We start from the raw sequence: 139,030 nt of genomic DNA on the forward strand, positions 1-139,030 counted from the left end.
GGTGGCGGTGGCCCGGCAGCTAGCAGGACTGTAGGGGGCTGGCGGGACTGTGGAGGGCCGGTGGCTGGCGGTGGCCCGGCGGCAGGACACAGCAGTTGCTGCTGGCGCTGCCCCGCTGCGCTGCAGGCACCTGTCAGTCCCACAATGGCTGCTCGTAAGTGCGCCGGGCCTCCCTCTCACGCCGTCGAACCGGAAGATTAACCCAGCTGACTTCCGGCGCTGTCGAGAGACTAGGCACCAGGTGCAGCGGGTTTTTTTATAACTGGACGGGCCCCCGCCACCGCCCCCCACAGTGACAGCCCACCGGCACACCGCCCCCCCTGCAGCCACCGGCCTGACCTGAGATCATCCCCAAAGTAATGCTTTTTAAACTTAGCTGAAAAAAAACATGTTTACAGAAAGCTATCACAGGGGTCATATTTTACACTCAAGTCTCCAGACACTGCCCTTATCAGCCATATACACTGCCCTTACTCTATCAGCCATATACACTGCCCTTACTCTATCAGCCATATACACTGCCCTTACTCTATCAGCCATATACACTGCCCTTACTCTATCAGCCATATACACTGCCCTTACTCTATCAGCCATATACACTGCCCTTACTCTATCAGCCATATACACTGCCCTTACTCTATCAGCCATATACACTGCCCTTACTCTATCAGCCATATACACTGCCCTTATTCTATCAGCCATATACAACCCTTCTGTCCCTTTTAAGTGAGCCATACATGATAACCCTATATATTTTGTATTTTTATACTCAGACTGTAGCTCATTAACATTTAAGCACCAAAGAGATTAAAATACCTAATACCTCATAACATTATCATAACAAGTCCAATGAGTCTGCCTCTTGTATGTATGTCTGTCTGTATGTATGTATGTCTGTATGTATGTCTGTATATCTTGCCCATTTTTATGTCAATGTGTATCAGAGAAAGCGTTCCATAGTACTCCATCCAGTGGCATTCACACTGCTCTCTGGCAACTACCACTTAATGCCCCAGCATGGGGGCTGGAATTAAGGGTGTGGGGGTGCTAGACCCTCCCCCACATGGGTTTACACATTTTCACACTATAGTAATGTATCTCAGTTACTGATTTGGTACATACTGCACCCCCACTCCAAAAATAGTTTCTGCTCTCCTGTGTCCCAGTGATACCAGTACAGGGGACAGAGCAATGGGATACACAGGACAATTGGCCTGCTGAACATTTTGAAAAACAGTGAGACCTGGCACAGGAATGGGAAAGGTTTGCATCATTGGAGTGTAATAAGTAAAGATGTTCCTGATTATTTTTTAGGACACTTCCTTTAAAATCTGAAAACATGAAGCATCCCCCTGGACTACAGGATACCAGTATCACAGACGTGCAGGGTAGGCCACGCCCACTGCGCTGCTATTGGCCGGTACAGTCTGGCTTGCCACCTCCATAATGGCTGCGCCTTTATTTGTGTTTTTTTCTTCAGTGGAACTTTTGGTCCCGTTACCCGTCCACATCCAAGATGGCGTCGCCCATGAAGGCGCTAGTTTTTGGAGGCCGCGTGCTTAACTGCTTCAGGGTGTGTTACGTCCGTAGGTCTTACGCGACCATCACGGCCAGGAGGGGTGAGTGCGGTGCCGTGAGTTGTGGATCACTGTTAGAGAGTGGAGGAGAGGGGATGAGGTGTGAGGAGGACAGCTGTAAGGGCTGAGGGAGGAATGGAAACCGGGAGGAGCGAATAAAGGCGACGACGTGGAGGCTGTGCAGGACATACACACCGCATCCTCACAGGAACCTCCAGCAATAGGGCCATTGCAGACCATACTCACTAACTGTCCATTATCATGACTCTGAGAAGTTTATAATTCTTCTGCTGTCCCTGAAAATAAGCAGATGGCAGCTTTAGAAACTTCCTGTATCTCCCTAAAGGAAGCTGTCTAATGGTATCCTTTATAGTGCACACTCTTCCAAGCATTGGGGTAAACATCACTGCATTTGGGGTTTCTGGAATAAGTAATGTACAATGTAGTGGCTACACTAATCCATTCCGAATGAGTGGAGATGGGAATCCGCCCAAATCCATTTCCCAGATTTTCTCGCATTTTCCATCCAAAATCCGTTTCGCGGGGTAAAATCCGCAAATAGGTTTTGGTGGTTTTTTTTTCATCCGTACGGATTCATCAACTGTCGCCACTGGCTATAACCCGTGTATGAATTTGCAGAATCCAATCTGCGGATAAAGCAATCTGTTGGTGGATTTTTAAGAATTTGTCAACGGATTGCCGATTCCACGGATTGGATTCTACAAATCTGTGCACAGATTGCGGAATCCACGGAGTGTATTGGTAATTATAATAATAAAAAAAATCCATTAAACGTGAATTGCCGTTTAATCTGCAGGCCAAAGGAACTGGCCGACCCGCTGTGTGTCCAAATCCGCCCAAAAGAATTGTCCATCTCTACAAATGAGTAAGGCTGCGCTTATAGTGCCCGCGACGTCGCTCGAAAACAAATAAAATTGACTCCGTCGCCAGCGTTATAGTAAGTGCGATGGAGCGACGTCGCGTCTGGAAAATTGTAAGCCCGGTCTATTTGATTTTTTTTAGAGACAGTCGCCACATGTGACTCTCTAAACCAATCAAATTGCGCGGCCTGCCCCCTTTAGTGACGTCACTGGCGACCGTCGCTAAAAACAAATTACAACTATCGCGGGTGACGTCATCGGTCATGTCGCCGTCGCCAGCACTTTAAATACGGCCTAAGGCTTTGACTCTTCTGGGAAGGGAGCTAGTATCAAAATACAAATGACCCCTTTACCAATGTCACACACAATGCTACTATACACTGATAAAATAATGAAGGTTTTTGTATTACCTTCTGACATTATTATTATCTTTATAATGGTATGTCATGCGATGAGGACAATCCTTTGGCACTTGGCCCTTTCTATATAGTTTTTATTTTTTGAATCAAGTCTTATTGGCCTTTTCTGAGAGCTCTTTTCCAATAATAAAATCAGACTGGAGCATATTAGTCACACTGCATGTACAATGTGGAATTGTATGCTTTTCTCTGGGAACACTGAATTCAATCACCTTAGCTACTTCTCTGATTAATGCTGGCACCATAATTACTTTGAAAATGGAGAAAAGCAAAAATAATAATTTACCTGTGGCTTTAAACACGGTCAGTCTGATCACCAAGTACATTAAATAAAGATTTTAACACAACCTCCCCCCCACATCCCCAAAGAATTTGTTTATCATGATCGTGGTAAAACATTTTTTGTAAAGATCCTTACACGTAAAGTGGAAATTGTCCAACATTTAACAATATTAAATTTAACCTATTAAGTATGTTGTTGCTTTTTCACATTACCAAGCAGCTATCGATCGTATAGTTACAGTTTTGTTAAATAAACGTAACTGTTCTGTAAAATCCAGCATTGGTTAATCCCCCCCCCCCACCTAATATCCTGGATTATTTTGAATTTGAGATTTTAAAGATATGTTGACATTCTAAAAGCTCTTGGTCCTGTTGAATTAGATTCCTTACATTAACCAAAAACAAAAAATTATATAGCGTTAAGTGCACCATTTTTATTTATTGACTAATACAGTAGAGATTTGTAATCTTATTTTAACTGAATAAGGTAACATTTGTATAATTTTAATTATACAGTAGTTTAATTTGTATAATGTTATTTTCCCATCTAAGCATGTCAGATTTTTTTTTCTCTCGTTAATATGGTTCTGCTTAATCTCTAACATTACGACTGCAATAGGCTCTTGGCAAAGCTTAATTTTAATCTCCCTGACTCTTAATTTTTCAAATGCTTATCTCTCCTGTATGAAGCATTACATTTTAAAAATAAACAGTGTTGGAAAGGACAAGACGAGATCTCTACGTTTTAAAGCAAAAGATCAACACATATTGCGACTTTTAATGTAATGGAGAAAAAAAAACTTTTCCTTATAAAATTGTCAGACTGATCTTTTTTTGCTATCTTCATTACAGATGTCACCTTTAAACTGGATGAGAAAACGGCTCATAGCAGCTTAGAACTGTCAAAGAAGGACACCAGAGTTATTTATCATATGCTGGGCTTTGACCCCTCGAATATCCCTCTCAACCCTGAGCGTTTCCGGGAATGGGCAGTGGTGCTGGGTGATACTCCTGTGGTAAGCGGCCGCCATTACTGGGAGGTGACGGTGACGCGCTCCAATGAGTTCCGCATAGGCGCAGCTGATGCAGATATGTCCAGAGAAGAATGCATTGGCGCAAACAGACGTTCGTGGGTCTTTGCTTACAGCCACAAAAAGTGGCACGGCATGCATGGGAACAAAATAATCCCAATTACCAACATCGGCCATCCCGGGAAAGTAGGGTTGCTCCTGGACTATGAAGGTGGAAAGATGAGCCTTGTGGACTCTGAGAAAGGTGGCCTCATCCACACTCTTGCTGCAGATTTCCGAGGTCCCGTTCTGCCTGCATTTGCCCTGTGGGACGGGGAGCTTCTGACCCATTCAGGCCTAGATATCCCTGACCATCTTTGAAACAAACAAGTCTTGCCTCTTCAGCCAGGATAATGTTTTGTCAGTGTATGATATAAAAAAAAAATCACCTTTTTTGGTATGCACTTAGTGGATTGTTTCCAATATTAAAGGCAATGTATAAGCTATATGCAGTGCTTGCTACACCAAGAAACTCTTTTGACATATATATATATATATATACATTTATTATTATTATTTTTCAAATACTTTATTACAGTTTTTCTTCAATATATTGGGGAATAGAAATCAAAAAGGGAGTGGAACACTATAAGAAGTGAACATATTCCACTTAACATTGGAAATTACACAACTTGAGAAGAACCACTTCCCTTCTATAAGTGAGGAACAACCAATTAAGTAAGAGTTTGTGCAATAAAGAGAATTAATGTTACCATTATTACTGGCTGAGGTTATTGACACTTTAGGCATAATCCAGGGCTTCCAGACTTCATTAAATTTAGTACAAAACAGATACAAAGCGTATCGATCAATTGAATACAACGTGATGTATGAAGTGAAAATAAGTGATTTATAAATGATAAATAAAAATGTGATGCAGGGTCTTACTTGGCGGCAGCAGATGAAGTACCCCCAGGTGGTCCTAACCTCACCGGAAATGGGCCCAACTGCCACAATCGCTGCCTCGGCTGGGAACCACACCACCGATAGGGCCTGAGGGGCTCCATGGGTGGAGAGCGAGAGATAAAAGGGGGGTGGGAGGGGGAGAGAGGAAGGGTGTTAGAGAGAAGCAGGGCTTGTGGGAAAGGGATGATTGGGGGGGGAGAAGAAGGAGAGTAAGGGGGTGTTTGAGAGAGTAAAGAGAGGTGGGTGGAGGAGGAGCATGTGGGGGAGAAGCTGGTGAGGACCTACATTAAGTGTGTGGCTTGTGAAGCTTACTAAAGCTCTTGGAGTAGCCTGCCAGCCAAAATAATTGCCCACCCCTGATCTAGAATTAGAGATTTATCAGAGGAGTTTATAAATAAGAACATAGACCAATGACCAAGGGCGTTTAAGTGTCTTCTGATTGCAACCCTGTAAGCAGGACATTTACTGCAGTCTTTTTTATTTAATTTTGAGTAAAGTACCAGTGGTACATAGAATTGTAAGATTTTTCCTTTACAGTGGTAGAGATAGAACAGCTGCTTCCCAAATGTCCTCCCAATCTGCAAGCTCCAAAGACTTGAGAAGCTCTCTCCCAATGAAGCATGAAACAACACTTTCCTGGGGCAATTAGGAGCTTGTATAAGGTTGCAATAAGGCCCTAACGGGGTAACACGTTTTTGCATAAGATTTCAAAATAAGCATGGGGATTAGGTGATAATTAGAAAATAACGAAACTACGAAACGATGGATTTGGAAGATTTTATATAATTCTTTGGTAGTTTATATTTCTGGAATACATCGAATGATTTCAGTGACACCATTTTCTGAGAAATCCAATGTTCTGGAACTGCTAGAAGATGGACTGGGATAAAATCAGTGTTACATGGTATGGGTAGCTTAGTTGACTGATTTTAAAAGTGAGCTTATATTTCAGTTTTTGACCATCCCAGCGCTTAAGACTGTGGTTGATGACCAACTTGGTTGTTAAGTTGGAAGGTCCCTCTTTTTGGGGGGGCGGGAAGGGGGAAGCCATGATAGGGTGTTGGTAGAGCATGGAATTGATTCATAGGTCTCAATATCTGCCCCATGAATACATCCAGAGTGCCAAATTGCCAATTGACTTAGTTCGGAGGCATACAAATAAGGAGGTGACAAAAGGTGGAGGCAAAGAAAAGTAAGTAACCCAGTAAGTAAGCCATACGTAGTTGAGGTGCAACATAAACTTGGTAAAGAGAGGAGCGACTTCGCATTTGCAAGTAAAATATCGTCCGTGAATAGTACAATTTTTATACTCTGATTTTATCAGAATACCATGCATTAGTTATTCTAAATTTGAACCGCCGAGGGGTGAGGAGGAGATGCAGGACAAACCTTGTCTGGTTTAATTTTTTTTATATATGAAGGGTATTTGACAGGAGACCACAACCACAAATTGTAAGGGGTCCAGGCTTTGACTGGAACCCGCCCTTACCTGGCTGCTATGGACATTTTGATTACTGGCAGCCTGCTATATTGGCTGCACTTGTACAAGGGCTTAAATAGCATCCAGTGACCTCCAGCCCCTGCCTGAGAATTGTATATTTTTCCCTTTGTTCCTGGACACCCTGAGCCCTAGTTCCTGAGCCTTCCCCATTCCTGATCCTTCCATGTGGCTTTTCAGTACCTTTGGTTTGCCTATCCTTGTGGCTTCCTTGTTCCAGATGCCAGCCTGTTGCTGTGGCTTGCCTATCCCTGTAGCTTCCCTGTTCATTTGGAATTCCTGTTGCTGACCCTGGACTGTGACCCCGACCTCGCTGCCTTCCATCTGCCCTGACCTTTTGCCTGTCACCTGGATTCTGCACCACTGCCGCCTGCCCTGACCCTTTGCCTGCTTACCGACCACGGATACTCTAACAGGACTCTGTCCCTGGGCTCTGGTCGGTTAATTGGCAACCCTACCTGCGGGTCCGCTTCCTGATTGGAGACAAGCACCGTCACACAAATCCAGGTAGCTGGAGAATTATATAATGCAGAGATTCCAGTAATAAATGCAAGTAGGCCAAAATATTGAAGGGTTAGGAACTTGTACTTTCAATTTACTCGATTGGAAGGCCTTTTCTGCATCAAACATCAAGGCCATGCCACGAACCTTGGAAATATTTGCTTTGTGGATTAAGTTACTTGTCAGTCTTGCAAGTACAGAGAGAGAACGGATCAGGAGGATACCAGTAACCCCATAAAGTAGCTTTGCTTTTTTTTAAATCATTATTTCCCCCCTAGCTGGGAAGCAGGGGGTCTCCGGAGGTTAACCGCCTTACTTTCAGCTCTGGTAACCCCCCCTGCTCCCCAAGATCCTTATATCGGCTGTTTAAAGGTCCTGCAGCAAGCGGGCCATTAGGAAGCTGCCATGGATGACGTTGCAACTTCTTGCGACGCGTGACCTTTTAAACACATTTTCTATGCCCAGGCAGAGCTGTTACCGGCAGCCCCTGGAATGAGTAAAAAACATTTAAAGCACAGCATTTACAATTGAAAAACATGTTTGGAAGCATAAATATGCATGTCTTGTAGTTGTTGCATTTGTAAGAGCCTACTATATGCGTCAGCATTTTTTTAAGTTGTAAATTACGTGTGATCCTGTGCTTTGCTCACCAGTTTAGGGAATAGGACAGATTGTAAATCATCATCCTTTAGGAAAATCTCACAATATTTTTCCAAAAATGTGTTTATTCTGTACTCCTTGTTTATTGAAAGTGTCTATATATCTTACTATTTTTGTATCTGGGTCTGATCTCGTTATCCTCTGACTTAGGCCACGTCCATAGTGCAGGATATGGCGTGAGCTACGTAGCCGCGCCGAAACAAACACGGACGCCAATGCATATGCGCATAGTGCACGCGTGCTAGTGCATGCACATGCGCTATAGGGAGAGCGGCGCTTCACAATACAAACAAGTTTGTATTTCAAGCGTGACGCCGGGTCACGGAGGAGCGCGGAAGCTAGCACGTTCCACTATGGACGCGGTCTGCGACAGGAGCATCTTTCAGTGCATAGAACTCTTTGATGCTTCTTTCTCAAAGTTAGCTCACGTGAAGGAACCTAATCTGTCAGTCTTTTGCTTCTTTTTAAAATCATCCATAGAGGAGCAATAAATTACCTCTGCTGGAATGCCAGAGATTTGAGATTTTTAGGTGGCTGTTTTTTTTAATATATACACTCAGATTTAATAAGCCTTCGTTAGCTTTTTTGATCTCCAGACCCAGGAAGGTCATTGTTTGTTATAATACAAATTCATGTAAGATGCCAACAATGAATATAATCCCAAATTTGGATATGATTAGTGAATTTTGACATAGTTTAATTAACATTATTTGCTCCTCCCATCACCCGATATAAATTTGCGTAGGTGAGGGCATAGGTTGTTGCTATTGCCATTCCTCTGATCGTGTGATAACATTTGCCATTAAAGACAAAATATTTGTGAGTACGTATATATTCCAACAGTTGACATGTAAATTCATTCTGTTCATTGCATTGTGTGCACACTCACAGAAAATGGTGACAAGCATTTTCTGTGAGTGTGCAGACGATTCAGATACCATGCTTTTGAATAATGTTTGTATGTTGTGATTCTACATCTTGACTTGTCAAAACATTTCTGCACCACAACAATATCAAACACGTATATAAAAAATATATAACGTATATAAAAAACATATAACGTATATAAAAAATATATAACACGTCAAAGTGGGTGTCTAAAAACATACAAAGGTAGAGTTGTCACAAAATGTCTATGACATAGTTGTCACAAAGTGTCTTCAACACCTGATCCATATAGATGCTAACATGTTCTGTGAGACTACCAATCCCAGAGACACTCGTTCTGTTACGGAATTCCTTCCGCCCCCTCTGCTCGGTGCTGGGCATACACCCACCCTGTGACATGTTATCTAACCCCCTAACTGCAATGTCAGTGTAAAGATACCACATGGAAATGCCAGAGGTATAAGGTGAGTAAATGTTTAAAATGCTCAAACAGTGTACGAGTTTGACTTTCTACGACTTCTAGAAAAATATGGTGGAAAAATGTAGTTCTAGTGATGCACCACCATCAGTCCACACACACCAGTCTAAAATGTTCTGAAAACAATACACAAATCATTCTACTGGATCACCTGTCCAGATGTTGCTATTTACCTGACTGGTAAAGACTTCCAAACTGGTCAGTGTTGCACATTAGTGGCTAACTGAGGTAGCGGCACCCCAAAATTAACACTTTATAACCTCTCTAGTTAATTTTTCAAAGGAGGAACAGCTGGCAGGTTACTATGTGGAAATACTCTACTATAGAATGGGGAGTGTATTCATTTTCAGTGTGTGGCTCTGGGTCAAACATTTCCCACTAAATGGTATTGCTGCAGTAGGCACTCTGATGCTAGAAAGGCCTTTGCATCGTGCTACACTTGGGGTTTGCAGCAATAAGAATAAAATAAATATATCATTTTTACCCCTTGCTCTTCTATGGACAACAGAGAAAAAAAGCCTAGTTATGTCACCCTTTGTACCTGGATGGGTGGATTGCTTTATTCATAAGCTACTACAGTACGCTGTAGATTAACGGAATCAACTGCTTTAAGAACATCAATGGCTTCCTCTGGTTGTACCTTTTATAAGAACCAAAAAGTATGAAATGTGTTGATTTATAGAACTAATGGTCTTCGTGGTATTACTGGTTTAAAAACTGCACCTCCCAAGAAAACTGCTTTAGATTTTCTTCCTCATCTTTTGTCTCCTATACCTCTCTCACTTTGACATTCCTACTGTGATAGGTGACACCTCCTGTACATCTGAGCCTTATCTTTCCATTTCCACGTGACATGCTGGGTTTCCTCTGGCCATTCTGCCTTTTTTCACCCCAGAATTTCCTGCATCAAGCAGGATGTGTGCTCATTTGCATGTCATTTCCCAGAATCCCTGGCTGCAGTGGAGTCACTGTATGCCAAGAGATAATGGGGGGGAAAGCGGTGTTGCAGACCTGGCAGAGACATGTGAATGTGCTCACAAGTTGGATTTTTATTTGCTGCAACAAGCATAATTTACTGGCCCTGACTACTTCTCTAGTGAACATGTCACTGTATAGAAAGACCGCCATGATTTATAGAGGGGTCAGCTGTCTAGCAAATCTTGCTTTTGTTAACTCTAGCGGTGCCGGTGGCAGCTTTAAATCTTGCAACATGCTATCCACTACATTTTCTACCGCAATTCCGCGTCTGCACCACAGGCTACAAAACACACTTATTTCTAGCCATCGCGTGCTGTGACAGAACTGAAATGGATACAGTGCTCTTTAAAAACTGTGACCTTTCTCTTGGCCAATAATAAAGTAACAGCTGCCCATGTGTTTGGGAATCGGAGTAGTGCTGATTTATATTTCTCTATACCCTGCTTTGTATTTAACAAGAATGAGACGCTAATACTAGCAAAATATTGTACTCTTTGAATCAACCGACTGTCTTGCAGAGACTGATGCTTGGAGGAGAATTCGTGCTTTGCTTAGACTACCCTGCTGGCTGCTTGTATGTCATCAGTTGTTACCATAGATGGGCAGGAAGAAGTCACATTTGGCTACCTGCAATATCCAAAGCAGTGTGACTGTGGATTTTTTCCCCCTTGCTACTGTATGGTGATTTCCTGTAGTCTACATGTCGGAAGACCTCATAATGCTAACGTTGGTAGTTGTAGCTGCGATTTTAAAGAATGATGTGCTCCAAAAAAGATTGAAAGTTGTGATTGACATTTTTATTAGCTTGGAACAATCTTAGGTGTCGGCACTTTTTTTTTTTCTTCTACATTTCATACCATCATTTTATTTAATCCAAATAAAAACGAACCACACTAGAAAAAGTTGTCACTGCCTCAAAGTAATTCTTCCCTTTTTTGAGGCAACTTTGCCCGACGACTGCACATCTCACATGTAAAAACATTAAACTTTGGTTTCACCACTGTCCCTGCAGTAGGTGAATGCAATGCAGCATGCAGGCGGTACAAATAACGTGTTGCCTACACTGCAACATAGAAGTGCAAAGAAGGACACAAGTATGACCCGTATGTGATGGTTTTGAAAAGCCATTGCAATTAGAAGTGTAATCTGTGTCACACAAGGCAGTATACAGTAGCAGCCAAAATAATTTCTTACACAAAGTTTCATATCGGAATCACAAGGAGATCAGCGGCTTTATTAAGCCGCCTGTCAAAACTAAAACCGGCAGCATTGCTTTGATAGAGGGTTGTGCGATTTAGATCCGTTCATCTAGCAGAGACGGTTGTAGAAATTAGCGTGAACCTCTTCCTCAGTTTCGGAGATACTGCACCTGCTATTAAACTAGTGTTGACAAATAATGCTCTGTAAAGAGCACCCTCAGTTAAAGCGATGATTCTTAACCCTTTGCTTCTCTGGGATCCTCAGCAACACCACGTTACAATTCTGTGGCTAACCAAATGCTTTTATTTGTGCGCGCTTTCGTGATACACTGATCTCTTCTTCCGGCGGTGTTACAATGGATAAAGCAAGAAAGGTTTTTACTTAAAAACAGTGTGTCCTGGAATGTATCTGACTGAAGCCTATCCCTCCCCCCTGTGCAGTATGTGATTTATGACTTAAGGTGTTAAATGGTCCCTGAATGTTAGTGATGTAAGAGTATGTATATGTAGTTGTGTGTATACCAGTAGTGTGGGAAGGTGTAGAAATGTAAGAGGGTGTTGCATTACTATTAATGTGTGTGGATACTATGTGGTCCCTATTGGTATATAGGGATAGAATTACATTGTATATATGTATGTGTAAGAGACAGCGGTGTGCACATTCATATAGCGCAGTATGTATAGACATTGCCTTTCGCATTCATGGGAAGAGAGTTCTCTTGTGTCAGGGTAGTGACTCATGAAGCTGCGGTCTCGGTTTAGGCCACAGCTAAGTGTCCCGAACAGTTGCATAAATTTGTATTCCTGCAACCGTCTCTCTTTCGGTGTTCTAAGATTACCTTTGACCCCATAGTATTCTCACACATTAATAGTAATGCAACACCCGCTTACATTTCTACACCTACCCACACCATTGGTAAACACTCCCACACACACCTTTTGTAAAGCACTATTTACACTGTGGGCGCTTTATTAACTTATATTTACACACACACACACACACACACCCTCTTACATCACTATCATTCAGGGACCATCAAGGCTATCCCTCCCACATTAAGTCATAAATCGCTTACTGCACAGGTGGGAGGGATAGCCTTCAGTCAGATCATTCCAGGATGCACTGTTTTTAAGTAGAAACCTTTCTTGCTTGCTCCATTGTATTTAAAACCAGAGACAGAACATGAAACACAGACAGAGCTCAGTGCTACATCCAAAGACACCAATACACGGTACAGTGCCTAAAATATATATATATATATATATATATATATAATAAAAAAATAAATAGATGATACCGTTCTGTGGCTAACGAAATGCTTTTATTTGTGCGAGCTTTCGAGATACACTGATCTCTTCTTCCGGCGATGTTACAATGAATGAAGCAAGCAAAAGCTATACTATAAAAAGTGTCTATTGGAATGTTATCTGTGCTGGTCCTTCCCCCGGTGTGGATGTGTTTTATGGCTGGAGGTGTCAAAAGGCCAGCCATAAAACACATCCACACCGGGGGAAGGACCAGCACAGATAACATTCCAATAGACACTGGTTATAGTATAGCTTTTGCTTGCTTCATTCATTGTAACATCGCCGGAAGAAGAGATCGGTGTATCTCGAAAGCTCGCACAAATAAAAGCATTTTGTTAGCCACAGAATGGTATCATCTATTTATTTTTTGATTATTGAAGCTTGGCTAACACGGTTCTGATACCTCTACATGTATGTATGTGTATATATATATATATATATATATATATATGTATGTGTATATATATATATATATATATAGATATATATATATATATATATATATATATATATATATATCTATATATATATATATATATATAGATATATATATATATATATAGATATATAGATATATATACAGATATATATATATATATAGATATCTTTTGAATAAAATGATCTTTTAGTTTAACCCTTTGGCCAAAATGTTGTAAGCCTTAGAGGGCCTCAAGGGCTTATAACACTTTGGCCAAAGGGTTAAACTAAAAGACCATTTTATTCAAAAGATATCTATATATATATATATATGTTCTGTCTCTGGTTTTAAATATATATTGCCATGCTCAGTAGCACGCCTCTTTGACACCTATACGCATATATATGTTGTGGTTATTTTGGGGGTTCAATATGAGCTTATAGGGGTCCTGTATGTTTATCCATTGTAACATCGCCGGAAGAAGAGATCTGTGTATCTTGAAAGCTCGCACAAATAAAAGCATTTAGTTAGCCACAGAATGGTATCATCTATTTGTTTGTGATTATTAAGCTTGGCTAACACGGTACTGAGAGTGGTGCGTATATATATATATATATATATATATACACATATAAATATATATATATATATATATTGCTTATAGTTAGATATAGATATATTTGTTGTTTTTTTTATCATTGTTCAAGGTGTTTGATTTTTTTAAAGAATTGGTTGAAATCAGCTTGCAGCCCTAAATTGTACAATGGATTTAAAGCTTTGTGCCTCTTTTCTTAGTTTAAACATGCAACTGAATATTGCACCCGCAGCTAAGACCCTTCAAGAATATATTACACCAGAAGGCGAGATCCTGCACTACTTTTGTGACTGCAGAGCAAAAGATGAGCTTGTGGCATAGATATAAGCAAGGTATTGTTCTGGCGGGCTAACCCTTCACTGTTGTAGACGTGCGCCATTAGGGGGTGTGGGAGGGGATAAACAAGAATGCCCCATGCTATGACGTCCGGGACGGGCCAACCAGGCTCTCATCCGTCCATATACTCTCTCCCCTACAATCTTTTTGCTACAAACCATACATTAATAGAAAACTATTCACCTGCACATTTCCAGGCAGTGTCAGAATTTTGACTTTCCACATTTTTAACCTGAAATTTCTATACACCGTTGAGTCTCCACTCTCCCATCACCTGACTATGTTTATTCCATTGCCTCCCCCCAGAAGTGGTATAAGTTACTTGAAAGCTTACAATTTAAAGCAGGCACTTAAACACAAACATTCTACAAACTACGGCTTGTTCATCTGAAATTCAGATTGCTTGCATAACTGTGCTACTGCTTGATGAGTCCCCAACAGCAAATCAGCAAATGGTTAATGCTAGCTCCCCAGTCACATTTTACCCGATTTAACACAGGTAAGGGAAACCTAAGATGAGGGCATAAGTTGTGGCACTAAGGTAGTGTCAGCTACACCATGCTTTCAAGATTCTTCAAGGACATCTGCTCCTCTGTATGCCTGACCCCATTCTGGCAATTTTTGTAGGATTCTTGGTATTCAGTCAGCAGCTTCACCACCTCCTGCCTCTCAAATCGGGCTGCTTCTTGCAGAGGGATGTTACCCCACCTAAAGAAGGCAAACAACTCTGTCACAGGAGCGACATTTCTGAGAGCATTCTATTATAGTTGCTGGTGATGGAATTGTATTTTATCACATGGGATGGGAATAGCGGGCTCAATTGTAACAGACTTTATGAGTGCGGTTATCTGGCCCCACTAAGTAATACCTGTGTTTAATGGAGACATTCTTCAGAACACCTCGTTATGTGTATAACAGTGTTTATACAAGAAGGATCAAAAAAGTATCCCCATAGCATCCGGCACTCAATGCTGGAAAAATTATTCTGGACGACAATAATCCAATAGGAAAAATTACCTATCTCAACAACTGTATAGGGAATTAGTAACCCTTGTACCAAAAAGTCCAAAGAAAATAATAAAGTTTTATTAGTTTAAATACTCATTAAATCACACATATATACATCATTCAAAACTATTAAAATACCCCATTCAGAGGTGGCTAGTAGGATCAGTATTGGTTCAGTAAACTATCTCCATTGATATTTCAGTGATTCATGCCGTGCTGTATATCATAGAGAGTTTCTCAGAGTATCACACTATATTTGTTTAGGCTTGTTGGTGTAACATATCCTAGCATGAATAAATATATTCATTATTAGTATATATATTGATAGGATAGCCCTATAGATGTGCTGAGTTTTATGTCAATGCATATAGTTAGCTTGCAACGTATCCTAGTATATAGCTGTTCAGCATTCCCTATACAAGTTGCAACATAGGGGTTAAATTTGCTATGAACAATTTATATACTATGATATATACTAGGATACAGCTATATACTAGGATATCACTAGAGTTCCTATCAATTGAGATAGTTTACTGAACCAATACTGATCCTACTAGCCACCTCTGAATGGGGTATTTTAATAGTTTTGAATGATGTATATATGTGTGCTTTTAATGAGTATTTAAACTAATAAAACTTTATTATTTTCTTTGGACTTTTTGGTACAAGGGTTACTAATTCCCTATACAGTTGTTGAGATAGGTAATTTTTCCTATTGGATTATTGTCGTCCAGAATAATTTTTCCAGCACGTTATCGTGCGCTCCTGGCTCCTGCTCCGGTAACGCGGGAAGTGGGGGGTTTGAGCGCGCCGCTTCCCACGCAGCACTGCCGGAGGGGGGGGGGCTCTTAATCACGGTATCAGCCCCTCACATACGGCGGGCCCGGTGCGGCTGCGTCTCCGTGGGGGAAGGGGGGGGGGAGAGACTCAGACAGAGCCGCAGCTCTGCCTGGGGTGGGGGGAAGTCAGGAGAGAGGGGGCAGGACACAGAAAGAGAGACACACACACATATACACATATACACACACACATATACACACACACTAACTGATACACATACACACACTGAATGACACACATACACACATACTGACTGACACACACACACACACACACACACACACACACACACACACACACACACACACACACACACACACACACACACACTGACTGACACACATACACACACACTGACTGACACACATACACACACTGACTCACACACATACACACACACACTGACTCACACACATACACACACACACTGACTCACACACATACTGACTCACACACATACACACACACTGACTGACACATACACTGACTCACACACATACACACACACACACTGACTGACACACATACACACACACACACACACACACTGACTGACACACATACACACACACAAACTGACTGACACACATACACACACACACTGACTGACACACACACACACACACACACTGACTGACACACACACACACACACACACACACACTGACACGCACGCACACTGACATGCACGCACACTGACACACATACGCACGCACACTGACTGACACACATACACACGCACACTGACTGACACACATACGCACGCACACTGACTGACACACATACGCACGCACACTGACTGACACACATACGCACGCACACTGACTGACACACATACGCACACTGACCGACACAGAGAGACATTCACACAACACAGAGAGAGAGAGAGACATACACTGACACACACACACACATTGACTGACACACACACACACACACATTGACTAACACACACACACTGACACACACACACACTGACTGACACCCATGCACACACTGACTGACACACATGCACACAGTGACCGACACACATACACACAGTGACCGACACACATACACACAGTGACCGACACACACACAAACACACATACATACTCACTGACTGACACACATACACACACTGACTGACACATACACTGACTGACACGTGTGCCGAGCACGCGCGTTATAAGTCAATTTCTGTGACAAAAGTCAAAGAAGTTTCACTTACTATGCGCGTGCACAGCACACACAGCTTTTTTTTTTGATCCTTCTTGGATAAACACTGTAATACGCATATACCTCTATCCCTTCCGAGCACCTGCTTATTTGAATATTAATTGTTATACAAGAGGATGAGCGGTCTCATCCCCTTTAAAGTATTGTATAGAACACCTCGTTATGCAGTTTTTAAATATATGTAAAAGGACCAGTATGGATGAGTGTGAATATTATAAGGAAAATAAAGAATAGCGACAAAAGGATCCAAGCCCCATTATAATACATGTGACCAGCGCTTAGGGAAATAGGACGTGATTTCATTATAGTATATAGGGCAAATGCTGTGGGGAACTCGTGTGATCTAATGGCAATAAACACAATTTTTGTGTCATTCTTACCGGTCTTCCACAAATGGGTTTACTCTGCAAGCTTCAATCAGGAACTTGACCACATCCACATGTCCTTGTGGGGAAAAAACAAGACATTCATACTCTGGCAGATAAGGGATGGCGCGGTACTATGCACGTTATATATCATTCTGACTATATACACTTCATTTACATGCATCCAGATTCCATACGCCTGTCTATTTCATCAGACCGTCTACATTACTCCTTCCTTCATGGGGGAGAGTGCATCACCCAGTCTCTGTACCTTCAGCAGCTGCCACGTGTAGAGCCGTTCGGTGGTCATAGTCCTTCTGCTCCATGTCCATGGCTAAAAGCGCAAACCTGTGACAGAAAGTAAATGTCCTGCTAAGTGGCCAATGGAATGTCTCCCTCCAGCAACATGAGACTCCGTCATAGAGAAAATAGAGGGTGGTGGAATTATTTAATCCTAAATGACAATGTCACTAATTATCCTCAAGTAATACATGTGATTTTCTGGGCAGAGAGGAATTGCTGCTTGTTGTGCATTACAACATACAGTACAATGCGAGTCATTGAGACCCAGAGTTGTATAATCAAAACATTCTGGTATATTATTGTTATATGTAAGGCCCAGGCCATGGTTAGTGCTTGCTTGCCTGAGCGTGCTCTCGCTTGCTGATGCTTGCCACTGAGCCCCTACAGCCGCAATTAGAGCGGCTTTAGTAGGGGCTACCGCACGCTTGCGGAAGCGCAGGTCTTAGGGGAATTTAAAATTCCCCCGCTTGCCGGCGCGACAGGCCGGTCACGTGAGCGGTTCACCCAATGAGGGCGAACCAGCTCCGTGACGTCACTGGCCCGCCCCCGGCCAGTAACGCGCCCGCCCCGGGCCCGCCCCCTGACGGCCCGCTGACAGCGCGTGCGGTAAGCAACCGCAAGGCCAGGGAAAGCACCCGCTTTCCCTGAGCCTCAGCGCGCCTCAGCGAGCGAGCAGGGAGCATGGACTCAGCTTAACTGACAGTGTATGCTGCAATGTGGGAGGAACTCATTGTATTTAGAAACTAGTCTTTTACCTCTAAAGTGTATGAGGAGCCATCTAAACCAAAAGACCAAAAAGGGGATCACTGCCAGCGATTGATTCAATTATTTTTACATTTACTTGATAACATGTAACTAATGTCTGAGGTTAAAGCTGCAGTTCAGTCAATATCCTGCATGTGTGTTTTTTTTAATAAATCAGTTCTGTAGTAAGAAAAAATACTTTTAGCATTTTCTGTTTTAAAAAAAACAACTTTTAAAGACCAATTTTCTTGTATTCTATTTTAACAGCCATTTGCTAAGGCACTGCCCCTTCATGTCCTGTCACAAGCCCTGGCACACCCCTCTGTCAGCCCTGCCCTCCCTCTAGCACATGTCAGTGCAGGATTGCTCATGAATATTCATGAGCTTCCACTGACAGACAAGCAGAATATAAACAGATCCCTTCACTAATTATGTCACCAAATTTCGACCTATCAATACATGGAGATGAATTGACCTGCAGCTATGCAGTTCTTTAGGTAATTAAGATTGCACACATAAAACTATTGAAGTAAAAAAATAAATTTAAAAAAAAAAAAGACTGAACTGCAGCTTTAAGACTGAAATGCCGATAGAATAAATTGTATTAAAAACACTTGTATTAATTGTTGGAGTGCCTGCTATCGCCTTCTGGGCATTTGTTACAGTCTTCAGTAATTCTAGAGACAAATGAAGCCTCACGTAGTAAACGTTGATGGCTGCTAGTACATTCATTGTTATAACATGTCCACAAAAGTATGTAGTCAACTGAATGACATTTATTTAGTTAAATATCATTGTCAACCAAATAGATGTTTATGAAACTTTTGTTAAAAAAAAACTACTTATCAGTCAGTTTTTAGACATCATGTTATTGTTACAAAGCGGTCTCCATACACATTTATTTATAAAATGTTTTACCAGGAAGTAATACATTAAGCGTTACCTCTCGTTTTCAAGTATGTCCTGGGCACAGAGTTATGACAAATAATACATGGTTACAAATACATAGTTACAGTAAGTGAACAGGGTATACATTATATACAAGACATTGCATGCAGTTAGAAATAATATATATTATAGGGGTATGTAACAGTTACAGGCCAGATTGCAATGCAGTCACCTACTGGCAAAATCCTGTATGTGTGACGCTCTGTATGTGTGACGCTCTGTATGGCTGGCGCTCTGTATAGGTGGCGCTCTGTATGGGTGGCACAGAGTGGCGCTCTGTATGGGTGGCGCTCTGTATGGGTGGCGCTCTGTATGGGTGGCGCTCTGTATGGGTGGCGCTCTGTATGGGTGGCGCAGAGTGGCGCTCTGTATGGGTGGCGCTCTGTATGGCTGGCGCTGTGTATAGGTGGCGCTCTGTATGGCTGGCGCTCTGTATAGGTGGCGCTCTGTATGGGTGGCGCAGAGTGGCGCTCTGTATGGGTGGCGCAGAGTGGCGCTCTGTATGGGTGGCGCTCTGTATGTGTGGCGCTCTGTATGGGTGGAGCTCTGTATGGGTGGCGCTCTGTATGGGTGGAGCTCTGTATGTGTGGCGCTCTGTATGGGTGGAGCTCTGTATGGGTGGCGCTCTGTATGGGTGACGCTCTGTATGGGTGACGCTCTGTATGGGTGACGCTCTGTACTGTATATGTGACGCTCTGTATGTGTGACACTGTATTTGTGACACTGAATTTGTGACACTAGTCTGTGTGGCAGTCGCTGAAAGCAAAAGGGGAGAAGGACCTGGAGCAACGTGATTATTACCTAATTAAGGTGGGGTGTGCAGCACAGAAAGATTAAGTACATTTGTCCAAAATCAAAGAGGGGAAGTAGCAGAGGCAGCAGCCGAACTCCCACGCTTGTGTACTGCCTTTTAAAAAAAAAAGTTTAAACGTAAAAGTGGAATTGGACCTGGTGCTCCTACTTTACTATCCTAGGACATAGCCACCAGTACTGCCATAGCTTTACACTTCTGCACCCCATGTCAAAACAATGTGTATCAGGAGGAGGCACCTAATGCAGCATATTTATCCTGTAACACTGATGTAGAGAGGTATCTAAAGGCCAGATAATCTTAATATATAAAATCGAATGGTTAGTGAGGTTAGTGCTATCTGCGGTGAATCTGATTGGTCCGTGACTCATTGGCTAAGAGGTACGCCCCACTGTGACATCACCTCCTTCACTCTCACACACTTGCAGTCACACCACACGGCCAGAACCTCTGAGGACTCCTTGGTACACAGTCACCCCCTCACACTCACACACTCAGTGTCACACTCAAAACTGTACACACACTCACACTCAACCCTGTACACACACACACACAGTCACCCCTGTGTACACACACATTCACAGTCACCCCTGTGAAACAACAACCTGTACACACACACACACACACACACACACACACACACACACACACACACACACACACACACACACACACACACACACACACACACACACACACACACACTCTCAGCCCTGTGTACACACACACACTGTCAGGCCTGTGTACACACACACACACTCTCACCCCTGTGTACACACACACACCCCCTCCGCTCACCTCTCCCGGCGCTCCCGCTCCCCTCATCTCCATCCCCGGCGGGGGAACAGGCAGCGGACCTCGCGGCGCCTCATCTCCATCCCCGCGCAGCGGACCCCCTTCCTCCCTCGCGATGCGCCTAAGAAGGCGGCGGCGCCGAGTGACAAGATGTCCCTGTGCACACGCGCGCACATTACACCCCCTCCGCTCACCTCTCCCGGCGCTCCCGCTCCCCTCATCTCCATCCCCGGCGGGGGAACAGGCAGCGGACCTCGCTGCGCATCATCTCCATCCCCGCGCAGCGGACCCCCTTCCTCCCTCGCGGCGGCGCCGAGTGAGATGTCCCTGTGCACACGCGCGCACATTACACCCCCTCCGCTCACCTCTCCCGGCGCTCCCGCTCCCCTCATCTCCATCCCCGGCGGGGGAACAGGCAGCGGACCTCGCGGCGCCTCATCTCCATCCCCGGCGGGGGAACAGGCAGCGGACCCCCTTCCTCCCTCGCGATGCGCCTAAGATGGCGGCGGCGCCGACTGAGAAGATGGCGGCGGCCGGAAGTAGTTCCCTCGCGGCGCCGAGTGACAAGATGGCGGCGGCCTGAACTACAGGTAGGCGTCGCGTGTGTGTCGCTCTAGGTGACGTGTGTGTGTGTGTCTCACTGTGTGTCTGTGTGACAGTGTGTGTGTGTGACACTGTGTGTGTGTGTGACACTGTGTGTGTGTGTGTGTGTGTGTGTGACACTGTGTGTGTGTGTGTCACACTGTGTGTGTGTCTTGCCCCCCCTGCCTTTCATGCCCCCCCCGCCTTTCACGCCCCCCCGTCTTTCACGCCCCCCCCCGCCTTTCACGCCCCCCCCGCCTTTCACGCCCCCCCCCGCCTTTTACGCCCCCCCCGCCTTTCACGCCCCCCCCCGCCTTTCACGCCCCCCCCCGCCTTTCACGCACCCCCCGCCTTTCACGCCCCCCCCCGCCTTTCACGCCCCCCCCGCCTTTCACGCCCCCCCCCTGCCTTTCACGCCCCCCCCCTGCCTTTCACGCCCCCCCCCTGCCTTTCACGCCCCCCCCTGCCTTTCACGCCCCCCCTGCCTTTCACGCCCCCCCCTGCCTTTCACGCCCCCCCTCACGGCCTCCGGGCAACGCCGGGTATATCAGCTAGTAATTAATAAAAATGGAGACAAATGTATTATTCCCTGTAACGTAAGACGGAGCCATTCCACACATCACTCTGCCATTATATCATGATCCTTAAATTGCATCAGATCTGAAAGGCCCTTTGTACTGTATGCACCAAAGCCACCCTCACCTCCTCAGTGCAGAGACGTCGCCACTGTAGGCTGCAAAGAGAAGGTTCACCACTGTCTTGTTCTGAAGAGAGAGAGGATGTGGAGATCAGCAAGACCCGAACCAACAGTTTGAGGCTAAATTTCTATCCCTGAACCGCTGTGCCAATAAAGCCAAGTGCATATGATTTGTACTTGTAACACTGTCATTAACCACTTTCTAATACGCCGCAGGCCCATCTGTTAGCAAAGGGGTTCAATACTGCCAGTGAAGTGCTGCTAAACTATCACTACCTTAGGATGAATGCACTCAGGGCTCAGTGATGGCTGCCTTGAGCAATTACCAGCTTTTGAGATGCTATTTGCAGCTCTAATAGAATTAATTCAATGGGAGAGTTTGACGTCCATAATAAAATATTCCCCAATTACGTACCACTTAGCCCACAGGGAAACTGCATTATGGTTAAGAACTCCGTGTCACACAGGAAGATCCCAAACCGTTAGGAAGGAGTAATTAATAATAAACAAACCAAGAATCGAGAGATGTTTCAAGTTTGTGATGGGCCAGCATGATATAGGTGAAAGAGAGGCTCCTGTGGTCTCAGAAGAATAGGTATCAAAAGACCTATAATTAACTTGCATTTTGTTTCACAAGCTGCAGAACGCCCAGTTATCTCAGGTGTTCTTCAATTCAGACCATGAAATAAGACAACCCAGGTTTTTGGCAGCCACAACATGATCTCTTAACTCTCCACCATAAGTGTATGCACAAGATCCCATATTTTACTGTATTGAATAGTTTTTTTTTACCCGTGTTTCCCCCCTCTCCTTCCGGGGGTCCAGCTTACGAATGCAGTGCCTCAGGTTGTCATAATTATGGAAATTGAAGAGAGACACCAGTTCCTGTTGGGTGCAAAAAGACTGCATATTACTTGTCTATACTCTCTGTCTTCCACTCATTTCTGGGGGAAATGGACACTTGTAGCGTCTATTAGAACTAAACATGATATTGTTCGTAAGATATTCAATGTAAACAAAAAGGCATTTCAGCAGTACTGTATATCCTTTAGGTGAAAGCTGTCAAATTGGTAGAAATTTCAAGTGAGATTTTTTTTTCTGTAGAATTTTTGGATCGGATCCCGGCCCATGTGGCATTTCTTCATTTGTGATTATGGTCTTTGTCTACCCTAGGGGACCGAGATGTTGGCTTTGTTACCACAATATGTAGAATATATGTTTATTTTTTTGTTTTAAATGTAAATATCCTATGCGGTAGAAGAGCTCAGCTCTATTCAATTTAATTCAACTAAAATTTCCTCCAGAAGGAAGGAATGTCATACTGTAGTATATTGAATAGAGGCCTATGTGGTTATTTAGAGAGCTGTCATTTAACTTTTTGAAGCTAATCAGAGCCTAATAAAAAAAAGTTTTAAGAACCTGTACAACCTTTATTAGACAGTGTCACGATAAAGCAATGTATATTTAAATGTTGTGTGAAAGTATGCCAACCTAGGGGCAGGCCAAAAAATATTATTGAGAGAGGGGGTGGGGAGGGGGGGGGGGGACAAGGTACTCCAGCAGAGGTGTCGGCCCCTAAATCAATCCTGACAGTGACAGCGTAATTGGGATGTAGAGTGAGGTTTTGTAGTGCTCTGCGGGAAAATTAGTTATAATGCAGCCAGTTATTAGACACACACATAAGTGTGTACAGGCATACACCGGTTTAAGGACACTCACTTTAAGTACACTCGCAAGTAAGGACATATCGCCCAATAGGCAAACGGCAGCTCACGCATGCGCCTGTCAGCACGTCCTGAACAGCAATACTGGCTCCCTACCTGTACCGAAGCTGTGCGCAAGGGGGGAAAGAGGGAGAAAAGGGATAGGGAGAGAGGGAGAAGGGATTGGGGAGAGAGAGGGAGAATGGGTTGCGGAGAGAGAGAGGGAGAAGGGATTGGGGAGAAAGAGGGGATTGGAGAGAGAGAATTCACGAGAGAGAGATAAGGGATGGGAAAGTTAGAGAGAGAAAAGGGATGCCGGCAGAGAAGGAAATAGAGGTGGGATGGGGAGAAAGGTAGATAGAGGGGGGAAAGGAGAGAGATACCAGCAACGTTTACCTATTTTTTTTATAAGGAAACTTAAGAAAAACAGTGTACATGTAAGTTATAGTTGTCAAGGGAGAGGGGATTTGGCCCGGGATTAAAGGGGTTACAGCCCATTTGGCCACCCCCTACTCTCACCTGGGAAGCAAGGGGTTAACTGGACTGGGGTCCAGTAATATGTTTTTGCCTTGCTTCAGCCATCCAACTGTTTATTCCCCTGTATAAATGTATTGTCTCATTCTAGTGTTTGCACCAACACATACACTAGGGTTGATGTGGGAGGGAAGGGGTTAATGCTAATTTAGTGATTATAGCCCTTTGTTCCCTTTTCCCGCCTTTTCAGGCTCCATTTTGCAGCCTTCCATAGGTTGCCATTGAGACTCCATGCATTCTGATGGCAGAAGTAGCGGTTTTGGACCTGTTTTCCAGCGACGACCAGTAGGTGGCGTCCGAGAGGAGGAGCGGTGGTTTCCCATTGTAAGTCAATGGGGCCTTTGACTTCAATGGAGATTCCTCGACGCCGGCCTCGAGGAAAAGGTTGGCAGCCATCCAAACCGCAGACCGAAAAAGCGGATACAATGTCTTTGAAAAGAATTTAATCACTTCGGTCAAGTTCAATGACAATTGGCGTGGGAATCTTAGGTTCTAGGGCACCTGGGAATAAAATTCTGGTTGCCCCTAGCCCCTAGGAACTCCCACACACAACCCCCACTGGGTCCAGGAATGAGAGACCCCCGTAAAGGGTCGAGCGGAGAAGGAGGGTCGCACCATTGACTTTAATGGCGTAGCGGAGGTCCCATTGAATCCAATGGCGGCGTGCGCCCATGCATTGTCTATGGCGGCGCTGGCCATTGATTCCAATGGGGAAAAGCCGCGTGGCGTAAAAACGACTAAGTGTGAAATGATGAAAAATGTAAGTCCATATCTCCGGTTTTGGAATGACCAGAGGGATGGGATTTGGGTGGCATGTAGCCAAGGTTCCAGCTTTAATGCGTGGCCATTCCCAGCCCTCTCCGATCAACCAGACGGAGTGTGGGCGAATGTAAAGATTTGTGGTTTTTCCCATAGACTTCAATGGCGGCGGTTTCCCCATTGAAAGTCTATGGCGGGGAACTCCATTGACTGCAACGGCGGAGTTGCTCCATTGAAACCCATGGCGGCGGAGCCCGTTGTTTTCAATGGGGAAAGAGTGAAAAGTAGAGATTCATTTTTAAAGGGACGAATCCTGTATTTTAATTTTTTTTTAAAGTGCATTTATGTATCTCCGGTTCTGGAGGTCGCAGAGAGTTGAAATTTGGCCACTATGTAGAGCCACTGTAGGCATTAATAACTGGCAATTTTCGACCCACTGAGCCTACCAGAACGGAACCTATTAATATGTGAAGATATTAAACTGTATATGGTATTTTGGATCTGCTCTGAAAATGCAGACCCCATCTGCTATGCTAATAGGTCAGGAAGGGCAGCCGGATGGTTTAGCATAAGCCCTCTGATCAAAGGTTAACCGCCCTGATTGTTTACACTAGGGCCAGGAACAAAGAAGTTGAGTGGTTTGCAAGTGTCCTAGTTCACACCTGCAGGGGAAGTAGAATCTACTTCAAAGAGATTTTGCTAGCCAGCTCGGCGCCTAGGGTTAAAGAGATGGGTTTGAGATGGTATAAAAATGAGGCTCAGCCTATGCTCTATGTCTTCTGTGATATTCAAGATTGCTGTATGAACTGCCAGTTCAGATTTGACTGTTTCATCATTCCATCTTAAGTAAGTGTCTATATTTTGTTTGTTATTTGTATAACTTGTGTGTTCACCTTTTTCAAGGAATAAATTATATTTGATCATATCTCAGCCGTGTTCAGTTCAACCCAGGTATTTTTGGTGTAAATTATATCTTGTCATAAAGTTACCGTGACAAGCATATAATAAACTGGTGGCAGCGGGGGGACTGAACTGAACCTGTATTACAGTTTACTGCGGGACTCTGTAATACAGTTGGAACTCGGGTGAATTGCGAGTTCCTAAGGCTAAAGATATTGGACACACAGTGTACAACATATAACGCAAGATATGGCACCTCCTGACTGTTCCCCTACTTGTGAGAAGCATTGCCTCCAGAACCAAAGTGCCAGCCATCCGTGTGACTGGAGCCGGGCACCGAGACCGGGGGAGTGCCTCAAGTCGGCGCGGGGACCAGCAGCCGGCAAGGCTGAGAGAGAGGCGGCGATCAGTGAGCACGAAACCCGGCAGGCTGAGCAAAGATCCACAGCTGCAGCCGCTGTAACCACCAAACCGCCCGGAGAGCAGGGAATGGACCCAGCTCCGGACGGCAGAGACTTGTGGAGGGAGCGGAGACCTTGGGAGTCCCACAGCCGGAGAGGTATCGGCCGTTGCGGCGGCCCTCCATTTTCCCTGGAATAGCTTTCACTGTTGTCTGTGTGGGGAGGGATGTAGTCCCAGGCGGAGCAGAACGAGCTACAGAAGCTGGTGATGTCCCGACCCACTTACCCCCTCCCTGAGCCCGGCGCTCAAGCAACTCCACCCTGGACTCAGCAGCCTCTTGCGGGGGGTAGTCCACCTGCGGCGGAGATGCTCCGGAATGAGCCCGGCACTCGAGCAACTCCGCCTTGGACTCAGCAGCCTCTTGCGGGGGGTAGTCCTCCGGCGGCGGAGAAGCTCTGGCAGAAGCGGCGGTGTTACCGCTGCCACAAAGGGGGCCACTTCAAAGCCCAATGTCCGGACCGTGCGCGGACGGGCGAAAAAGCCCCTCAGGGCCAGCGCTCACGAGCTGCGGAAAAGATGACCCAGTTAGCGGCATCCTCTGATGGCTCCCACCCAGCCGGGGAGACAACCCTTCGCGGGACGTTCCCTGGAGAACCTGGCCGGGCTGCATTGGCAACAGCGGCGGAGAGCGGCAGCCATCCATCGGACCCCGGCGGCGAACCGGCGGCGGCGGAGAAGAAGCCGCCATTCCGGAATCCTGCCGGCGGCAACTTTATTTGGGGGGAGGGTTGGGGTGTGCGGGAGGTGGGTGTTTCACATTGTTTGGCAGAGTCGGCGATTCCCAGCGATGACCGGAGCCCCACAATCCACGCTGGCGACCCTGTACCACAGCCGGGTACTGTTGCCTCAGCTACCCGGGGCTCGCCCATGGCGGCGACGGCGGCGGAAGAGCCGCGATTCCGGGAAAGTGCCGGAACCCTTTCTGAGTGGGGGAGGGACAGGGTTTGCGGGAGGGGGTTATTTTACCTGGTTTGGATGGAGCCGTGTTACTCCACAAAGACCTGGGACCCTTGTCCTGCACCATTGTACCTGTTCCAAACCCGGGCGCTGTTGCGGCAGCGGCCCGTTGCTTCCCGGCCCAGATGATGCCGGCGGCGGCCACTCCAGTCCCCCTGCAATCGGGACCAATGAAGGCGGCGGTCTCTGCGGGGACCAGCGAGGTTAGCCAGACCAAGTCGCAGATTGACCCTGACTTATTTTTTCCTATGACTGTACCCTGTTGTTTCACTATAGGGGTGACCGGGGGGTGGCAGGAGATAGGGGTACCAGGGGAAGGGAAGGAAGGGCAGCTTGTAGGGCAGCTAGGCTTCCCCATTACCCTGGCAGAGCAGCAAGGGGTCTCTCAGTTAAGAGCCCCACTGTTGCAGCCTTGCTATGGGCTGGAGGTATCAGGGGTTGTGGCAAAGTTAGACCACCCCAGGGTTACCTACCGGCCAGGAGCTAAGGTAGGTGCATCTGCACCAGCAACCCTGAGCTCCCCTCCGATAATGAGGGCACAGCTTCAGGGTGAGGGGCTAGCCCCGTTACCACCCAGCTCTAGGGTAGGATTGCCTGGTAGAGGGTTGGTTGGGCCAGTGGGAACCGGGGAGGGAAGGCAGCAAGTGAGCCATCCAGATCTCCCCATTACCCTGGCAGAGCATCAAGGGGTCTCTCGGTTTAGAGCCCCACTGTTGTCGCCTGGCTATGGGCTGGAGGTATCAGGGGCAGTGGCACAGTTAGCCCACCCCCAGATTACCTACCAGCCAGGAGCCAAGGCAGGTGCTTCTGCACTAGTGCCCCTGGGCTCCTCTCCGGTAATGGGGAGGCAGTGTCAGGGAGATGGCCTCACTCAGGTGTCCTTAGGGTCCAGGTTAGGATTAGCTTGGGAGAAGCGGAGTGAGGGAAGGCTGCAGGTAGGTAGCCAGCACCAGGTCTCAGTAGGAGAAGAAGGGCTAGTGGTAGCCGGGGAGGGAAAGCAGCAGGTATGGCAGCTAGAGTTCCCCATTACCCTGGCAGAGCCTCAGGGGGTCTCTCAGATCAGCAACCCCCTGTTGCAGCCTGGCTATGGGCTGGGGGTATCATGGGCAGTGGCAAGCTTGTGCCACCCCAGGGATACCTGCCAGCCAAGAGCTAAGGCGGTTGCATCTGGAGGGGTGCCCCTGAGCTCATCCCTGGTAAGGGGGAGACAAGGTCAGGGAGGTAAGTGCACTCAGGTAGTTCCAGTGTCTGGGTTAGGATTGCCCAGGGGGGAGAGGAGTGCAGGTGGGCTGCAGGGAGGTAAGCAGCAGGAGTCATCAGCAGGGGCTGAGGTGCTGGGCCTGGGGGAGCCTAGGCAGGGAGACGCTGTGGAACAGGGGGGATAGGAGGTCAGTGGGGTGTCAGGCAGCTGGCAGAAGCTACGGATGGGCCAGTTAGGCAGGAGGTCCCTTGTGCTGACTTACCAGGAGTGACCCCCCTGACAGATTCCCCAGGGTTCCCAGAGGTAGGACCATGGGTAGGTAGGCAGCCAGGAGCAGTAGCCAGGGCTAGGTGGGTACAGCAGAGGGTTCTGTCCCCAGGGCAGCTACAGGATAGTGACATAGCCCTTTCCCAGACTTGGTTGACAGGAAAGCGACGGTCTGTGCTTGATAGCTGGTTTCTCGCTGGTGCAGAGACATGCCAGTCTCTGGGCAGTATGCAGCCTGGTCTGCAGAGGTGCCCCTTCACGATGGACTTGGTTCACCAGGGTGGGGGGCAGAGGGTAGCAATGGAGAATGCCCAGCGGCCACGGTGGAGCCCTGCTCAGCAGGATCTGGACTTCACTGTCCACTATGGCCAGGACAATGTACTGGACAATGCCGGAGGACAATGTTGCCAGGCCAACCCCTCAGGACTTATTGAGTGCTTCAAGGATGCCAGTGGTGTCCCAGTGCCAGGGGAGACAGCTGGGTCACAAGGCACCCATTGAGCAGGGGAGGTGTCAAGGGAGAGGGGATTTGGGCCGGGATTAAAGGTGTTACACCCCATTTGGCCACCCCCTACTCTCACCTGGGAAGCAAGGGGTTAACTGGACTGGGGTCCAGTAATGTGTTTTTGCCTTGCTTCAGCCATCCAACTGTTTATTCCCCTGTATAAATGTATTGTCTCATTCTAGTGTTTGCACCAACACATACACTATGGTTGATGCGGGAGGGAAGGGGTTAATGCTAATTTAGTGATTATAGCCCTTTGTTCCCTTTTCCCGCCTTTTCAGGCTCCATTTTGCAGCCTTCCATAGGTCGCAATTGAGACTCCATGCATTCTAATGGCAGAAGTAGCGGTTTTGGACCTGTTTTCCAGTGACGACCAGCAGGTGGCGTCCGAGAGGAGGAGCAGCGGTTTCCCATTGTAAGTCAATGGGGCCATTGACTTCAATGGAGACTCCTCGACGCCGGTCTCGAGGAAAAGGTTGGCAGCCATCCAAACCGCAGACCGCAAAAGCGGATACAATGTCTTTGAAAAGAGTTTAATCACTTCGGTCAAGTTCAATGACAATTGGCGTGGGAATCTTAGGTTCTAGGGCACCTGGGAATAAAATTCTGGTTGCCCCTAGCCCCTAGGAACCCCCACACACGATCCACACCGGGTCCAGGAATGAGAGACCCCCGTAAAGGGTCGAGCGGAGAAGGAGGGTCGCGCCATTGATTTTAATGGCGGAGCGGAGGTCCCATTGAATCCAATGGCGGCGTGCGCCCATGCATTGTCTATGGCGGCGCTGGCCATTGATTCCAATGGGGAAAAGCCGCGTGGCGTAAAAACGGCTAAGTTGTGAAATGATGAAAAATGTAAGTCCATATCTCCGGTTCTGGAATGACCAGAGGGATGGGATTTGGGTGGCATGTAGCCAATCCGGCTTTAATGCGTGGCCATTCCCAGCCCTTTCCGATCAACCAGACGGAGTGTGGGCGAATGTAAAGATTTGTGGTTTTTCCCATAGACTTCAATGGCGGCGGTTTCCCCATTGAAAGTCTATGGCGGGGAACCCCATTGACTGCAATGGCGGAGTTGCTCCATTGAAACCCATGGCGGCGGAGCCCGTTGTTTTCAATGGGGAAAGAGTGAAAAGCAGAGATTCATTTTTAAAGGGTTGAATCCTGTATTTTAAAATGTTTTAAAGTGCATTTATGTATCTCCGGTTCTGGAGGTCACAGAGAGTTGAAATTTGGCTACTATGTAGAATCACTGTAGGCATTAATAACTGGCAATTTTAGACCCACTGAGCCCACCAGAACGGAACCTATTAATATGTGAAGATATTAAACTGTATATGGTATTTTGGATCTGCTCTGAAAATGCAGACCCCATCTGCTATGCTAATAGGTCAGGAAGGGCAGCCGGATGGTTTAGCATAAGCCCTCTGATCAAAGGTTAACCGCCCTGATTATTTACACTAGGTCCAGGAACAAAGAAGTTGAGTGGTTTGCAAGTGTCCTAGTTCACACCTGCAGGGGAAGAAGAATCTACTTCAAAGAGATTTTGCTAGCCAGCTCGGCGCCTAGGGTTAAAGAGATGGGTTTGAGATGGTATAAAAATGAGGCTCAGCCTATGCTCTATGTCTTCTGTGATATTCAAGATTGCTGTATGAACTGCCAGTTCAGATTTGACTGTTTCATCATTCCATCTTAAGTAAGTGTCTATATTTTGTTTGTTATTTGTATAACTTGTATGTTCACCTTTTTCAAGGAATAAATTATATTTTATCATATCTCAGCCGTGTTCAGTTCAACCCAGGTATTTTTTGTGTAAATTGTATCTTGTCATAAAATTACCGTGACAATAGTGACTGTTTATAAAAACAAATTCTGATGCGGCCCGAGTCTTGCAGTCAGATTTAAGAATCAGCCCACACGTAGACGAATTGACAAGAGGCTCCACGGATTAATCCATGTGAATTTTTAACAATCCGTCCATGAATTGTGGAATCCACGGATAGGATTATTAAAAATTAATTCAGATTCTATCCAATTAGTGCCCAATCCGTGGACGGATTTTGGTGGGGGGGACTGATTTGGTCTATCTATTGGGAAATTTGGACTGGTTCGCCCATCTCCACTTGTGAGCAGCAACACATATACAATGTTTCAGGCCCATGTGGCATTTTACCAGGTAGGTCTTGCTAAAGAAACAAACAAAGTAAAAAGGGCATTTAAGTAGGCTCTGTCCGGAACTGACATCATCCTAATGCAAGTAAATTCTATGGAATCTTATGTCTCAAACATCAAAACGAAAAAGCATCGCCCTATTGGATACTGACATCACACATTTCACTTGGCTCATCTTTTGGAATGCGGAAGCAGAGCCCATACATCTGGTCCTCACGTTCTCTCTCCAACACTTATCCTAAACATAATGATAGACATACATATATACCGAACTAGAAAACAGGGGTAACAGCACAATATTGATATTAACAAAGCCAACAAAGACAAGAGTAAAGATTCACAATACAATTATTAGTGTCTCAGGTGTATTTCCATATACTGTATATCTTAGCCTAACTGATAAACAGATAAATGCTATATCTTAATGTGTATAATGTATCACAAAAAACAACAGTATCTCTACAACATATGTGTCACTATCACCAACCAGAAAATACATAATGAAATAAACATTTTCAGGAATATCCAAGCTCGTAATATACGATACCTTGCTCCTGATCAGTTGTATGCAGCAGAAATAATTCGAACACCAAGTAAATCAATGCAGGAAAATAATCTATGAAAGTACAAAATACAATTTAATTCACTACCAACCTGTAAAACAACAGGAAAACAATATATCCGATAAACCTCTTTGTGATTAAAACAGTTTGTGTTACAAAAAACGTTAAAGTCATTAACTTAATTCCCCCCCTCAGGGGAGATGCAATCTAATTCATAAATCCAGCTGCATTATTTCCTTAATAACACATTTGCTCTGTCCCCTCCTCGTTCCAAGATGGTACCCAATGCACAACCTGCAACCGCAACTGACTACTGTTTTTCATCTTTAATTTTTCCCCCCAGATTGTTAGTAAATTAAGTTGAATTTTGTAAGGGTTAAAAGTATTTCACTTGAACACGCTAGCTATATTTATCATTCATAGATTAATTTGCTGCATTGATTTAATTGGGGGTCAAATGATTTCTGAGAGTGTTGGAGAGAGAACGTGAGAACCAATGTGTGGGCTCCACTTCCGCATTCCAAAAGCCAAGTGAAACGGTGATGTCAGTATCCAATAGGGTGATGGTTCTTCGTTATCATGTTTGGAACTTATAAGATTCCATAGAATTTATCTGCATTAGGATGATGTAATTTCTGTGGGGAGTGACTTACGTCACATTTAAATGGCATTTTAGTTTGTTTGGTTGGCTACACATACCTGATGAAAGGCCACATGAGCCTGAAACGTTATACACGTGTTGGTGCTCACAAATAAGTGGAAACTTTCTCTACACCTTAAAGGAATGAGGAACCGTACGCGATGGGTGACAATGAATGCATTAATTAATCAATGGATGAATAAGATCCAGTACCTGGTGAAAACATAAATCAGTGACATAAATAACAACACATATGGAGGAATGAATGAGAGGCAGCACAAATTAAAGGGTCAGTCCCTCGTAGGACCAAAGTGACCTAATGGCACTAGCATGTTCAATAGATAACATGTATGTGATTTACATATTTTTTAACAGATCAGCCATGTATAAGTATTTTAAAATAATGTTTAAATGTTTATAGTCTTCCTTATCAAATCAAATCCTTTGGAGTGTTTTACATACAGTGAGCTCTTCTGTGATAAGACAATGTGTAAACTGTTAAATGCAGGGAGGTTGTTCACCCAGATTGTTTCCCTTTTTGATGTTTTGTTTGGCTAATGATAGTTGCATAATTGGTTTACAGAAGTAATTATATAGAACAATAATTACCAAATAACATTAAAATGAAACGGACCTGAAGAAAATAGAAACTGACTCATTTTGACACAAGAAGCAAACATGTGAACATTTTATTTTAGCGGGTTTGAATCATTTGTAAAAAAATCATTTACAATAAAATGTTGATTTAAAGAAAGTTTTTGTTCTTTTTTTTAAATAAATGGATGGATTAAGGGTTCATACTTATTTTTAGTCAATTCAAAAATGTCGACTCCTAAAAAATCACTGGAAATATTTATGTTCTATGTTTTATTATATTTATATTATTGGACATTGACACACTGACTGTAACAGCTGGGTGGGGGACAGGCATCCACGATGGACACTGACAGCTGACACCTGTTTGAGGTCTTACCTGGCAGAAGTGAATTCCCCGCACACTGTTGCCAATTCTGTCCAGGGGAGGGGACCAGCAGAAAACCCCCATGATGTTGGGAACTATCAGTAGGATGGCTCCTGACACTCCAGACTTAGCTGGCAACCCCACCTAATAAATATAACAACACTGAGAGGGCAAAACCAGAGCATACACTTCCCCAATACAACCTCCCGGGCAGATGTTATTTCAATGCTCAGATGCAACTGGAACAGCATCATAGGGATGTCTAGTGCACCTCTATACCTCTACTCTGCTAAAGCCCACATTGAGAACATTAAGCCTCTCGGAATAGGCTGACAACAATACTAGGTGAAATGGGCCAGTTAATGAAGCACTTACTAGCTAAATGGCTAATGTCATTATGTGTGTAATATAGAGCTGTATTGTATGCGTCAGTGAACTTATTAAATCATAGGAGGGTTGGAAGACTCACAAATATTGTTATTCAGCCTGCCAATAATCCCCGTGGTTAGTGGTTACCAGATCGATAGGATCGGTAGAATTTATATTGGCACTCGTGGACTATATCAGAAGAAATCATTTATTGAACAATTAATATTTTGTTACCAGCATGGACTTTTCTCAAGATAGACAGGTGCAATGATAAACTCACTGTTATACAAAAACTTCTGTCTCTGTGTCTTGTTAGTGTGGGTATACAGGTGGCTTTTTCATTGTACCCATCTATCTTGAGAAAGGTCTATGCTGGAACCAAAACGTTAATCATATGTAGCCAGGTCCCCTGTGGCTCCCCAGACATTCGGTTTTCTCGCTCTCACCTGCGACAGCGTGAGGGCAGTTGCAGGGGTGATCGCGTCACCGGGGGCTCCCGGCGACATCAGCTACAGGGCGCCGCCATCTTGTGTGCGTTTGCGCATACGCGGAAGCTCGTACACGCGCAGTATAGCCCCAGATGCGATACGGCAGCCATTACAGGGAGTGAGAAGAGGCGCTCCATAGTCAGGGACATCCCCCAGTTTGCACATGCGCAGTTAGCAGCGGCGGCGGCCATTACACAGCACGCACGAGGCCCCAATGTTAGAGAGAGCCACCAAGGACTACAATTCCCAGCAGCCTCTGGGGACTGCACTTTCACCCTGGTCACAGGCAGCCACACAGCCAATAAGGCTGACAGATGCTCATGCTGCAAATTTGCAACAAAGTTGTGTGAAGACAGGGATTGTCAGTTAGGAGTTGGGACACAGAGAGGGGAGGGTGTGTTTGTGCAGGGAGGAAAGTAGCCTCCTGCACTAGGCCAGAAGTCTCCCCTTAGCCCCCAGCTAGGCCCTACTCACCTCAGCTTGTGGTTACTACAGGGACTCCCCTTAGACTAGGGACAGGGTCCTGTAGAACCTAGACAAGTGAGGGTCCAGCCAGGAACCGTGACTATCCTGGCAATTGCTGTGAAGGTAATACATCCTCTGCGTTAGCAGAGAAAAGAGACATTATAAAGGTGGATCACTCCATGCGGGAGCCACCCACCGTTGAGGCGGAGGCCTCTTGGATCATTTCCTGGAGCAAGGGATTCCAAGCAAAGGTCACCTGCGCACCCGGTAGCAGGAGCACAGGGCAGGTATTATTCAAGTCACCAAGTGCACCACCTATACACTTCATCTTAGTGGGCAGCACTGTCCCACACGTGGGTGGGGTTGTGGGGCTCTTGGGACTTTGGGTACAAGGACCTCGGGGATACTGTGTAAGGAGGTTATAGCCCAGTTAGGGGCAAGGTTATAGCTGCCAGCTAGTGGCAGAGGGTGGCATATATATCGTTGTGCATACTGATGATGTTGCACTGTGAAAGTATGATACTCTGTGTTGTGCTGCTATACAATATGATGTGATGTGATGTTATTGTGTTATTTGCTCGTTCAGTAAACCTTTTAGCCATATCCTTGGTGTATGTGGTTTCTGGGTGGGTTCCTATGCTAGGCCCATTCCACATTCCTATACAATCCTATATAGGTGGAGGTGCTGACCGACGAGAACGTTCCAGAGATTCACCCCAGGCTCTCACTAGCGTAGGCTCAGGCCTCCTGTGAGCCTGACAGGTATAACGCACCACACCAGGTAACATTAGGTTCCCCGTACACACACACTATATGCGGTTGGGTGGGGGGGGGGGGGGGGGGGAGGAATACCCGTTACACATACAATAAAGTATTTGTTCTGATATAGTGAGTACCAACTTCATTTCCACAGTGACCTTATTTACAGTAGCCAGCAGGGGATATCTATCGCTGCTATATGTCCCTCCATCCATCTTTAATAAGTTTCCAGCTGGAATAGGCACTTTAGCACCATTCAAAAAATATATAAATCATTTTGAATTTTCTGTTTGAGGGTTGTAGCTGATGAACCCCTTTTATTCCAAACGCCAAAAAAAAAAACTACCAGGAAAGTATATTTCAACCACTACTTGAGCCACCTGTGCTGAAGCAGGGCTATCCTTCAAACCTGACCTGTTGGTGGCGCTTGATGACTGGTGTTGGTCACCCCTGTGTTGGAGGAATATTATACTGTTGGTCAATAGGACAAAGGTTTGGAAATGCAAGTTTAGCAATGCAGAGAACGTGCCCTTGTGTTTATCATGAAGTTATATACTACAAGGGGATGTATTGCAACAGGCTTAAAATAGGACATGTTATAGGGTTCTGACAGATAAAGGGAGGGGCAGAGTCATAGGGAAGCCCCAGCGTCTTTCCAATTCTGCCTTTGAGGTCGTTTCTTTATGAATAACTATATATACACACGAGCATAAAGACACAGCAGATTCAACACTGTAGTGCTAAAGGAGCTGCAATGCCCAATACATGCTCAGTCCTTTAACACGTGGAACACACGCTGCCATGGTTGAGGACGATCCTGTACTTTCTTGGAGTCTTTAGATAAAACAGATATAATAGCAGTGTGGTACTGATTGTTAACCCCGTACTAGCTCTCTATATAAACACTGAAGGATGGGCACAGTAAGGGGTGGTTGGAGGTAGACTTACATGAAAGGCAAACTGTCCAGAGAAGTCATACATGCCACACGAGTGCATCAGGCTCAACGTGTTCCTCACAGACTCTGCGCTGAGGACCTGCTCCCCTGTGATGGGGCAGATCCCACCATTGGCCAGCGTGGCGGCGATCACACTGCCCGACTCACAGGTAACCTCAGTGGAGCAGAGCTGCAGGGAGGGTGCAGATGTTTAGGTTAACACCTTCTCTACTATACACGGACTTCATCTCATCCTCAGTTTCATGCCCAAGAACTACAGCTGACCCCCTTCATTGCCAGTCAAAAAAACAGAACTACAGAGCTCTTCAATACCACAAACCTATTTAAGTGAAACCTCTTTGCTGGCACCTACAGGGTTCTCATGGGAAAAATCTCTTGGCTGGTAACGAAAAAACGTCACGGAAGTGACATCATGCTACAGATGGGCGCGCGCCCGCGCATACCTCAACGCTGCCGGCAGCACGGAGGTTGTACGCACGCGCAGGAGTAGCAGCAACCCCGCCATATTTGGGAGACGGAGGCATCACACACACAGATACACACAGATACATACGAGGAATTCACATTTAGTATATATATATAGAAGTGCAAATAGCTAAAACTGGGGGTGTGTTCCTAGCACGTGCATTCTAAGGCCGCACTTATAGCGACGTGACGTCGCCAGAAAAGAAATGCATTGCCGCCGCCGCCGCGTGCGCTTATAGTAAGCGCAACGGCGACAATGCGACGGAGCGATGTCGCGTCGCGGAAACTGTTAGCCGGCAAAATTTGATTTTTTTCCAGGGCTGTCGCCTTCACAAATACAATTTCTGTGACAATACAGTGACCAAAGACAAAAAAATTTCACTTAAAATGTGCGTGCGCGGCACAAACACACTTTTTTTTTAAAACTCAACCCTATACACTATTAGAAATCTCCATCTTAACTCGTCCATTATCATTGGCATACAGTATACTGCTAGAGACTTGCATTTTAAACCTCTGCTGGTGAACCAGTACTCTGTCACCAAGACTCGCAGCTTAGTCTTGGAGACCCAACATGTGCCTTCTTCACTGCCATAGACTTCAGTTTAACCCCTTCACAGTCAAAGGCATCGCAGCTTAAACCCACGGTGAGAAATCTGCAACTTGCTGCTTTGCCGGTCACACAGACGTTTCCCTGATTTAGTTGCTAACCTATGTGGCCGCCATTTAACTCCATCACAGCCAGAGGTTCTGATTATCAAGTAACGGAGAATTTACCTGGAAGTAGAAATCCAGAGCATCCGTCATGTCAGATCCAGAGGGAAAACACTGCGAGGAGAGAAACACAGGGAAGAATTGAAAGTGTGGAAGGAAGAGTGACAGACAGTAAACAGAGAAAGAGAAAAGAGAGGGACAAGAAGAGAGAGACATTGTGAAAGAGAGAGAGAGAGACATTGTGAAAGAGAGCACAAAGATTAGAGAAGAATAACAACAGACAGAACGATAAAGGTAAAAAGAGAAAGAAAATATACCTGGTCGAAGGAATAGAGAGATATAGGGGGTACAGAGAGAGAGAGAGAGAGAGAGAGAGAAAGAGAGAGAGAGACCCTACCCTACCCCCTATTATTCATGTACTGGGTAATCATTTTACCCTACCCCCTATTATTCATGTACTGGGTAACCATTTTACCCTACCCCCTGTTATTCATGTACAGGCATAACCCGCATTAACGTACGCAATGGGACCGGAGCATGTATGTAAAGCGAAAATGTACTTAAAGTGAAGCACTGCCTTTTCCCCACTTATCGATGCATGTACTGTACTGCAATCGTCATATACGTGCATAACTGATGTAAATAATGCATTTGTAACAGGCTCTAGTGTCTCCCCGCTTGCGCACAGCTTCGGTACAGGTAGGGAGCCGGTATTGCTGTTCAGGGCGTGCTGACAGGCGCATGCGTGAGCTGCCGTTTGCCTATTGAGCGAGATGTACTTACTCGCGAGTGTACTTAAAGTGAGTGTCCTTAAACCGGGGTATGCCTGTACTGGGTAATCATTTTACCCTACCCCCTGTTATTCATGTACTGGGTAATCATTTTACCCTACCCCCTGTTATTCATGTACTGGGTAATCATTTTACCTTACCCTCTGTTATTCATGTACTGGGTAATCATTTTACCTTACCCTCTGTTATTCATGTACTGGGTAATCATTTTACCTTACCCTCTGTTATTCATGTACTGGGTAATCATTTTACCTTACCCTCTGTTATTCATGCTTTGGCAATACTGAAATGTTCTTTTCTCATGCCAATAAAGCTTATTTGATTTAATTTGCGAGATAGAGAAATTGGGTGAGAGGGAGGTCATTACTAGCGCATAGGTGAAGTGCAGTAACATTAATACTCTTTGAAGTGGCAATCCCTCCTAGGACCAAAGTGAATCAATTCCACAGACATGTTGAAGCGATCTCATCTGGGTAATTGATACTTTTTTTTAAATGCAAATCTGACACTTATAAGTATTTAAAAATATTTTTTAAAGTTAGATTTGGGATGAGTTTGATGTCGTCTGTCTATTGCGTAATGTCACTGTGTGATCAGCAAGTGCTGTACAGCCAGTCCCCTCTCTCACCTCCCGTTATCTTTATTGGTTCTCTGATAAGGACAGGGTGATTTAAGGGTAAAGAAAACAAGTGATTGACAAACACGTCCCCATTCAGAGGCCCCTACCAAAGGAAACTAAGCAGCCAGACCTTTGCTATTGGCCTTGTTTGAGTTGTGTAGGGAAGCCTGTTAGACTGCTAAAGGTATGTTTTCTGGCACCTTTGAGTGACCGCGTCACAAGAGGAAGATGCTCTCAGATGGGAATACACAAGGGGGGCGGGGGGTTACCTTCTTCTCCTTCAAATAATATCCAATTGCATAGTTCCGATCTCCTGTCTCTTTCTCTGACTGGAATCTGCGGAAGACAAAGCGTTGTATTAAGCACCCTACTAAATGATATGTGGGAAACTGTAAGGACAGTCTTAACAAGTTCAGTGTCTTTGTATTTCTCACTTTGATTTTAAAACTCAGACTTTTTGGCTCATATTGAGGAGGCATGTGTTAAATTACCCTAGATGGAAAGTGCAAGGCAAGTTATGGGGTAAAGGTTCCTTAAAGCTGCAGTTCAGTCAATATCCTGCATGTGTGTTTTTTTTTTTAATAAATCAGTTCTGTAGTAAGAAAAAATACTTTTAGCATTTTCTGTTTTAAAAAACAACAACTTTGAAAGACCAATTTTCTTGTATTCTATTTTAACAACCATTTGGTAAGGCACTGCCCCTTCATGTCCTGTCACAAACCCTGGCACACCCCTTTGTCAGCCCTGCCCTCCCTCTAGCACATGTCAGTGCAGGAGTGCTCATGAATATTCATGAGCTTCCACTGAGTGACAGAAGCAGAAGAAAAACATATGCCAGCTCTAATGATGTCACCAAATTTCGCCGATTAATACATGGAGAACGAATTGACCTGCAGCTATGCAGTTCTTTAGGTAAGTAGAGATTGCCCACATGAAACTATTGAAGTAAAAAAATAAATTAAAAAAAAAGACTGAACTGCAGCTTTAAAAGGGCAGTCCCTTCTTGGATGATAAGTGAACTAAGGGCAGATGTATGTTTAATAGGAGAAATTGAGCTGATTGACACTTTTAAAAAAAGTATTTTAAAACTTACATTTTTACTGTAAACAGCTACTTGTGAAGCGTTTTAGAATGTGTAATTAATTTAATTTTGCTCATAAGACTTTGTCAATCCTCAAAACTAGAGGCAAATTGTTGTTTCTATTTTGTTCTTTATTAAAGTTACTATGATGCCATCATTACTCAAACTAGTAAACATGAGGAGCTGATGAATTTGGCAGTAAATGGAAACACATTTTTCATAGGATACAAATAAGTGAAACTGTAACGTTAGGGCTGTTCTATACAGCATGCGGCCGTGCAGCCGCGCGTTCCTATGCGAACGCGCGTGCACGTGCCGTATGCTTTTCGTGTATATAGTGCCGGGAGCTGCAGGTAAGGTATATGTGTATGTGTGTGTATGTGTATGTGTGTGTATGTGTATGTATGTGTGAGTATATGTGTGTGCATGGGTTGTGTGAGTGAAAGTAAGTCCTAGATAAGATTTTTTTAAAGAAAAAAAACTTTAATAAATATTTTATTTTTTTGCCTTCTGCAGTTATTTACACACACACACACGCACACGCGCACACACACACACACACACACACACACACACACACACACACACACACACACACACACACACACACACACACACACACACGCATACATTCACACACACACACACACACACACACACACACACACACACACACACACACACACACACACACACACACACACATACATACATACACACATACACACACGTACATATATTTGAGCGCAGGCAGCGGCGCGAAAAGATGAATTTCTTCATCTTCGTCGCTGTCTGTCGGCTCCCCTCTCCCTGCCGCGCGCGCGCAGCCCTTCTGTAGAAAGGCTGACTGACGTCAGCCAACTAAAAATCCGCGCGCGCGCGCACAGCGTAGCACGCGCCCGGCACTATAGAACGTGCCTTAGGGGTGACTGAATCTTTCATGAGACCTGCTAAATAGCATGTCCCTTTAATGATAACACAGTTAATGGGCCTTTTGTTGTTGCAGTGCAAATCAGAAAAGTGAATTTTGAATGCTGGATTCCTTCTCCTACCTCTGATAGTAAGGAGGATATACATTAACCCTCTCATAGTCATATGATATGGGCATCGGATTTATGAAAAGACCTGAAAACCTCTAGTGCTTTATTGCTATCTCAAATGTTTTATTTTCAAAGCCTTCATGACATTTATTTGTGATTAACTTGCCATTATTAACAGTATGGTGTGGTATTAAATACACAGGACAAGGTGTGAATAAAGCCTTATATTTAATTATTATTCCCTCTCCTCTGGACATTTTGTCAAGTAGAGTATAACTTAAGGTGCCCTTATTCAGGGAACTTCACAAACACGCTGTGGTCCCGCAGAAGACAGCAAAAAATATGCAATAGGGATTCAATCATTTGATCAATGTTTTGTCCCCATGTGAGGCTCACATCACATTCCAGTGTTATAGTTCATATCATTCTGAGGTTTCCTAGGTGGGTTTTAGTGGACTTTGCGGAGCATCCATATTGTGTTCATTAGGCTGTGTTCACCTGTCATGCTATTAAAGAAGCAGAAGTCCTTTTTAATGAAATCCGAATCCTGATTTCCGGAAACCAAACTTTTTAAAAGGTTTAGGCTACATCTATTCTTTCCCAGCACCATTATCAGCCACCGAGGGAAACAAGGGAGAATCATTTGTGCAAAGAAGGGGTGCTACACAACACAAAACTGATCAGGGCAGGCTAAAGGACCTCAATGTGCAGAATATATCAAGGGTTTCAGCATAGTACAGGGGGAAGCACTCAAACAAGAGTTCATGCAGTGACGCTGGAGGGAGGCCGGCTCAGTACTACTTCCCCCGAACGGGTGGTGGATTCATGGAATAGCTTCCCAACAAAGGAGGTGCAGGTTAATACAGCCTAAATATGCCAAGGATCCAATAATGTCTGAAGTTTTACAACAGATTGGAAAATGGGCAGACTAGGTGGAACAAAGAGGTTCTTATCTGTCATCAAATTCTCTGGGTCTATATGTAATGAAAGGAGTAAAATTAAGAGATGAGAGAAGAAGGCTGAAAAAAAAGAAGCAAGAAGCACATAGTATGAGTAACATGTTTGGCAGGATAATTACAATGGGACATGCGACCCCTGCACGCTTGACACATGGCTCCCAGACTGACAGCTGAGAACTTACGTTGCATTGCTGAAGCCAACATATTGATTCCCAGACATCTTTTTCAGGAACTGCATCATCTGCATAGGGCAGAGAGATCAGACAGTGAGAGGGGCAGATGGGTAATATGATAACAAAATGAGCTCTGTATAAAGCGTATGTAAGTGAAGGAGTAGCTGACAACCAGTGCAATTCTAGTCCCTCATGTATTTAGGGGCTGCAATGTAAGGAAGGGGTTACATTCTTAAAGTGATCCGAATAACACATTGGTAATACATATCAACACTGCTGAAAAGCAGGCAGCAGCCCCACAGCCCCGGTGTTTATGTGGTAGGAGAATCTAGTAGCTAGTTCGTGGTGTAGTAAGGACAGGTTTGCATTCCTTGTTATCTAATGGGCCTTAACTCGCACAGGTTGTCCTTGTACAGTACGGTATGATTCCATTCATCAAAGACAGACACAAAGTGGCACATATACAAATGGAGCCATAGAGACATACAGGGAAAAGCATAGAGCGACGCACCAACTCACAAACACATAGACCTAGATTTACTAAAGGTTGAAATTTCTGCGTTAAAAATGAACCTTATAAAAACTTGGTATTACTGCCATATTTTGGGGGAATTTGGCCATATTTACTAAGAGTTACGTATACTATGTGGGTTACATATTAAATCTAATTTACATAGACCAAGAAAATCAGTAACTCTGCGTTAAATGATGCTAGCGATACAAATAGACGGTAATGCATAGAAATCTTCATTAATCAATGCTAGCTGTGGAAATGTATGTGTGTGTGTGTGTGTGTGTGTGTGTGTGGGAGGGATGGAGGGAGAGGGGGGTGGGGGTGGAATCACACCTACTATAGAGCTATGTACAGCAATATGTCTTTTAACAAAACGTTATGGCAGAAAATGATTTAGTCCTTTTTATGCCTGCGTCCACCAGTTATATTTTAGGTATCACATCTTTACATACTGTCTTTTCTGATATGGACTCAAACTGATCAGATTTTAACTGCTGCATTTGTTGTTTTCCCTGAGAGTTGCTGATACTCTCTCCTAAATAGCTCAATTATTATTATTTTTTATCAAGGTGTCCGGTTTCTCAGTAATTGTGCACTGTATCAGGGGCTTTGCTCTCTCCTTCCCCTCTGGGGATCCTCATATATCTTATTTTCCCCTTACGTGCACCTACAATTGAATTGCCGTTGCCACTTCTTCTTCTGGAAGGACGCATGGCACGTCATTGGTGGTGTCTTCTCACTCTTCACCTGCTGGATTATGCCCTGTGTTTTCTGTGTTTGTGTACAATTTAATGTAGAACCCTCTTTATGATAAGTGTTCAGTCTTTTATTGTTGATCCAGTGTCTTTTTGAGTGTGATGATTTGCTTCTTCCCAATCATGTTGTTGCTTTCTATTCTTCAAGATTTTATTATCTCCATAGTCTGCTTTGCAATATCACAGTTACATTTTCTTACATCCTTAGTTATACATTTGTGAATTGTCTTTCACAGCTCTTTTATGGGAAAGTACCACCCATTAGCTGAAATATGCTATAACATGTGCTTTGAGTAAGCAGAGCTCTCTCTCTGTCACATGTTTGACCACTCTCCAGCTTAAGTGTGCCATGGCATGTGCTTTGGGTGAGCAGAACTCTCTTTCTCTGTCACATGTTTACCATACATAGAGTTGTTTACTACAAAGGAAGTGTGAATCATCAGTTTAAGTTTGCATTTGCTACAACACTAAGCACTGATTGAAGGAAGCCTAACAAAAAATACTATAAATAAGAGCCTAGGCTGGGGATAGTGCCAGAAGCTTCATCCATGGACCGTGCAGGTGCCTGGCCAAGAATTCCCCTTGCTCTTTCAGGATGAGACTAGACTGATTGGGGCTTCCCTGTGTGTTTGGAGCATTTTCCTGATGTATGCTGTTTAGTTGTGCAAGCTGTAACTGAGAACATAACCAAAGCTAAGTAAAATCCCTTTTTGATTACATCTCTAAGACTGTTTATTGACTCAGAGTGTGCATGTTATTGGCTGAATCCAGCATCTTTTCATTACAGCTCTAGATATTCATTTCTTCTTCTTGCGTGAAGGGATTGCTTAATTTCTTGTGCTTTCCTCAGTAACGGTGTTGCCTCATCTGGTATTTTCTTATCCTGTTTTTTGCTATCGATGCCTCCAGTTTTTTCTGTGCTTTCAACTACAATCATAATTTTTTTTAAGTGTCCTCATGCATTTCGAGCTCGCTGAAGTGATTTTTCAGCTAGTTAAAATCCGTTGCATTGATTCTTAACATTCTTAATGTTGATTGTTTTTGCTTTCTTTTTAGTCAGTTTTCTTTTTTTCCATCTTAGCATTTAGATGTCATTTGCAACAAACCAATCGGTGATCGTTCTTTGTATTGTAATGATTAGGGACTTTGCTGTCTTCATTCAATCGCGTGTTTCTTGTTAGCTAGGATACAATCAATTTCATTATTTATGCCATTGGGTCCACCACGTCTATTTTTTATTTTGATTATTTTGAAGAAGGAATTCATGATGTAGACATTTTCACATTCTGCAAATGCTACCAATCTGCCCCCACATCCATTCCTGTTGCCGCAGCCATACTTACCAACTGATGCGTCTTCTTTTTGCTGGGCATCAAAATTGCATTGAATTCTGTAATAGTGATCTTGTGGTGACACTTTCCTTTGTTGTTAAGTTGGTTGATTTCATGGTAGAAGTTCTAAATGGCATTTATGTTATTCAGAATCTTTATAGATGACATTTTATTATTTAGGTGAACTGTTGAATTGGTAGAAGGATTGAGAATTGTGAGAAAAACATATTGAACGAAAACAACTGATTTGTAGGAAAGTTAGAACAAGTCAATTATTTATAGTACATTTAAGGTACAAACGGAATGTGTCCAAGGCCAGATAATAATATCGGCGTTGTGCCCAGACTTTCTGAAGATAACCTGTGAAACACGTCAGCATGTTCTTGTTTAATCTTCTATCATTATTGTTTAATTGTATTATTGCTTTATACTGACAAAGCCATGCACAGGTTCATCTGTAGATGAATAAATTACTATGTGAATCTGTTTTTCGAGTAGATGCGTCAGGACGAAAGACACCCATCCAGCACAATGATCCTGCAGCGTTCTCCGTCCATAGTATGCTTTAGTTTGGCCTGTACCTGTAGCTGAATATTTATTGTTATTGTGCCTTACGATAATTAAATTAACTGACAGGAGATCTGTTTTCAGATATTTCATTTGATATTGGATAAGAAGAAACGCTTTATTACAAATAAAGAACAATTCTTTTCAGAAGTCTTCCTCTTCATTGTCTTAATGACTTGATGTTGGGGCATATACTTGGAATTTTTGAGGCCTGTATCTTGTTGTCAACTGAATGACAATTCTTGCTGCTCTTTCTGATGAACATTCATACTCAGTTACCGTATTTCCTCGATTCTAAGACGCACCTTTGTCCCCATTTTTACATGTCTGAAATCGAGATGCATCTTAAAATCAGTCTTTGAAAAGCGCATCCCCGTCTCTGTCTTCCGCATCCTCGTTGGCTGAACTGCCGACCTCTCACCCATCTGTCCTATCCAATCCCCTGGCCATTTTCTTCGCTGTGGCCGGTCTTTTAAAATAGTTCTATGGATGTGTCAGTGGCTGCTGGAGCGCAATGTTAGACCATCATTAAGAGCAAGAGAAGTGTGTCCATGAGCCGCACAGGTACACAGGTACTGGGGTATTTAGGGCTGGTAGCGGACTGGGGAGGGAAATGTGTTATTATAAGAGCGCCCCTGGTTATTTCAGGGGGACCCTTGTTTAGTGTCAGAGCATCCCATTGTATACATAGGGTTTCACCCTGTCATTACACATCACAGGGAAATGACACACTGCCTATTGTGTGCTTATTAGTGCTACGTTTTCCCCAGATTCACAGGCAGCAGCATCCTATTCAAAATCATAAAGGCCCCTTCATCAAAGTGTTATCATTACATACAGTGACATACAATACATAAAATACTTTATTGTGAATAGTCTGAATATTAAAAGTGAGAGATGAGGAAGGAGCGGCTCAGTGAGTAAAGACAATGAATCTGTGAACAATGACACTAAGTTTGTATCAGGGGAGCCTGGTTCAAACCCCGATGTCAGCTCCTTTTGACCTTGGGCAAGTCACTTTATCTCTCTAAGCCCTGAATTTACATTTTAGAGAGTGATTCAACTATGTGAGTGTGTATTATCAGTATACTTCTGTAACACAGTATCCCCACCTTTCTGGAACATGTCACTACTGGTTACTGCTGTTGTGGTGCGTGCATACCTGTGAGGGTCCAGGAGAGCTGAGTGGTCCGCGATGGTGTGGGGTACAGGACAGGCTTTTGATGATCTTGATGTTCAACTCGGGGTGTCAGCGGCTCCAGGATTGCCAGAGTCAGTCCCCCACTAGGGCACATTTTATCCATACCCCTACCCAATAGACTGAGAGCTCAGGCAGGGGTATATGAAAAGGGATGCTTTATTTGGCAGTCACTGCAGATGTTACACAGCAGATGCAGAAAGGTCACAGAGGATCCCAGGCCTCTGGATGGTGCTGGGCTCTCTGGTAGTCTTGAGGCCTCTGATCTCTCTGGCCCAGTCAACCCAGGAGGGACCGACTGGCCTAGCTCACTCCCAGCCAGGAGGAGCAGCACACACCTCCTCTCTCTAGGAGGGGTGCACAACAACTGAACTATCTTTTGGCACTTCCTTTCTGAGTCTCGAGAAAGGGAGGGCACAATGTCTGTACCATGATTCATTGTACACAGACCCTGAGTCACCACCACTTCGTCACTCAGAGAGTCAGCATGAGGGGGGGGGGGGGGTCAATGCTCCTAGGATAGCCTGTCACAACTTGTAGCTGACACCAGATAGAGAGGCAGTCTGGGTCAGACACGCTACACTTGATTTTATCCAACTGTTGTTGTTTTTTCCTTTCTCCCTTTTTTGCGCTTAGGTCCTTTTTTGTTGTTGGAATAAATATATAACTGTAGCATTACCTAGGCACATAAGAAGAGGGGAAAAGGGGGAAACAAACATAAAGTAGTATGTCTTTTCCCCTTTCCCCTCTTTTTTCCCTTTTCTTGTGCTATGCTAAAGTTTGTAAATCTTCTCGGCACCTGTGGGGTCGTAGACCTTCTAGGCAGCAAAGATTAGGAAAAGTACAGTCATCACGAGTTAGCACCCCCCTTTATATAGTGATTGAAATTAACCATCATTTATTGTATATTGTGTTATTTAGCACTGTATGTAATTATTTATTATAACGCTTATTGGTTCATATATATATATATATATATATTCCACCAGATTCCAAGAAAAGAGGAAAAAGAAGACAGAGCACTCTGGTTGCAAAAAATTTAAATACATTTCAAGTGCAAAAATAGAATCCAACGTTTTGGGGTAACTCAGTACCCTTTCATCAGGGAGGTGAATGTTAAAAAAAAATATTGCCAATATATAGGCACGACTGGCCTAATGCCAGCCTGTGGTAGGAGATAGAAACTGACAATATGTTTTTTGTCAATAGAGCAATATCACTAGGTCCCGGAGTTTAGCAAGTAGCATGTTAATAGTTAATTCGCCGCTAATTCTTAATTTGCAACACGATCGCTACATTTAACACTCATGTATATGTAATTAAGTGATGCATACTCATTGCATGCGATACAATCAAAGTTATCGCTGTTATTAAAGCATGAAACCTTTTATAAATAAAGCAGTAAAATAAAAATGTTTTACCATTAAGGCAGAGCAGTATTTATATCAATGTTTAGGAAATGTAGGCCATGGAAAGATGCAGACACACACACACAAAGAGGCACAGATACACACAGGCACACACACACAAAGAGGCACAGGCACACACACACACACACACACACACACACACACACACAAAGAGGCACAGACACACACACAAAGAGGCACACACACACACACAAAGAGGCACAGACACACACACAAAGAGGCACAGACACACACACAAAGAGGCACAGACGCACACACAAAGAGGCACAGACGCACACACAAAGAGGCACAGACAAACACACAAATAGGCACAGACACACACACAAAGAGGCACAGACACACACACAAAGAGGCACAGACACATACACACACACACACAAAGAGGCACAGACACACAAACACACAAAGAGGCAAGACACACACACAAAGAGGCACAGACACACACACACACACACAAAGAGGCACAGGCACACACACACACACACACACACACACACACACACACACACACACACACACACACACACACACACACACACACACACACAAGATGCACAGACACACACAAAGAGGCACAGGCACACACACACAAAGAGGCACAGACACATGCACACACAAGTCAGAGAGGCATACATACAGAAAAGGTAACACACCCACACAGCAATAGAGATACACACATAGTAACATACACATATAAACACAAAGGCAAAGAGAGACATAAATACACACAAAGGCACTGGGAAACAAATATACAGAGCCGTAAAGAGACATACAGGCAGAAATACACACAATACACCATACTGACAGAAACACACAAGTGAACATAGAAAGTGACACAACATAAACCACACATTGTCACAGACTTACATAGTCAAACTTCTCAGCCTTGTTTGAACCTGGCTAAATAAAATACAAAAAATAAAATGTTACCATCAAATAGTTAGCCCACCTATACTAACCCACCGGGAAACACGTTTCTTCCATGTTACCGCAGCTCCTCCTGCTCTGGCACATCCATGAGACACAGTAACACTTCTCCAACTCTTCTTACAAGGAATAGAACACACCTCCGTTTTGTTGCCGACATAAACGTGACATAAACCTTTTACACATGTCTAAAAAAAGCTGTTTTCATGAAGCACACAGCACCACTACATTTTATGGCAATTTAACCATGGCAGTCAACCCTATATCTCACCCACAGCACTGCATCCCAGTCCCGCCCAGCAACACCTTCTGCGCTTCCTATATAAAACTCCCCATATTACTGTTACTACGTTCAAATTCTAACCTGAATAATGTATTGCTATTCACTTACAAATAGTCCACCAATATATGCAACTGACCCTCAGTTCTATTAAACAACATGTACTGCTATGGTGCTATTGCCTTAACACAACACCCATATATACACTACTGAATCTTAACTCTTCCTTAGAAGCTCATCCTTGGATAAACCCCATGTCCTATACTTACCTTTATCAATGAGCAGATGACAATGGCTCCCGCATTCACCATGGGGTTGTGGGGTTTACCTGAGGAAAGGGACAAGTCAAACAATCCCATTATTACAACTAGTGTGATAAAGACATTGTCAGGTGGTCAGAGCAAACTCAGCACAGCAAGTATTAAGGTTCAGGGCTGTCTCAATAGCGGTCAATGTCTTAGGAACCAAAATGGGACTTACTGGTTCTTTACCAATAGCAAGAGAGAGTGACCTTGGTTGAACCACACTGGTGATGAGGGAGACAGATTTCCAATGAGTAAGACTCACTGCAAATGAGGAATTCTTGACAGACAGTACTAATGTCTGCATCACCATCACTACAAGAGGATCACTCAGTAGCTTTAACAAACACAGAGAACTACTTTATGTCAATGGGCTGATCATGCATGGAAAAATGATTATATTCTAGTGAATACACTTAAGATTGTTTGAAAGTGGCTAAATGCACAATTTTAGAGAAACTAACAAAACATCGTTAATTGTCCTCATTTGATTTTCAATCTATTGTATTTTTCATCTGAATGCAGATAGCTAAGGGACAACTGGATCTGTGAGGCCATATGTCCATCCATAATGTGCCTTCATCATATTTAGGGAGATGAAGAGTCCAAATGGTAAAGACACCGCCCTTCCAGCAGGAGAACGTAGTGTGATTCCTTGTGCTAGGCACTTTTAACTTTGAGAGTTACTGGAAACTTGATCTTCACCTAAGGCATCACAAATTAGATTGCAAGCTCTCCAGGACAGGCACTCATTATGCATGTAGAATCCAACTGACCACACTGGCACTGCTTACTGCTAATTAAGAATAAACTATAATCTTGGGTTCTTGATGAGCCAGCAATGCAATCATTTGCTCTCCTCAACAACACCCAAGGGGTTAATTGTGCACATGTTGAAAATGTTTCTGAAGTTGAACCCCGAAAGTTTATTTTCCCATTGAGAATTGTCATGCGGCTGCATTAAAAATATCACTTGCGGCACAAAGCACCCCAAAAATGAAACGTGCAGATATCTTCAGTTGAGGCACTTTACCTCCTCCTATTTTGCAGGTGAACCAAGCTCCTCAAACACAAGTTTTGAACATATCTGCAACACTGACCCATGTACGAAAGGCCTGATTTCAATGATGTACCAAACGTTCCTACTCACAACGCAAGATAGCAAATAACTATATACGAGACAATGGGAAGAACAGTCCCTCCCCTCTCCAATACCCCTTTTATCTTTCTGAGCCCCCCCCCGCTCCCTACACAAAAGAAAATAATGATAATAGTACGCTAATAAAAAATGAGTTAGAGGGAAAAAATATATATCTATTTCTATATAATGCACGTGAACCTAGAACAAGGTTTGAAACCTCGCAGGACAGAGGATAAAAACCTCATTACCAACGTGTGCTGAAACTAAGGCCTCAGCCAGGGTGGTGGTGAGCGAGCGCCTGTGACTGCTCGGCGCTTAGCTGCTTGCAGAGCAAGCAAATTTGAATTTGGCGTCCGCAAGCGCGTCACGTGAGCAGTTCACCAGCTCTGTGACATCATAGCTGTGCCCCCTCTTCCCCGCATCGCCCCCCGCGCGCGCACCTAGCCGGCCACAAATCCCCGACCGAGATTTTAACTGAAGTGAGCGCGCCAAGCGCGCTCAGCGGCAGCGTGGACGCAGCCTAAGACTTTGTGGAGGTGGGGCAACCTGGGCAGACACAAACTACAATGTGAGGCACTGTTATTTGTCGGGTACTATCATCTCAGGCAACTCAGGAGAGGTGAACCAATAATAATAATAGGAGAAACATACAGTATATGCACACAGAGCACTATCTATAACAGGGGTTCTCAACTCCAGTCCTCACGCCCTCCCAACAGGTCAGGCTTTCAGGATATCCCAGCTTCAGCACAGGTGACTCAATCAGAGGCTGAATCGAAGGCTGGGCCTCTGATTTAGCAACCTGTGCTGAAGCAGAGACTGAGCAACCTGTGCTGAAGCTGGAATATCCTGAAAACCTGACCTGTTGGGGGGGCTTGAGGACTGGAGTTGAGCCCCCCTGCTCTATAATATTCTATATGATGTTTAATACTTCACAGCTCATAAATCATGGCACATAAGTGAGTCTCATGATTTAACAACAATGACAATGACATCACCACTGGTTAAATGTGGATTAAAAACACAACGCCTAAACTGTGACTGTACAGTACTGCATTGTGACATGACTGTATAGCAATGCTCCCTTCCTAATCCCACACCTTCCTTCTCTATCCCCATCCTTTTCATGTAAAGGTGTGTATCTATAATGCAACTACATAACCACATTATTTTCTTTGAGGAGGCAAGTAGGAATTTAGACCAGGGTAAGGCTGAGGCCACAGTACCTCCACTGCACGCGCGCCCGCGAGACTGGTGGAGCGTGCAGCTGATTCCCCGGTCTGCAGGGAGCTGCAGACCAAAAGACCGGGGGGGGGAGGGCGTGGCGAGGGAGTGACGGGGGCGCGGCCATGACGTCACCCGGCAGGTTCGCCCTCATTGGCTGAACCGCCGGGGGGCGTGGCTTAGCGCTCTGTAGCGAGTACTGCTCTCAATTCTATTGAGAGCAGGAGCAACTCGCGCCACAGCGCTGCAGCCCCCCCTCACAGCGAGCCCGGTGCCATTGATGGGAAGGCTCTCGTCCCTGCAGCGTCCGCCACAGCGGGCGATGCAGTAGCCAGCGGGGTCCAGCCCTTATGCAGTTGATGTGCTTAGATTTTGCAAAGGCTGTTAATACAGTTCCACACGAGGTTGGTGTACAAAATACAGCAAACTGGACTTGGTAAAAATATATGCACCTGGATTGAAAACTGGTTGAAGGATAGACAGAGGGTTGTCATAAATGGAACTTTTTCAGGTTGGACTTAAGTTGTGAATAGAGTACATCAAGGATCGGTACTAGGCTTTTAAATTGTTTATTAATTATCTTGAGGTTGCTCTCTCTGCCAAAGTCTCCATTTTTGCTGATGACACTAAATTGTGTAAGGTAGTAAAATCAGAGCAGGTTGTAATTTCTCTCCAGAAGGACTTAGATCAACTGGAATCTTGGAAAATGGCAGATGAGGTTTAATACAGATACATGTAAGGTTATGCATTTGGGAAACAAGAATAAACAGGCGACTTAAATGAGGATAAATTAAATGAGGATAAATTGGGATAAGTTTTTATGGAGAAGGATTTAGGAGTGCTTGTAGACCGCAGGCTTAGCAATAGTGCCCAAACTCATGCAGTAGCTGCAAAGGCAAACAAGATCTTATCTCGCATCAAACAGGCAATGAATGGAAGAGAAGTAAACATAATTATGCCCATTTATAAAGCTTTAGTAAGACCACACCTTGAATATGGAGCACAATTTTGGGCACCACCCATAGAAAAGATATTATGGAACTGGAGAGAGTGCAGAGAAGAGGCACCAAATTAATAAAGGGGATGGACAATCTAACTTATGAGGAGAGGCTACCTAAATTAGATTTATTTACATCAGAAAAGAGGCGTCTAAGAGGGGATATGGTAACTTTATACAACTATATTCAGGGACCGTACAAGGAGCTTTCAAAAGAACTATTCATCCCAAGGGCAGTAGAAATGACTTAGGGCCATCCCTTAAGGTTGGAGGAAAGGAGGTTTCACCAGCAACAAAGGAAAGGGTTCTTTACAGTAGCAGATACAATAGATTTGTTTAAAAAAAAAAAAAAGGTTGGACATCTTTTTGGAAGGGAAAGGTGTACAGGGATATACCAAATAAGTGAACATGGGAAGGATGTTGATCCAGGGAGTAATACGATTGTCAATATTTGGATTCAGGAAGGAATTTATTTTCCCCTTATTGGATGATATGTCACTGGGGGTTTTGTTTGTCTTCCTCTGGATCAATATACTGTAAGTACAGATATAGGATAAAGTATCTGTCATCTAAATTTAGCACAGGTTGACTTGGACGTCTTTATCAACCTCATCTACTATGTAACTGGATGTAATACACCCCACCCCACACACACACACACACACACACACACACACACACACACACACACACACACACACACACACACACACACACACACACACACACACACACACACACACACACACACACACACACACACTTTTACCTTCTGTACCCCCCAACCCCATTTTATGTTCAACCCTGATGAAAACCTTAATAAAAATTGAGTTATAAAAAGAGAAATATATTACATGCGGCCTATATATGAATAAAGAATTTCCATACTGTTGCATGGACCAGCGAGCTGAAATGGATTTACTGAGCATCTGTTGTTTTACGTGTGATGGTGCTAGCTAGAGGATACAGAGGACCAGCACCAGTACAAACCTAGATTATCACTAGGTTTTTTCTCATTTGGTCACAATTCTAATTTATTTTGATGAAAGGGAATGTATTTTAGAAAGACCCATTCGCTTTCTGTCTTTAGAGCATAATGTTGTATAAAACTTTTTTTTTTAAATGGGTCTAAAGGACTTTGCCACCAATGTTGAATAATTGTACAAGTTGCAGTATGTTTTGCTGGTCCCCCAGCGGTACAGTACTATGACTGTTATTAAGGGCACTTAAACCGCTGCTATATATGCAAGAACTGCAAAGCAGTTGTTCAGTTCCTTTTGCTCAAATAGCAACCTAAAGCTCGGAAAGATAAAGGCCCATAATTACTAAGGCAACGGGCCCCGAAGTCTGTGCTGCATGCGCTTCTGTGAGGCTGGCGGCGCATGCAGCCGAGTCCCCCGGTCTGAAGAGAGGTGCAGGGAGAAAGACAAGGGGGTGTGACAGGGGAGTGACGGGGGCGCGGCCGTGACAGCACCCGGCAGGTTTGCCCTCATTGGCTGAATCGCTGGGGTGTGTGGCCTAGCGCTCCGTCTTGATTCCTGATCTCAATTTTCTTGAGAGCAGGAGTTTCTGTCGGCGCAGCGTGGAGGCCCCCCCCCTCGCAGCGGGACCGGCCCCATTGTGGGGCGGCTCTTGTCCCTGCAGCGTCCGCCACAGCGGGTGCTGCAGTAGCCAGCGGGGACCTGGCCTAAGCAGTCTTCTGCCCCCAGACACCTCCCAGCACTGAGAGACACAGCCTAGTCCCGTGAATAGTCTGTAAGGCGTCTTCCAGCGTCTTCCATGGCTCCTGGTAGCTTCATAATAAAATAGTATAATCTGCAACATTAGTTACCAATGCTTTGCTGGCTCCTTTGGCAAAAAGAGGGCGACATTTGCAAACCCGTTACTGTACATGTATCTGATTTTAAAAAAAACAACTGTTAATGATAGAGAGGCTGTAAAGTTAGTTTTCCCTCTTTCTAACATTTCACATTCAGTGTTAGGAACCAAGCTACTGGCTTGTAAAGCGTGAAGGGGGCATCATGAACCCAGACAAGCTCTTCCTCTGTCTTTGCACAGAGATCATATGACTGTTCCCTATGTCATATGTGCAGTCCACTTGCACGCAAAGCCTGCTCCGGATAAGCCAATTAGTCGGTTCTCTCAACCTTCTGATCTGGCTGGCGCTGAAAGGAGCTGGTTTCTTCTAGCTACCACAAACATGCTTTATACCACTGATGGGTAAACTGGAAAGTGAGGATGGGGCTGACACAGCCGGTGTTAACTATGTCACTGCTAGAGGTTATGTAATGTAAAGTGCCTTTACTCACCTATTTCTATTCTCATATGTTAATGTAAAAACAGTCAGTCGTTTTCTGTTTCGGAGAAATATTGATGTCAAACATTTCAAGGGGAGCTTAATAAAGCTAACCGGTGTTATAACGCTAACCTGATCAACAGGGCCGGCATGATGGTGGTGCCACTGCACTGTGCCCCACGGTTACAGATGCCCCCGCGCTCTGTCCCACAGCAATTAAACTGATCGCTGGGGCAGAGTGCGGGGCCTCTGTAACTCTCTTACCTTCTCCTTCACCATCTCTTCCTGCAGGGTCCCTCATCATGGCGCAGCAGCATCAAATGACATCGCATCGCCATGACAACGGGACATCGTGTGATGTCATGACACCATGCAGCGTCATGTTGCTATGACAACAGGACGCCATGTGGCACCGCGTTGCCACGGCAATGTGTGCCGTGTTGCGTCACGTGATGTCCCGTTGTCATGGCGATGCCATTTGACATCGCGGCGCCATGATGAGGGAGCCTGCAGGAAGAGATGGGGAAGGAGAAGGTAAGAGGCCCCGCACCACATGTCCTGCACCGAGCCCCGCAGTATTCCTAGCCAGGCCTGCAACTTTGCAATAGTTGGTGTGAGAGAGACATAGACCAGGGGTTCTCAACTCCAGTCCTCAAGCCCCACCAACAGGTCAGGTTTTCAGGATATCACTGCTTCAGCGCAGGTGGCTCAATCAGTCCCTGCTTCAGCACAGGTGGCTCAATCAGTGGCTCAGCCTTCGACTGCAGCTGGGGTATCCTATAAACCTGACCTGTTGGGGGGAGCTTGAGGACTGGAGTTGAGCATCACTGATATAGAAGCAGGCACAAAAATGTTTACTTCTGAATAAACGTGGATTTCTGAATAGACCACCAATATTTTGCATACTGGTCCCGGAGTGCCTGCTTCTTTATCTCGGTATACTATATTTTATGCAGTTTTGTAGCCGGGCCGCAGACAGAATGTGTGGAGTGCTGCTTTGACATTATATATCTATAAATGTAACAATATATACATTTTATATATAAGTAAATTGTTATCTTTAAAAAAAATGTGTGTAGCTATAGTGTACACATTCACTGTATATAGATTGATAATTCCCACCCCCCCTGCGAGTTGTTGTAATATATTTGACAGTGACCTGATGCTTGAATCGCTCTTGTATACCTAATTATCACTGCTCTTCAAATAATTTGTATTTATTCAATTGACATTGTATCACATTTGTTCATCTGTGTATATATATTTCGAACACTAGTATGTTTTATTATCCACAATTGTTCCCCAACAGTGTGCGTGTTCAGGGGTGCACAACTCTAGTCTTTAAGCCCCCATCCCCCTCCCCCAACAGGTCAGGTTTTTAGGATATCCCAGCTTCAGCACAGGTGGCACAAATCAGCCAGCTGTGCTGAAGCAGGGACTGATTGAGCCACCTGTGCTGAGGCTGGAACTGATTGAACCACCAGTGCCAAAGCAGGGATATCATAAAAACCTGACCTGTTGCGGGGGTGGGGGGGCTTGAGGACCCGAATTGAGCACCCCTGTGCTTTTTTACACCTGGACCACGGATGTTTATGTGGTACATAAAAAACAGACATAAATGAAGACCTATTGTTCTATGCAGCTCCTGCATGTATTCCGTAAGCCTGTAATATAGTGCGCCACCGTGCACGCGCCCCAATTAGAATTGGCTGTGTTAGCCAGACGTTCCTGTACTAGGGATCCGCCGTGAGCGGTGGCGCGGCAGACTAGGGAAATTACAATAAAATTGTATTTTCGTGCTGCTGCCGTGCCGCGGACCAATCACAACGCAGCCTAATTCTGTGATGTCAGAGTCACGCCCCCTAACCGCGCGCATTACCCCGTGCAGTCTACAAACTTAACGCGCATGCCACGTGCACGCGCAACGCCGATCGCGCGCCCGCATGTGCAGCAGCAACAACTATAACACAAGCCTTACTGATGCAGATAGTGTAAAGTCCATACAAAGTGTTTAATGCATTTATGGCAAGAGATGCACTCAAAATGACTCTTTAAACATGCACGTCTCACCAAGGCTTCCATTCAATATGCTACAAAGATGTTGTCCCTGTGCAAAGATTTAAACTCAAATCAAACGAATATAACTACAATGTTCTCCAGCATAGGAAAGACCTTGACGATGTACAGTTCTACATAAGGGCCATAGATACGTAGCCAGGTCACCTGATGGCTACTATTCTGCCCTTGGGCTGGCAGTAAACCCTGGTACAATCAGGCCGTGCTTATAGTGCCGGCAACTGTTACGTCGCCCGAAAACAAATGCATTGCCGCCGCGTGTGCTTATAGTGCGCGCGATGGCGACAAAGCGACAGCGACGTCGCCGTCGCGAAAACTGGTAGCCGGCAACATTTGATTTTTCAAGGGCTGTTGCATCACGTGACGGCCCTTGAACCAATCAAATTGCCGGAAACAAGCGAAGCCGACGCCCGGCGGTGGTGACGGCGACGGGTGACGTCACCCGTCGTGTCGCCGTCACCATCGACAGCACTATAGGCACGGCCTCAGGTTGCCAGTAGTTAATATGGGGTTTTCCCCCTCCGAGGAGCTGCACTTGAGTGACAGTGGGAGGCGGTGATATCAGGCCTGGGCATGACCAATCATGAGCCAGACCTGGTGCCCTCCTCCTGGCTGTACTTAAAGCCAGTGCCACCCCAAATTCGTGGGTTTCCTTACCCATTGAGGAAGGCAGGTCGCACAGTGGAAAGGCTGAGATTGGGCCTTCTCCTGTCCTCTTCCCTCCGGGGGAAAGTGAGTGTGAAGTATACCTCTGCCTCGGCTAGGGAGGTGGGGAAGAGCTAGGACGGCTGCGGGTGCCCTTGGCCTGTAGTGACGGTCCAGGGACCATCCTTGAGTGAATAGCTGAGAGTACTGCATCAGGCAGAACCTGCCTTGTTCCGGTAACTGTACAGAAGACAATAAACCGTTCCTGTTGTTATATACCCCCTGCCTGGTGCGTGACCTTACTATGGGGAGAGGTAATAAGTTCTACCTTGGGCGATCACCTTCAGTTCCTGGAGCCTATGGCAGATGGAGGCGCTGCACTGCTAAAGAGATATGTAGGGTATGAACCCCAGAAGCCTAGTCCTGTGTCCCCACTACCATCGGTGGACGACTCAGCCCTCCTGTTACCAGCAGGTATGATGCACCACACGACCAATAATGGCCAAATCTCCCACTGGGTGGGGAAAACACCGTTACAGATAGTAAAAAAAAAATAAACAAACATTTATGTTAAAAATGGCCTTTAGCTTTTTCATCCTATTCGCCCACCTCACTGTTAAACTATAGCAGCTTTTAATTGCAGAGAAATAATCATGTGAAATATAGCCACCTTTGTTAAGACATGCTTTATAGCAATGCAAATCTCAATTTTGAAATGTCACTACCTTTTAAAAAAACAAAAACTTTTATTAGGTATAACCAGTAATAAAAAAAATATGTATATTCTCTGGAATGTATGCATGTGAGTTTTACAGTAGCATTTGGACCTAGATTTCAAATTCTATTAAAAATAAATATTAAGCTCTGAAACAAATAACATCATGTTAAAAGACATGTTACAAGCTTAAATACTTTCATATGTTGTTAAGTGGGGCAAGGTTTTTATACTCAAAGGGGGATATATATCCAGGTAAAAGTGGAGCAAATGTGGGTAAAATAACTGCACCGCATGTTTTAAAGAAAAAAACCCTGATGAAGTTGCCTGTTGCACCGAAACGTTGGATGCTGTTATAACTTTTTAAAGTAATTAAATGACACTTTTTGTCACTTTTTGATTGCTTCATTTTATGGTGTGCTTGACTAAAAAATTTTCATGCTATTATACCTCCTGACCTGAGTTTTTTTTGTCTTAGCACCAATTTATTTTTTAGTGGTATCCCAAGTTGCCGGACCTGATTCTTTTGCTTTTTCATATTAAAGAGAAAAGTCCCATACAATCACTAGGATTTTATTCTTTGATACATATGCTGCAGTTATTTTGCTCCAGAATTGCCCCACTTTTCCCTTGCCCCAAAATATACTCCAAGGCTCAACATATCACTGTATCAACCATAGAAACGAAGCTTCCCACACACACCTGTTCCCAGTAGCACTGTCTCATATTGTGAATGCATAGAGATACTGTAGATCTGTGGGTTGTTAGGCTAAGTCCATAGCAGGGGAGGCCGCACTGAGCCGCGCGGACGCTCCGTGCTGAGCCCCTGCATCCTCAATGAGGATGTCTTTAGAGGGGGCTCACATGAGCATCCGCAGGCGTGCTGAGACGTTGGGATTTTCAGCCGACAGCAGAGCCTGTTTCTCAGCGCGCTGTTGGCTGAAAACCTCCAATCACAGCAAAGCAGCGTCAACGTCACGGCGACGTGACGTCGGCGTCGTGATGTTGACGTTGGTGCATCGCGGGCTATTGGCCCAGCGACGTCACTGCCCCGCCTCCCGATCGCGCACGCTGGCTCGCCTGCCAGTCCATGGGATCGCTCCTGCCCGGGCAGACGAGGCTCCGCGTCAGCGCGGAGGCGCACGGGCTGAGGCTCTATGGACATAGCGTTAAGCAGCCTGTAATCATGCATTGGACTTCCATTCAAAATAATACACCTTTTTTCTCCTATTTCCTTTACTTACCCTCTGACAGATTCCTGGCAGCGTATGACATGATCAGTAAAGAGCGTATTACTTATTTGTGACTTCACATTAATTCTGCTTCAGCATAACGTATTAATTGGGAATTATATATATGACGCACCATCACTGCAATTTACAACTTCGAGATATCTGAAGGAACCAACTTTATTGCAGTGTGAGCCAAGGTGACCACCTGATCCTCATTATCACGGACGGGGTCAGCCAGTCCTGATTTGTATTTCCAGTCCCAATAGATTTTACTCAAAGGGGCAGTCGCTCACAACGTGAACTAAGGGATTCAGAGCTTCCATGTAGGATGACTGACATCATCAAAACAAGTGTTCAGTATTTTAAAGTAAATGTTTATACTTTGAATGTCTCCGTGGTCCCTCACTTACTCGTTTCAAATGAATGAATAGGACTACAATCTTGTAGTTGTGGGCACACAGGTCCCTTACCTTGGTGGCTCAGTGTCAGATTATTGAAGCTGTGTCCGCTGGGCTCTTTGCCCATGTGCTGGTGGATATAGTCTGTGCCCAGGTCATTCACAGCAATGGCATATTTTAGAGGCTTCACACAGGACTGTAGGCAGAATGGGACATCCGTGTCCCCTACAGAGTACCTTTATTAAGGGGGAGAGGGAGAGAGAGGGGGAGAGGTTGAGGGGGTATAGGTAGAGGGGGAGAAATGTAACGTGTTTCCTGTGGTGCTAATAAATTATATGAAATGTATCATCATCATTTATTTAGAGAGCGCCAGCATATTCTGTAGTGCAGTACAACACGGGTATGAACGATAATCAATGGCAGATTTCCCATTAGTTCCAATAGGCCCGGGTCTAAGGCGGCAAAATTTGGGGGCAGCAGAATTTGGAGGCGGCATGCGCAGGAACGGCTGACAATCGCGCATGCGCGGCAGGCAAGGACCGATTGCGCATGCGCAAGCCTCATGCGCCGATCGTGCATGCGCGGCCAGCAATGTGACGTCAGACGGCATCACGCTGCGATGGCAACTTGACGGCACGGCAGTGGAAGAGAAGGGCGGAATTTTGTAAAATCCGACACTGACGATAATAATAATAATAAAAACATAGAGTACATTGTATAGAAAGGGGAGTGTTTTAATATTTAAAGGATTTAAGAGAAAGGAAAACAGCACTTAAAAATCTTGTTGATTTTGGTTTAGCTTTCGTTTGTATAATTTATTTGCTATTTTTGTCAATTATGTGTAGCCCGGTCACCCCCAGGTGGGAGGAAGTAGTACGGAACCGGTGACGGTAACCCCAGAGTGTGCTCGCCGAGAGATTTTTCTGGGGGAGGCTCACGGACGCAAAATTGAGGTACCCCCACCTGATCAGTTAGGGGCACCCCACAAATGGTCTCAGCAAGCAGCTGACGCTCAGCTGGCCTCGGGTATTTTATGTGAACTGCATTGTACCCTATTGTGTAGAGTCTCGAGTGATAAGTTGTACATATGCACTGCCTTTTCATTGTATAACTGTGTACTGTCGTGTAATGTCGTTCCCCAAGCGAGGCGTTGGGTTTTTTACCAGGCGGAGGATGTAGCCCGGTCACCCCTCTTACCTTGCGACCCCCATCCCCTCCGTGGCCAGGATCGATGGCAGGTGCTGCCGGAGGCAAGCGGCAGACCCGACGGCCATTCCAGAGGGTGGGGGCAGAGAGGGGAGCGCTCCGGTGTGCTGGAGATCTCCGGCGGCTCCTGTACAGGGCGCCGCCTTGTTGCGCCGGTTCGCGCATGCGCGGTAAGCCCCCGGCGGCCCGAATAGGTCGCGCATGCGCAGGACTAGTTAGCCAGTTATGTCAGCCCTTAGAGAGTCGCGCGAGGGCAGGGACAGTTCCGGAGAGGTTGCGGAGGCCATTGGGGATTCGTGAAGGCGCAGGGAAGGCGCGCACGCGGCCCCAATATGTTTGCAGCCTTCACGGGACTACAACTCCCATGAGGCTTAGGGCCAAGCACACCAGGTGCTTCAGTGTGGCCAATGAGGGCCAAGGATCCCTTGAGGGAGATAGATACATTTTCGCTGGCTTGGAGCAGGTTTGTCAGTTGGAGCAGGGGAGCTGTGAGGGAAGGAAGGGTGCGGGGAGCGAGTGCAGCTCCTGCACCCCGATAGGTACCCACACCCCAGGTAGGCCCCAACTCCCCACTAGGTTAGTGGGTAAGTGCTGAGGGAGGCCCAAGATAGGGACGCTGCCCTTAGTGTAGTGCTGCCTTGTCAGAGTCACGGCTGTCAGTGCTGTGAGGTCTGACAGGCAGGCACCTTGTTGCGCAGCACGTTGGCTGCCAGCATCCAGTGGGTCACAGCTTGTTGCTGTAGGCGCTGGGACTAGTTTAGTAACAGTCAGGACTGGGAAGATTTAGGGGAGTGGGGCAGGTCATTAACCCCTATAGGCCCCTAGGAGTTTCCCCCTAAGCCATTACAGGTTGCTGTGCTGTAGGGACGGCCTATAGTATAGCGCATGTCACTTAGTGCTGTAGGGACAGGCTCTATGTTAGGGATCCTGTCACGGTAGGGTAGATTAGATAGAGACACAGCGGACGCTGCAGTTCTTGCTAAGAGGTTCGGATCCAAGTCGGGGTCCTCAGAGACTGTTTCCAGCTTGGGATCGCCCCTGGCGGTCCGCGTGCAAGGAGTCCGGTTGGGGATCAGATGACGTCATTCTACGACTGATCCTTTGTGAAGTTGTTGCTGATCCGAGCACCGGAGTGCTCAGCAGGTACTATACAGTCATAAGTGCACCAACGGGCCCTTAGTGTAATTGTGGCTGCGCAGTCACCCATTGCCTCTCTCTGCAAGAGTGCGGGACATTGGGTGGGGTTCTTTGGACACTGGGTGGGATCACCTGGTTTTGGGGAAGCGTCCTGCGGGACGTCGCAGTAAGTGTCTCCTCGAGAGAGGGACACCTGTTCTGAAATGTTTGTATGGTCTTGTGTTATATGCTGTTCCCAGTAAATGGTATTAGTTAATATATATATCACTTGGTGTGAGTATTGATTATTTGTATGTGTCCTGCGAGGAACCACTGCCCCTATGGTGGGAGCCATCGCAGGTGGAGGCGCTGAATTGAGTAAGTGGTTACCCCTAGTATAAATTGCCCCAGGTTCCCCGTGGCGGAAACTCAGCCCTCCTGCGAGCCAACAGGTAACGCACCACACCCGAGTAACACTGTATGTTTCCCCGCACCCACAGTATAATCTGCGATTGGGGGGGGGGGGAAACCCGTTACATATGAATGTCTTTTTATTGTTGATTCCCATTTCACGGTCACAATATTATCATCCTTCAAAGACCTGGCAATAGTCACCTTGTCCCCCCTGCCATCCCACGCCCTGCCCACGCATCTCTGCTGTGGGAGTCTGTATGCTGCTCAGCTTATTTCACTACATGTCAGACTCTCTTACAAATAACCTGAGTCGCAACAAAGGCAAAGGCATTAAGTAGCCTTTGGTGGTAGCCAAAGGTTGTCGCCGGTTGCTGATGTTACAGCTGCTCTGTTATTGGTGTTGGATAAAATATTTCAGATGTACAATGAAGCCTTTCCATCTTCACACATTACCCAGCTCACACAGCTCTATCTCCACATAATCCCACTTACTTCTTCCCCAACGCCAACTGCTTCAATTAACAAGAAACCCCTGACACACTCCAATCTTGCAAGCCCCCTGTATCTTATGTCAGGGGTGCGCAACATTTTGTGGGGGGGGGGCACGGCACCTACAGAGCTCCCGCGCTCTTCTCCACAACTCATTAAATGCCGGGGAGCGCGCAAGGCCTTTGTAACTCCCTCTTACCTTGTCTCCGGTGGCTTCTGGCGACGCATCACCATGACAACGCATGACAACATCATGACATCAGATGACGCCGGAGAAAAGGTAAGGGGGGTGCGAGCAGGGGGGTGGAGAGCAGGCAGAGAGGCGCAGACAAAAAAGTTTGCGCATCCCTGCCTTATGTTACCACTTACCCTTCCTTATAGATTGCAAGCTCCTTGGGGCAGGGCTCTCCTTATCTACTGTAACAATGTATGGTAATGCTTGTTGTTTTACTGTTTTCATCTTCCAACCCTATGGTACTGCGCTACAGAATAAGGTGGCGCATTGTAAATGAATAATAATAATACTTATTCCTTACCTCTGTCCATCCACGGTGCACAGGGACACTCCCCACCGCTCTGGGCTAAATTTGGACAGCTGAGGAATGTAGTCAGCCACCTTGTCAGAGAGAGGAAAGATGCACAGGGAGCGGGAGAGGGAAACAGCAGATGAGAAAAAACAGAAGGGAGAGAGAGAATGGAAAGATATTAGAGAATGAAAAAAACAGGAGTGGAAATAATGCCGCCTTATTTTTATGTTTACAATTACATCACTCAATATGTGTGCTCACTGCACGGGCTGACGGACGTGCTCAGTGAGTAAGGACAATAACTGATGACAGCAACACTGAGTTGGAATCAGGGCAGCCTGGCTTATATCCCAGTGTCGGCTCCTTGTGACCTTGGGCAAGTCACTTTATTTCCCTGTGCCTCAGGCACCAAACGCATAGATTTTAAGCTCTATGAAGCAGGGACTGCATACATGCACTACGTACTGTGTGCTATATTGTAATTGTGACGCTTGGAGTCACATTGGGAGAAAATATTAAATACAAGTTATTATTACATGTGTGAAACTGTCCAAAATGCATTGGCAACATTGTAAGCTCTTTCCCCCCAAAATTTGAGTCCTTGCAAACATTTGACCAAACCTCAAAGGCCTATAAAGTCACCAAATCAGTACGGTTTCAGCAAAATTTCCAGTCATGGTGCCAGACACCTGGCGTAGTTCCTACATCTTTGGGCACCCAAAGGGTTAAAACCTTTGTCTTTCACATTAGAGGTGAGCACTGGCACCAAAGTGATGAAAAACACGATTTCTACATTTTTGATTACCGGCATAAAAACCAGAAAGAGGACCAAACAGTGGCATGGGAATTACTAGGTGAAATATAGGCGATTAGCATTTTATTTTTTAAACAGTATGAGAAGTTTCAATATTTTCAAATCATTTTGAAACGTTTTATGTTCCCATTGTAAGCACAGGCTTTGGGCCATTTTCCCAATCTTTACCTGATCACTTTTGGTGATTAGACTTTTTGTCGACTATACAATCTCCAGGTACATTGTTTATTTTGCTCTGTATTTATGGTGCCGTCATCAGTCACACAAACATAAATAGCAATAAGTATCAATAAGCATGAATTTCAGAGAACTTGGAGACAAGGGTAACCGTAATTGTATCTTTCATGGGAAGCTACTTGCCGTACAATGATAAAATGTTTTATTTTTGTGTCTGCTAATAGCATTGCTCAGTTATTATATATGACAACTTGATCTAGGTAGCTGTGGTGTATTTAATGCCATAACACTGAAATGCCTATTGTCACAGCTTGATAAACAGGTTACAGATCCCCACAACAGTGCCACAGCACAAAGCTGAACTGACACGTATAGTAGGGCCTCACCTTCCCCTCTTGTAATGCCCGGGCATCCTCATACAGGCGGTTTACATGTTCTGTGAACTCCTCGAAGTCTGGGATCACAAACTTCTTGCAGACAGCCTGAGTTAATAGCACAATATTACTCTGAACACACCTGAACGTGGGAGAGACATATAGTACAGTATTACACACCCTACACGGACGGAGTGAGAGAAACAAAGGAGCAGAGAGAAGGGATAAGGATTAGAAGAAAGCCTCTAATTACTTTTGGAAGAGTTCCCGGTCCAGCATTACTCCTATGTTTGACTTTGACCCCTGCACAGTTTTATGCAGCATGTTCATACAGTCCTTCAGCCTGGGGTCAGATGTGAGCAGACCACTTGCCTTCAGTGCCTGGAACAAAGGAGAAGAGGTGGAAAGCTTAGTGTTCAACAGAGCCAAGGTCTCTTCTATATCAGTCAGTGTGACCCTGCTGTTTATGTGCCACCAGGTCACCCAGCAATGAGTGGAATAGTCTTAATGAGTCATAGGATTCTTCTTTCTATGTGTCACTTTGTATTCTATGGTGAGAGCAATAAACTCAATGGGGGTTATTCATGAAAGTCCGATAGTTCTGATTGGGCCACTGCGCGTATGAAAACTCATATTCAAGTTAGCAGGAGTTTCTGTGTGGTAGAGTCTGATCGGCACTACCACACTTTAATAAACAACCCCCAATGGGTCATAGGTTCCTTTTTCTATATAACATTATGCCCAGTGGTAAGGTGGCAAATACAAAGAACCACAGGTACCTTCTCTGTTTACTGTATGTCACTGTATAAGCCCATGGTGGTAGATTCTGCTTAATTTGGCTCATATGCTTCTTCTGTCTCTTTGAGTGAATAGAATCAATGAACCATTGGTCCCTTCTGCCACTGTACCAGTGTCGCCCTATGATGGGAGAGGAGGACTTGATGTGCCACAGGTACGCTCTACCTCTATGTCACTGTGCAATAGGAGAGAGATCCTGCATGGGCCTTAGGTCCTTTAGGTCAGGAGTAGGTCCTTTATTTGTCACTGGGTCTTCACAGAGTTAAAAAAGACAGATTGAATGGTAAAAAAATAACTCCCTTACATTAGTGAATTTGTAGACTGGAAGCTGCTCCTTTCCCTCAGAAATTGTGTAGAAAAGAAGGCTGCTGAGATGCTGCAGAACTGAACTGCTGGGGAGTCTGTGAGGGAAATGAGGCGAAGATGAAAGAGTTAATATACACATTCTATGCACACATGCTTCAGCGTGACGTGGCACAGGGCCATACAACTGCATCCAGCCCACCGTGTCATAACATAGATCTTCCAGCCAGCACACTGCTTCATTCCAGGGACACAACCAGAACAGTACTTCAAAGGTGCTGATAAAAATATGGAAAGTCCTGTCACAGCCCGTGTGTACCAGATGTGATATTATGTGTATGTTATCTCTAGTTGGAGATAAAGGCCCATATTTATTAAGTGGTGCTAAGCCGTAATGCACAACATGGCATGACAATGCTTGCATAAACTGAAATGGGATGTTGCAGTATCCCTGTGTGTGCTACGTTAAGGGGCACGTTTTGGCACTGGCAGTAAAGGGTATCAGGAGTTTGCGCTGGAGCAGATCCAAAGCTGCGGGGATCAGAGCTCACCTATAAAGCAGTCTCCACCAAAGATAATTTTGGCATCTATATTTCTCCGAAACCGAAATCTAATAGAGGATTTCATTAAAAAAAAGTAGAGGCAATTTGTTCAAAAACCTATGGACTGGGCAATGGGATTGCGATTAAATTCCCAAAACAACATTAATGCACGTCCTCTGTATTGTTCAGTGTGTATGTTATATATGTATCTGCTGCATATGCCCATGATCACTCTAACTATGTGTCAAGCCCCTATTCAGTATGGTGAGAGGTGGATAACACACGTGACCATGCATTGGTCCCCATTCACTTGTTAACTGCCTATGTTTCTGACGACTCTGGTTTGCTGTGTGCAACAGCTGAATTGTTAAATCAGCCACCTGTGTTGCTCGATTGTTGTCTCATTTGGTGCCTACTAAAATGGCTTTTCATCGAAAATGAACACCTACCTATAAGCTTAAGCAATTGAGCAAGAGACATTACAGCAGCGTTATGGGTTGGAAGGGAAGACAGAGCACACAAAACCCAAGGCCGTCATATGGGAAATCTAGTGAAAAAGGCAGCTGACGGGGACACATTCCAGGCCTCGGCTTGCTCAATGTTTCCATTGTAGGAGGGTTCTGCATACAGTTCATTGCATGCCAGGGTAACAGCCTGACCTGGGAGACCTTTATCCTCATGTAGTAGCAGTATCATAAAAAACGTAGATCAGATCCCCTTCAGTGAAAATCTATTGGAACACTAGCAATACAGACAGGAATGGCCTAACTCATGTTAAATATGATTAGATTGTAACCTTTCTGCCTTCCCTCCCTCCAACAGTGAGACAATGAAACAGGTTACTGTGCATAGAGAAGAGGCAGCAGGTTGGTGTCAGAGGGAGGGGTGAGGTGGTCATAGCTCATGCAAGGACCTAGTCACAAAGCAAACCGTACAGAATGTAGTAAGTAGCAGTGTATCTCTAAGGCCTCAATTATACCAGGAGCTGCAGAGCGATCCGGTGACGTCGCCGGGCGACATGTCCACATGCAGAAGCCATTTGTAGCGCTACTGCAGGGAGACATGGCCAGATTGGTTTATTTAAGATGCACTGTGATTGGCCGTGCAAATCACGTGATGCGGCCGTCGCTTGTGAAAAACTAAATCTCAAATCTCTTCATGAGACAGAAGCTTTGCAGTTCGTCGCTTATTTTGCTACTGGTATGTGCGCTTTCATTGGATTTTATTGTTTTATTTTCAAGCTGCACGACGTCACGTCGCCAGCGGTTTCTGATATAATCACGGCCTAACACAGGAGCAGACATAAATGGGTTTTCTTGAGTCTATGCATCATTCAATACAGTGAGAAGCAGGATAACACGTAGTTAACCATGCATCAACCTCAAAGCAACTTTACACATGGTTAACTGTGTGTTACCGCACATTTCAGCATTTTTAATATGGGCGATGGACAGACACAAAAAGAGGAACACACAGACTCTTTCACACAAATATACATGAGGACTATAAATCAAGCCCCAGAAAGTGCACCTTCACACACAATTTGTTTTCTACTTGTATCTACTGTACGTCAAATGTAACAAACTTGCGAATTGTATTTTACTTTGTTTTAATGCAGATAATTTAAGTCGCCCAAGACCTGTTTTTTTTAGATAAACATAAGCATCAGTTGCCACATTGGTTTGAAACTAATTAGGAATCATGGTACAGAATAATCCTCTCTCTCTCTCTCACGTACCCCAGAGGTGCTCACACTCCGCATGCGGGAGGCTACTAACAGGTCAGGTTTTGCAAGATTTTTCTAATGAACATACCTTAACCCTTTCACTGCCATAAGCCCTACGACACCTGAATTCTGCAGCCTTTCCCGCAACTGGTGGCCACAGGATCACTTGGGTTGTGATCGCGTGGTCACAGTGGTCTTCCACTTCTATGCTGTTCCCTGCTCCATCGGAGCGGTGACTTCAAGCTCCCCCTAGAAAATAAGCAAAATCCTCCCCCTTGGGATGGCCTGAGAACGCCAGAAAAGGTAGAGAAATGGTTCGCCATTTACCCCAGCCTTAGTTATCACTGAAACAACTTGCTTGGGTGTGTATTGATCACACAGATAACCAACAAGCATTGAGAAACCCCAAACATTACCGCATAATACATATGTATGTATATAAGTGTCAAAAGGAGTGCCAGTGGGCGTGGCTAAATGTATACAACAAAGATGCCCAAAGCTACTTCCAATGTGACAAAAATACACAGTGCAATACCTATATATCTCTTGAAAAGGGGTCATTTAGTCCAACCCTTTGGCCAGAGCGTCTTAAGCCTGCTAGCCACTTCAAGGCATGACCGTGTGGGTGTGTATTGCCCTGAAAACCTGGCTTGGTGGTAGCCCTTTAGGACTGAACATTAACACACGTCTCATTAAATCATTTTCAATTTCATGACGGAAGGGCTGTTGCCCCAAAACATTGTTTGATCACCACTGTTAATAAACAGGCTCAGATGGACCGTTTGGTTCACAGGGGAAATACCCGGTGGGGTCCTTGAGGTCCATACTGGCTAATTGTCCTGGAATTACAGGGAGATTTCCAAAATCTTAAATAATCTTGTGCGATTGACCAAATCTCCCTTTCCAGTCTGCCTGAGAGTGAGGCTGCAAGTAGAGTCAGTGCATGTGTATGTGTATGTATTTAGAAGTGATGTTTGTATGAGTGTATTCATTCGGCCATAAAGCACCGATTGAACGAAAAGTTCCCTGCATTAGCACCGAATTGGCACTATTGCACTATATAGAACAATGGCCTAGATGGCACTGCCTATGAATGCGAGTATGCATATATGCTCAAGTGAATTTCTGTATGAGCCTGTGTATGTGTATATGAAAACAAGCCCTATTCTAACGTCTTTGTTAGCTATGGTGGGTCCTTGGTAATCTAGTCCGAAACTATGGCTCGATACATTGGTTTGAAGCATTGTCCCTTCCACTGTGTGCTGCCTCTTTATCCTCCATGCTTGCCTGTGCGTGTAGGTCAGTAAATAGGTGGGTGGTGTTTAATACTCTACGTAAAACAGTTACAATGCGGTTACATATACATGCAAAACATGTACAGCCAGAGAGAAAAGAGGGCTATTTTAAAAAGTTTTACATATATCAACAATGTGCAAAGGCATTTTTCAGAGAGAAATATTAGAGCACACTCTGAAGACGGAGCTTGGGAGACTCAGGGGACATCTGAGCAAAGGTTTCTTCACTGAAAGAGCAGTGGATCCATGGAACAGGCTCCAAGCAGAGGTGGTGAAAGTTAACACAGTAAAATAATTCAACGCTATTTAGGATAGACTGACAGATATCCTGAAAATGGGAAAAAGACAGGAATTCAATGGACTTTGAGGTTTCACAGCAGATTAGGTGGACAGTCATTCATTTTAGGGCATACACATGCATTGAGATGCACAGGACATACGCACACTACATCATGATCTCTGACAGTCACACAAGGTATCTCACATGGAGTATAGACACATTGTGACATGAATACGCACACACACTTCATGTTATATGACACACATGAGAGCAGAGGCATAGCACAACTTGAGACATTGCACACAAAATCCCTATGTTAAAAAATGGCCAAACACAATATTGTCGATAACACATGTATGCAGATAGGGACACACACATGGAATCAGACTCTCGTTTCATGCTCACTGCTCTTTGCTGTATTGGGGGGCTGCTCCAGGTATCCAAGTCCTGTGGTCGGAGCCAATGTGCCGGGCGGGTACAATTTCCTTCCCAGTGAAGGGAGTCAAGAACTTTGGGAGCATCCTTAAGTCGCCCCCCATCACACATCGGAGGAAAAGCATCTCTAGGTGTGCAGGACCAGTAACTGGCATCCACTAGGGGGTGAAGAATAAGGAAAGTCAAGAAACAGCTCCAATGCGAGATTGTATCATCAGAGAACAAGGAGACTTGCAGGAGTTTTTTGCCTGGGTGGGCAGCGTTAGTGGTCACAGTTTGGAGGGTGTGCAGAGCCTCGACGGTCTAGTGGTCACGATGTAGGGGGACAGCGCCCCAGTGATCACAGCTTGTAAGGGGTTTAGATGGTCCAGTAGACCCAGCATATAGGAGAATGTCTGTGGTGCAGTGGTCCAAGCTCCTCTATGGTTCAAACGGAGCAAGATAAGTCCAGTGGTCACAGCTTGATTGTGTGTAGGCTGTAGGCTAGTGACGAAAACTATTTTAAAGGGTCACTGGGCCGCTGATCGCACGAAAGAAAAGGGGCCATCTGATTCAGCATTCACTAGCCAGAATGTCCTGGCCCAGCATCCCCAAGCCAGGATTCACCAGCACAACAGTAACACCTTTGGTAGACAGTGACTAGGTGTCATCAAGTTCAGAGGATACTTCAGTCAGAGCCCAAACACAGTCCCTTTAAGGATCTGCCGGTTGCTACATTGCATCTATTTCCAGACAAGTGCCAAGCCTCCTGCAAATGCAACCCAAGCATCCAATCAGGAAGGATGAGAGGCGGGACTAAACTGGGGGCAGGTGGGAGGACGTGGAATATCTGATATTTTTCTGAGTCACACAGTATCTATTTCATCATGTGCTTTCAGTGCCAGAGGCACCTGCCTGTTCTGATGAGTTGGCAATGCAAAGGCTGAAGCCCCTTTGCTAATAGTAAGAACCTATCATATTTGGGCATGCAAGATCTCCATATGAAACGGTGCTTTACACACCTCTGCAGTCATGCCCAAAACATAGAAGGCAGACACAGACAATGACGACACAGCCAGGGTTTTCTTTTTCAAACATGATGTACAGGCAGTCCTCATTTTACAACGCTTCGTTTTACAACGAATGGCTTATCCAACGCTATGCAATGCCTAACTATGTTCATTTTTACAACGCCAAAACGGCTTATCCAACGCTCTTACAACGCTTTGCAAAGTTGTTTATGTGTATATAATATATATAATATTATATTATACTATATAATATATAATTATATTTTATGTTATATTATATATATAATACAGTATATACACTATATAATTGATGTGGGTGCTGAGTATCTTATTGCCTGCATAAAATATTTGGTGTATTTTAGTGTTAAAAATGCCTTCAGGAACGGAACCTTTCATTTAAACAGTGTTCCTACGGGAAAATGTGTTTCGCTTTAAGACGTTTCGCTATCCAACGCCATTTTGAGTAACACATTGTGTCTGATAACCGAGGACTGCCTGTATATGTACAGCATTAGCTACTGTGCTAAAATTCTTAGGGGGGGGGGGTCCCATAAAATACCTCACCCCACATATCTGCAAGTTAGAAATGCAAACCACACGCATAATCTTTTTACCAAAATGTTTATATTTGTGAATTTCATATTGTTATACATTGTATAGTTTTCACCAATGTGCTAATCCCAATAAAAGCTCGGTGCTGTAAAAATATATGTACAGTCTGGCTATTATTTTATTTATATATCTGTGAGCACATCTGCAATAGTAACTGACGTTAAGCACACGTACCAGCAGGGAAATCCCTGAAAACATGTTTTGTCTATTTTAACGGTGAAATAATTATTGTGTGCTCTGCAGTGATTCCTACCTTTCCCAAACATTAGATTTTTTCCCCCTTCATACAAAATAGCAGTTTTGCAGCCTCCATGTATTGTTCAGTGCTCAGATTTTATGTACTACGAGTATTGATTAGCACTTTGAATACTACAGTATGTTTTCCTGTGTAGTTAAACAATTGTGTCTGTAACAATTATCTAAATCCTGAGATCCTTATTGTCCAGAGAGTGGTGCTACAGAGCAAAGAACAGTGATATTTTGGTAAAGCTCAGAGAGAAAGAAGGGAATAAAGGACACACAACATCACACACAAAACAGAAGTGTTTCTTACATCCATTGCTAAAATAGGTAGTGGGATTAGCACTCACAGGTATAGCACAACGATCTAGCACAGGAAAGAAACAGCGACTAAACAAAGTCGGATTAGATTTGTGGTCATCACGTTAGGCTGAGATTACAGGCAGGGCGATTGCGACAAGCACAAATTGCATAATGCCTACGAGGCCGCACACGACGGAGCGCGATGGCGCGACCGCGTTTTGAAAAGACAAAAAATGTTGTCTTTTCCAGCGCAGCCGCGTGAATTCCGCGTCACGTGAGCGGTTCAGCCAAAGAGGGCGAACCAGCTTGGTGAAGTGTCCGCCACGCCTCCCCGATCGCCCGCAGCTCAGTGCACACATCGCTGGGGCTGCAGGCGTGCGCGAGTCTATGCGGTCCGTCGCGCGCAAGTAGTATAATCTTACCCTTACATAACAACACACTGCAAACTGCACACCACTATAATGATATTAATAGGAATACTACACACCACTATAATGATATTAATAGGAATACTGCACAATGTTAATTGGACATCAGTTACCATACAAGAGAAAAGATTCCATCGGACGTTTATATCATTCAAGTCGGGGGGCCCGTGCTTAGCCTTCCGTGCGCGGGGCCCAAGGCGGCACGCTGGCAGCGGGGCCCCTCCTGTGGAAAAAGTTAAGGGGGCTTACCTAGAAGAGCAGCCTCCTTCGGCAGCGTCATGACATCACGGCGGCATGTGACATCACATTGTCATAAGACGTCACGGCATCATGTGATGTCGGTCACCATGGCAATGCGACGCTAGTGGAGGTAGCCCGCTCCGGAGAAGCTAAACCCCCCCTCTCAAAGAAAAAATCACACACAGCTACCACTCAGTGAGAAACGGTCCTTCAGGTCTGGGGGTCCCATGCTCCCCCGGCAGTTGGTCAGAAGTTGGATCCCGGCACGGAGAGGTGGCAACAATGCGACCGCTGGTGAGCGAAGCTGACACTCATCCTGTGACGTCAACTTCCTGCGTTCCACCTGAGCACCGAGCTGAGACGCCGGAAACTGCCACAGCAAGGAGACTGCAGGAGATCACAGACGGACCATTGTCTGACAAGAGAACCTCTGTCAGCACCTCGGTTCCTTGTAGGATCTGTACACATGATATATTCTAGCTACGTTTGTGAGTATTCAGTTTTAAAATCACCTGCACCATGGACATGTTTTTCTGCACTTGTCACCTAGGAGAAAAGTTTTGACAAATATATATTGCACACTGCTAATTGATTTTTTTTTTTTTTCTGTATTGATGATTTTTTAATATTGGTGTATTAACTATTTATGCACACTTTGAATTTTGACTGTTTATCTATAAATGTATGTATGAACAGGGCCGCTGACATGGGGGACAGCCAGGAGGGGTCAGCATCTGACTTTTGGAATTGTAGCCTTTCAACCAAGGAGCATGCTAGCAGCAACCTGCCTCCATTGGTTGGGCCCAGCAAACCTCTCAGCATGTCTGTGTAGACATGTGTGCAATAGTGAAAGTGCTGTGTATAAAAACATGAGTGCAAGCCGTAATATAACTTTTTATTTTAAATCAATGATAGCCAGGTAAAATCTGTTTCTTCCTGTGGTCCCTGGATACCTTAGTCCGACGTTGCATTCAGAGTTAAGGAGATCTTCAGAATTGCAGGGGTTTTAAACACAAGTATGTCATTACCCAGAATCCCTGGCTGCACTGGAAGCACTGTTTGCTAAGCAATAATGGGGGAAAGTCAGGATTGCAGACTTGTCATAGACATGTACATGTACCCACAAGTGATATTTTTATTTGCTAAACATAAGTTGCACACTTATATTTTTTTGCCATACCCATTATTTACACTTGGTGGCATTAGCTCCAAGGAAATCACACGGAATGAATAAGTAATGTGTTCAACAATTTAAAAACTATTTATAACTACAGTTTAATACTATTAACAGTTTAATACTTGTTATGAACTAAATCAATTATGATAAAGATAAACAAAAGTGGATTTTTGCTCACATTGCATTTGCAGTATGTAAAACACATTACAGCGCAACAGAGATACCAAATTCTAAGAACACAAAGCAGTGATATTTGAGGATTTTTATCCAAAGTATGGTATTGTAAAGCAGCAATACTTCATTCCCAACCCCCCTTTTTTATACAGTATGCAAAGCATGTGACAATGCATAATTCTACATTCTTACCTAAACTGGCAATTGTTTGGTGCTCCTGTTATACATCTGTAAAAAAATGAATACATCATGATTGTGTACCTAACTAAATGGCCTCCTTTCAGTTTCTATCAATCCTTCAGTCAATGTCAACTCAGCAGCTACAATGTATCCTTATATTACTAAGGTAACATTGACTATTGTTCCAGTTTGCAGCTCACACTGCTGGGAATATTGGCAACAAATGATCACAAACAGGAAAGTGTTGCAAACACATTGCACTGCTGGGGAGGTGAGCTAAAATGAGCTATAGAAATCAAAGGATGCTCAGTATATTAAAACTCCTTAAACATGGCATTAAGAGTTGAATTTAAATAAAATTAAAAAAACATATAAGATTTCACATGTGATGCAAGAGAGTAATGCATGCACTCAATACATGTGGTATTGTAAGAAGAGGGGTTCTTTGCCGCCGGTGCACCGCGACCAGGGAGGTCCACTGGTCCCAGAGGAAGCTAACCGGCAAAGCAGGAGGCAGGCACACGGTCTTATTCAGAATGCTTTAATGTGCCATATAATCCGAGGGCCCTCACCTTGTAAAAGGTAGCGCTGTACGACCGAAACGTGGGACTATATGGCACATTAAAGCATTCTGAATAAGACCGTGTGCCTGCCTCCTGCTGTGCTGGTTCACATGTAATGGAAACAGACTCCTGTTATACATACTCCATTGAAGTCTAGGCGACAATTGATAATTAAAATCGGCGAGATTCACAGAAAATGCATTCCAATGTCTGTATTAAGACATGCCTCCCATCTCTGAAGGGGTTAAGAAAGATTTAAAAACGCCAAAAACCAAAGAAATGTCACTCAGTTGTTTAGGACAAGTTTGTTTCTTATTGTAGGCTTTTACAGTGAATGCTCCTCCCTTCAGATGACACAATGTATACATCTCTGGGGTCTAAGCAGGTAGGGCTGTATTTGTGGGGGAGCAGATTTCCAATTAATGTATATAATGCAGCATTACTGATTGGGTTTTAGATATACTGTAAATGACATACAGAAAATCCGTGCTCAACTAGTCTGATCTCTGGGATACTATATACCTATAAAAAGCGGGCTTAGGGGGTTATGCACAAAGCAGCGATAAGTGTTTTTAAGTGAGATAAATGCCTTTATGGTGCAATATTGCGTGCAGCGCGATTCACAAAGCAGTGATAACACTGCAGTATCGTGCTTAAAAGGCTTTTTGTCATCAAAACGCAGTCATTGCTAAAAAAAAATTGCGCCATAAAGCATTTATCTCACCTAAAAAAACTTATCACTGCTTTGTGCATAGCCCCCTTAGTCTGTTAGGACCAAGGTAAAAGTTCCAAAGTCCAGTGTTCTCCTGGTGAGAGCGAATACCTTAAGAATGCAAGAAAAGAACAAAACAGACAAGCACAGCTTGTATAAGAAAAATGTATATTATTTTTTATATTTGTTCTAATACATTTTTCTTATACAAGTTGTTCTTGTCTGAATTTTTTTTTCCTTATATATAAATGAATTTGTCTTTGCTTAGGGGATTTTACCCCCCCACATAAACACCAGAGGGTGGAAGTAAAGGCATAGTTTTATATGTTGATTAGATTAGTTGAGTAGTATGAGTTGCAATTAGACTATCATTTGTAAAACAATTAGCACAGATGTACTGCAAACAACAAGCTTAACACATACTGTAGAGAAAAAATCTGGCTGAACAAGCTCCTTTTACTGCTAGAGGCCAGCAAAGGTTTGCTCTATTATTCACCTCCCTCCCTAGATGGTAAAGGAGCATTACTTGTTTGTGGGGTGAAAAGCGATACTTTAACTCTTTGAGAGCCATAGGGGTTGTGGTGCTTGAGTGTCACGGTCCCGCCGGAACAGTGCAGTCACGTGACCGCGGCGGGCGTTTTCTGGTAACCGGAAGAGACGAGAGATGGAGTCCTCCTTCTCCACCGGTTCCACACTGGGCAGATTGCGCCCTGCGCTCCATGGAAAACATAGGCCGTGATCGAATTCATTAAAAAAGGCACACCCTTGGAGGAGGACGTGGTCACTACATTATGGGGTCCCCACAGTGCCAGTCCCCATGACGTAGTGACTACGTGCTGGGGCACTCAAAGGGTTAAAGTTGCTCTAGCTCTTGTTTTTTGAAGCAGGGGGTCTCTGGAGCTGAACCACGTTGATTTCAGCTCTTGGGACCCCCTGCTTTCTGAGATACTTTAACCCCCTTGCAATGCACATTGTCATGATATACTGTAAGGCAGGGGTGTGCAAACTGGATGTCGCGAGATTTTTGGGGGGGAGCGCGGCGGTTGCAGAGGCCCCGCGCTCTCTTCCCCAAGGCATTTGAATTAAGTGCCGAGGGGACCGCGCGAGGCGTCTGCAACGCAACTTACCGAGATTCAGCCGGCTTCAGGATGCGTCACCATGGCAACGTGACATCAAATGACACCGCGGGTCACGTGATGACACATGACCCCGCGGCGTCATTTGACGCCGCATCGAGGTAAGGGTGGGGAGCAAGAACGGAGGAGAGCAGGCAGGGGGGCACAGCAACCAAAAGTTTGCGCACCCCTGCTGTAAGGCATGCTCACTCTACTACTACTAAAGTGTAATAATGACAATATATAGATCAGCGGTAGGCCCAATTATATCTTGAATTCTATACCAAATGTTTGTCAGCTTAACTCAAAAAGTACATGAGTGTGAGCTGGAGAGAGTGTAGAGAAGAGCAATGAGTAGGATAAAATATATGTCTGAAGTATGCAAAGAAGAAAAGCTGATATCTATAATTAAGGATTTTTAGCCTGACAATGAAACAACTGAGGAGAGCTATTATAGAGATGTTTGAAATTGCATGTATGTAAGAATGACATGGAGAAAACGAAAAGGGCCTTATTCTATATCTTTATTCGATATCTGCCAAATCTAAAAACATATTTTAAATCTGCCAAAGCGACTATTCAGACCTTTGAGGCCTATGAGAATTTTTGGCTGAAAAAAGCCTGAATGGCCGCTTTGGCAGAACTAGAATGACTCCCCAATATTAACTTAGTCACACTCTCTGGTCGCTTTCCTTCCCTACAAATGTATTCTGTCCTACTTTAACACTGCTTTTTTTTTTTGCCAAATAGAGCTACTTCACCTGTCTTATACAGGCATAAATCAAACACGTCACCTCTACTCTGTCTTTGACAGCTTTCTTCAATATCCCACCACATCATGCTCCACTCCTTCCATTACACCCCAATACTTTGACGATTATTTCAAGTGCAAGGTGGAAGCTAACAGCAAAGAAATCCCTCTGCCCCCACCACACCCCCCCTCCCAATCTTCCTCCATCTGCCTTTGTCTCCTTTTCTTTAGTTACAGAGGAAGAAGTATCTCTACTGCTCTTCTCCTCAACCTCCACAGGATGCGTCTTCTACCATTGTCCCCATCCTCACGCATCTTTAAATCATCTCTTTGTTCTGGCACTTTCCATCTCTTTGTTCAACCTATTCTCAAGAATAACACCCTTGACCCTACCTCCCCTGCAATTGCCCTGTCTCTCCCTTGCCTTTTGTCCCTAAACGTCTAGAACAAATTGTTTCTTTACATATGTGTAGCCGAGTCCCCCTACCCTGAATCCGGTACGGGGAGCTGTAAAGTAGTTGGCCGAAGCTCTGTACGATCGGGAGTGTGGGGGTGGCCATTTTTAGTATAGCGCATGCGCAGTGCGGCGAGGTGCGCATGTACAGTGCGGCAGCCATTTTAGGACGGCTCCGCAGATGCAGTGCTTGTCCCAGAATCCTCAGGTGGGACGGAAATACTATAGGGGACTGTCCCAGCCAATGGGACTCTGGCAGGAGGAGGAACAGGATATCCTCTGCGGGCGGAGAGCCCGCGTAGTCAGTCAAGCAGGAGTGGCAGAGAAGATGGATGCGTCCAGGGTGCCAGTAGCCCCTGGACTAGGCCAGAACTCTGCCCTTAGGCCCCAGTTAGGACCTGAGACACCCGAAGAGCATTATTGCAGGGAAGGCCCCAGATAGGGACTCTTCCCTTTATTAGTATTGTTGCGCTGGTGGCGGACAGCCACGCGGCGACCTGCGGCCTGGGACCAGGCAACAGGACACTGAGACATTCAGGTGAGACACTCCAGCTGGAGCTCACCCCACGAGTCAGATCAGGACCCTTAGGAGAGAGGGAATTTGTGTTAGAGGCCCCGCTACGTGGGACACGCTCCAACTCATCTCGACAAGCAGCACCTGGGTACTCGAGTACCCAGGCAGGTACCCAAGGTGCACCTACATCCACAGGGGGAAGCGCTACCTCACATTTGGGTGGGGACTTGCTGGGAGAGGACACCAGAGGTATTGGTGCCATGGTACCCTCAGTACTTTGGGGGAACCGCTAAGTGTTGGGTCATTGGGGTTATCTGTGGGTACAGTTACTGTGTGTCATATGTGTGTAGTGTTATGTATAGTAAAGTTTACTTATATACTTGATGTGGTGTATTACTATTTCTGTGTGTTGGTTCCTGTGAGGGGCTATCCAGCCAACGCTAGGATCCCTCATAGGTGGTGGCGCTGCACTGCAAGGAGAAAGAGCTCACCCCAGGCTCCCAGCTGCGGAGGCTTAGGCCTCCTGTGAGCAAACAGGTAAAGCAGCACGCCTACATTGTTCCCTTAGGCACAGGGAAAGGGGGTTACATGGTCTTCATTTTCTCAACTCCCATATCTTGCTTGATCCTACACTAATTGGACTTCCGACCAGCATAGTCAACAAAAACCGCAGTTACCATGGTAGCTAATGACCTTCATATTGTTAAATCTCAAGGAAACTACTCCATTCTGATTCTTCTTGACGTTTCCTCAGCTTTCGATACTGTTGACCACCCTATAGTCCTACACATTCTTCACTTTCTTGGCATCCATGGCACTGCCATCTCCCGGGTTTCCTCTTACCTCTCTCACCACTCCTTCTGTGACTCTTATGCCATCTCCTCCTCGACCTCTGTGGAACTCCCTGTAGATGTGCATCAATGCTCGTTTTTTCCTCTATTTACACTCTTTCTGCGTGACCACATTGGATTCAGCTATCATCTCTATGCGGATTTACACACAACTATATTTAATCAACACTTTACCTTACACTTGCAGTCCAGTCAAAAATTACAGAGTGCCTCTCAGCAATCTTGGCCTGGATGGTCTTTCATCACCTTGAGCATAACATGGCTAAGGCAGAGCTCCTCATATTCCCTCCCAAACCATACTCCATTGTTCCCTTCTCCATTACAGTCAATAACAGTGGGGGACACCCACTGAGCTTATCAGGAAGAACATACGTTAAAGTTACAATTTGTTGTCTTTTGGGCTCATTGTAACTGGATGTTGTAACTGCACAGAGTATTAACAAACTTAAAAGAGGATTATACATGTTCCCGGAGTGTTACTTTGTAAATGACAAAAATGCATGTATATGTTTTGAGTCTCAACATGCCTTCTTTCCTATGTCTGGGTGCAGGCAAGACTGCAAGACGAACTGTTATCTTTAATTATTATTTATTTGTATGGTATTTCGCAGGGCAGAACAATGTGAGAGGGAGAATAATAACACTATATAAAAGTGAGAGTACATATAATATAAGACAAACTGAGACAATAAGAATAAGGTCCCTGTTCATTGAGCTTACAATCTAAAACGAATGATTGTGCAATGATCATTTAACTGCATTTTCAATGTTATTGCCTGAAGGTAACCAAACTCATTAGTTTCTGGTGCAGCAATCCTGTGCCCTATCAGAAATATAGTTCAAAATTCAGTCGTTTTTAACCTCTTAAAATGTGCAAATGCTCTGTTTAACCCATTGATAATGTACTGAGATTTTGCAGAACCACAGCCCACTTATCCTATTTATGTAAAAATACTATTGCCTTGTTAGGGCCAATATTGCTTAAATAAACAGCTTTATACATTATATTACAATTATAACATTACAGTATAACCTTCAACAACCTTTATCATTATTAAATGACAAAATGTGGCAAAAAAATAAATGAGTCTTGAAGCCTAAAGTATTCACCATTACTAAGTTTATCTCAATGAACCTCTGGGAACTGCTCCAGGGATCCACAGAACACAGGTTGAAAATCACTGCAGTAAGGAAACCTTTCTGCCTCTAGTGCTGAGTTGTGATTGGTTCTTATTGTCCTTCCTGACTGTGACCCATCATCACCATGACATCAGCAGCTTGGGCAGGGGTCCAGAACATCTGCAAGAGCTACAGGACAGCAAAAGAAAAACATACTACAGAGAAGGGAGCGGGAGGAACGCCAGCAGGGGAGGGAGCAAGAGCAGGGAAAGAAGGGATATAGGAAGAAATACACAAAAGAATGCGAATAGCAGAGGGAGGACAGAAAGGGTGGGCGAGTAAGGGAGAAAGCAAGAAGGACAGTGAGAAAAGGGGATGATGAGCAGGAAAGAAAGGGCAAGAGATTAGCTGGAAAATATGAGAGGGAGAGGTGTGGATGAGACACAAAAAGGGAGAAAGCAGGAAAAACAGTGAGTGTAACTGAGAGCAAGAAGTAGAGGCATTGAGGGGGTGTGAAAGGAGGAGACAGAGCAGGAAAGAGTGAAGAATGTGAGGAATGGAGACTCAGCAGGAAAAAGTGTATAGGAAAACAAAGTTCGTTAAGGAAAGTGTCGTCTTTAAATAAAGCAGGCATCTTTTAAAAAAAGTATCTAAAAAGAAATACATAAAAAAGATGTCAGCTCTTTTTTTTTTTTTATAACTTAGATTTTTATTGTTTTTTAATGCAGTACAAAAACATTGTATACATCCACTGTTTCTTTTAACCACCAACACCACTCCTGTTTAACAATCATTTTAAAAAGAAAGTATAATCCAACATAAGAGGGGAACGCATCCGGAACTATCCAAGGCAAATTGTGGTCTTCTCGACCCCTGGGATGTCTGTCTGTGCCAACCATGCCGTCCAGACTTGTAAAAAAATTACGCCAGTGTCATTAACTAAACTAGTCAACTTTTCCATCTGGCACACAAACCAAATTCTGTTCCGAATTTTGGTAATTGATGGAATTTTGTTCTGTTTCCACAATGCTGCGATCTCGCACCTTGTTGCTGTTGCAAAATGAGCAACCAGTTTACGTTCTACTTTGGCTAGACCCGGTGATGGTCTATTTAGAAGAAAGAGCCACAGGTCCAATAGAATTGTGAGGTCAAAAATCCTCTGCAGCTAATCTCTGATCTTTTCCCATATAGCGGTGATCTGAGGGCAGGACCAAAGCATATGTAACAGGTCCGCGGTCTCTCCACATTGTTTAGGACAAAATGGGGAGTATCCTGTTAGAAAATGTGATCATTTGAGTGGGGTGAGATACCATCTCATTAATACCTTATATGCGTTCTCCTTTAATGTCATGCACATCGAGCTTTTGGCCGCTGCTGTGACGATCGCTGTCCATTCATCTATCTCTAGGACCTCTCCCAGATCCACCTCCCATTGTGTCATGTATCCTAATTTTTGTGTTACCTTGGGGCCAGAATTGGTCACTTCTCTATACATTTGCGATGTAAGTCTGCAGGTATCAGTCTCTATAAAACAGAGCATTTCAGATGTAGTCAATGGGGGGCGGGGATTGTGTTTATTGTAAAATGCTCTGATTTTGACATCTATAGAATTCAGAGTGAGGGATATTTTTATCGGATTTAATTTGCTCAAATGATTTAATCTTATTATTGCCCTCCAGATCTCTAAGTTTATTCAGACCTTTTTGTTTCCATATTGAGAAGTCGACGCTATTCATACCTGGAGCAAAGTCTGGATTGTCCTGGATAGGGGTTATCAATGAATTCCTAGTGGTCAAGGGGCATTTAAATTTAGAGGCCTCCCAAATTGATAGTGAGTTGGTCATAGAGGATAGCGGCGTTTTCATAGCTTTCTGTGCTATTTTTGGGATCCAAATTAGGTTGTTTAACTCCAGTGGGGGAGCAAACCTGTCTCTCCAATGCCATCCATCTTTTCAATTCTGGGTCTGTCTGCCATTGGGAAACTTGGCATAATTGTGCCACTTTATAATAAGATATCAGGCAAGGTACCGCCAGCCCTCCCTCCGAGGTTTGTTTCAATAGGGTCTGTTTCCTCACTCTCGCTTTTTTACCTCCCCAGATAAACTTGGAGATCACGGACTGAAGTGAGAGTATATCCTTCAGTCTCAGTGGCACCGGAAGAGCCTGGAATAAATATAGGATACGTGGGAGGAGATTAATTTTAACGCTAAATATTTTCCCGATCCAAGCGATGGTATGGGTTGACTATTTTCTAATGTCCTCTCTCAAGGACTGAATGAGTTTTTGGAAGTTTGCTTTATAAATAGTTTTATATTCCTTTGTGATGTGTACTCCTAAGTATTTGATAGCTTTGTGTTGCCAATTAAAATTAAAATGAATCGCTATTAGTTTTTCTGTTGCTTTTGATAAATTTATATTTAGCGCTTCTGATTTGGTTTGGTTAATCTTGAATCCTGATATTTTATTGAATTTCCCTAACAAGTCGAACAGATTTGGTAGTGAGGTGAGGGATTTAGACAGTACCAGGAAGACATCATCTGGGTACAAGGCAACTTTACGTGTTTGTTTGTTTAGTTCAATTCCTGATATATCCGGACATTAACGGATCTGGGCCGCCAATGGTTCCTTGCACAAGGCAAACAGGAGGGGTGAAAGGGGTCATCCCTGTCTCGTGCCGCTTTTGATCCTAAAGGGATCTGAGGGGAAGCCCTGGTGAATCACCCTAGTGTCTGGGCCTGAGTACAGTGATAGGATTGCTATATTTTCTCTGAAACCAAATGCTCCAAGCATAGCTCTTAAGTATGCCCAGTCAATCCTGTCAAAGGCCTTTTCTGCATGTAGACTTAACACCATAACCTGTATCTGTTTTGTATTGGCTATCTCTATCAGATTTGTCGTGTGTTATCTGCCGCTTTTCGATCTTTAATAAATCCGACTTGATCGGGGTGGATTAGTCTAGGGAGGATGTGACTTAATCTGTTGGCAATAAATTTAGCGTAGATTTTGATAGCTGTGTTTATGAGAGAGATTGGTCTGTAGCTTTTACAGTCTAAAAGATCTTTTCCTTGTTTATAAATTAGGGATATGGACGCCTGGAGCATGTGTTCCGGGAAAGAGGCCCCCACCAGCACTGCATTAAACATTCGAAGGAGATATGGTGTCAGAGGTTTAACATATTTTTTGTAGTAAAGATTCAAGAAACCATTTGGGCCCGGGGCCTTAGATGGTTATAGGTCTTTAATCACTTGAGTGAGTTCTTCCATAGTAAAGTCCCTCCCCAATGTTTCTCTCTCCCAACCGTTCAATCTTGGTAGGTTTGAGTTTGTCAGGAAATCCCGCATAGCTCGTTTTGTGTTAGCGTTATGTGCCACGTTTTCTCCATTATATAGGTCTTCATAATTTTTTTTTAATTCTTCCACTATTAATTTTGGGCTAGCTGTGGAAGCTCCCGATTTTAATCGTATGGCCTGAATGTTGTAATTTGGGCGTTTATTTCTCAATTTATTTGCTAGCATGGTATCTGGCTTGTTCGCTTTCTCGAAGAACTGCCTTTTTGACCAACTCATTGAATTATCAGCCTGGGAGGTTAACAGTAGGTTTAACTCGATTTTGGCATCCCTTATTTGTTGAAGGGTATCTGGATTGGCACCTTGTTTATGTTTACTTGACAGGTCTTTCAGTTTGGCCTGTAGAAGAACAATGTTTGCATTCCTTTCTCGTTTTCTCTTGGCCGCAATACTAATCAGAGTACCTCGTAATGTTGCTTTGTGTGCTTCCCATAATGTCAAATGAGAGTCAACAGTACCGTTGTTTAATCTAAAGAATTGGTCTATCGCTATTTATTGATTGAGATATTTCTGGGATTTTCAGGAAAAGAGTCATTGAGTTTCCAATTTGCTCCTGATCTGTCTAAGTTAAATTGGGTGCACCTTAGCTCGATTGGCGCGTGATCTGACTATGAAATATCATGGATCCAGCGTAGGAGATCTTCGGCACCAGTCTGCTCGATATAAAGAAGTAATCGATTCTGCTATAAATTGTGTGAGGGTGTGAGAAGGTGTAATCTCTTTCAAAGGGGTGGAGTTCTCTTCAGATATCCACGAGGTGGTTCTCCCGTTGACCTCTGGCCAGTGTGGCCGGGTTGTCTCTATTGTTAACTCTATGGGGGCCTGATCTATCTAGCTTAGGATTCAGAACTATGTTAAAGTCGCCTGCCACTATTAAATATCCTTGTGCCATTTTATTCAGAGTATTAAAGACTGATGTGAAGAAGAAGGGGTCATGTTCACAAGGAGCGTATATGGTGGCTACTGTTATGGGTTGACTATTAACCGTACCTGTAAGTATCAGGTATCTACCCTCTCTATCTTTCTTTATCAGGTCTACTTTAAATGGAAATCTATTGTGAAAGAGTATCGCCACTCCTCTTTTCTATGTGTTAGCGGAAGATACATAGAACTGCCTGAAATGTTTGTCCATGTATTTAGGGAAGCTTCTATTATTAAAGTGCATCTCTTGCAGCCTAACTATATCTGCATGTCTTCTGTTATAATTTGCCATTGCTAAACGCCTTTTCTCTGGGTTGTTTAGGCCTTTTACATTATGGCAAATCATAGTTACTGCCATCTTAACTTATCTGACCTACTAATTCCAAAGTTGAATTAAGATCTAGAACAGGCCTGCACAACATACGGCTCGCGGGCCACATGCGGCCCGCCTGGCCTCTCTGTGCGGCCCGCGATGAATCCGGCCGGGCGACAAATTAATTAAATAATTAAATAAATTAAAACAAAACAAACAAAAAGTTTAATAAAATGGCGCCGATTCCCTGTGGTCCCGGCACGCATGCGCAGGGCCCGCTCCCCCCCCTCGCTACGTGGGATGGAGGGGGAATCCTCTGCAGCCACTCCCCCCCCTGCTCCCAACGTGGGGCGGAGGGGGAAGCAACACTCAGCTCCTCTGTGGGCCCGCTCCCCCCCCTCGCTACGTGGGATGGAGGGGGAATCCTCTGCAGCCGCTCCCCCCCCCTGCTCCCAACGTGGGGCGGAGGGGGAAGCAACACTCAGCTCCTCTGCGGGCCCGCTCCCCCCCCTGCTCTCAACATGGGATGGTGGGGGAAGCAACACTCAGCTCCTCTGCGGGCCCGCCTCCCCCCCCTGCTCCCAACATGGGGCGGAGGGGGAAGCAACACTCAGCTCCACTGCGGGCCCGCCTCCCCCCCCTGATCCCAACATGGGGCAGAGGGGGAAGCAACACTCAGCTCCTCTGCGGGCCCGCTCCCCTCCCCTGCTCCCAACGTGGGGCGGAGGGGGAAGCAACACGCAGCTCCTCTGTGGGCCCGCTCCCCCCCCCCTCGCTACGTGGGATGGAGGGGGAATCCTCTGCAGCCGCTCCCCCCCCTGCTCCCAACGTGGGGCGGAGGGGGAAGCAACACTCAGCTCCTCTGCGGGCCCGCTCCCCCCCTGCTCCCAACGTAGGGCGGAGGGGGAAGCAACACTCAGCTCCTCTGCGGGCCCGCTCCCTCCCCCCCTGCTCCCAACGTGGGGCGGAGGGGGAAGCAACACTCAGCTCCTCTGCGGGCCCGCTCCCCCCCTGCTCCCAACGTAGGGCGGAGGGGGAAGCAACACTCAGCTCCTCTGCGGGCCCGCTCCCCCCCCTGCTCCCAACGTAGGGCGGAGGGGGAAGCAACACTCAGCTCCTCTGCGGGCCCGCTCCCCCCCTGCTCCCAACGTAGGGCGGAGGGGGAAGCAACACTCAGCTCCTCTGCGGGCCCGCTCCCCCCCCTGCTCCCAACGTAGGGCGGAGGGGGAAGCAACACTCAGCTCCTCTGCGGGCCCGCTCCCCCCCCTGCTCCCAACGTGGGGCAGAGGGGAAAGCAACACGCAGCTCCTCTGTGGGCCCGCTCTCCCCCCCCTGCTCCCAACGTAGGGCGGAGGGGGAAGTAATAATTAATAAGTAATTCAGCTCCTCCTGCGGCCTGCTTCTCACCGCTTCCCTCCGTGGTCAGCTTCCCGCGTCCCCCACGAGCTCACCTCCCGTGCCCCCCCCCCAGCCCGCGCCCCCAAACCCACCTCCCGTCCCGGGCAGCTGCCGCAGGGATATCGGGGGCAGGAGCGGAAAGCGTCCGGCGGCAACCTGCACCCACCCGGTCAAGGTAAGTCACTGTCACCCTGTCACCCAGTCACTGTCTCCCACCCACCCAGTCACTGTTTCCCACCCACCCAGTCACTGTCTCCCACCCACCCAGTCACTGTCACCCACCCACCCAGTCACTGTCACCCACCCAGTCACTGTCACCCACCCACCCAGTCACCGTCACCCACCCAGTCACTGTCACCCAGTCACTGTCACCCACCCAGTCACTGTCACCCTGTCACCCAGTCACTGTCACTGTCTCCCACCCAGTCACTGTCACCCTGTCACCCAGTCACTGTCACTGTCTCCCACCCAGTCATTGTTAGTCACTGTCTCCCACCCAGTCACTGTCTCCCACCCACCCATTCACTGTCACCCAGTCACTGTCACCCTGTCACCCACCCAGTCACTGTCTCCCACCCACCCATTCACTGTCACCCAGTCACTGTCACCCTGTCACCCACCCAGTCACTGTCTCCCACCTAGTCACTGTCACCCACCCACCCAGTCACTGTCTCCCACCCACCCAGTCACTGTCTCTCACCCACCCAATCACTGTCTCCCACCCACCCAGTCACTGTCTCCCACCCAGTCACTGTCTCCCACCCAGTCACTGTCTCCCACCCAGTCACTGTCACCCACCCACCCACCGTCATTCACCCAAGGGGGGAGAGTGATGTGAGGTGCAAGGGGGGAGAGTGATGTGAGGTGCAAGGGGGGAGAGTGATGTGAGGTGCAAGGGGGGAGAGTGATGTGAGGTGCAGGGCGGAGAGTGATGTGAGGTGCAGGAGGGGAGAGTGATGTGAGGTGCAAGAGGGGAGAGTGATGTGAGATGCAAGAGGGGAGAGTGATGTGAGGTGCAAGGGGGGAGAGTGATGTGAGGTGCAAGGGGGAGAGTGATGTGAGGTGCAAGGGGGGAGAGGGATGTGAGCTGCAAGGGGGAGAGGGATGTGAGCTGCAAGGGGGGAGAGGGATGTGAGCTGCAAGAGGGGAGAGGGATGTGAGCTGCAAGGAGGGAGAGGGATGTGAGCTGCAAGGGGGGAGAGGGATGTGAGCTGCAAGGGGGGAGAGGGATGTGAGCTGCAAGGGGGGAGAGGGATGTGAGCTGCAAGGAGGGAGATGGATGTGAGCTGCAAGGGGGGAGAGGGATGTGAGCTGCAAGGGGGGAGAGGGATGTGACATGCAGGGGGGGTGGGATGTGTGTGGTGTGCAGGGGGGTACTGTGTGTTTGATGTGGAGGGGGGTATTATGTGTGTGGGTGGGTGGGAGAGATGGGGGTATGAGAGATAGATGGGGAGTATCGCAAAGGTTGATAGTGTTGGGTTCTGGGGGAGATATGAGGATGATGATGAAGGGTGCTGGGGGAGATATGAGGATGATGATGAGGGGTGCTGGGAGAGATATGATGATGATGATGAGGGGTGCTGGGGGAGATATGATGATGATAGGTGCTGGAGGAGAGATGATGATGATGATGATGATGATTTTACCCGTGCGGCCCAATTTTTTTTTCCTTGGAGCAGTTCGGCCCTTCGCACTTTACGAGTTGTGCAGGCCTGATCTAGAACATGCAGGATTCTCTTTACCTGATGATGTCTGTTGTAATCTTTTAAGTGTCTGAGTTCAACCTTTACAAAGTGTTCTACAGAGGACGGACCCAACCCCGGAGAAGGTGAGGGGGGGTGGGGGAGTAGGATAGTAGGATACTGTCAGAATCCAAAATGGCCACCACTCCATGCGCTGCCGTGTCCAGGGGAGGTAGTACAACTTTAATTCATGAACAGGAACAAACGAACAAAATGGGATAAGACCCCTTTAACAGCTTAATTGGCTTAATTGGCATCAATTAGTAGGCTTATCGCTGCGAGCCCACGCCGCAGCTTTCATTTCCTTCCACGCCTCGTCGGGGGAGGACTCCTCTGCAGACTGGAGGTTAGTAGAGCTGGTATTTAGGCCAAGTTTTCGCAGGAATGCCTCACCGTCCTCCAGGCGTCTTAAGGTGATTGCTGCACTGTTCTTCAGCACCAGGAGACCGAAGGGAAAGACCCAATGGTACCGGATACCTTTGTCTCTCAGGGTTTTGGTGATAGGGAAAAGATTTTTCCTTTTTGAAAGCATGGTGTGGGATAGATCTTGAAATACCAGCAACTTGATTCCCTCGTACTCAATAGAATTTGTAGCTCTGGTAATCTGGCAAAGTGCATCTTTTACACGAAAATAGTGAAAGCGCATTATGATGTCTCTGGGGATGGGGTGGGGGGGACGTCTCCTGGCTGAGGTTTAGCTAGAAGTGCCCTATGGCAGCGATCTAGGTGTAGGTCTGACTCTGACCTGTCTGGCAGCATGTGTGCCAGTCATTTTGAGACAAATTCTTCAGGGTCTGTGATGGCGTCCAGGACCCGTCGCAGCCTTATATTGTTGCGCCTGTCTCTGTTTCTGTATCTCCTTGCTTATCAGCCAGGTCAGAGATCACAGATTTTACTTGAGCAGTTGTTTTTTCGTTTTTTTGTAGGGCTCTGATGGTTGAGTCCAAGCGTTTTTCGATCGCGTCTGTTCTGTCTCCAATGGTATTAATATCCCTTCGTAGCTCTGCTAGTTCTTTTTGAAAAAATGATTTTATTTCTCCACAGAATTCTTTCAGATCACATCTGGTCACTAGATGGTGATCTCTTTTATCGCTCCGATCTTCCGATCTGTCCCCGTCGGATTCGGAACACTCTTGTGGGGTTGGTGCTCTAGAGCCTCCTTCTCATTCCATATCACTTTGCAGGAGGAGGAGCGCCGCTGCCAGCATGCCCTCTTGGGCCCTGCCAAAGGTAAGACTGGCTCTCAATGATTGAGAGGAACCTGCCTGTCACATATGCGCCCCATTATTTATTAACTTACCAGCATCAGCTCAGTCATCTTGGACTCCCAAATACAGGAAACCAGTACTGAACATCTCCTTGCACGGGACTTCGGGTGGTACAGCAGTGGGCTTCTCCTGGAACAAGCACATTTAAGAAAAATAATCCTTCAGACAATATTGCTGTTTAATAAATTGCTTAAGTGACTTAATTAGGGTCTACATTGTAATAAGTGATTGTTAGGAAGCGCAGATGTCCAAGTTACAAGGTAAGTTATAAAGTGTGCGGTGTAACAACTGACTTTTTCTTGAAGGCGTTGGCCAACATTTCAATGCCCCATGCCAGCTACTTTCACAGTTGGGCAGATGTCTCCCTCCATCTCTCTGACTTCAACAAGGAAAATCAGATTGTCAGATTTCTAGGCAGAGATTCTTTTCGACTGAAAATGTTACCAGGTACAGCAAGCAATCATAAATATTAATATCCATTTACATATATATATATATATATATACACAACAAAAGACGGGAGCCCAATGCTACATCCAATTGACAAAACATATATGGTAATATGTACTGTATAAAGTTTAAATACTTCAATAATAATATTTTCTTGGTTATTTAGTTAAACCCTTTGGCCAAAGTGTCATAAGCCTGCATACCAAACGTCAAGGTATAACCAAATATGCATGTCCTAACACTAAACTGTGAACCTTCCCTTTTACCTCTGTATGAGGGGAAACAACCGTAGTAGGTCCTGTTCATCCAGCAAAATGAAAAAACCTCCCAAGTTAAAAAGATGGGAGGGGTGAGCTCTGGGAGGACGGTGTCACAATGGACGCACTTATTAACAAATTTATATTTTGTGGATCCCAATTGAGCAGAACAAGTTGAGCAAAATAAACTGAGATTTATTCCCTTGATAGACAAACACACGACAACTGCAGAATACACTTAATAATTACACTTACTGGTATAGGAACAGGGGATAATGTCCAGAAAAGTGCAAAGCAAAAGGAAGATTATCTTTTAAAATGTAGTCCTTTTGCAAGGGCATAAATTGCCAGCCCAATCCTTCTGTGAATGTGCAAAGTCTTTTCTGGTCCGTTGGGGTTAATCAGATAACCCCCAGCAATCACAGTGTCCTAACGCAGAGTTTTGTATGTAATAAGACTCTTTGCGTTCCAGGAATGTGCTGCTGCTCTTCTCCACTATTAGCAGCGTGTTGGAAATCCGCTCACATGGTAGAATGAAAAACGAAAGACAATGGGAATAGCCTGGGTGGGATGTATATAGGGTTTGGAAGCCTATCGCCAACATACCCACCCAATCCCCCTCGTGCGAAAGTAATCATTCCCCAATCACCTACTTGCCCAAAGTTTGGAGAGTGGGCACTAGGGATTTCCTGTTCACACAGAGCATGTGCGACAATGCCACCTTGGCTACTTAGCATAGGTGCACTCCCCTCTTTACCTGGCCCCTCTCAGGCTGGAAGGGGGAAACTCAGGGTGTGAGCTAGCACAAATGGTCAACAAGATTTCCTATTTAGCATCCATCTGGCCAATTCACACCGACTGGACTCTGGGTCTTTTGATATGCAACTTCCAGAGAGACTTACAGGTGTGGACAATGCCTGTTACCCTTGAAGCTTGCATAGGCAAGTGACCCAGCTCATAGGTGTCAAAACATTTGGTTCTTGTGTGCATTTTAATGACAGGAGAAAAAAAAACCTCATCCTTCTTGTCCCTGTTTAAAACCTGTAGCAAAAATACACTTTATTGAAAATACATGTTCCCCTTATCTCACACTTATATTTTCATATGTGTGTGCTTGGGGTGTACTATACTGCAAGCTCATACAATCCTGCAAAATGGGGACAACAAGGGACAGAGGGAAAAATAAGACATGTACATTGCATGAAAAATTAACCCCTTCATCCCCAATACGAAATAGGGGTAACCAGCCAAGCACACTGCCTTTATTAATGTGCTCATTATCCCCATTTTCACCACAGATGGGCCACCTACCTCCAAACAACTGTTGCCTGTCACAAATTGATTAACACATTCCCAGTAACCTCAAACCCCAATACCCACCACATCATATATATATATATATTATGTCAAAAGGAGTGCTACTGAGCGTGTCAAATGTATACAACAAAAGACAGGGGAGCCCAATGCTACATCCAATTGATTAAACATATATGGTAATATGAAAAAAGGGGGGATGGGGGAGCACCGGTGGAAGGCTGGTATAAAACCTAAATTGGTTGTGTAATGCTCTATAACAATATGAAGGGTTTTGTGGGTGTAAAATAATTTTTAACACTCACACGGCCTTGTGCGAATGCTGTCGCATCAAGGTATCTTTTGGACTCCCTTTTCTTTCTTCTTTTTTCTTCCTTCTTTCGTCTCCTTTCTGTCTTCTGGATTCTTTCGCCGCCTTGCGTCTGTATTCTTCTTCTCCTACTTCTTTGATGTTTATCTCACCCTCGGAATAAATATATAAACAAAATATGTGAGCAAACTGTGATTGTATCAGGGAAGGTATCAGGATATGAGGTAAGAATATATATAAAACACTCACACGGGCATGTGTGCGTGCGCTCTAAGGGATGGTATCTTGGTCTTTCAGGGGCAGTCCCACTTCTTAAAGTAAAGTTAAAGCTCTAAAAACAGAAAAGCCACACCTTAGTTAAAAGGCAGAAACAAAATAAAATGTTACTACTCACACGGCCAAGTGTGAGTGCACACTTCGATATGGTATCTTTGGGTTCTCCTTCTAAGGTCCCAGCTGGGAAAGGTCCACTGGTGCTGAACGTGGGTCCTCACCCCCCCCAAATGGGTCAAAAAGTTCTGAGCCCGAGAAATTCAAGGCCAAGGTCTTTATTAAATGAAATGAACAATAAAACAACAAAGCACAGCTAACTCAGCCCGTGAGTTACTCTGTGGAAAGGTAAAAAAGCCAGTCTTTAGGGAATCGAGCAGGACTTGTGGTACTGCAGCTGAACTGCCTCCGCGTCCGGATGTAGCGCTGCACGTCCGCGTGTCCCGCTCCCGACGGTGGCTTGATAGGGTCAAAATTACTGGGGGGTTGCTAACTACGGAGCCTGAGGAAGCCCATAGGGCGAAACGCGTAGCTCAAAATCCCCCAGTAATTTTGACCCTATCAAGCCACCGTCGGGAGCGGGACACGCGGACGTGCAGCGCTACATCCGGACGCGGAGGCAGTTCAGCTGCAGTACCACAAGTCCTGCTCGATTCCCTAAAGACTGGCTTTTTTACCTTTCCACAGAGTAACTCACGGGCTGAGTTAGCTGTGCTTTGTTGTTTTATTGTTCATTTCATTTAATAAAGACCTTGGCCTTGAATTTCTCGGGCTCAGAACTTTTTGACCCATTTGGGGGGGGTGAGGACCCACGTTCAGCACCAGTGGACCTTTCCCAGCTGGGACCTTAGAAGGAGAACCCAAAGATACCATATCCAAGTGTGCACTCACACTTGGCCGTGTGAGTAGTAACATTTTATTTTGTTTCTGCCTTTTAACTAAGGTGTGGCTTTTCTGTTTTTAGAGCTTTAACTTTACTTTAAGAAGTGGGACTGCCCCTGAAAGACCAAGATACCATCCCTTAGAGCGCACGCACACATGCCCGTGTGAGTGTTTTATATATATTCTTACCTCATATCCTGATACCTTCCCTGATACAATCACAGTTTGCTCACATATTTTGTGTATATATTTATTCCGAGGGTGAGATAAACATCAAAGAAGTAGGAGAAGAAGAATACAGACGCAAGGCGGCGAAAGAATCCAGAAGACAGAAAGGAGACGAAAGAAGGAAGAAAAAAGAAGAAAGAAAAGGGAGTCCAAAAGATACCTTGATGCGACAGCATTCGCACAAGGCCGTGTGAGTGTTAAAAATTATTTTACACCCACAAAACCCTTCATATTGTTATAGAGCATTACACAACCAATTTAGGTTTTATACCAGCCTTCCACCGGTGCTCCCCCATCCCCCCTTTTTTCTTGTCTCATTTGTTGAAGGATCCTGGGTAGATCCTTTATTGGGGTCTTTAGAGTCACAGGCGGAAAAGAAGCAGAGGGATACCTTGCCTACCACCAAGGTTGCTATATCCCCCTTTACTATACCTACCATCCCCCTAGGTAGCGCCCGGGTTTTTTGTTCTCCATATATGGTAATATGTATGAAGTTTAAATAATTCAATAATAATATTTTCTTGGTTATTTAGTTAAACCCTTTGGCCAAAGTGTCATAAGCCTGCATACCAACGTCAAAACTGGGGTTTGAGCTTACTGCGAATGTGTGTGTTAATATAATATAATTATAATAATATTATATATATATATATATATATATATATATATATATATATATATATATGTGTCCTTTTCGGCTTGCAAATTCATGCGTGTCACTAATGAGTTCTTTGATTCCGGGCATGCAACGAGATACGGAATACATAATGTTTTAACTGCAAGTCTAAGGCAGTTATTTACTATCTCACGTGTCCCTGCCATATGATTTATATTGGCATGATGACATGTGAGCTCCGTTTTCGTGTCCTGGAGCATGCAAGAAATATTAGGAACACAGAAAGAGATCTATCATCCGGGGAAAAGATCACCACTGTCTCAAGACATTTCAAATTACATCATAATTCTAATCCTGATCTGTTGAGTGTTTTGGCCATCGATCACATATCAATGGGCATCCAGGGGGGGGGGGGGGGTGACATTGAGAAAGTATTGTTACAACGGTAATGCAGGTGGATTATAAAACTTGGCACGCTCCTGCCATATGGCATGAATGAATATATGGGGGTTGCCATGTTTTTGTAATCCACCTTCTCACCTCATTCTAAGAGGTCTGGTTTTGTTTCTGTTTGTGCTGTATAGTTAGCATATACATGATAATTTTTTGTGCGTGCACTTTTAATTTGAATTGTTCTCTTAGAGTGCATGCTTTTTATTGGTTTCGTGTTCATTATCTCAGGTTAGAATATGGTGTAACTGGGTGGGTATTTTTATCCACTTGGACCCTATTATAATATTATGATTCCACTAAGATCATACTGTTTCTTAGGTATAGGTGTTAATACTGTTGCAATATTAGACTCTATATTTGTCTTATGAATTATAGGATGCTTTACATTGTGTCAGCTGCAATCCTTTACTGTTACATCTAGGTTACTACAGATTTAGAAAGTTGTTTGTAGCGTCCCGAACTGACTCACTGTGATTAGTTTACTACTCTGCCGAATCATCATCCCTGAACACATGCTTGTTCCTGCATGTTCCGGGGGACACTTTGCGGACCTGCAGAGGTTACAGCGTTTACATTTAAAGCAGACTGTACTTTTGCCCTTATGCAAATTGTGCACCAAAGACTTTTCATTGGGCTAAGTATTGCTACAAGACTTTTGCCTTACTGTATTTACTCTGTGCTCATGTTTAGAGCCTGTCTGGGGCTGTCACCGCTCTACATTTACATCCATTTATTAACACTTGTATACATTACATGTGCTGCATGTATACGTTGTTGCCCATCTTACCACAGAGGTTGATGTTATTTATTACACTGAGAATTATTATATTCTCTCTTTGCATTACTTCTGTTTTTCCTTAGCCTGTCAGTATATGTAATTTTTGGGTTCCTTTCAGGGATACTACTGACAGGTTTTTGGACTATATGTTATTGCAGGACCCTTGGTATATTAGGCTATTTTAGCTAGGACTCATTAGTTCAGCTAGTTCTATTGTTTTCACCTCTTGCCCGGCCGGTCATAAAGGCAGGAGGCAACTTCATGCCTCACCTCTCTGTGCTAATTGTGTCTTATTATAATAAGACACTTTATACTTGCTATAGCCATTTGGTATTGCACTAGACTCGGGTTTTTCATGTGATTGTGTTTTACACAATTGAGGTGTATGAGATTGTTTTATTATGCGTTTTTTGTGATGTGTTCTTTAATAAAATTTGTTATACTTTTTGTACACCTGAGTGCTTTATGTGGGATACATTTTCTTTTCTTTTTTGTTGATTCTGTATATATACTGTATATTAAACTTTTTCTAAGTTTTAACGTTCTGACTTTTTTTTCACAAGAACATAATGTTTTTATGGCAGTGTCCAATATAGAAGATACATCTTTCAATGCAGAGGGTTAGTAGAGGATCCATATTGCTTGCATTTCACGCTACAATACATGGGCTGTAGTGTACCGGTATTCATATCTGGATAAATGTACAATGCCTCCCCCACCCCTCCCCTCTTCCAGCGACTCCTCCCATCCCTGTTTAATTTGTCTTACATTCAGCTGCGCGGCACAGTAGGAGCGCACACTCCCGCTAGCAAGTGGAGTGTGTAATCTGTGCCTTAGTTTTATAACAAAGGAGTCATTTCACTGCATCTTTTGTTCAAAAAATGATTAAGTCTGCTTTTGATCAAAATAGGCAACAAAATGACTCCTTTGTTATGAAACGGGCAAAATGTAGAATTTCACAAATAAATTGCAAGCCTATTTGGGAGGAGCGCAGGGTTTTTGTATTAGTATTCCATAAATGTGTAGCCGAGTTTATTTACCCAGCAGCATACTCCATAAAGGTATTAAATTATAGTGTTATTAATTATTACCTTCCATCATAGGGGTAGGTTTGAGCTCACCTACTTCTGTTTTGATACATACTGTAGATAGTAATTTAAATTAGGCAGAAAACTCTTTAACTTTCAGTAAGTGCAAACCAGTAATATTTGGTATATCATGTCTCTCTCTCCTGTTGTATTGTACTATATAGTATGTTGGGGTCTTATAAATAAATAAGTCATTATAATAAATAAAAACAAGAATTCAACTGATTTTTAATGCCTTATTCAAAAGGACATAATGAAACTGAAAGAAGAGCAGAAATAAAGAAGTCTATCCTGCCCCTTCCTGAGAAGCCTCTCCTGCCCCCTCCTGAGAAGCCTAGCCTGCACCCTCCTGAGAAGCCTATCCTGCACCCTCCGGAGAAGCCTATCCCGCACCCTCCTGAGAAGCCTAGCCTGCACCCTCCTGAGAAGCCTATCCCGCACCCTCCTGAGAAGCCTATCCTGCACCCTCCTGAGAAGCCTAGAAGGCACCCTCCTGAGAAGCCAATCCCGCACCCTCCTGAGAAGCCTATCCTACCCCCTCTGGAGAAGCCTATCCTGCCCCCTCTGGAGAAGCCTATCCTGCCCCCTCTGGAGAAGCCTATCCTGCACCCTCCTAAGAAGCCTATCCCGCACCCTCCTGAGAAGCCTATCCTGCACCCTCCTGAGAAGCCTATCCTGCACCCTCCTGAGAAGCCTCTCCTGCACCCTCCTGAGAAGCCTAGCCTACACCCTCCTGAGAAGCCTATCCTGCACCCTCCTGAGAAGCCTATCCTGCACCCTCCTGAGAAGCCTATCCTGCACCCTCCTGAGAAGCCTAGCCTGCACCCTCCTGAGAAGCTAATCCCGCACCCTCCTGAGAAGCCTATCCCGCAACCTCCGGAGAAGCCTATCCTGCACCCTCTTGAGAAGACTAGCCTGCACCCTCCTGAGAAGCCTAGCCTGCACCCTCCTGAGAAGCCTACCCTGCACCCTCCTGAGAAGCCTAGCCTGCACCCTCCTGAGAAGCCTAGCCTGCACCCTCCTGAGAAGCCTATGGTCATTAGAATGCTGAGTGGCATTAGGTGCTAATTCAATAAAGACCAAAGCAGCTGACGAGGCCATTTTTGTCTGAAAATCCTTATTGATGTTAGTAAGGATTTTCATCAGAAAATGTCCGCTTCGGTCTTTATTGCTGTCATCTATAGGCCACCTAACTCTACATCCTCACAGTCCAATTTCCTTTCGGACTTCCTTTCTTCTGACTCGCCCCCTCCCCTTTAACTTTAACTCGCACATTTCTGAACCCTCTCATTCCTTGGCATCTCACCTACTCTCTCATTTCCTCCTTTGGTCTCCACTGCTTCCAGCACCGACAAGGACGGCCACTTCCATGACCTCGTCTTTACGAGAAACTGTTCATTATTTGATTTCTCAATCTCAATTTTCCCACTCTGACCTCATCTTAAAATTGGAGTTATCATCTCTGGATGTTTTCTATATCTTTCTATATCTTTAAACATGGAAGCATACTGAATATCTGGACTAACATTCTGATTAATTTCTTCACACAGGTATGTCTGTCACAGTTGAATACTTCTATCAATTTAACCCCAATTGCAATAGAACATATCTAATTAACATCTCCTTGGTATGTCTGTCTGAGTTGAGTAGACACAACCCCTTCCTTAATTATTAGTCATGCAAATTTGTGTAGAGTATTGCAGTTAGTCTATATTGGCTGTTCCATATGGCTGTGTAACATTTTAAGTCTCACATATGAAGTGTTTGTGGAGTTAATATTGAAGTTAGAATTGGAGGTGAAGACTACAAGAAGAACTGGACTCTGAACTTCAACAATAACTCTGCAACTGTGACAATTTGACATTCTAAATGCTCTGACAATTTGTACACATCTATAGGCTCAGTTTCTAAGCTTCTGCTTAATTTTCAGTGCTACACTGCCCTCCCAGGCATTATTTATACACCTTCTCTTTCAACTCCTACTCTTCTTATCCTCCAATACCTGAGACCTCTCTCCCTACATCTGATTATGCCTCCCTGTTGCTTTTTCTGTTTCCTGTTTTCTCACTACTTTGTAAACTTTTCTGTTCTCTTCAACTTCCCCACTCTCCTCCTATCTACATTTCTTCATCTCTCCTCCCCTCCACCTATGTTTGTGCCCATACACTGCACCACTATTTACACACCTCTTTCCCAACAACTTCCATACCCTCCAATACAAATTACTACTAATTTAATACCAACCTGGTCACAACTTATAACACTTGATCAGTATGCTCCTGTACACTGACACTCACGGAACACCATCCCACAATCCTGGCTAAGTCACACTTTCAGCGTTCCTGCACTTGTTCCACTGAATGCCTCTACAGGAAGTCACACTCTCTAGCTGATTTCCTTCACTACAAATATATTCTGTCCTGTTTTAACCCTGCTCTTTGTCTTGCCAAACAGAGCTACTCCACCTCTCTTATAAACAGGCACAAATCCAACCCACGCCACCCATCTTTGTCTTTCACACCCTTTTTTGACCTCACCCTACATCATGCTCCACTTCTTTCACTACACCCCAAGACCCACAAGCTGAATATTTCAAACGCAAGATGGAAGCTATCTGCAGAGACATCCCCTCTGGCCCTTCCACATCCCTCATTCCTAATCCTCCTTCTTCTGCCTTTATCTCACTCTCTCTAGTTACAGAGGAACAAGTATATCTCTTGCTCTTTTCCCCAATCTCCAACACATTCAGCATTGACGTTATTCCCTCCTACCTACTGAAACCTCTAAGTTCCACCAATCTCCCCATTCTCACTCTTTAACTCATCTCTGTGTTCTTGTACTTGTGCTTCTCTTTTAAGGCAAACTATTGTTCAACCTATTCTTAACAATAAAACCCTAGACCCTACCTCCCCTTCTAACTATTGCCCTGTCTCCCTCTTCCTATTTGCCTCTAAATGTCTGGAACAACTTGTTTCTTTATGTAAATGTAACCCCCTTGATAGGATTCAGCTATGTCTACATGCTGCCCCTGGCTGGCTCCTCTCTGCCGTGTACAGAGTCAAGGTAATGAGCCAAGCATTGATGGACAGGCTCTTGAGCCAATGACTGAGATCCTAAGGACGGTTTCCTGTGACATGGTATGAGGTGAGCAGGAGCATCATCACCAGCATCACCTCAACTCTCATAAGTTCCAGAAGGAGGCAGAGAGAAGGAGTGCTGTCTCGAGGCTCCTGACAAGATCTACAGCATGGTAGCAGAGCCTTTCCTGTATTAAAGAGCATACCAGAAGTGGCATGAGCGAGTCCAGACAGGGTACCCTTTAAATAAAAGGAACCCACATCACATGGGGGGCTCTGAGCAGTGAGTAACCTAAGAGGAACCACATCCTGGGGACCACTCCGCTAGCCTACAGTATCCTTTTACCATTACACGCTGCTATACACACGCTTTGCAAAGTACCAAAGTACCAAACCTCTAACTATCAATATATTTCATAAGTAGGGTTGCCAGATGTCCCGTATATATGGGATTGTCCCCTTTGTCAATGAATTGAAAGGTCTGTCGGGATGCATAATTGTCCAAATTTTCAGGGGCAATGGGACAATTGAGGGAAGAAAGGTCGGCCAGCAGGAGATGGATGGCAGCGGTGTGGCGGCAGAAGGCGGGGGTGGGCGGCTGCGGAGGCGGTCCATGGCACCGCCAGGCTCCTCTACTGCTCTGCCGCTGCCACCGCCATGGTCCTCTGCAGCTTTCATCTCCCGCCTTCTGCCGCTGCACCGCTGCCATCCTTCTCCTGCCGGCCGACCTTCGCCACCAGGTAAGCTGTGAGGAGGAGGAGGAGCTGTGAGGAGGAAGAAGGGGGAGCTGTGAGGAGGAGAAGGGGAGCTGTGAGGAACAGTAAGACGGGAGTTGTGAAGAAGAGGATGGGGGAGAAGGGGGAGCTGTGAGAAAGGGGAGCTGGGAGGATGAGAAAGGGGAGCTTTGAAAAGGCAGAGCTGTGAGGAGGGGGTAGTGACGAGAAGGGGGAGTAGTGGGGAGTTGAAGGGTGAGCTGTGAGGAGGAGAAAGGGGAGCTGTGAGGAGGAGGGGGAATTGCAAGGACGAAAAGGGGGAGCTGTGCGGAATGGGAGGGGAGCTGTGAGGATAAGGAGCTTTGAGGAACAGTAAGAAGGGGGAGTTGTGAGGAAGAGGAGGGAGAGCTGTGAGGAGGAAGGGGGAACTGTAAGGAAAGGGGAAGATGTGAGGAGGAGATGGGGCAGCTGTGAGAAGGGGGAGCTGTGAGGATGAGAAAAGGGTGCTGTGAGAAGGGGAATCTTTGAAAAGGGGGAGCTGTGAGGAGGGGGAGTAGTGACAAGGGGGAGTAGTGAGGAGTTGAAGGGTGAGCTGTGAGGAGGTGAAAGGGGAGCTGTGAGGAGGAGGGGGAGTTGCGAGGAGGAGAAGGGGGAGCTACGAGGAGGGAGAAGGGGAACTGAGAGGAGGGAGAAGGGGGAGCTGTGAGGAGGAGAGGGGGAGCTGCAAGGATGAAGAAGGGAGAGCTGTTAGGAGGAGGAGATCTGTGAGGAGGAGAAGGGGGAGCTGTGAGGAGGAGAAGGGGAAGCTGTGAGGAGAAGGGGAAGCTATTAGGAGAAGGGGGAGCTGCGAGGGAAGATGGAGCTATGAGGGGAACGAAGGGGGAGCTGTGAGGAGAAAAAAGGGTGAGCAGCAAGGAGGAAGAAAGGGGAGCTGTGAGGAGGAGAAGAAGAGGGAGCTGCAAGGAGGAAGTAGAGGGAGCTGTGAGGAGAAGGGAGAGCTGTGAGGAGGAGGAAAAGGAGAGCTGTGAGGAGTAATAAGGGGGAGTTGTGAGGAGGAAGAAGGGGGAGCTGTGAGGAGGAAGGAGGAGGAGCTGTGAGGAAAAGGATCTGTGAGGAGGAGAAGGGGAACTGAGAGAGGGCTGAGAGATGGAGGGAGGAGGGGGCCTGAGAGATGGATGGGAGGGGAGAGATGGATGGAGGGAAGGCGGGAATGGGGGGGGGGGGAGAAAAGGTGTGTGTTTTTGTCATGAAAACATACAGGAAATATAGGAATTCAATTTAATTTCCTAATGTATTTTGGCATCCGGGCGTCCCGTATTTACAAAACATAAATGTGGCAACCCAATTCATAAGAGTTCCAACACTGTGCTAGCACCGTCAGTGGTGGCTCAGTCAGTATCTGCACTGTTGGAGCTATATAAATGAAATGATACACACGCATGCTTCATGGTAAAATATATGGTTTTAATAATATAATATGTGAAGAGTAAAAAATATTCCTCTCACAAATATGCAATGTTTAAATCGCATTAAAAAATAGTAAACGCCCCAGACACGCGGTTTGTATTTTCTTTCCTTCACAAACAAAATTCAAAAGGGGGCATCGATTTGGCATCTGGCTGAGAGTTCACGTGTTGACATTCAACCCAACATGTTTCATCATAGAACTGACTTTATCAAGTGCAGTAGTTTGAAACACAATGCCTCCCAATTTATATACACACCAATACGGGTTGTCATGGGTTACCACCCAATTGATATTTAAAGGGCTACTAGCACCAATTCATTACAGATCCCAAATAGAAATGTATTACATTTAAATACATGTTTCAAAGTTGTTTTAAAACAGATTGCCACACCTCCTCCCCTACGTTCCTATCTTGAGCAGTGAATCACAGAATAATTTGTTGGGGCAGCATCTTCTAAAATGGGGGCTGCGTTTTCATCTTTAATATTAGTATTAAAATGATATTTGACCATGGACCATGCGTGCTTTTCTTTCTTGGGAACCTTTGTGGGACTATGGGGGTCATGCAGTAAGCGGCGCAAAGTCACTTTTCGCCCGTTTTGAGCCAGAAATGCATACCACGATTCAGTAAGGGCCGAAAACTTGGCGAAAAGCAAACCAAACGCCAAGTTTTTTGACGCATTATTTTTTTCCGCCGTCGGCGCGGCGAAAAGGCACTTTGCACCGCAACTAGCCATGTTTTCAAACTGTAACTGCTAATTAACACTTACTCATTATTTGTAAACACGAATCTCAGAGTACAATGCAAATATATTTTTAGACAACGTTCATTTATTTCAGTCACGTGACCTAATCACATATGTATTTAAAGGAGGAACAATCAACACTCACTGTGACGTGGAGATGGAGATGCAAATGAGACGTTTGTTCAGGAGAAGGCGGAGGCTTATTTTGCTGGAGGGAGAAGATAGACAGGATGTGAGAGGGAGAGGGACAGGAGAGGGATAGGAGGGGGGAGAGGAGAGGATAGAGGAGAGAGGTGGTGCCAGCCCATCCACGTGTGTACCGGGAAAGAACACTTTTAGATGAGCTGAGTGAGGAGGAGATTATAAGTCGTTATAGATTGAGTTCAGCAGCAATCTTAGCACTTTATGAAGACATAAGAGAAGATTTGGATAGTGTAACAGCCAGAGGTCATACAGTCCCTGGTCTTGTTAAAATGCTGTGCTCATTAAATTTTCTGGCTTCTGCGTCTTTTCAGACAACTGTGGGCATAGTGGGCGGGGTCTCGCAGTCAGTTTCTATGTGCACTGACTAGACGCGTTAGGAATTATATTCATTTTCCTAGAGAGCAAACAGAGTGTCTGGAAGTCAGAAATGGCTTTTATACCATAGCCGGGATGCCATGTGTGATGGGTGCAATCGATTGCACCCATGTTGCCTTGATCCCGCCTAGTCAGAGTGAGCATGGAATGCCCTTCCCCTCAATACCCGACTAGCCCCCTCGCTATCCACCTTTTTTGACTCACCTTAAGACACATCTGCTTAAAGAAGCATATGAATAGCACTGGATAATCATGGACACATGATACATAAAGCTTGGCCCCCTGCAGACGCACTTACTAGAATTCCCTCCTACTGTCTCTGTAAGTTCTCCCTACCTACCAATTAGATTGTAAGCTCCTCGGAGCAGGGACTCCTTCCTTAATGTTACTTTTACAGTATGTCTGAAGCACTTATTCCCACGATCTGTTATTTATATTATTTGTTATTTATATGATATGTATTACTACTGTGAAGCGCTATGTACATTTATGGCGCTATATAAATAAAGACATACAATACAATACAATACAATACAATACAGCATGCATACCGGAATAGAAAGCACTATAATTCCCTGAATGTGCAGGTGGTATGCGATGCCACTATGAAGATTATGAATGTGGTAGCCAGATTCTGTGGTTCCAGCCATGATTCCTCGATACTAAGGAACTCATCAGTTTTCCATGCCTTTGAAAATGGGTATTTTGGACATGGTTGGCTGGTGGGTGAGTACATATTATGAAGTATAAGTCTATGAAGTGGTAACATACATATTTCATCATGTCTAATTTGGTGACATATAACATTATGATTAATATGACATGTATAGTGTTTCATATTGGCAAATAACCACAAACATAGTTTCTGTGCATTTTTCTGATTGTATTTATAATAATTTGTGATTATATAATAATAATAATAATAATAATATGTACACCCCCCCCCCCACACACACACAATAACACAAGTGGCCATAAATCTAAGTCTTACTTGAAATATATGATTTGCCATCTTTTAATACAACATCGGTATCATCACATAAGGCCATTTTTCATTAACAAAAACATGGATGTGTAAGTGAACATTATTGAAATATGTGTTTACTGTTTTGACATGATATATGTGCATGTTTGATGAGCATCTCCGACATGGACAATCAAATTGCATGTCATATATGTTTTTGTTTCAACATTTGTCACAATTATATCAAAAACATATTTTTAATAACATGACTACATTGTATAGTGTAATAATTAATTTTAACGCTGAATTCTAGGTGACTCAGGTTACGGGATACGACCGTGGCTTTTGACACCACTGGCTAACCCTCAATCACCTGCAGAGGAGCAATATAATGTTGCACACATATCCACTCTGTCAGTTATTGAGCGAACATTTGGACTGTTGAAAAGTCGGTTCAGGTGTTTAGATAAAACGGGCGGTGCATTACAGTATAAGCCTGAGAAGGTGTCTGACAGTCATTTATTCTTGCATTCTACACAATATTGCACTGCGTCATAATCTTCAAGGCGACATATGGGAGGGGCTTAAGGAGGACCCTCCTGTACGCGCGGCAGGTGAAAACGAGCAGACAGCCAGTGGTGTTGAGACACGTCAGAATGTGATCAACACCTATTTCTCAGGTAAACAACAAGGTAGATCTGAATATTAATATATACAGTCATAAAAGTTTTGTTGAATAACATGTGTAACATTCTTATTATCAAAGGATAGTGTTGCCTCTCCTCCTCCAAGATTGTTCATCTGTGTTGTTTGTCCAAGCACATCTGGCTATGGTATGTGAAGCTTCAATTCTTTAACTCCAAATACTAATAATGGAGGGGATGAGGGGAGGAAGGGAAGGGAGAAAGGGAAGGGAATAACTCTTGCTACAGTCTATATAGGGAGGTGCCAGGGGTGAGAGAAACTGGACAAAGCGTGCCGCTTGCCGAGGCAGGCGGAAGAGACCCCTATACAACTAGCACTCAAGGGAAAAACATTAAATGAATAAACATAATTATAACGGGTGTATAAAGAAAAAGGTGAAAAACACTCACAAAAAAACACAAACAATAGAGTTTAATGGTTAAAATGGTATTGAATCCGAATAATGGGTTAATATATGCCACCACCAAAGTAGATGGGGTGGAAGAAGGAACAGTGAGGCTCTGGCCCCATGTAATGATTGATGGTATTACAAATGGTGCCTCAGGGTTGGGGGGTTGCAATGTAGTGTGTGAGGATGAGATGTTATAAATATATGTTGTCCTCACATACCCCAATCCACTGTAAAGAAATTGGTCACTCCAAAGTGGACCATAAGGCTAAAGACAGCAGTAATGAGAGGATATTGTAGTAACTACCTCTAACTCATAGGGCCAGGTAATGAGCACCCTATATGGTATAAAACGCTGGTTGTTGCCTAATAGAGTGAATGCTATGGGCTGATAGCAGCCATACACATAAAAGTTCCACTGTAGGTAGTGACTGATGCCAAAAGTTCCTAACACGCAACGCAAATAAAATATAAGTAGTTCACATAAACTGGACTACTAAATTGCTAGGATAAAATTACTGTGGAGTGGAGACCCTGAAATAAATTGAATGCGTAGTTCACAAATTCAGGGAGTCCATTCGAACAGTATGACAATGGTATTGCTATATATCTGTATACCAAAGTCAGAGGAGCGCAGTGTGTGATTCAAGACACTGCTGCTCAGATGTTCTGTGAGGGAATAGGTCACGATAGCTGTTATGCTGTATATGAAAGATATACACAATATATAGTGCAGGGAGATAACTCTACAAACAGATAGAATGGGTTAAATCTACTGTGATTGACAACTGGTTTGTAGAGGGAGTGTCCGGTAATGATTCACAATTACATAGCTAGCATAAATAGTTACTGCCAGATTCAAAGCACATAGTAGCTGTAGCGGACACTGCACTGTAGGTACCCATTCGGCGTGGTGTATTCATGAACACCACAGAACATTAAAATGCCGAATGGGACACTAACCTACTACCTATTGCATAAACACGGCGATTCCCCGTTTGAAAGAGCCGAGGGAGACCGCCATGATCATGCCTGCACGCTGACCAGTGACGTCACGGAGTCACGCCCACCACACGTGTCAAATCTGCAAACTCTCTTATTGTAGCCAGGTCATTTCATTGATTGTTACTCCATCTCTGAGTGATATTTCTGAAATACAAAGGACATACTTATCAAAGTTTGCAATACAATGATTATGTTATCATGATTGAGATTTAATATGATGAAAATGAGTGTACATGTTTACGCATAAGGTACACATATGCTTCAATTCAAAGTTGTGTAATGTCAAAGTACAAGCGTTTATCCTTTATCTTGGTGTGAGCGTTTCTTTGTATGCATACATAATAAGTGTCCACACGCAACAGAGCTTGGCGCGCACATCATATTGGCGCCTCCATGTAGCTCGTCATAGTTGTGAGTCCGCATTGTCACATGATCACGTACCCACGTCACAGATTTACGTGACGTTCACATTAGCCGATGGGGAATAGTAAACAATTGATTGTACATGACCGTGTGTGTGTATATACATGTGTAATGTTCGACAAAATGGTATAACAGTTCGATACAAAACCTTGACATGTCTGATGTCATTTTGACACAAGGATTTTGTTCGGCAACTTTAGTAATATATATGTACACATGTTATAATGTGTGCTAGTTTACACTACATGTTTTTTGTGTGGCACATGCGTGAGTGATATGCTGCAGATGATGCAGTGTTATTGTAAAATATAATTAGCTTTGTCATTGTTAAAGTATAACAATGTTTACCTTTTTTTCTAAGTCAAAAACGAGCTTGCTGTAATCCGCTGCTGCTGCTGTCGCCGCCGCCGCCGCCGCAATGCAGACACGGATCGCCCATGGTTGAGTCAATCCTGTGATCTGGAGGCGCATACATCTCGGTGACACCGTCATATGGTTCCGCAGCGGTTGGTGGCCAGGACACGGGCTGAGGCAGGTACACAGGTTCTCTGTTTTCCCATGCACTCAGGTTTTGTCCATGTACGTTTTGCACAATACCATTGTAGTTACCTCCACATTGCATCTCACATACACTATTATATATACACTATATATATAATATAGATAGATATAGATAGATATAGATATATAGATATTGTTCTGTGTGTTCTATTACACAAATCTATGTATGTTGCTCTATAGCCATCTATATATAGATATAATATATATTTGCATGAAGTTTCTATATATCTGTATATACAGATATATATATATATATATATATATATATATATATATATATATATATATATATATATATATCTAAATACATATCTGTATAGAGAATAATCTCACTATACAGAGACTACTCTGTATATAGAGAGAGACTACTCTGTATATAGAGAGAGACTACTCTGTATATAGAGAGAGACTACTCTGTATATAGAGAGAGACTACTCTGTATATAGAGAGACTACTCTGTATATAGAGAGACTACTCTGTATATAGAGAGACTACTCTGTATATAGAGAGAGACTACTCTGTATATAGAGAGAGACTACTCTGTATATAGAGAGACTACTCTGTATATAGAGACACTACTCTGTATATAGAGAGAGACTACTCTGTATATAGAGAGACTACTCTGTATATATAGAGAGAGACTACTCTGTGTATATAGAGAGACATGTCTATCTATATATGCCAATGTATCTGTATAGCTATAGAGAAGAGATTTCTACACACACTAATATATATACATATATGTATACACATATATACATACATATATATATATATACATATATCTATCTATATATATATATACACATACATTCATTCATACTACATGTAAGCCACAAAACAGATAGAAGTTTTTTCTACACATACTTACACACATACCTTGTTAGTTCACAAAGTATGGACACAAAAAATCCAAGTGCGGTATAGACCCTCAATTGGACAAGAAACCCAAAATTGCACTCTATCAGAATAAAACACTTAATGGGACTAAACAATATATCCCAGGCTGATAGCCAAAGTGCTACACGACGCAAAACAAAAAAGAATTTATTAAATACATGAGGGAGCAATATCAGGGAGTGTGGGGTATGAATAAGGGTGTGTTTAAAAATACGGTAAATGGTGGCCAGGATAGAGAGTGTTCTCTCTCACTCATCAGGTATAATTCACATATAGGGAAAGCCAATGCTAAAGCTTATAGGGTATGTCCCTTCAGAGAGTACCTGGTGGTGGGCAATGAGGTATAGTCAGCCAAAGTCCTGACAAGGTATGCGATAGAAAATTGTACCAACAGCAGGAGATACTAAACACAAAGTAACGCTTAAGGCGTAAAGGAATGTATCCCTGCTTCATACGAATCACTTGAGAAAATGTAACATATGCGGAATAATGTAACATGCGTCAAATGGGTAAGTGTATCATATCACTAAAGTGTGCCAGAGGATTGGTGTTTCAGCATATAAATACATGTATACCCATCATCCCCTGAATAGAGAAGTCTCCCATTCATCAAGCTGCATACATAGTGAGTGAGTGAGTGAGTGAGTGAGTGAGAGAGAACACTCTCTATCCTTGCCACCATGTACCGTATTTTTAAACACACCCTTATTCATACCCCACACACACTGATATTGCTCCCTCATGTATTTAATAAATTCTTTTTTGTTTTGCGTCGTGTAGCACTTTGGCTATCAGCCTGGGATATATTGTTTAGTCCTATTAAGTGTTTTATTCTCATAGAGTGCAATTTTGGGTTTCTTGTCCAATTGAGGGTCTATACCCACTTGGATTTTTTGTGTAGGTGTAGTTGCCGCTCCACTGTTGCCTACATCTGACTCTATCCTTTTGTCCACAGATCTATGTCTCCTTTGGTTCCATTGCGTCCACCGTCGGAGCATGTTATCCCCCTGTGTCAGTCATCCTGTGCTGTCATCTATCCTTGGCACCTTGGTCTCCTCCATCTCTGCCTCACCACACTACTGTGTATCCTAGTTGGGATGTCTGATTATGTTTTGGGCATTTGCCTTTATTTTGCCATCAGTACATGTGTAGCATACCCCTTTGTTCAGTATCTCCCTATTGTGCATTATGACTCTATGTTTCAGGGTCCATTCATAGGCTGCTCTGTTGTATGATCGTTGCAGTTATATTTAATACTTTCTCCCTTGTGTGCATTTTTCCCCATGTCTCTGGGCCCCTGGTTTGGCTGCTGGTGCCCTGTGATGTTCTCCTCTGCTGCTGTTATACATCCTCCCTCTCCACTGCACCGGGAGTGTTTGCCTGATCACATTTGCCACTGAACCAGACTGGCTCCGCCCCTTGGATCCGGAGGAACTCCTATTCATGTTTCCAGCCGGCCCACAGTGACATCATTGGGCAGCGCCGCTTTAAGAACAACAGTTACAGCTCCTCATGCAGTGCTGTTTTTTTTGCACACTGAGGAGTTTACTGTTCCAGCTGAATTTACCTTTTGACTGTTCCTGTGTATGCTGGCCACAAGTATGTTGGTTCTACCTGTTATAATGAGTGGTTCATTTATCTATATATTTCTGTACCTGTCTCTGAGGATTTTTTGTTCTTTTAGGTCTACTTCAGTGGGTCATTAACCTTGTAGCACCATACTTTGCCAGTTATACTCCTTATCTGTCACTGTGTTTTCAGGCACTCCTATATGAGATTTGTGCTTCCCAGTTTACCTGTATTTTGCTTGGAGTACCAGCAGTAGCTCTTTATATATCTTTGTTATTCCATTGTTTCATTTACCTCTGTAATTTAGTGTCAGTGTGTCACGGTCTTGGAGTACTAGCAGTAGCTCTTTATATGCTCTTTATATATCTTTGTTATTCCATTGTTTCATTTACCTTTGTAATTTAGTGTCAGTGTGTCACTGTGTATTTCAGGGACCTAGTCACAGGGTAAGGGAAGTACCAGGTGCTACCTGGGAACGGGCCAGAAGAAGGGGTCTGTACCCCGAAACATTACGTTGCCCCCCTTGCCCTGCACTTTTTATTTCCTGTGTTTTTTTCTTCCTCTCCTTTCCTCTCTTTCCTTCCCCATCCCTGTTTTTGTCCCTGTTTCCGTATATATACGTTGTCCCTCTGTTGCTGCTTGACGTTATATGTATCGTTAACGTTGAATTAAATTTGACTTTTTGGCTGATCCTTTATTAGTTCTTTTTTCTTGGTGTGCTGGGAACATTTATGTTCTATTTGATTATTTGAGAGGAACGAGGGTCCTCTATGTTCCCGTCTGCACCGGTTATTGCTACAAAGATTTTCTTAGTGTGTGCTGTCTGTACTTACTTTGTTTACTACTACTACTGTACTGCAAGTTACAATCACCCATGCTTCTTAACAATGGAGCGACAAAACAGACAGGAAAAGAAGGATGGCTTGTTTCTGTGTGCAGAGAGAAGCCCCGTCCACGGTGCAAGCATAGGGAAGCAGAAAGTAGCTGGAGTTGCTTGGCTGCGCCGTACACTACTGTGCCCACTCACGTTTCATGGCAGAGCCAGCGCAACCACCATAAATAATTTTTACATACACAGTTTGCGCAACGATGGTTTACATCATGTAATATTCGTAGCTAATGAATACTGGTGATTGTACTACTGTAGATGCACATTTATGATAAACTATGTATAAAATAAAAAATAAAACATATCTGATGACTCACTGGAATAATTTGCAATACTTGATAGTTTGTGAGTATTTAATGTTCAACATCAAGTACGAATATCTGTGGAGGCAATATATTCATGTAATAGGAGATTTTTGAATGTTTTTATTTCTTAAACGTTTACATTCATAAGGACCTTAGATAGTAGCAACGTATAGTAATTTGAAATGCAAACTTGTGAGGTATAACTTCATACACCCTCCTATCTCTTGGTGAAATTGATATGAGTGCAACATCATATGTGCCAAGTTTCTATTAATAAGTATGCCAATATCACCAAGATCTGCATATGATCTGTGTTCATGCATCTGTTTGTTGTTCCATATAAATGAACACATTCTATAATAAGAACATTATAGCCTCACCTTCCACTACTGATGATGACACAGAAGCTTCAGGTGTGGACACCTCTTCTTGTCTCGTGGGATGCACAGGGGACACTATATGAAGGACAAAAACATTTATTTGACAATCACACATTTGTTCAGGAGAGTATCTGAAGTGGGAGTACTTACGATTAATACAATTGTTATCATTGTATTTCTCACATTTCAGTTGTGAGGAGCATCTGTATATGCTACATGTTCCACTTCTCAAACTTATGCACCTAAAGGAAATATACTATGTAAATGTAACTACTTAAGATATGTGAATTCATATATTTAAGAAGGCTTCTATAAAAGTAATTGATAAAATACAACATCCAAAAAAGTGTTCCTGTACAGTATGTAAATATAATAAACATTGTAATATAATACACAAGATTACAATAAAATTTGTGTAGTGTCAAATTATATACAACATTTCTATACAAAACATGTAATCATGTGAAATTAGTGACCTGCTGGAAATGTTTCATCATAGACACCGATATCCCTATCACCAGGCAAACCAGCAATAACGACTGGCAACAATTTGTCACGCAACTGCTCCTCCAATGTAGTTAAGATTACAGGTGAGGCCTGAGGTTCACCTCCAGTGTCGGAAGCATGTCTCCGGGCAAATTAAACTTTTTCCTTCAAATGTCTTCTTATATCGTCAAAACGTTTCCGACAATTTTTATGTGTCCTGACCTGATTGCCACAGGCGGACACTGATAATCTAATATTTTCCTATAATTGACAACTGGTCATTGAACTGGTCCTGCCTTTAAATATAATAAAATAATGGTGTACTATTAATTACCTTCTTTCGTAAGGACTAAAAAATGTGTGTTGTATTTCAAACATTTTATAACATGCTCTTTTATCTGAAATGTGTGGCACACAAACAAAACTACAAATGGGTATACATACAAAGATATACAGAATTGACAATATGTAGAATGATAGGCAAAAGCTGTAACAATACGGACATATTTGAAAACCATGCTCTATGATTACATAATGGTCGTTGTTGTCATCAAGCATTAATGTGCGAAATTGGAGCAACTTACAATGTGTAATTTTGACTGTCTTTGTTTTCAGAAAATCAGCTTTCGGAACAACAGAGACAGGACAGGGGATTGGTCAAGAACTAGCAGGCACGAGTTGACTCCTCCCCTCCATAGATGACAGATTTTCAGTACACATTCTGTTGAATTGTGGGGGGGGGGAAGTACTGCTGCGGCCCCGTTTATTCTAAAGCATCATTGCATTTTTCCTGGATTTTTTTCCGAATGCGACGCACTTCACCGGGTACATGCCGCATTCATGTTGCGTTCTCAGCCGCGGGTCATGCGCGGGTCATGCGCGATTGATGTGCAGTTCATGCGTTTATTGAGAATGGTTCGGATTTAATAGGTTGCAATTCTTCGCGTGTCCGCCAGATGGCAGATATTCATGAATTGTAATGCGCATGTGCTTCAGTAATGTGTCGACTTGCCGGTGTTTTGTTTAAAAAAAGATACCACAGTGTGCTATTGTAAATTGGCCTTGAGACTGAAAGAAGATGTTACAATAATGTATCAATTTAGGCTTTTCATATTAAAGAAAGACAAAGACCAGTTTCTGTTATTCTCCAGAGACCCGCCACCATGAGTGTTCAAGTGCAGCCCATTTTCCAAAAACCCGACAGAACTTACGCGTATTTGATATGGGCCGCGATTAATGCAACAGATGATAAGATGGCAACAGTTGTTCAAATTTATCAGTATTTTATCGAAAACTATGACTTTTACAACTTTTCGCCAGCTCCTCATGTGTGGAAGCGTGCAATAAGGAAAAGGTTATGTAGTGATCCATGTTTTTATCGTATTGATCCCGAATTTATTGGAGGGTTTTGGTGTGTATCACCAGCTTTTTCCTGTATCTGTGATCATGCAGACGGCAAAAGGCGAAAGGTCGTGTTAAAACCAACTAAGAAACGACAGTCGCTGGCAAGCAATGCGCCAGCACCAGCACCGGCTTCCAATAACAGTCCCAACGTCAGTGACAACCCTTGCTGTCAGTCCACGCACGGATACCTGCAGCCTGGGCCGGATTTCGCGTGCAGTTTCGAGCAAGCTTGCATGTACCAAAGCGATTTCCAGCCTCATCAGCTGACTACAGGTGTAGTAGTCCCGCTGCCAACTGTCAACATGTATGATCAAGAATACTGGACTGGCAATGGCCCGGGGCCGGTGCCAGCTGATTGGGAAATTCTATGGTGAGTATTGTTGCCGTATTATTTTCTGTTTTTTTTTTATTTTGACAATATCAATATCGGTGCGATTCAAAAGTCAAGCGATTCTCCTGTAAGCAATATCATTGACTGAGTGGCTTCTACAGTACTGTACTGCAGATACTGGACAATTGGTGGAACGCTGGGCGCATGCGCATTGGAACCTTCTTGAAACGCATATGCGTGTCATTAAATCGACGGTAGGTGCATGCGCATGTGAACAGGAGACGCCCCCCGAGAAAATTATTGGTGGGACTGGCTGGGAACTTCTTTAGGGGACTGACCATTACAGTAAAACTTTTCTTTTTGTTTTTCCTCAGAAAAGAAAACGGCTAATGGAGGGATTTCGATGGATAATATCGCTTTGTGTAACAATGCCTGCACATTGCTGAATCGGATTTAAAAACCCACGTACCGGAGTCTACAGTTTAGTGGCCGTTGTTATTGATTAGGATAGAATACCTGAAACAGTATGCTGATGTTTTCCGACCGTACAGTATACAATACTTTTTTATATACAGTATACTGTGTAATAAATCCTAAAAAATAAAGTATGCATTTATTCTACATGTATTACAGTATATACAGTATGTGTCCTCGATACAGTACCAGTGCATACAGTCCTGTACAGTACAGTATGTGTCTTCTATTTTTTTTAATACTCTTGTACAGTATCAAAGGAGCCAATGGAACAATTTAAAACAAATCAACATGTTCTTTTATTGGTGGAGTAAGTACAAAAACATTTATTTACAAATACTGTACAATGTAAAAACATTTTAAGTGCACAGCAATCCAAAACCTCAACAGGTGTATGGTTTACTGCTAGTGAAAACATTTATGTACAGAAAGTAAAAACATTTACAGCACCTGTTATTAAAAAAAACTCTTTATTCATAAAATATACAAAACGCAACATCTCCTTTATTTAAGTACAGCAGGTCAAACATTTACAGCAGTCAGTCAGGCCTGCACAACTCCAGTCCTCGAGGGCCGCAAACAGGCCCGGTTTCCAGGACAACCTTGAAAACCGGGCCTGTTTGCGGCCCTCAGAGACTGGAATTGTGCAGGTCTTGTGTACAGTAAATACAAACATTTTTTTATTAATACAAGTTAAAACACTTAACATCTCCTTTATTTAAGTACAGCAGACAAAACATGTACAGTACAGCACAACAGTATGGTCTTACCTGTTATTAAAAAAAAAATCTTTATTCATAAAATATACAAAACAAAACATCTCCTTTATTTAAGTACAGCAGGTTAAAACATTTACAGTGGGATGGTGTGCAGAACAGTCAGGCAGGCCATCACCACTACAGTCGTCGAGGGCAGCAAACAGGCCCGGTTTTCAGGGTAACCTTTGAAAACCGGGCCTGTATGGCGGGGACTGGAATTGTGTAGGTCTTGTGTACAGTAAATACAAACATTTTTTTATTAATACAAGTTAAAACACACAACATCTCCTTTATTTAAGTACAGCAGGTCAAAACATGTACAGTACAGTTCAACACAACAGTATGGCCTTACCTGTGATTAAAAAAAATTCTTTATTCATAAAATATACAAAACGCAACATCTCCTTTATTAAAGAACGGCAAGTCAAAACATTTACAGTGGGATGGTGTGCAGAACAGTCAGTCAGGCCTGCACCACTACAGTCCTCGAGGGCAGCAAACAGGCCCGGTTTTCAGGGTAACCTTTGAAAACCGGGCCTGTTTGCGGCCCTCGGGGACTGGAACAAAACATTTACAAAACATTTTCAACAGTTGAACACTCACTCAAATGCGTACCCCACCAGATTGTCCTTCCATGGCCGATGCCTTGCATGGCGCAAAACGCCATTAATGCAGTCTCGAACGCCTTTCATTACAGGATCTGTAATTGAAAAATAGCGCCGCAATTCATCCAGAATGGTCTTTCTTAAATTGTCGCAGTACAACAAGTAGGACACATGGTGCTTAAAAAGTAACAAGGCATACTTGTGAGGTGCACCAGCACTCATCACCCTATACTTCTCCCTGAGTGCCGGTGGCATATCGCGCAGGCTGATGTCGGGCACCGTATCGATGCGAGCGAATGTAGGTCTTCTGTGAGTGGGTGTGCTTGCGGCGGCGGGTGAGGGTAGGTTGTCTGGGAGGAAGCTTTCCTCCTGTCTTGGTCGCCGTGTTGTCTCCTGGCGTGGTCGTGACGGGGTTGTCATGTTATCCTCCTGAACGGCATACATGTACACAAAATCTTCTTGGGTAGGGGGTGCGCTTGGTGATGGAAGGTGGTCGATGCTCCCATTCATCACATCCATGCCACCCTTCTGGTCCGGCGTCGGGGAAACAGGGGCATGAACACCGAGCAAATGATGTATCCCCGCTATGTCAGCCTCTATCTTCTCCATCCGTCGATCCATCCGTTGATCCATATTTAGCATCCGTTGCTCCATATTTAGCATGGTCTCCAGAAGCAGATCTATCTTTGCCAGCATAATAGAGTTCCCGGGGATTTCCATACTTATCCCATTCAGCATCCGGTCTAACGAGCTGCTTCTTGTGCATGGCGTGCTGTGGACATCTGGATGGATGGGTGCTATGGAGGATGAGATGGGGGTTCCATGGAGAGAAGCGGCAGTGACATCGAAGAAGGTTGGAGGAGGTGACCTGTGGATATCCGGGAGAGGAGAAGCGGCAGCGTCATCGAAGAGGGATGGAGAAAGTGACCTCTGGATTTCCGGGCGAGAGTTGCGGCAGAGTCGTCTAAGCGCAAAGGAGAAAATGACCCGTGGATTTCAGAGGCACCAGCGGCAGCGTCGTCGAATAGAACTGGCGAAGATGGCCTGCGGGTTTCCGGGAGGGCGGCAGCAGCGTCTAGGACGAGGAGTGGAGAAGACGGGCTGAAGATTTCCGGGACAGCGGCGGCAGAGTCGTCGAAGCGTATGGGAGGAAGTGGTCTGCGGGTTCGATGGGTTGGCTGCCATTTGTTTTGCGTGGAGTGTACATCACCGTATTTCTTCTTGACATAATAAGGCTGACGTCTATTAAAACCATTAGCCTTTGGGGTCAGCAGAAGGTTTTCTTTATTGGCCTTAGCCTGTCGCTTTGGCCTTGGCGTGGAAACGGCTGCCGCCTTTCACTTTTTCTGCAGGGTTCCTGCGTCCATAGAATCGGGGTTGATCCACGGAAGCAGATGGCATAATGCAGTATCTGGACAAGGGAAAGTTCAGATAAAGATCATCGAGTGGTGGGCTATGCAAAGTGTGTAACCTTTTATGCATGGCAACGAGGTACAGGTGTTGAAAGTGGGCGTACTCTAATGTGAGTCATTAACGTATAAATACACCATCTATTTTGTGGATTCACTGCACATTGAATACACAGACTAAACATCGAATATACATTCTTGTGTATTTCTTTCTACTCGCAGCAATGTCTGTTAAAAAGATTTCCAAGGAGCTCAGCATGCGAATTAAGGAGATGTACACGAGCGGAAACCGAATTGCTGCTATCCAACACTGGTTAGCTACTTCTGGCATCGTTGTGCCAGCAACCACCGTGAGGTATCATGCACACGGAAAAACCAGAGAATGCAAAAGGGCAGCAAGGGTAAAGAACGCGTAAGTATATTTATATAACTACATTTTTTTTAATATAAAATATTGAACAGTAGATCTACTGTATTTAATTTTATAGTTATTTCGGTAGATTTATATTACAACAGTATATATTTTTTGGATATTGCTGCATAGAAATAGAACAATATATTGTGTACTGTAGATCTAATGTATCTAATATTTTTGTGATTTCGGTAGATTTATATTACAACAGTATATATTTTTTTATATTGCTGCATATAAATAGAACAATATATTGTGTACTGTAGATCTACTGTATCTAATATTTTTGTGATTTCGGTATATCTATATTACAACAGTATACAGTATATATTTTTTATATTGCTGCATATTAATAGAACAATATATTGTGTACTGTAGATCTACTGTATCTAATATTTTTGTGATTTCGGTATATCTTTATTACAACAGTATACAGCATATATTTTTTATATTGCTGCATATTTATAGAACAATATCTCATTGTATACTATTTTTACACCAAATGATGTGCTGTGCTTGTAGCCTACTGCACTGTAACTTACCGGATTGTTTTTCTTTACATTGTAGGGAGACAACTCTTCTGGTTGACAAAATAAGTGAGGAGAATGATGAGAAGAGTGCATTAAGGGTCAAATACACTCTGCAGGAAAATCACAATCTGACTGTATCCGAGACCAGCATAAAGAAGATGAGACGCAGAATTGGATGGAAATATGACGTGTGAGGTTAGTACTGGACAGTACAGGAGGTAAAAGTGTTGTTTAAGAAACTGTACGTTACCGCTAAAATGATTTATTCCTTGTCATTACAGAGCGTACCCCATGATAAGGGACGTAAACAAAATCAAAAGAGTGGTCCAGGCCCAGGCATGGATCGACAGTGTGGAAACTTTCCAGGATTGCATCTTCACTGACGAGTCTACTGTATCGCTGGAGCGATTTGCCACCTTTGCATTCCAGAAAAAAGGTCGCATATCTATGAAGCCGCGGCCAAAACACCCAGTGAAGATGCATGTGTGGGGTGTCATCTCTAGCCATGGACCAGGATGCATTGTCACCTTTGAAGGTAAAATATATAAAATATAATGTAGCCTTATGCACTGTACTGTACTAGTGTGCAGTTTTTTGAGGGCTTTTCTTTTCTTGTTATAGGAATAATGAATAAAGCTTTCTTCCAAGACAAAATTGTGTCTGAGATAGTGGAATACATCAGAAGTGAGTTCCCGGATGGTCACCGTTACTACCAGGACAACGATCCGAAGCACACCGCGTCAACAGCGCATATCCTTGAGCGCGGTATCAATCGGTGAAGACACCAGTGGAGTAAGTGCGGTAACCGTGTCTCATATTTTTCCCACTGTTTTTACTGTGTACTGTATCTTTTAAACTAATTGTCCTTTTTTTCCAATGACAGATCGCCAGACTTCAATCCGATCGAAATGGTCTGGCATCAGCTGAAGAACCATATCCGGAAAGTGGTGAAACCCTCCAAAAAGGATGAGTTGGCGAAAGGCATACTGAGTTTTTGGAACGATGTACTCACCGTGGAACGCTGCAATAAATATATTCACCATATTGCGACCGTGTTGCCCATTGTGATCGCGCGTAATGGGCAAGCATCAGGAAAGTAGTACTGTACTGTAATATTGTAAGTTCAGTATGATACAGGTAAGTATGGCACAGATTTTTTCTTTCCTAATAGTCAGAGTATACAGTAGTTCCAGTATAGACTAGTTTGACAGTACTAACTGCATACACAATACCATAATGCCATAATACAGTATGCACCTACAGTACAGTAACTGCTCGATTTTTTTCTTTCCAGGGAGAGCAGCACCAGCCATCTGGTTACATAGTATTTAACAGTAGTCAGAGTATTCAGTAGTTCCAGTATAGACTAGTTTGACAGTACTAACTGCCTACTGTAGTCCAATGTGGAGTAGCTACTGTATACAGTACACAATGCCATAATACAGTATGCACCTAACTACTCAATTTTTTTCTTTCCAGAGAAAGAAGCACCAGCCATCTACTGTAGTACTACACATCACACAATGCCATAATACAGTACGCACATAACTGCACTAATTTTTTGTTTTCTTGTCTTTTCAGGAAAAAAGGATGGACTGGGGGAGAGGGGGGGATGTTGTGTACAGTCTAATCTATTTGTACAGTCAAGTGTACAGTATATAAACAGCAGTAATTATGTACACAAAACCTCTCCTCTCTCAATGAACTACTGTACTGTACACAGAATGAGGAAGAAGATAAAGACGGAAAAATTATATTACTATATATATATTATAAATTATATATTATTAAATAATATTATTATAAATGTGCATTATTCATGTTTATCCATGTTTTATAAATGTTTTATAAATGTTTATCCAATTTCAATCTGCCAGAAGAACTTAATAAATACTGCATTATGTATTATTCATGATTATTTTTATATTTGTATTTTTTGGTTCCTGAAAATAAAATAAATATTTATTTACATTCCTGCTAATCATAATCATTGACAACCCCCTACAACAAAGAAAAAGAATGAATGACAAAACAACATGAATCAGTTAATGTTTTTTTGAACTCTCAATTTTCACAATGCTGTGCAAATCAGATTTACATATCAAATTCGAGAAGGGATTTTCAAAAGCGTTACTGTAAACAAAGCCTCAAAGGGTTGGGGGGGGGGGTTGGGTGAGTCATGCGCAGTAATCAGCTAGCTCCCATCTTAAAGAGGATTACAAGCAGGCGCAGTGAGGTGACTGACACTCGGCTATGGACGGATTAAGAACACAATATCAAGCTTCAGAAAATTAATGACTCTGTGGAAGGGGGGGGGTTGGGTGAGTCATGCACAGTAATCAGCTAGCTCCCATCTCAAAGAGGATTACACGCAGGCGCAGTGAGGTGATTGACGCTCGCTATGGACGGATGTCAAGCTTCAGAAAATTAATGACTCTGTGGAGTTTCAAATCCTAGAGAGAGCCTTGTGTGTGTTCGTGGGGGAGGGGGCTACAGGGTACAACTGCATGAAGTTCAAAGATAATGACATACTTTAATTTCAAAAGGCAGTTCATCATAATAATATGATCCCTACACCCCCAAATACAGTACGTAAAAAGCACACAAATCAACCATGTGCAGTCAAATGCACAGGGTCGCAGTCAAAAGCTACAGCACAGATTGAATATCGTAATACAGTATCAAGATGGTTTTTGCAGGCTTGTGGAGAAAATAAAAAAATTAGAATAAAAAAAGCAAAAAAAATTTTTTTTGGTCACTCACTCAAGTAAGCAGTGGTGGGCGAAGTTACAGGCGCATGCGCAGTAATCACCTGCTGTCAAGCAGGAATGTGATTGAAACCAGACACACGTTTAAAGGAATGGTGTGGGAGAGATGTACTGCATTGTAGGATAGATAAGAAGTTGAAATACCCTGCAGTGCAGTTAATTATCCTGAGCGAGAGGAGAGCACTGTATATGCCGAAATGTGACACTGATACAGTACAGTACTGTACACGCCTATGCGTTTCAACAATTTTCAAATGAGACATACTGTACAGTACAGCACTGCAAATGCATGTATACTTTAAATATGCAAATTTACAATTACTGCGCGCGCACACAGACTCACAGACTGTGTACTGACGTAGGTTGAACCGCGAAGGTATTAGACTTCCAAGACAACAGCTCGCAAACGCCCCCCTGAGTTTTTACACGGCATTGCAGTATTGCAGACAGCGAGAATAAAATGCTAATATCACGAGCGCTAAAATAACACAATTCACTCCGGACAAAAGAAAAACCCGCACCTGACCGAGATTATCTGAGAGCCGCGGAGCTAGCCGATTTAGACTAAAGGCGGCCGCCACTGTATGCTAAGTGTTAAAAGTCCATTTTTTTTTGGTGGCTGCTGTGTGTGTCTTGTATTGTTGTATGTGTGTGTAGCAGCATTTTGTGTGTGTAGAGCGGCTGTGTTGTGTGTGTGTACACAGAGGGAGCGGAACTGTATGGATATAAATATATGCAGTGTAAGCGTCAATTGAGGTGGTTTCATGTATGTACCATTTGTTGTTCATAAAATACATATACCTAACTATACAAAAGTGTCTATTATTTATGTACATTTTATACAGTTAGCCTATAATAGTAATAATCGCCGAAGAAGAAGCCATTACTGCTCAATAATGTTGAGGATGTGTTGAAGTCCCTCTACTTCGCATCCGGCCTTCAACTCTTCCAGCAAGGACATTATTACTTAATTAACATATCATTGAATATTTCCTCAAATCACATACTCCTTGTTAACACACATTGATAATGTGTTAAGATAGATAATATACTTACATATATTACAAGCATTCTATATTTAAATACATTAGGCACATTAGTTAAATACATAACGTTAATTAGATACTTACATAGATGGCATTTCTTCCATTGTGACATTGATTAGATTTCTTATATCACCTATATACAAATTGAACCTAAATTAATCATAGGAGTACAATTTGGGATACACTCAATGAAAAGATGTTCTTACCTAATAAATGACCATACAGCTGATCATAGATGGCCACAATTCCCGTCACAAGGGCTCTATTTTCATCAGCATTGAAGCGTCGATTTCCGGGAACTTTTTTTTTTCTCTGAGCACGTGCAACCTGTGAACGTGGCTGCTGCTGCTGACTGGACTCCCCTTCTTCCAATGGAAGAGACTGCCGGAGCACAGCACCACCAGACACCCCACCACCACCAGACACCCCACCACCAGAATCACTCCCCTGACTCACACGTTAACTCACACGACCACCACTCACCCCATCATCACTCCCCTGTCTCCCACGTCTACTCACACGACCACCACTCACCCCATCATCACTCCCCTGTCTCCCACGTCTACTCACACGACCACCACTCACCCCATCATCACTCCCCTGTCTCCCACGGCTACTCACACGACCACCACTCACCCCATCATCACTCCCCTGTCTCCCACATCTACTCACATGACCACCACTCTCCCCAGCATCACTCTCCTGACTCCCACCACTCACCTCAGCATCGCCACTCACCCCAGCATCACTCCTCTGACTCCCACACCTCCCGTCCATACCTCTAGCACTCACAAGCAACACAAAAATAAATTAAACGTCAAGCTCACTAAACACTTTCAAACAGACAATAACAAAAAGATGTAAAGAAAATAGAACAGCACAAAACAAATCATTCACCAAACACAAACTATATCAATCTCTCTTTCTCAAAATGCAAAGCTCTGTCCGTCACTCTCTCTCTCTCTCTCTCCCAACAACACAGAGAAAGAATATAAACAAATGGAACCTTTAAATATGCGTTGCGTGCACGCCATTTCAACATTCACGCCAAGCTATTTGCCATCTTGTCAAATGGTGGTGGCACATTGATTCACCAGTGATTCGTCATGGAACCGGCCCTTCCTGCATACAGCGAGGGCAACACGCCAAAAACATGGCGCATTCAAACCCCTGGTGAATGCAATTTTCCGCCACTTACTGCATGACCCCCTATATGTCATCTGGACCTACAGTGGCGAAAAAAAGTTTGTGAAACGCAATGATAATTACGGAAATTCCATCGTTTTTCCATGATAACCTTCTTGAATCAAAACCAGTCTTTTCTTAAATATCCAATAGGGTTTCTATTAACCAATTCCACGTCTTTTGAAACAAAATAATGTATGAATTAGATGAACAATGAGTAATTAAGAGTCAGGGTATGTGAAAAGATAAGTGAAACCCTGATTTTATCAGCTAAATTAAAGTGTATAATTAGAATCAGGTGTTTAAATAATTTGGTAGATCTTCAGGTTTAAGTTTGGGAGGCCCCACCCTATGTAAAGATCAGAAACTTTGTGAGTTTGGTCTCCACCATAAAGGTGTGTGGAAACACGTCATGCCATGATCAAAATAAATCTCTGAGGACCTCAGAAAAGCCGTTATTGGTGCTCCTCAGTCTAGAAAGGGTTACAAACCAATATCTAATGATTTGGGGCTCCTCCGATCCACTGTCAGACAAATGGAGAAAGTTCAAGGCCACAGTTACTCTACCCAGGAGCGGTCGTCCTTCCAAAATGTCTCCATGAACAAACTGGCAAATCATCCAGGAAGTCACAAAGAACCCCAGATGAAACATCGAAGGATCTAAAAGCCTCTCTCGCCTTGGCTAATGTAACTGTTCATGACTCAGCTGTCAGAAAAAGACCGAACAAGAACGGTGTTCATGGAAGGATAGGAGGAGTATAAGTACAGCAGGGCGTAAGGACTTAGCAAAGAGAGTATTTTAATTCAACCAAAGTAACCAAAGTAGCCTTTATCAAGGTGAGGGCTGTACAACAGCAGATAAAGTACAACATATATACCCAAGTAAATACATTTATGTTTTGCTCTTGTCCTTTCCTCTGCATTGTACTGCACCGCAGAATATGTTAACGCCATATAAATACAAGCAAATATTAGAAAAGCATTAAGGGGGGTGAAATGTATGCAATATTCCCCAACAAGGAACAATTATATTTATTGGAGTGATGTTTCATTTTGTACGGTGCTGTAAATGTACACCTTGCCTGGGATCGCTCCATCATTTGGTGTTATTTGCTGTTTCTCCTCTTAATGATTGTTTGTGTGCCCCAGTGTAATTTATATCGCATGGCGACTCAATCATACTGACCAACATGTGAAAACACGGGAGAGCTCTTCATCCTCCATTGGTGCGCCGGGAGTAGGGTTGCCAGGTGACTTCTCCAAAAATACTGGACTCAATGGTGAAAGGTGCCTCAGGTCACTATGTCCAGGGAGGAAAATACCGGACACATACATGTCCAGTATTACATTAACTCTCATTTTTTACTGGACAGAGTATCCAAATACAGGACAGTCCAGTTCAATACCGGACACCTGGCAACCCTAGCTGGGAGAAAGACGACGAATTATACATGTTTAACATATTATGGCAGAGTCCCCCTCAGAAATAGGGAGAGGTGGGCTTTATGGAGTCAACAAGCATCAGTAGGGCGCGTGGTGTACAGGTAGTAGTAGAATGACAGTAGCCATTTTAAACTCCCAGCAGAATGCCAAGAAAAACATATTTCTGGAATGTCCTGTAAAATAAGTGAAGTTGTCGTGCTCCAGGAAATCTCTTTTCACTACCCGACCCAGGGAAGATTTTTTTTTTAATGCAAACGAATGGAATTGTTACTTTACAAGCTTTTGTCTGCTTTGCCCAGTGATCCTGATGTTTTCTATTTATTCAGAGTTTTTGTTGTTGTTCCTTTTAATGGTTTTGGGTTGTCTGCAAGAAAAAAAAAACAGCCGTTTTTTCATCTTTAAAATACTTTAATATATTATAGGTCTGTGTTGGAGGCTTTTTTCCCCCCCATAAATACTAAAAAGAATGAAAAAGATCAAAAAGAAAATAATCAAAAGTGGGTGACGTATGAATGTTTGAATGATTGCATTTTTTTGCGTACCCTGCACTTATTTGTTTCATAACATTAGAGCTGGAATTTGACCCGTTTTGAATCAGCCTTGATATATATTAACCCCAACCTTCCTTCATTGCAATTCCTTTAAGTGCTTTTGATTTTCTGGATTTCCCTTAAAAATTATTCTGGAGGATTACTATACTATTTTGTATGTGTAGAAAAAGGTTTTTGTAACAGTAAAGTGCATGGATGCAAGATGGCAGTGCCTATAATCCCCTTGCTGGGCCCCTGGGTTCAGAGGACTCTGGAGATGCTTCTGAAATGTATGAGCTGGGAGATATGTAAGGAATTCTGGTTTGGATGGGGGGCTCTGAATGGGTCCCAGCTGTGCTAGTTAGAGAGGAGGAATGCCCCCCCCCTCCCCACAGAGTCACAACACACAGCCAACACAACACAAGGAGTGTTAGGGGCTCTCTATCTTTCTCTGACTGGCTCTTTCACATTCCTCACAAGCCTCTGGTTATGGGACAAGGCTTAGGGAAGGGATCACATAATACTTTGAACCTGGGACATGCTAGGCCTATTGGGTTATGTCTGTCAATACCCTACAGTTTAAAGGTGCAGCGAGGTCTGAGCAACCAATCAGTTTGCAATAAAGTGTAAGCAATCAGCTCTGCAATGATTTGCCTACTATTTTGATTATTTAAGACATGCTTTAAGCAACAATGTCCCCACTATATAATTTACCATTACCAAGGTTGCCATGAAATTAGACCTGTTCTGTTAAAAGACAAAAATTGCCGCAGGGTCACCAGTAGAAACGGACCAACATGGCTACCTACCCTTTTTTGCCCAATAGAAAGCTAACATTTCCTAATGCTGTTGTGGCTTTCTATTGGCAGAGTGAGGCTATCCCCGGTGGCCATATTGTTTCCTGACACGTGTTCTTGCCCATGAGATTTTAATTCTAATTTGACAGCAACTGTGGGTCGCCAGAGCTGGCAGTATTGTGGTTGGTCTTCGGTCTTCGTGCCCCCCTTCCCCCCAAGTATATAAAGCATTACTGTAGGTGACCAAGCCTAACTTTGATGAGCACAAGATAAATACCATAGAATATACAATACATAAAGATGTCACTAGGAACATCTCGTAGCTAAGTGAGCAAAATGGAAATGACTTTTACTGTTCACTTTTCCAATAGGCTTTGATGGCAACACATGGTATGAGAAGATGTCCCTTCTTCCTTCAGGTAAGGACCAGTCACATTTGCACAGCTAGAAAGGGTATTCTTGCTGAAATCTCTTTCCCTACCTACAGTCTTAATTCTTAGCTTCACATAGAAACGTTGAAAAAGAGACACAAATTGGATACAATAATATTTATCAACCCAAATCAAAAGGAACATTTATAGGGAGGGAATCATATGCTGCCATGAAAGCCTACAGAGAAGGAGAATAGCATAAGAAAATCCCTCCTTTCATGGGAGTCTTTCCATGGCAGCACTTGCTATGAGCATTACCATTAGGTCACACGACAGTGGGCAGAGCCAGGACAAACGTCCCGGGAAAGGCTGTTGCCCTCGTAGGAATGTGCTGAAATACCCATTGGAATTTCCTTATTGGTAAGCTTTCTTTAATGTATTCTGTAATGCATCTTGAAATTGTATGTACAGTATGTATATCTTTATTTATATAGCACCCACAGTGTACTCAACGCTTTACACAGGAGACAATACAACACAGGGAATTATAATCCAATACGTGCAACAAAGAAAATTAGACAATAGGAAAGTCAGGGATTTTCAGCTGGGGTTCCACAGAACCCGCACCCCTCAGGGATTCCGCGGCCGCCAGGGGGGGGGAGCGGGCAAAACTCTCTCAGCTGTCCTGGCGCCGCGGCACTCCATGCAGCAGTGACCCGGCGGCTCTGTAGCTCAGCAGAAGCCCGGTCACTGCGATCCTTCCTCTCCCTGCTCCTGAAGTTGCATTCAACATCCAGCTGACAGGAGGAGGAAGCTGTGGACTGGCATGCTGCCCAAAGGTGTGTGCGTGTTGTAAGGGGGTGAGAAAGATTGGGGAGAGTGTGAGGGGGAAGAGAGGGGGAGAGTGTGAGGGGGAAACAGAGGGGGGGAGAGTGTGAGGGGGCAACAGAGGGGAGAGAGTGAGGGGGAGAGAGGGGTGAGTGCAAGAGGAAGAGAGAAGGGTGAGTGTAAGTGGGGGGGAGTGTAAGGGGGGAAGAGAGTGTAAGGGGAGAAGAGAGAGGGGGAGAGTGTAAGGGGAAATGAGGGGGCTGAGGTAGAGATGCAAATAAACTGACCAGAGCCTAGGGACAGAGTTATGTAAGAGTATCCGTAGTCGGTAAGCAGGCAGAGGTCATGGTTGGCGGCAGTGGTGCAATGTCCAGTAAACAGGCAAACGGTCATTGTGACGATGGGGAGGATTTGGCCCGGGATTAAAGGGGTTACACCCCAATTGGCCACCCTCTACCCTCACTTGGGAAGCAAGGGGTTAACTGGACTGAGGTCCAGTAATGTGTTTTTACCTCGCTTCAATATCCAAATGCTTATTCCACTGTAAAAATGTATTGTTTCTGGGCCAGTGTCTGCACCACACACACTGGGGCTTAAGGGGTTAATGAGCTGCCGTTTAGGAAAATACATTAGGATGCGTGGTATCTTTTCAGAAATATCTGGGCTTCAAAGGGCTTGATTGAAGTTGGGTGTGAAAAAGTGCAGATGGGGGTTTTGTTGCACAGTATGTTAATACCTGTTTGCGGGAAGCTGGAGTGGGTTGTGAGCGTTATAACTCACACTTACAAACGCCTCTGATTTAGGAGGCCTGGGGCATTGGGTGTGAAATCTATCCCCAGGTGACAAATGTCCACTACCAGGTGTCCCTGCTTCAAAGGATGTATTGATGGGGGCCAGGGGTGCGGTTACCCAAGGAGAGATCAGAATGAGTGACCTTATTAAATATAAGAATATTATGAGATGTCCTCGGCTGAACATGCTAAGAGTTACATATGTGTATTCGTGGGACCAAGCCCCAACTAACGAATACAGACACCTGAGGTTTAACAGATACTAAGAGCCAGATATTAATATCTCTCTTAATTTTAGTATTACACAGTAATATTTAGTCTCATTGGGAGTGTCATGCGTGACGGAATGTATTAATATGTCTCGCGTGACAGTAAGTATTACTGAACTGAAGTTATGAAGTTATTTACAGGGTATATGGAATTTTGGTTCTGTTATGGAAACTGCAGACTCCACTGTTAATGTTAATAGGCAGGAAGAGCATCCTGCAGGAATTAACATAGCCTGGTGATCAAAGGCTAACTGCCTAATTGTTTATGCTGGGCCCAGGAACCAAGGAACTGACTGTTTTTTAAGTGTGATACTTCACACTTACAATAGAAGCCCAAAATCTGCTTCAAAGATTTTTGCTAGACAGCTCGGCTTTTAGGGTTAAGAGATGAGTTTGACATGGTATTTAAGTCAGAGTCACGCCTTACTCAAATGTCTTCATGTATAGTCTTCATGCCAGAGGTCTTCATGTCCTTCATGATCTGCTTGTCTTGCTGTGATGTCAACTGAAATATGGAAGAAATGGCCCATCCTGTATCCTGATGGCTTTCTTGTCCTAACCTTTAAGTAAGTGTCTATATTTTGCCTGTTATTTGTATATCTTGTGTGTTCACCTTTATCAAGGAATAAATTATATTTTATCATATCTAAGTCTCATACCAGTTCAACCAGTTATATATATTTTGGTGTAAATTACAACCTGTCATAAGCTATCGTGACAGTCATTGCAGGCAGAAAGCAGCGAGGTCAGGGTCACGGTCCGGGGTCAGCAACGGGGGAATCAAAACAGACAAAAGGGAAAGGCGTGACAGCGTAGACAAATAGGAACTGCAAACGTAGAACCTTGCTCTGCGCCTCCCACTAGGAACTGTAGCCTTATATAGCAGGCTGCCAGTACCAAAAATGGCCACAGTGAGCAGAAAGGGCAGGCGACTTGGAAACCCGAACCGCAGCAAAACCCGGTACGGATCGAGCAGAAGCCTTACAATGGGAGAAAGAGAGGGGGAAGTGTAAAAGGAGAAGAGAGGGGTTAGAGTTTAAAGGGGGAAGAGGGTGTAAGGGGAGAAAAGAGAGGGGGAGAGTGTACCAGGAGAAGAAAGAGGGGGAGAGTGTAAGGGGACAAGAGAGGAGGGGGACAGTAGAAGGAGGGGAAGAGTGTAAGGGGGGAAGAGAGAGGGGGAGAGTGTAAGGGGGGATAAGAGTGTAAGGGGGCAAGAGAAAGGGGGAGGGTGTAAAGAGGAAGAGTGAAAAGGCAGAAGAGAAAGGGGGAGAGTATAAGGGAGAAAGAGAGGGGGAGAGTGTAAGGTGGCAAGAGAGGGGGGAGTGAGGGTGGAGAGTGTAAGGGGAGAAGAGAGAGGGAGAGTGTAAGGGGAGAAGAGAGGGGGAGAAAAGAGGGAAGAGTGTAAGGGGGAATAGAGTGAGGGAGGAGTGTAAGGGGGGAAGAGTGTGTATACCCTTTTCCCACCCTAAGGGAGTGTCAGTTCTGGTTACCGGTGTGGTGCTGCTCATCTGTTAGGCTTACAGGATTCTGAGTGTCCGCCGGTGTTAGTGGGGATAGACAGGACTGGCTTTCGGATCTGTAGCGCTCACCTTTTGGTGTAGCGTCTCCATTCCAACAGGGCCTATCAGAGATAGGTGTAGTCCGTGCAGGAAACACCTGTTTACCTCCCCCTGAATGACTGTAGCCTCATGTAGGAGTAAAACATAACGGGGGTCTTTATTCTCTGGTACAGCATACATCACAGCACACCGACATACACTGCAACCTCTTCTCTGTGTCCCTGGAGTCAAACCCAGGAGATTGAGGCCACAAGAATCTCTCCTTGTCTCCCATGCTCCCTGGTGGAGTATGGGGTAGGTGCTCCCATTCCCCTGCGGAAGGGGATAGAAGGTGAATCAGAGCCCTGGCTCCACACTCCTACAACCAAAGAACACTCTTCAACAACACTAAATTTGGGCTGCAACCCCTTTTTGTTACCAGGGGTGGGTCCCAGGTCTTAGCCCTAGTGTGGGCAGTACCTAGGCCTTAGGCACACTCCCCCTGTCACTCTAGGGAGCTGTTTACAGCAGCAGGGCATAGATTTAACCCTAACACTGCCTGCGCTGGTACCAGGACTTATGTGATAGGCAGGGAAATGAGTAGCCAAGGGGGTTCCTGGCTACAGGGGCAAGGGGAGAAGAGAGTGTAAGGGGGACTGGAGAGGGTGGAGAGTGAGGGGGAAGAGTGTAAGGGGAAGAGAGAGGAGAGTGCAACGGGAGAAGAGAGAAGGAGAGAGTGTAAGGGCAAAAGAGAGGGAGAAGAGTGTAAAGGGGAATAGAGTGTAAGGGGAGAAGAGACGGGGATAGAGTAACAGGAGAAGAGAGAGGAGAGAGTGTAAGGGGAGAAGAGACAGGGGAGAGTGTAACAGGAGAGGAGAGTGTAAGGGGGAAGTGAGTGTAAAGGGGCAACAGAAAGGGGGAGAGTGTGAGGGGGAAGAGAGAAGGGGACAGTGTAAAGGGGGAAGAGTGTAGGGGGGTAAGAGAGGGGGAGAGTATAAGGGGGAAGAGAGTGTATGGGAGCAAGAGAGAGCTGAAGAGTGAGGGGGAAAAGAGAGGGGGAAAAGAGAGGGGGAGAGCGTAGTGAGGGGGAAGAATGTGATTGGGAGTGTCTAAGGGGAAAGAGAGAGGGGGAGAGTCTAAGGGGGAAAGAGAGTGTAAGGGGGCAAGAGAGAGGGGAGAGTAAGAGGGAAGAGAGATGGAGTGTAAGGGGGAGAGAGTGTAAGGGGAGAAGAAAGGGGGAGAGTGTAAAGGGGCAAGAGAGATTGGGAGGCTGTAAGGGGAGAAGAGAGAAGGGGATAGTAAGGGGAGAAGAGAGAGGGGGAGAGAGTAAAGGAAGAAGAGAGATGGGGAGAGTGTAAGGGTAGAAGAGAGAACTATTCTTGTCACTATTTAAACATTTTCACCTTTTTTACTTTTTTTCACTTCTCTTTTTGCGCTCCACAACACCTAAAAATGGCGACGTGTAAAGCTTTGGAGGTAAGTAGGAGAACTTTGTAGGAGGCTCAAAAACTTGATTAAAAGGCGAGGGGAGAGATTTACGGAGGAGAGGAACAAGAATTCTTCTGGGAAAATGTGAAATGATTCTAGCTGCAGAATTTTGGATAGATTGCAAAGGAGAAAGTTTCGGGGCAGGGAGGCCTGTTAGCAGTATGTTACAACAATCCAAACGTGAGAGGATAAGGGCATATTTTGGCAGATGTTACAGATCTGTTACAGATGAAGAAGTGACACATTTTAGCCATGACATGAATGTGAATGGAAAAGGAAAGAAAAGAGTCAAATGTCACATTACTACCGGTACTTTGGCAGCAGGATAAATTATAGTACTATTTACTATGGTAGAAAAAGGGGATATTAGGCCAGGTTTTGGAGGAAAAATGAGGAGCTCTGTTTTAGACATATTACATTTGAGGCTGCAGAGCCTCATCCACTAGTATATAGCCAGGAGGCAATCAGAGAATTGGGACTGAATTGCAGATGTAGCGAGTAGAACAGGTAGGTGGAGGGTGTGAGCAATGAGAGGTGGTGAATACAGTAAGTGGTGATGGTCAAAGAGTGGAAGAGGGGAGATAGAGAAATCAGAAAGGGAACAGTTATTTGTAAGGACAAGGTCTAAATAGTGGCCATCTGTGTAGGTGCTTATATCGGTCCATGGGCAGAGGCCAAAGGAGGAGGTTAGAGGAAGAAGACAAGATGCCCAAAAGACAAAGGGATCATCAACATTTATTTATTATCAAAAAAATTACCAGGAAATAATACATTGAGAGTTACCACTCGTTTTCAAGTGTGTCCTGGGCACAGAGTTATGATGAAAATGTATGGTTACATTAAATGAAGCGTGTGGGGGCCTCTGTAAACCTGCGCCCCCTGCAGGGAATCTCGCGCCTCCGCCCCCCACTTTGCGCACCGCGGCACTATTGCATGGTCACTGAAAATGTCAGGTAGAATGCCAGAGGATTGGATTCTGTTGGGACTAGAGGATAGAATCCAGTCTAGCAAGGATAGAATCCAGTCTAGCAAGGAATGGTTTTGAGATTTTAGGTTTGTCCGTGTGGGTTGGTAAATTAGTGGGGTTATGTTTAGTGACTTGAGTTATGTCTGGATTTTGCATTAAATTGGTTTAGATTAGGAAGCGATCTATTCTTGAGAACATGTTATGTGTATGTGAAAAGAATGTGAAATATTTTTCCAACGGATTTAAAATTCTCCAAGGGTCTACCAGCGCTAGATTTTCCCTGAAGGACTTTAAAATGTCCAGTTGCGAGTGTGAGTAGGGTGGTACCCTTTTGTCTCCTGATCTGTCAAGTGTCCAGTCTTCCACCACATTGGGATCGTCTCCCACAACAACATTGGCTGCGTCCCATTCCAAGATTCTCTGGTATAAATCTGCGAAAAATAAATGGTTAGGCAAGTTCGGGGCATACACATTAACCAACAACATTTTTGAGTCCTCTATAGTTATGTCAACCATAAGATATCTTCCTCCCGGATCTCTCAGAATTTGATGAATGCTATAGTTCACATTTTTATTTATTAATATTGAGGTTCCTCTTTTCTTTCCTGTGAATGGTGCCGCAATTACTTCTTTGATTCATGGTGCTCTGTGTCTTTCGGTGTCTTCGTTTAGGAGATGGTTCTCCTGGAGGAACGTCACCTGCGCTTTGGATCTCTTGATGTGGGAAAGTATCTTCCTCAACTTTGCTGGTGAGATTAGGCCTCCAGCATTCCAGGAGAAAATCTTGAGATTGTCCTTCCGAATTTGGTCGTTATCGGTGTCCGCTTTGGCTTCTACTTGTGCCTGCATTTATCCGGTCACTTCTGTGAAGGAGAGTTTTTCGTCTTGCTTATTTTCCCTTGAATGTGAGCCGTCCCAGCAAGTGGCCTCCTCCAGATATTTTGTGTCTTGGAGATGAGAAAAGTGTTGGTTTTGGTTGACTTTTTCCATTATATTTTTCATGAACCAATTTAACAAACAGCAACAAGCTGTAACTTTTAACTTTGTGCCACTTTACCATGGCTATTTGCCATCCCGGCTAAAAATGCTGGCGTTTGGCAATTCAAACTTGACATTCTTGTCTCTTGTTTCCTTCATGATATTTCCTGTGGTGAGTTTGGCCCCTTTTCGAAAGTGCTTGCGCCTTTTCTAGTGAGTCAAATAGAAAAGTCTTGGAACCTTCCATGACTCTTAGTTTTGCTGTGTAGAGTAGTGCGAATTGCTTGCCCTTCTGCTATACAGTAGTTCATTGCACAGTGGGGAAAATGCCCTCCTTTTCTGTGTCACTTGGGCTGAGAAATCCTGAAACAGTAATAATAGTTTATTACCTTCATAGTGCAGAACAAAAAAGAAGAAAAGCGCACAACTCATAGTGTAGTAAGTAAATAAATATATATTAGTGATAATACGAGGTAAGTAGCGCAAGTACAAAAAGAAAAATATTTAAAGCATGTTATGCATAACCAGCATGGTGTTACCACAGACGAGCTAGAACTCCCACAAATAGGAACCGTCCTCAGCTGCTTAGAAGTCGTGAGAGGATTTCCTTCACAAGCTGCTGATGAATGCTGTGGTGACGTCACTTCAGAGTTTCAATCGGTAAGTGAACAAAAGTTGAAGATTCCAAAAAGGGTACAAAAAGAGATCTCAGCCTCCGTTGAAGCATCGAAGGTGCCACGCGAAAGGTAAATGTCCACTGTGTGGCAATTGATAGCTGCGTACTACAACGCCACTAGGCAGCAACAGCCGCAAGGCAGAAAAGTGCTCCACACCAGACTAGCCAATACATATTTACCATCAGCAGTTATTAAAATGAAAAGCACGAGCAACATATTAGATTTTGAAATCTACTATTTAATAGTTTTATATCCTTTTTTTGATATAGAGTGGAAACATTTTAATTTTATATAGTAGTTTCGAGAACAAGATCTTTTTTATTAGGTTACAACGGCCCGGGAATGAAAAGGTAGATTTTGCCATTTTTCCAGATCTTGCCACATTTGTTGAATGGTTGGCATAAAGTTTAGAGAGTATAACAAGTCTAATTGTCCAGGAACCTGGATTCCCAAGTATTTGATTGTGGTGGTATTCCATTTGGTGGGTATTTTATCTTTCCAGGAGTTGATGTTTACATCTGACAAGAGAATAGCTTCTGATTTGTCAAAGCTTCTTTTGAAGCCTGAGACTTCACCAAATTCCCAATAATATAGATTGTAGATTACTAATGAAGAGCAACATGTTATCTACAAATGCTGAGACATGATATTTATAAGAATTCCTTTAAATGATTCCATATCTTTCAAATATCTGATGAGTGGGTCTAGAGCAAGTTGAATAACAACGGTGAGAGGGGGCAGCCCTGTCTGGTTCCTTTCCCTAAAGTAAAACAGCTAGAGTTGTGATTGTTTGTAGTAGTAATGGCTTCCGGTGTGGTGTAAAGTTCTTGAATAAACTTTGTAAAAATGTCTCCAAAGTTTTGTCAATTTAAAATTTGTAATAGGTGAGGTCATGCTATTTTGTTAAATGGTTTTTCTTCATGCAAATGTACGATTAAGTTGTGAGTTCTTTGGTTGTCACCGGAGGTAGTGACTGCCATTAGAGCTTTTATTATATTTGTATTGGAATGTCTGTTTTGTGTGAATCCTGCCTGTTCCATTGAAATTGCTTTGGGCATAATATTTGTAATTCGATCTGCCATTATCTTTCTTAAGATTTTGACATTAGTATTTAATAATGAGATGGGTCTAGAAGAGTGTACTCATTCCGGGTGTATGTCTGCTTTTGGGGGTACAATAATTCTAGCTATATTAAAATCTTTTGGTAAGAATTTTGTTTCAAGAATATGGTCAAATACCAATTTGAGAGTTGGAATAACATCATTTTGTTAAATGTTGTAATATTCTGTAATGAATCCTTCTGGCCGCGGCGCTTTATTATTTTTAAGATTTTAATTACATTAAAGACTTCCTTATTAGAGATTGGTTTATTGAAAGAGGCTTTCATTTTTCATCTTCTTCTGACAATATGGGAAGTTTTGCTTCCTCTTAAAAATGACTTCTTTTGATGGTGTTATCTTTATCAGCTTTATATAGTTTCTCATAGAATTTTTGAAAGATCTCATTTATTTGGGTAACTCTGTCTGGAGCTACTGTATGATTGTATGATTAGAATGGTGTTTGGTTTCCTGCTGTGTTTTACTAAATTGGCTAGTAAACTACCTGCTTTGTTTGCTTCTCTAAAGAATCTATTGTTTTTGAAGCCTGTTTTTAATTGAGTCTTTTCTTTTAGTAGGGTTTCATAAGATTTTTTTCATTACTAAGTATTTATCTTTTGTTCCTGATTGTTTATTGATCTATGAATTTGAAAGACGTCTGTGAGTTGTTTGTTTAAGGATGTTATCATTGATTTTATCTTTATTTTAACCGCGCTATAAAATATCATCTGTCCTCTCAAACCTGCGTTGGAAGCATTCCACAGCAATGGGGGATTATCTGTGTGTTCAGCATTGTCCTTTATGTAGTTTGGATAGATAAAGCAATATTCAGCACTCCAAAGGTCTTCTTATAAAGGTGAACGTTTAATGCAGGATGAACATTTCGGTCCTTCCCTGGACCTTTGTCAAGATAAAGTGAATACAAAAGTAGCAGCTTATATACAGTACACACATAATAACCAGCTGATTGTGTGTAGTGAAAAGATTTGGGCGCCGAACGAAGGCTGTGTGTAGTTGCTAGGCCACAGAACCAATCAATTATGTCAGTACCAGCACTCACTGTCTAATAGCTAAATGATGAAAACAGTTGTAATGCAGAATAAACATTTAATAATAAAACAAACCAGAAATAAATCAAATGCGTTTGCAGAAACCAGTATCATAAATGGGCATGTCACAAAGTGAGGGGTGGGGGGGGGGGGGGGGGGGGGGGGGAGGAAAAGGGGAAAAAACATAAAACACAAGGAATATACACAAAAAACGGAGACCGGAAAGTATGCTAGGGGGGCGACGTTTCGAGGGACTACCTCTTCATCTGGCCCATTCCCCCTGGTCCAAAAGGACCCAGAGGTACTTCCCTAAGCCTCCCTTCCCCTATAACTGGTCAAATCAGACACCCCTGAAAATAGATAGTAAACATACAGTGTAGGCTAAATACAGCTAAACAGCTAATAGCAGGGCAGCAAGAATCCACTCAAGTCAATGCCAGTAGTTCAAGTACCACAAGAAACTGTGGGCAATGGTACAGTAAAGGCTGAACACAGCTTGCAAGAAAGTAGCTTGCAAAGAAGCTCCAGGAGTCCACAACAGTGAATGAAAGGTTAATGGGAAAAGCAAATGAAGACAGTAATCAAACCCTCTGTGGCTCTGCTCCTTCTGCTCGTGTGGCATTGACTTGAGTGGATTCTTGCTGCCCTGCTATTGGCTGTTTAGCTGTATTTAGCCTACACTGTATGTTTGCTATCTATTTTCAGGGGTGTCTGATTTGACCAGTTATAGGGGAAGGGAGGCTTAGGGAAGTACCTCTGGGTCCTTTTGGACCAGGGGCCATGGTACCTCGAAACGTCACCCCCCTAGCATACTTTCCGTTCTCAGTTTTTTGTGTATATTCCTTGTGTTTCATGTTTTTTCCCCTTTTCCTTTCCCCCCCCCCACCCCTCACTTTGTGACATGCCCATTTATGATACTGGTTTCTGCAAACACATTTGATTTATTTCTGGTTCGTTGTTTTATTATTAAATGTTTATTCTGCATTACAACTGTTTTCATCATTTAGCTATTAGACAGTGAGTGCTGGTACTTACGTAGATTTCTTAGTACTATACAGGGGAGTAAGGGTCCCCTTTTGTTCCGTGCACCCTGCAATTGCATAAATTTAACACTATCAGAGTGCTGTCTATCGTCCCCTTTTACCCTTACAATCAATTATGTCGTTTGACCATGTATTTTTTTTAGAAATGTTTTGAATTCACTTAAGTTGTAAAGATATGACGGCCTTCTCCAATTTTGAGATTTCATGGAAGGGGGTTTAATGGTTAGTTCAATCCAAATTGGGGTATGATCCAAAAATGAATATATTTTCTATTTTGCTTTCATTAATGATTGGTAATAGGGCTGGAGATACGAGGATGTAATCTATTTGTGTAAAAATGAAGTGAACCCTAGAATAAAAAGAGTAATCTCTGTCAAGAGGTCTTAGACTTCGCCAGGGATTCAAAAGTTCAAGTTTTTCCATTAGGAATGAGATGGCTTGAGCATTACCTCTATTATGAGCATTTTTGGAGTCGCTTCTATCAAGAGATGGATTGTCTGCAGTTCCAATCGCCTCCTATCATGATCTGGGAGTCTGCCCACTAGATGATCCGCATATATATGGAGACAAAAAAATATTTGAGAAAATTAGAAGTCCATTTGTTTCCTTCAACAATGCATTTGATCATAAGAAACCTGCCCTCTGGGTCAACCAATTAATCTAAGATGCTGTAATTCATTTTATGAGTATTGCTACCCCTCTCTTTTATGCTGTGTTAGAGGCTGCTATGCATTTACCCACCCAATCTGTGCATAGTTTTGGTGTAGATATTCAGTTAAGTGAGTTTCCTGTATCACAGCTATATGGCTTCCCAGTCTTTTGAAATGAGCAATTATCTTTTTCCATTTCATTGGGGTGTGAATGCCAATTTTTTTGCATACTTCTGTGTACAGGCATACCCCGGTTTAAGGACACTCACTTTAAGTACACTCGCAAGTAAGGACATATCGCCCAATAGGCAAACGGCAGCTCACGCATGCGCTTGTCAGAACGTCCTGAACAGCAATACCGGCTCCCTACCTGTACCAAAGCTGTGCGCAAGCGGGGAGACTATAGAGCCTGTTACAAATGCGTTATTTACATCAGTTATGCCCGTATATGACAATTGCAGTACAGTACATGCATCGGTAAGTGGGGAAAAGGTAGTGCTTCACTTTAAGTACATTTTCGCTTTACATACATGCTCTGGACCCATTGCGTACGTTAATGCGGAGTATGCCTGTATTCTCTGCGTTTTGCTGAGATGTGTGCTGTGTAATCTTGTATAGCCATGGCTGATCCAGGCTATCTTTCTGCCTCCCTGTCACATAAGCCCTAGTAGCTACAGGCAGTGACAGTCTATTCTATGGGGGTTGTCCCCTCCTCATACTGACTCCCTAAGTGACGGGAGGGAGGTGACATATGAATCTGTGTGCAGCCTATCATGGTGCAGATCCTGTGCCCTCCTCTCTAAGACTCAGGGAGGAAGTGACCAAATTATAGGAAAAGCTCCGCCCCTTAGAGGGGAGAGAGAGTCAGTCCAGGTTCCCCCTTCATGGGGTAAGGACTTACAGTCTCCTCCTGGCTGGGAGAGAGACAGGCTTTCAGCCCCTCATGTACTGAGTGCAGCAAGAACTAATATAGCAAGGCTTCAAGATTGCCAGCAGACCAGCACCATCTAGAAGCCTGGGACTTACC

At 44.2% G+C, this 139,030-nt stretch overlaps 2 protein-coding genes across 5 annotated transcripts; one reads left to right on the forward strand and one right to left on the reverse strand.

Annotated features, from left to right (window-relative positions):
• Nucleotides 1-1,466: 1,466 nt before the first annotated feature.
• Nucleotides 1,467-4,947, forward strand: SPRYD4 (SPRY domain containing 4). Its single transcript, XM_075591406.1, has 2 exons — nucleotides 1,467-1,619; nucleotides 4,012-4,947. Exons 1-2 carry the CDS (start codon nucleotides 1,517-1,519, stop codon nucleotides 4,548-4,550), a joined length of 642 nt encoding a protein of 213 aa, XP_075447521.1. The 5' UTR covers nucleotides 1,467-1,516; the 3' UTR covers nucleotides 4,551-4,947.
• Nucleotides 4,948-13,343: 8,396 nt separating this feature from the next.
• GLS2 (glutaminase 2) lies at nucleotides 13,344-74,156 on the reverse strand. 4 transcript variants are annotated; one of them, XM_075591410.1, is made up of 18 exons: nucleotides 74,036-74,156; nucleotides 67,053-67,149; nucleotides 66,204-66,331; nucleotides 65,963-66,092; nucleotides 64,595-64,674; nucleotides 60,906-61,069; nucleotides 50,077-50,135; nucleotides 49,468-49,500; nucleotides 42,815-42,873; nucleotides 39,822-39,888; nucleotides 38,206-38,256; nucleotides 36,956-37,132; nucleotides 33,939-34,070; nucleotides 23,098-23,190; nucleotides 22,311-22,372; nucleotides 17,697-17,773; nucleotides 17,441-17,504; nucleotides 13,344-14,702 (listed from the first exon to the last, which is right to left on the reverse strand). In XM_075591410.1, the coding sequence occupies exons 3-18, from the start codon at nucleotides 66,278-66,280 to the stop codon at nucleotides 14,546-14,548; spliced, it is 1,482 nt and encodes a 493-aa protein (XP_075447525.1). In that variant the 5' UTR covers nucleotides 66,281-66,331; nucleotides 67,053-67,149; nucleotides 74,036-74,156; the 3' UTR covers nucleotides 13,344-14,545. The 4 variants fall into 4 exon arrangements, with proteins under 4 accessions (XP_075447525.1, XP_075447522.1, XP_075447523.1 ...); XM_075591407.1 differs by lacking the exon at nucleotides 74,036-74,156 and adding an exon at nucleotides 71,300-72,046; XM_075591408.1 differs by lacking the exon at nucleotides 74,036-74,156 and adding an exon at nucleotides 71,271-72,046.
• Nucleotides 74,157-139,030: the final 64,874 nt, after the last annotated feature.

This window comes from Ascaphus truei, chromosome 3 (assembly GCF_040206685.1).
Source record: "Ascaphus truei isolate aAscTru1 chromosome 3, aAscTru1.hap1, whole genome shotgun sequence".
Taxonomy (NCBI): Eukaryota; Metazoa; Chordata; class Amphibia; order Anura; family Ascaphidae; genus Ascaphus; species Ascaphus truei.

Coding starts and splice junctions, on each gene's coding strand:
- SPRYD4 (XM_075591406.1), top strand. CDS start 1,517: ATGGCGTCGCCCATGAAGGCGCTAGTTTTTGGAGGCCGCGTGCTTAAC. Junction 1,620..4,011: donor GACCATCACGGCCAGGAGGG/GTGAGTGCGGTG, acceptor TCTTCATTACAG/ATGTCACCTTTAAACTGGAT.
- GLS2 (XM_075591407.1), bottom strand. CDS start 71,484: ATGCCAGTTACTGGTCCTGCACACCTAGAGATGCTTTTCCTCCGATGT. Junction 67,150..71,299: donor CCCCAATACAGCAAAGAGCA/GTGAGCATGAAA, acceptor TTTCCCTCACAG/ACTCCCCAGCAGTTCAGTTC. Junction 49,501..50,076: donor TCATCTGCTCATTGATAAAG/GTAAGTATAGGA, acceptor TATTTTATTTAG/CCAGGTTCAAACAAGGCTGA.